At 39.6% G+C, this 144,179-nt stretch overlaps 4 protein-coding genes across 12 annotated transcripts; 2 read left to right on the forward strand and 2 right to left on the reverse strand.

The window, feature by feature from the left end:
• Window positions 1-3,228: 3,228 nt before the first annotated feature.
• Window positions 3,229-26,350, reverse strand: GABPA (GA binding protein transcription factor subunit alpha). Of its 3 annotated transcripts, XM_065641621.1 has the most exons (11): window positions 25,636-25,807; window positions 24,976-25,023; window positions 22,374-22,474; window positions 20,651-20,795; window positions 19,829-19,913; window positions 15,133-15,378; window positions 13,817-14,011; window positions 12,946-13,002; window positions 11,805-11,945; window positions 9,656-9,848; window positions 3,229-6,120 (listed from the first exon to the last, which is right to left on the reverse strand). In XM_065641621.1, exons 3-11 carry the CDS (start codon window positions 22,448-22,450, stop codon window positions 5,892-5,894), a joined length of 1,368 nt encoding a protein of 455 aa, XP_065497693.1. In that variant the 5' UTR covers window positions 22,451-22,474; window positions 24,976-25,023; window positions 25,636-25,807; the 3' UTR covers window positions 3,229-5,891. The 3 variants fall into 3 exon arrangements, with proteins under 3 accessions (XP_065497693.1, XP_065497675.1, XP_065497684.1); XM_065641603.1 differs by lacking the exons at window positions 24,976-25,023; window positions 25,636-25,807 and adding an exon at window positions 26,190-26,350; XM_065641612.1 differs by having other exon boundaries at window positions 24,976-25,807.
• A 186-nt stretch (window positions 26,351-26,536) lies between these two features.
• Window positions 26,537-31,719, forward strand: ATP5PF (ATP synthase peripheral stalk subunit F6). 5 transcript variants are annotated; one of them, XM_065649135.1, is made up of 4 exons: window positions 26,537-26,560; window positions 27,209-27,397; window positions 29,280-29,404; window positions 31,588-31,719. In XM_065649135.1, the coding sequence occupies exons 2-4, from the start codon at window positions 27,228-27,230 to the stop codon at window positions 31,614-31,616; spliced, it is 324 nt and encodes a 107-aa protein (XP_065505207.1). In that variant the 5' UTR covers window positions 26,537-26,560; window positions 27,209-27,227; the 3' UTR covers window positions 31,617-31,719. The 5 variants fall into 5 exon arrangements, with proteins under 5 accessions (XP_065505207.1, XP_065505199.1, XP_065505173.1 ...); XM_065649127.1 differs by lacking the exon at window positions 26,537-26,560 and adding an exon at window positions 26,584-26,629; XM_065649101.1 differs by lacking the exon at window positions 26,537-26,560 and adding an exon at window positions 26,633-26,724.
• Window positions 31,720-32,165: 446 nt separating this feature from the next.
• JAM2 (junctional adhesion molecule 2) lies at window positions 32,166-68,925 on the reverse strand. Of its 3 annotated transcripts, XM_065649082.1 has the most exons (11): window positions 68,817-68,894; window positions 67,365-67,437; window positions 46,343-46,408; window positions 42,247-42,360; window positions 40,878-41,030; window positions 38,889-39,094; window positions 37,550-37,652; window positions 35,749-35,856; window positions 34,990-35,005; window positions 34,049-34,079; window positions 32,166-32,905 (listed from the first exon to the last, which is right to left on the reverse strand). In XM_065649082.1, exons 4-11 carry the CDS (start codon window positions 42,320-42,322, stop codon window positions 32,873-32,875), a joined length of 726 nt encoding a protein of 241 aa, XP_065505154.1. In that variant the 5' UTR covers window positions 42,323-42,360; window positions 46,343-46,408; window positions 67,365-67,437; window positions 68,817-68,894; the 3' UTR covers window positions 32,166-32,872. The 3 variants fall into 3 exon arrangements, with proteins under 3 accessions (XP_065505154.1, XP_065505145.1, XP_065505161.1); XM_065649073.1 differs by lacking the exon at window positions 67,365-67,437 and having other exon boundaries at window positions 68,817-68,925; XM_065649089.1 differs by lacking the exon at window positions 46,343-46,408.
• Window positions 68,926-77,188: 8,263 nt separating this feature from the next.
• Window positions 77,189-86,850, forward strand: MRPL39 (mitochondrial ribosomal protein L39). Its single transcript, XM_065644714.1, has 10 exons — window positions 77,189-77,266; window positions 77,654-77,860; window positions 78,216-78,355; window positions 78,835-78,934; window positions 79,573-79,640; window positions 80,210-80,322; window positions 81,788-81,853; window positions 82,974-83,127; window positions 83,999-84,046; window positions 85,287-86,850. Exons 1-10 carry the CDS (start codon window positions 77,215-77,217, stop codon window positions 85,368-85,370), a joined length of 1,032 nt encoding a protein of 343 aa, XP_065500786.1. The 5' UTR covers window positions 77,189-77,214; the 3' UTR covers window positions 85,371-86,850.
• The last annotated feature ends 57,329 nt before the right edge of the window (window positions 86,851-144,179 follow it).

Consider the following 144,179-nt stretch of genomic DNA (forward strand, 5'->3'; position numbering starts at 1 on the left):
AGACCTGGTGAATTATTCCTCAGGACAAGTTCAAGCTCCTGTTGCAGCTTCTAGTTGCTTGTTGGGTACAGTTCAGGTCATCTCATTCATTTATGGTTGTTAGCCAAGCCGCTTCGCCATCAGTTCTGCCTCCCTCAGTGGCTTTTAGCAGATAAGAGCCAGGAGAGACTCCAGTTTCACAGTGAGTTTCATATCCCCACCGGCTCTCTCCAACCTCCTTCCACTGATCTCTGTTAGGGAATCAAAGCCCTGAGGTGGGTGTTACGGGTTTCTTCTTCTGTGCAGCTTCTGTGAAGCCCAGTGCATCGGCGTGCCTTAGGAGGCATGGAGCCTGCTTCATTTTGGGAATAATGCAGCTTTGAGTTTCTGGAATAGAACATTGCTTTCATGGGAAAAAAAAAAGAAAAAAAAAAAAGAAAAAAAAAAAAGAAAAAAAAAAATCTGTCCTAACTCTGAAGTTTAAAGAGCTGCCCCCTGTAGGTGTCCTTCCCCCTAGTTAATCTCATTAAATCTCATCTCTTGTATCCTCACTCTTGCAGACTCGTTTTTTCCATGCACGCTGTTTGCAGCTTTCACTCTTAGAAGGCTTTTTTAAACATACTGGTTTCTCATTGTGTTCTGCAGCTGAAGCTTTTGGCAAACCCAGTTCCTACGAGGCAGTTCCTGCAGAGCCCTTGAAAATGAGAATATTGAAAAACCAAAGCTTAGTAGAATAAAGGAGCAAACAGCTAACTAACATCTTTTCATCCCCAAAATACATTTCCCTAAGTGGGAAGATCTTCAAATAAACAACAAATCTTCTAATATCTAATAAACGGTTTGTTTAGTGCCATCCATGCCTGCTTCAATTATAATCGATACATATCGATTATATTATAGATAATTTCAATAATTTGCTTGTTGTCTACTAAGAGGGGGATATTCTAGTTTGACTACTGAATTCTGATATGTAGCCCATGTAGGACTAGAAACACAGCTCCTAAATGCTAATTTCTTCCATTTAACTTACAAGGTGGGTTGCAAAGCTAAGGGAAAAAAAAGTGGTTTAAGATATCAAATCTATTATGGACTTTTTTTTTTTTCTTTTTAATACTAAGGACTCCCAGCTCATTCAGATCATTAGTAGCAAAAACCTGAAGCAATTCAATAGACAAAACTAAACGTTTCCATGAGTTTTCACACTCACCAAAGCCATGTAAAACCAAATAAGCATTTTTTGTGCTGTTGCTGAACAGTGGTTTCAATGCCAGCAACCTGAAAACGACTATAAATAAAACTGAAATTTTATTACTACCTGCTGTCCAGCAGTTGTTTTTGTAAGTCAAGAACTGCTGGGCAATTAAAAATGAATGTACTGCAGGTAGTTTCAGCTGTTACTGGTGACAAGACAGCTACTTACATGAGGATTTCAGGTCTTTCTGATAGAGTTATCTCCTCTTTTAAACTGCCCTTATTTTTATTAAGTAACTGCGTAAGTAAGCTGCTTACAACTATGATCAACAGTTAATTACCTTTGTGGTAATTGGATTCTTTCCCATCATAGCCAGTTACAGTGACACCACTGACAAAAAGAACTTACTTGGATGTCGTGTGTCACAAACCACAAACACAACAACCGATTCCATATTTTTCCAGGTAACTGGGAATGTTTCATGGCTACAGAGCCACCTTCTGATCCCACTGCCATTAGCACCGTTTAATTTCGGTTTCCAGAAGATCAGTTCCACGAGTAAAGAACAATTTTAATTAAAGGCAGACACTCAATATTTGTTTCTCCCTCCTTAGCATTTTTTAAACCTTAGTTTCAAATTATTAATGGCTGAGATGTCAATACTCTAAAATTACAAGATGCTAAAATTTCAGTTTGGCGCCTGATTAGATGCTGTGGAATCTAATCCTGAAACAATGATGCAAAATGTAATTGAGGCATAATATGTCTAATGTACTGAGTCCTGCATTACAACTATCAAAACCAGTTAATCTTTCCTTTCCTTTAATTATTAAGTAATCTTCTGCTTAGCATCATCCATATTGAGTTACTTTTCCAAAAGAAAAATAGATTATACAGTATCAACTCAAATACATTGTAGAAGTCCTGATACAGCTTTATCAAAACCACAACCTTCAAGAATATGTACGATCTCAAAAACAAAAACCACTAGTATAGTCAGTAAAAATATTCCCTGTAGACCTGTGTGAATGGATTTTATATCATGCTGGTTTAAAACAAAACAGAACACCATGAACCTATGTCAACGGATCTTATATCATCCTTCCTTCACTACCAGACAATGGAGCCCCACGTCAGCTTATTTTGCTTAAGACTGACAATCACGAGCTGTTTGTAATTCTCAATATTGTTAAAAAAAAAAAAAAATTAGTCTGAGAATGGGAACCCCAAAACAAGGTCTCACTGGCATAAAGATCCTAATAACTATAAACACAAAAAAAGGTCCTCAACTAATGAGATACTAAATATTTAAGTGTACTTTAAAAAAAGGCCAACAAATTATTGAAATGTTCTAAAAAATTATTCTTAGTCCATTACACACTGTTGCTGCTGAGCTAAACATAAACATTTTGAAATCAAATGATCTGGTAGGTTTAAAGATGACAAAATATTTCAGTCTTGAGTTTGGCAGTCCAGATGGAGGAGTTCAGAGGTATAATGAGAATATTCCTACTGAGACATTATTTAAAAATAAGGTAGTAACAGTATAATCAGAATTTTATCTTCTTTTTAACAAGGACAGTACTAACAACTGCGGCAAGTGGGGCTATTTGCAAGAACAAAACAAGTCCAATGATTCCAGATCAACACGAACCTTTCCAATTTAAACACTCCTCAGATCATAAAACTACTTTAGAGGGCTCCATTTTGTCCTACTTTTAAGTTTCCTTCATTATTTTTATCAAAGCACCGTTTTGAGACTTACAGTTAGGATGTTAAAGAAAGCTGTTACAGTAATGAAGGACACCGAGTTCCACGTTAAAAGTAGAAACACACAGTATTGAGTCAAATATGCCTCTTCAGAAAATAAGGTAGTTTTGCCTTCTCCCTGTAACGAGCTTCTGATCTGAAGAGTAATGAGCATAAAGCGCATGTATTCAGCTTTAAACTGGTTGCACCTGAATGACATTGCAAATGGCTTTCAGAAAAATTAAGAAGTCAACAGGCATTAGCTGTATAACATTTTTATTTTACTATATTGACATTTTATGCACAAATATTTTATCAGAGTAAAAATAGAAAATAATCGTTTCATGTAAAATTACCAAAAAAATGCAAAACAAAAGAAATACATAATTAGCAGAGTATAAGTGTCTTTATTTAAAGAGTAAAAAGTATGCAAAAAACCTTCTGTTTTACAAAAAGTTGGGAATATTCTTTCTATGTTTTCCTTCTGGCAGCAACAGAACAACCTTTGACAATATATTCTACACCTTCTATTTTATTGAAGACATCAAGTTAGTCACAGACTTCTCCCCTCAACTACAGAGAATGTGACAAGTGATTTTTATACTGTTTGAAAGATTCCTCCTTTACAAAGTAGAACACGGTGGAAAAGCAGATGATCCCACAACAAAGAACCCAAAGGACTATCATAGCTACCGAAAAGCTGCAAAATAATAATCGGATGTATTTACAAAGAAAGCGTGGTATCAGAAGTTTCCCTTAGCGGGCTCAATCATGTAACAAGAACATTCAGGAGGCTAAAGCATTGACACAACATTTCCATTTTGCTGTTAGTTTATCCTCTCAGTCCGGTTTGATCTAGAGAGCTGGTATTTTAAGCTTCTCTTCTTTTTATACTGTATTTTTACTAAAAAGGCCTCTCATGAACTCTGCTAAATAAAACCAGTGACTTGTATTGGACTTCTGTTAGTAATGGAGCGGCGGCGTTAGACATGTAGTTGCTGCCACTGACCTGTCACCTTCGCCTTCGACCTGCCCCTATTTGTGTAAGTCACCTCAAACACTTGCCAACAGGTGGAATCGGGCTACTGTAGCAGCAGTAAATGGACTGATGGTTGACCTCTCGTGATAGATGCATTTATGTATTTTGCTCAGGGCCTAAGATTTTTTTTAAAATCATCATGCTCAGTACATGGAGTGCTTTAAGAGCTCAAGAACGAAAACGATATTCAGAGTTACTGAGAGAATCTGGCAAAAAAAAAAAAAATTATAATCATCGTGATGATAAAAAAAGTAGGCTAGAACAATACGCAAGATTTCTAGTTAAGCAAAAACCATCTTCAGATGAACATCCTATAAACAAAAAGCTTTGTCCTCAATGCATCTTTAAACCAAACATGAGTCTTCTGTTTTCTTTGCCCTCTGCCTGCAAGTACGACTGTTCCTTTCCAGGCCAAGAGCAACAGTCCAGTGCTCTCGCTACTCAATATGAACACGTTTTATGTTTAGAACCCCACGGTACAAGCACTTTTGATTTAAGGTTTAAGAGTGGCTTGATCCCTCAAAGAATTAAAGGTTTTCTCTTATACATTCGCATTTTAATTGTTAAGTGTTACCAGAGGTGGTTTTCACTTATAAAAAGTTGGAAAATATGCATGGTGACATAACATTTATTCTGTTTAATAACATGTAGGGGCAAAAACAAACCCAAGATCGCAGCATTGTCACCCATCAAAAGAGATAGTCTAACAGGCATCAGTACAGAAGCTCAAAGTTGCAGCCTACTTTTTACTGCACGTATAAGTTTGCTTTAAGTACTCTCTGTAGCTCAGAAGTCAGGATACATTCCAACTATTTCTATTCATCATCCAGACTTCAAATTGCACCCAACTCTGGAACATGCATTTGGCTTAAGAAGCTTCAAAAACATCACTTGCAGTTCAGAAAGAAATTCATTTTAAATAAAAAATACATCTTTGTATTTTAATATATGTCAGACTGTACAATAATTTTGGAAATCAAACTCCAGTTCTCTGTAAAACTATTTTCAACTTGCATTTTGTTTCTAAACAGGGACTCCGGACTGTGATTAACTTAGTCTTCAGTTACCTAAGGTTGACTACCATGCAGGTACAAGCACCTTGCAGAACAGAGCATTAAAACCCCCCACCAAAACAAGCTCCTCTTTGGGTGAGGGCTATTTTGTCTAGTTTTCAAATCACCTGATGGGAGGTGGTCGTGGAGGAAGTTTGTCTTAACTTTTTGCTAAACGGCTAGAGTCAACAATGTGTTTCAAAACAGGTAAGTATTTGCCCTCATATACGCAATATTATCTACATATTACAATGAAATACTCATAATTGGCTTTTCACCTAAGCCAGATCTAAACCTGGATCTCCTTCTTCAGCACTGATCTTCAGTTCAGCCTAGTCTTACTTTCCTTTGCTTATAAACACAGATGCTATTTTAAGAACCTGATGCTTCGTAACATTTAATGCGTCTTTTGGCTCTGCTTGATTAAATGAGAATAATGAACGTGTTTAACTTTGAAAGCATCAAATGCCATTTGGTAGTTCAGCAAGGAACAGAAAACTGGAAAGGACTGAGTTCAGATAACTGATCAGCCTGCTTGCTGTAGGTACTTCATCTTTGCTAAAAGCACTTCAAAAATTACTTTGTACAGCTGTGGGCAGAGAGTGCTGACCAGTTCCACCTTTCCCACCAATTTCAGATTGCATACCAGAGAGGCCCTGACTCAACATGGCAGAAGTTGTGGCAATCCCTTAACTTACACTGAAATATAGGTTGCTAAAAGATCCAAATTTATGCGAGTCCCAGTTCTTCGTAGAAAATCATGCACTGTTATTTTACTGCCAAGAAACAAAAGAAGTTTCCAATTCTGATAAAGGTAAGAGCAGCTGCTGCTCTGGTTATACAGGAAAGGCCTCAGGCTCCCACGTTCAGGTCACAGTGCTTAGCTCTCCTTCTCTGTTTGCAGGGAGGCCGTGGCCAGAGCCACAGCTGTGACCGGCTGCGCGATGCCATGGAGCTGCATCTTGGCCAGTTTCTTCTGCTCACACTCCGTGACCAACCGGTTCAACTCTGCTGCACTGTAGCCAATGAGAGTTTTCAAGTCGCAGACAAATTTGTACACAAACCTCTTGCCTTGCACTTTGCAGATCATGTCTCCATCATAGTAATACCTGTATAAAAAAACCACAAACAACAAAAACACCATGTAAATTTTCAGTATGTGTAATTTCTGTACACATCAACCATGTACTTAAGGTCACTCGAAGGCCAAAATACGAATCTTTCTCTCATTATGATTCTCATACAATCTCATACACCAAGGGTTGAAAGTTGTCCCTGTGCCTTAATACATTAAGAAGAAACTAAATACATTAGTTATTTTATAAGCTGTAGGAAGCACCATTGCAGAAATGAAGGTTTCTAAGCAGTTTAAGAACAGTTTGGTTGGAGGAGTAGGGAAGCTCTCTATAGTGCTTTGCCTTAATAAAAAAATGTTGTCTCTCCATTATTGCCATTTGCTTTTTTTACTCGTCTCTGCTTTTCTTAGGGAAAAAAATTCATGTTGGAAATAGTCTGAAAATTAGCACTGCAGTTTCTATGCTACAAAAGTAGCCATTCTCTCTCTGTTGTTTTCAAAGATGGAAGTAAAACTATGAAAGTGTGGTTTGCTTTTTTTCCTTTTTTTGTGTAGTTCATATGCTGGCAAAACTACACCATTTGCCTTTATCTACAGCTAAAAGCGACTTCTCTAACTATTGAATACTTTCTACATTGTGTCATGGAAGAGTTATCAGACTGAACAGAAATGCAGTAAAGGTAACATAAACTCTTTATCACCCACTGTACTCCAGAGACATTATAAATCTTTAGGTAAGACCAACAGAACAGAAGTTAGAATTTTACAGTTTTGTTGCTCATCTTGTCTCACTGGAGGCATTAAGAGAATGCATGTTATATTTCTCATGAAGAAAACCCAAGTGGCTGGGACATAACTTGGACTTGACGAGCTTAACAAGCCTGTGATAAATTTGAAAAATAAAAAAAAAAGAAAACACACAAGCAAAACCAAAAACAACAACCAAAAAAATCATTAATTTAACTTCTTCCAAATCATCACCCAGCCCAGATTTCTTGACTGTCTAAAACTCAGTCCTCTGTGTGACATGCTTATAAGCAAAGATGACTGTCATTCACCAGCACAATTAAGTCAATTAAAAGACTAACTTTTGTCTTCTAGCTCTAATGGAAGAAGTGTACAGGAAATTAATTCTTTTTCCTCACATCCTGCTTCTCTACTGAATAATTTAAAAGATGCTAATTTTAGAAAATTTACCAAGGTGTATGTACTCTCTGGCCTAATTTCTATACTGCCTGGTTTTCCTACAGCTGGGCAGAAGATCTAGGATATTTCCAAATAATATCAACATCATTTTCTGTATTAATCAACAATTGACACAGTAATTTCAGTACATCAGTAAACAAAACATATTACCATTTTCGTTTTAATAAAACTGTAGCTTGACAACAGAGTTTATCTTGGGAGTAGTAAGAGGCATTAAATATCCCTTCAGACATTCAAGTGTTAGAAAACATGTCAATATTGATGCAGCTGCTAAAATGCCAATGTTTTGAGGAATGTGATTTCTGTAATTCTGTGACTAAAATATAAATGAAAAACTTCTCTAATAGCAATTTATGCAAATTACTGTGCAGACATCTGTTTAACATCTCAGTGATAAGAACATTTTACTGAAGTTCTTCAGCTGCCTTTGAGATCTTCTGCAGAGTTTGACAAAACCCAAAAACCATTGGCATCATTTACATAACTTTTGTGTTCCAGAAAGTTTTCACGTATACCTTCAGTACACAAACATACAGATACACAAAAACAGATCAGAAATACAGGAATGCTATTGCAACAATACAGGCTGGGGAGCAGTTGTACTGGAAAGGCCCCGCTTTGGGCAGGAGGTTGGACCAGAAACCTCGTGAGAAACTCTGTGACCCTATGAAGAAAGTAACATGCTAATTTAACACATAAATAATGCAAGAACAGCCATAAAAGACCAGATTAAAGACCTATCTAGAACCGGATTTACACTGCAACAGATCGAAAGCAGATGCCCAAGGAAAAGCATGAAAGTAGGGTAAGCACACAGCAATTCTATTCCTTGCTTTCAATGATCTGGGGCTCAGGAACCTCTAGAATGTACATCTTTCCATACCTAACATCCTATAAAATATTTATTTTTCATTAATTTTTCCACTTTCCTCTCAAACTCATTAAATCATTCTGGCATCCACAATACTGTGTCCAAAGAAGTTAGAAGGCAAACCAAAAGGTGTATTTAAGCCGCATATCTGGTGCCTGCCAGTTTCTTCCGATGCCTCCTGTTCAGATAAATGAGATTCTGAGCAGTTCTCCTTTAGTGACTCTGTGCCACTCATGGTCTTCTAGACTTTGCTCTCCTCCCATGAAAGTATTATGCATATTGATGTTATTTAAATCCTCCCTCAAAAACCAGAATATGGTAACTTTACCAGAATATGGTAACTTTACCATATTTCTCATAGAGGTACTTTTAAATAGAACTTGATTTTACTTTTAACAATGCTAGATGAGTCTGCTTTCTTTTAGAAAAATACCGTAGCCAAAAGTGGAAATGCTGAAAAGTAAATCTTAAATCTCACTTCAACCATATGCAACTTCACTCATATAATTCTTAAAACTGCTTAAATAATTTGCAGGATTAGGCGATAAGTGCCTTTCTTGAAAACTAATCAAGAAAAATAGAGTTAACCATACCAGAATAAGAAATTAGAAGTTCAATCTTAATGATTTCAGAGAACTTGGAGGAATTGTCAAATGATTCCAGAGGCCAAAATAGTCAGGGAAAAGTTATCTAAAATTCAGGTGCTTGGATTCTTCTCTCTCCTCAAGCACTTATCTATAGTGATTCAATAATACAAGTCCCTTTTACCAATATCAAGTACAAAATCGTCATGGAACAAAGGCAGCCTGAAACACTTCCATTTCTTCAGATGATAAAAGTTCACTATGTTGGAATCACGACAACTGTTGAAACTTACCCGTCAACTCCATTTTTAAATTTAACACCCCTACCATAAGAACAACGGAATGGATCGATGAATATTTGAACTTGGAAAAAGTTTTGTTACATACAGAAAACTACTAACAATTCTGTAATTACAGGAAAGTATATCGCTTTATATAATACCATAAGAAGAGCAAGAGGAAAATGAACAAGTAAACAGTAAAATATAAAAATAAGTCAATAAAATTCAGAGTATCCACATATTTCTGTATCTTTCACCAATAATCATTATTGCTTGGCACATTAGGGAAAGCATAAATGCTGAAGATCCATCAAAAATAAATATATTTCCAAAAGTGAGTTACCCAAATTAACTATCATGTCAGCGTTCAATAATCTTGAAAAAATAAAAAGTATTTTTAAATGTTCAAGAAATTATTGTTCTGGCTTCCTTTCCCCGCCCCTAGAAAAAACCCAACGAATACTTCGCCCTTGAGACCAGCATGACCTGATGGGAAGGAGGAGCTTCAGAGAATCTGTTTATCCCTTTACTAAAAAAGTGGCAAGTCTTGCATTATGATAGTTAAAAATACAGTAGCCAAGTGGATGCAAATCACTTCATATCTGATCAGTTCCTAAAGTTTCTTACCTCAAAGCCCGACTAAGTTTCTCATAGTTCATTGTGGGTTTGTTTTTACGCTGCCCCCATTTTTGCGCAACCAGTTCAGGTTGATTCAATTTAAATTCTCCTTCATCACCAACCCAAGAAATACAGTCCCGAGCATCTTTGTCAGTGAGAAGTTCTAATAAAAACTGCCACAATTGGATCTGGCCATTGTTTCCTGTTGAAATAGGGATAATAAGATCCATCTCAATTAGTCCTTTTTACGTTACTCTCACAGATAAAAATTTTCAACCAACATATTAAAAGTAGAGCAAAACAGAATGTATGATGGAAGGAAAACTTGCACTTAATTTATTCTAATTATTCTCTTGGAAACATTTTTTTGCAAAGTCATCAGTACTAATCTATTTAAAAAAAGAAGCTGATGGATACAGGGGAAAAAAATATAATCAAGATTTCTCATAAATCTGTCCCTAGAACTTAAGAAAAAAGAATTATATAGCAGTACACATAATCATTTAGACACATATCTATCCCTAATATAGAACAGATTTAGCAAGAGTGGCTTATTCCTCTTCAGGCATATACACACACATATATATATATATCTGTAATAGAAGCTGTTTTTTCAAAAATAGTTTAGCCTCCAATTTTCAACATTAATATTAGAAATACAAAAACAAACAAATTTCAGCTTAAATAAGTATAACATCTTTCACAGCCAATCATTAGGATTTCTTTTTAACTCAAGTATCTGCAGCTAAATTCCTAGATTCTCAATGACATACAGATAGAAGACCTAATGTCTAAAGGGAGAAACACAGAGTATTCCCCACTGATGGCAGCCAATAAAATCTTGGCCTAAGAATTCTGAATGGTATCATAATAGCCTTTTATGGAGAGTCTAAAACAAATAAAAATTCAAGGAAAAAGGAAGGTTTTAACAGAAAAAAATCACGACACTGGAGAAAACCAAAGCAAAAAAATGACAAGAAGAAAAAATAAGATAAAGAAATTAAGATGAGTTATTGTCCTGGTTTTGTTAAAAAGTAAGTTTTTACTTCTTACTAACTGCAGTTTTCCTGAAAGTTAGACACATGTTTTGGTAGACACAGCAATGGAATGCGAGGTCATGGATAATGATGCATCTCGTGAGATGTGCAAGCAGGAGGTGAACTGAAAATTGACCAGCTAAAGTATTCCATCCCATTCACATGATACTTATATAAAAGTGAGGGATCACGAGGATCTCGTCCCTTTTTCCTTATGGCCGACATTGGGAGAGGACCTTGCGAGTTGTCCCTGTGAACTGAGGCCTAGTGACAGACTGAATCAAGTTCCGGTTGGCTGCAGAGTCCAGTCCAGGACTTCGGGTGCCGGCCCTACATCTGCTGGAGCAGTTGCCGGGACTTTCAAGATTGGTTTTGTATATTTTGTATTATTTTCTCTATTTTTATTGGTAGCATTAGTAAAACATTTTTAATTTTTCCAACTCTCTTCTCTCTGTCCTTTTCCTCCCAATCGCCTGTCCTTAGTGGAGAGGGGAGAGAGGGAGGCGCAAACAGGAGAGAGGCGTGGAGAGGAGGTTAACAATACATCTGCCATGGTTTTATTGTCACCCTGCAATCAAACCACGACAGTTATTAATAATCACAGACTATGTACACACAACAGTAATTTCAAAAATAAACTGCAGATTTAGTGTGCGGTTTTCCAGAAGGTATATTCATTTAGCAAAATAGGAATCTGAAAATTGCTGATTTCTATAGTCACCAAACTGGGCAAGGAACAAGTAGAGCATGTAGTAGCTGGGCTAGGATTCTACAACATACAGTTTATTTTCTCCCCTTTCTGCAAATGGAAAGAAGTTAAAAGCTTGAATAAATACTATGCAGTGGTTTGAGAGGACAGACTGTTAAGTGATAGGAAGAGAAATTATTTTATGCATCTCATTTACTGCAGGACTAAAAAGCTGTGGCACCACACAAATATGGTGCCTGTGTGAGCAAACCAACCTGCCAGGCCTGCATGTGCTTCTAATATATTTTGTAGCTATGGTCCACATGGACTTCTACAAGCCTCACATCTAGAGTGACAAAGGTGCGTCCTGCAAAGCTGTTATTCAAATTAATGAGCAAGTGTTTACTGCATTTGCATTTGAAAACAACAATACCTGTTCTGTTCCCAGGGGAACTTCTGTCTTCTCCAGAGATCCTTGGAGCTCGCTGTACTTTAGCTGCCTTTGCACTGCTGTTTATTACTTTAATGGTGGTGGGGGTAGCAGGCTGTACAGATGCCGGAATAATCTGCACAGCTGTAAGGCAGAGAACATTGTGGAACATCAATTATAAATTGCTGGCACAGAATGGGCATATATTATTTATTACCTGTATTACCATAACATCTAGGAGCTAGCTTTTTCCTTTTTTAAAAAGACATACTGTGTAAGTCATAATACTGAGAATATTTAAAGACTTTTTACTTCTTATAGAGGAAATTGTGGTTTTCAAGTCATAATAGAGATGCCACATTACAGATACAATATCAGCTTTCGTTTACTAACATGTTTATTACATGTTTCCACAAAAAAACCCCACCCTCTCATGTCTTTGTTTTCATCTTTATGCTGTTCCCATACTATTTATCCTAATGCACTTTTCTCTATAGTCACTGTACTCTCCATACTTGCTATTCAAACAGCAATTAAATACCCTTCTATTGCAATGGGGCAGGGGGATGCAAATGCCCCACTCTAGGTGGCTTTAACTAGACACAAACCCAGGATGTAATACACAGTCTATCTATTTAACATATAAGCTGCTTACAAGTCTTCTGAAAATTGGTTCATTTTAATAATTGATGACACTGCTTTAGCTAGAAGTTTCAAATAACTGCAAAGTTACTTTAATGTATTTTTTCTAGTACCGGTTTCTAAACAAGTCCTCTCTTCCACACTCCCTTTCAATTGTTGGAAACGTTGTCTTTTGAAATCATAACATTCTAATATATCCATTAATTAATGCAATATACAACTTAAAAAACACAGAACAACTCAAGACCTCATATATGTATCCTAGACAGCTTATTTCAAGAGAGTACCATCCAAAATGAAAGTTAGAAACTTTCATAGTTCAGGTCATACACCACCTTTCAGCCAATAGTAAAATATTGAGAAACCCAAAATTTTGCTTCGAAGTTTAAAACATCCTCTTTCTCGTCTCACCAAGTAAAACTACTCTCTCGAGTGATTTTCTAAATGTTGTACTATTATATTGTTGTGCTAAACATGTGAACAGTTAATTGTGTGTACTTACGCTGATCAATAGTAACAGTTGCTATTTCTCCAGAATGTTCTTGGCTAGCCAACACATCTGCAAATTAGAAAAAAAAAATAGTAAGTTTTTATTTAACCAACAAATTTCAAGTCACCTGATGATCAAAATCTTTCATATTTCATAGAGGAAAAAAGTGAAAATTTGGTATCAGTTTACAAGTGACATGCACAGCTCATGGTCTTATGAGTAGAGACATCTAACATGCATCATTCGGTTTTTAGAAATAAGGATGTACATGGTGAATTTCAAGGTACCTTATGCATTCTGCATCCCTTAAAACCTTTAGCTATATCATGTAAATGAATGTAGAAATAGTTCTTAGTCTGCCAAGTTACATCTAAGCATGGTAAATCTGAAACGCACATGGATATTGTTGTATTGTGCACATACAATGAAGCGCTTATCAGTTGTGTTGTGTACAATCTAAGGATTTCATTGCCTGTGCTTAAAACTCCTCACTTCTATATGACACAGAGATGTACATCGTAAATCACAATCAATATTTAATTATAAAACTATCAATTCCAGGAGATGCACAAACTAAAAATCTTTATTGAAACAAAGGAGGGATCATCAGTCACTACCCTCCTCCCTATTAGTTATGAAGTTTGATGAAAGACGGGCAAGCAGTATTTAGTATGCAGACATGTTTCATACCAGCAGACATTCTCACTAATATCTCCTGTTGTCTTATATTGATGCCCTCATTTTTACTCCCAGTATTAAACAGAGGAAAAACAACTGCTCACAATTGGTTTCATCTTTAAAGAAAGGAGAAAAAAAAAAAAAAAGGGGAGAAGCGGGGAGGGGGAAATATGTAAAATCAGTTACAAAAAAAAGCCTTGCATACACTTTCGAAGAAGCTCCAAATGGCTCCAGAGGATTTCTCCTCGCGGGACGCGCTGGAAGAAGTCTTCCTGGCTGAGGCTGCAGAGTTCCCGCCCGGGAATGCTGAGTGCATTGAGGTCAATGTCCGTCATGCTGAACTCCTTCATCACCCACACCACCCAGTGGAGCACCTGGTCTGTCGACCACTGCACTGGGTCTGGGAAAAGAGAGACAAAACTGCGAATTGTCCCATTATATAGGGCAAGGTTCCTCCTCACTGAGGGAGATCATGATGAAAAATACTAGTCTCCTCCTGGTAATCTGGTAATGTCTCAGGTTTTTTTTTTTCCCCCCCCCAAACATTCTGCATCAAAACCCTGATTATCAACAGACATAGCATGATGAAAACTATTTTGGAAGTGCTTACCAATGAGAACAACAAAAAGGCATGAAAAAGCCATTGCTTTAGTTATCAAAAATACATTCAAAATATGGGCAAGCTGCATGTCCTGCAAAGACTTGCGATTTTGCTAGAATTCTCAAACACTTCCAAATATCTCACTTGCCAAATATATTCCAGTTTTGCCAGTCAGCTTAGATACTACACCTTCATGCGCTGTTTGTGCCTTGACAGTACTTTTCTGCAAGTCAAAACAAGCAACTCAACTGGATAATCTCCTGAGCATGATGTAGGCCTAAACCCCACAGTTTCAATTCAATCCTAAGCAGGTACTCAGGGATACTTTTTCAAAGCTAACATTAAATTAGCAGCCTGCTAAGTAACAACATTAATTCAAAAGAGATGATGATCTACCAGAATACTTAGATTCAGTTCTGAATCATCTTTCTCCAGTATGTCAAAGTCAAGTATGGCTTTCCATGAAAAAAATCTGATTTAACATCATACTCGGCATCCTACAACTTATAAACAATTTGTTTCAGTACCTTTAGAGGCAACCTCCACAAAGTACTGCGTCTAGTTCAAATTCAGACACACATGAAAAAGAGCTTTACCACTAATACAAACATTTTAAGGAAGGAAAGAAGAAGAAAATTGCTTTCCAAAAACTGCAATGACAAGCAGGTTATGAAGCAAAAAGCACTGTTTTAACAAAACTGTTACAACCATTGATTCCACTTCTCTTTAGCCTTCTCTTATGCAGATATTTGCATTGTACTTACCCATACCATAAGAAGCCTCCTCTGAAGTACTGAAGCACTTTAATTATACAACCAAAATTAATTATTATTTATGAAAAAGCACTAAACCCCAAAACGAACAAAAGAACCCAGTCCCTACCTGAACACACGTACACACACACAGAGTCGTGTTATTACCATAGGGTATTCCAAGGCGCTCCTGCTCCTTTCGGTAGCCTTCCAACGCTGCAGCCCATCGTGTCACTTGTTCAGAGGTTTCATCTGAAATTGTTGTGATATGTTTTGTTCCATCCAAGGTTATCACTTGAGCTTCCTCAACAAGGTGAGCTTCAGCCTCTGCATGATGAGCATCTGGATCAATCACCACCTCCACAGTCTCCACAGGCTTCACAATTTCAAGGATGTTTAACTTGGGCTCTATCCCTAGGTATAGAAAGAAAAACTCAAAACTTAAAGACAGCAATGCAAATATGACAAAAATGTTGTTTTAAAGTTTTCTGGGTAACAGGTGTTATCGTGCTTCGGAAAGAATCATGACACAAAAGCATCATCAAATTGCTGCAAGTGTCCTAAATTAGAACTCCATATTCTATCATACGGTATATACTTTAGCAAGGTGAACACAAAGCTGTCCCTCTTTCCTCCCCCAATATTGCAGTTTCCTGTTCTATTTAGGTGATTCATTTCACCTATCTTGAACAGAATGTTCAGCATGTAGGCATAGAGAACAAGTATTTTGGTCTGTAAGAAAGATACCAAACGAAAGGAAAAAAGTAAGCCTCAAAAAACCCAGAACAAGCATCCACATCTCTCCTCCCACCAACAGGCATTTTTTTCAGCCTTTACAATATTTCCCTGGTATCTCCGGGGTCTACATGCAGGAGTTAACATTTTCATTCAGCACCCTACAAGAGGCAGTGTGTTCACCAGCAAGTTGAAAGAAAACTAGAAAATTCATGTTTTAAGCTTCATCAGCTATTCATGTTTTGGTTTTATGTCTGTCATATATGATATTAGACCATGGAGTTGGAAGATATGTCTATATCTATTCTGCAGCAATGAAGAACACATTCACTAATGCTTTGTATCACCACTTTCTCTGTCATCTTCCAATAAAGTATTTTGCCCAACTGGTGCCTCACCAAATTTCTGACACTGTATAGAAGCATTTTCTTGTCATTATAATATGCTGAACAGACAAAAATTATTTCCATTTTTGTGACATATAATTTCCATTAAAATAACAACTAACAACCTCACTCCTTTAAGATATTTTTATGAAACACATTTGCACATTAAAAAAAAAAAATAAAAAAAAAATCAGTAAAATTCCATCTTATTATGACTTGGAAAACCTTGACTAGGGTTAGGCAGTTGAAAGCAGGATTCATAGAACATCACATCACCAGAATAACTTCAGTATCTTGTGCAGTAAAGTATTACTTTGTGTTCCATCTCATCTATATTAATGCTCAGCATGAGATGGTAGGTTCTGTAGGTGATGGTGTTAAAAGCTAAAACCGCAATCCATTCACAGTTTATAAGAGAAAATAAATGGAGTACTTATCCGTAGTACAAGCAAGAACAAACCAAGTCTTTTTCAGACAAGTATTGCTCTTGACTTTAAAATGAATTCAGCTGAGAAAAATATTAGAAAGGAAACACTACAAAGACCATAAATAGAACATGCGGTAATACGAAATTAAGGAAGTGAAAATAGATGTAGACAACCAGTAAGTTGTTGATTAGGTGAAGAAAAAGCAAAAAAGTAGCTTACTTAGGAGAGTGTTTTATCTAGGCCATCGAAGATTAAAATGCACAGCACAGGCTTGCTTTAAAGTCAGATAGAAATGGGTAAGGGAAAACACTAAGGGTTAAGATTCTATTTTTGATCTTCAAAAAAAGAAAGTAGAGGGAAAAAAAACTTCTAGAGAGGAACAGTTCACTATTGCTCAACAAAATAATTCACTGTCTGTCAAATAACTACATGTCAAAACAACTGTGAATCTACTCCTTTATCCATAATGCAAACACGGAGATCAAAGTGATGAGTCTCTGTAGAGGAATCGGCTTATAAGTAAAAATGCTGTGCAGTAACAGTCTGCCAACTAACCTACTGCAATGTTAGATCAACACTAACTCACTGGGTTTGTCTGCATCTCTTCTCTGACTCTCCTTTTACCTACTGCATCAGAAAACAGATGTCCAGTCTTCCTTGGACAGCACAGAAGTTATAAAACATCATGTGACAATTCCACACACTCCAGAAGTAGTTCACTGCTTATCGTCTGAAGCTAGAGAATATACCAGGGTTAAGACTGACCTACAGAAAACCTGGTTTTTTGTTCCCCTTGAAATGTCTAGTGTTAACCACAGCCAGAGACAGGACATTAGTCAAACTGCACCTTTAATCTACATCAATATGTCTCATTACACTTACGAATCACTCCTTTACATACTAAAAATAATAAAAGCCTAGTTATTGCAAGAAAAAAAAAAGTTTAGAAACCATAGTCAAATGAGGAATCACACACTTAAAACAGGACTGGGACTTCAGCTATCTAAATCCAAAGAAACTTTTGTGCTTAACCACCACTTAGTCCCAAAATCTGTGTAAGTAAACTTAAGGATGGCAAAATGTTAATCTGATATGATCTACAGTCAGACAGGCAGGAGAAAGCCTTGATCGGATATAGCTTGTGTCTGGACTTAAAAAAATAAATTACTATGGAGGTCTTCCAAGTTAAAGCTTTTTTCAAATTCTTTGACATACGATGTAACACAGTAATTCAGATCTTCACAGACTTGCAAGAGGCTTTGTTCAGAGCAGTACAGAGCAGGGCTGCACTCACAATTATTGTTCTCTCAACGGCAAGAAAACCATATACATCTCTGTTCTTCAAACAGGAAGAAAGGAGTTAAGGCAAGGTAGAATGACAGAATAGTCTTTCTAGTAAAAAGAATAAGCAGGACTGATACTTTACCTGCTGTGACTTATATTGATATCTTTGTATGAACTGCTATAATAGAACTGCAATGAACTGTATTTCAGCTGGTGTTTATTACTTTGAATTTACAGATGGCTAATCAAAATTTGGTAGAACAGTGGAACTGACATAACAGTTCTTCTCTTAAGAGAGTCCAATCCATCACAAGGACTGGCATCACTGATTACTGCTAGCTGAATTCTACGTATCGTACAAGTCGGGGAAAAATAAAAATAAGTAAATCAAGAATCTTTCAATACCTCATCCATACAAGAAAAATATGTGGATAGCATAAGATGCTGATTTTTTTTCCCCTCAAATGGACACTGCAGTCAGAATAACAAGTCCACTTCCCTGTTAATGATTCAAATATCTTCCTCTTACTATTTATATCCATGCTGTTTGTTTTCTGATATTCTGTCCTGCCATATTTTACTTGCCTTCAACAGACAGATTTCTTACAAGATGCTTAAGCATCAAGTATTGCGGCCTGAAAGACAACACTGAGGATCATTCCGAAGTTATAGAAAAGTACTTAATACACAGGTGTTTCTTTTAAGGAGAGGAAGAGAGAACAACAACAAAAAAACCAGCTCCTTGTGCTATATGGTCATGCAGCTCAGATTTACATTAAGAAAAAAGGAAAAAAACCCAAACAAACACAGGAAGAAAATGGAAGATAATAGTGGAGATATTTATCACCTGCATCCTTTTGAAAATCGAAGTCTGAGCACTGCATACTACAAGTTAAGAATTAAGAGCAGTTATTCTAGTTCCCTGAAAGGTATTTCTACTCTCTTTTTAAAAACAGAAAGGTAGTTCAATCCCCATTACATATGGGGAACTGAGGATTCAACATAGCACTAGTCACCTGACACTCAGCATTAAATGCAAATTGTCAGTCTTACTTAATATTGTTAATAAAAACTAGAAGGGCTTTCTTCGGTCTAATCTACACTAAAGCCACAACAAAACGTGCTCCCCAAATTCTGCTAATCTGCTTTGCTAACATAGATAATCAAAGATGCCCTATACCAGTAGGAACTTGTTGTCACTGTTTATTTGAAAACATGGCGACAAAATCTGTAGCTGTTCTCAGAGCCCAATGAGAACGTTGTCTTCAGTGAGTGGTGGTAGTCCCTCCACTCAAGACATATAGGGGGTCAAAGAAGAAGAAGAGGACGAAAAGCAAAACAACGAAGCTACTAATTCCTGAGGATTTGACAGGGGAAATCCTGTCATATCTGATAATACAAACTATGCATCAACAAATCCCTATCCACCTGGTTAATGTTCCTCTTTCGCAACTGTTTCCTCTGACGTCTCATCCAAAGAGAACAAACAATAGATAGCAATCCCAGCCTTTCATACCAATTTTCAGTTGGCTGCATATACTCTCTTAATCTAATCATTACAAAGCACACAAGCTCCCTCACCTGACAAAGATGAAATTGTCATTTACCTAGACAAAAACATTTTGCCTGCTTAGATACTTGTTCACCCTTAATGAAAGCCTTATACTGTAACTGTCACCTGTCACTATTCGACCCAGGTTTGTTTGGTGTGGTGGTTTGTATTTGTTTTTTCTTTTGTTTGGTTGGTTTTGGTTGGTTTGGGTTTTGTGTGTGTGTTTTGGTTTTTTGACTTATAATTTTATAGGAAGAAATTATAAAAACATTTCAAATAGCATCAGTCCATGGTATTTATTTTAATTACTACTACTTATAACTACAGTATACAATGAAAGAGACATCCTAGAGCTGTGTGACCATTCAGTGATTTTCTCAATTTTACAGCTAGAAATCTAACCGTAGGCGATTAGGTTTGCTTATGAGCACTCCTACAATATTAATTTGTCTGTACAACAGACAAACGTAACTGCTTACCTTGCCTAGATATTACTTGCACACTGAGTTGCACTGTTCCGTCTGTTTTTACTCCTTGATCAAAAAGGCTTCGATCTGGGTCCAACTTGATAAAAGAAAAAGAAGGGGAAAAAAAAAAAAAAAAAAAAAAAAAAGATGTATTAGTCTCACAATTATAAGAAAAGCAGCAATACAATACCTGGAAGTACCTTCACTTTGTGAAAAGTATCTACAGTTGTTTTTCTCCGTTTTTAACACCTTCACAAAAATTCTTGTCTTTAAAGCAGTACTCTCCCTGTTGTTTCTGGAGAAGCCACAAATGTCTGATTAGAACTACAAATAAAGCATGCAGCTAAACACAATGCAAAACAGTTATACTGTCTAACATGTGGTGATGCCTGTAAAAATAGCGGGGGGGGGGGGCGGAATTTTTTGAGTAGTGTTTTGCTGCCCATGCACCTGCATAGTATAAAAATCTTCTCGCTTATTCAGATTCAAAACAAGATTAGACTCACAGAAGTTCAGGCAGCAACAAGTGATGTGGTCTACCTCAAGAGAAGATAGTATTGCTATTGCCCTCACTCTTTCACTTGCAAGGTGGTAATTTTTTGCTTTCTTACTCTCACTCCAGTAACCCCAAAAGTATTTTGATTTTATTCACACTGAGTTAGCCTGTACATGTTAAATGGTCTGATGATAACGAACCTGACATAAAATTAAACTGTTTGTTGTAATTAATATATCAAATGAAGCATGAACTCCACAAACAATGGAAGAAAGGGACAAAGTATGTAAAATGCCTCTCCATTAAGAGGTTAAATCTTTCATAGCCTTTCAATTTACCTGGATATCTTGCAGGCAAATTTCATGTGCATCCAAGGAGCACTGCAGTCTGGGTTCCAGCAGCTTCTTGAGATTTCCAATTGGTTCATTGATGTCAATAGCTTGACTTACAAACTCTGCTGTGGTGTAGGTTTGCTCAACGATGCTTGAATAGCAAATTAATACAGCAAATCATTACATACATGTAATACAGTAGATATATAAACTACGTAAAAGGTAATACTGACTCTGAAATCTTAATACCATACAGAAAAACTCTTAGCTTGAGTAAAGAGTGAATTATTAAATTGGGTCCCATTGATTTTGCAGTTGTGTAACTCTTCTTTTACCCTATCACTGTTAAAAAGGTAGGTTAAATACCAAGATTATTTTCAGATCACTGTTTTCAAGAGATTAAGTCATGATTAGTATATTATACACTATTAACTTGCATGTAGAGTAAATTAATTCTAGACTCTATTTAAAACATATTCAAGTTAAAAACAAACACAGAAACTTAACAGATGGGGAAAAAGGAACTAAAAAATGTCCACTCTCGTACAGAGTAATTGCCTGTGTATTTTCACCAGTCAGCACAAGGATAGGCTTAATGCATACAAGAGACAAGCAGAAGGAACTACAGCAGCATGGAGCCTTAAAGGAAACATTAGTCACATGTCATGGTTGTCCTCCTCTAAACGCATGACAGTATTGGCACAGGCATTCAGAAACATCAGTGTTATGGGACTCGTGTCTTAACAACCACCTTAGACAGTTGGTTTCTCTACATTTATGCAGAAGGAAATCAAAAAGTACACAGGCGCAGTCAATTTGTAAGCAGTAAAAATATACAAGGTGCTCAGAATAAGAAGAAACTAATAAGTGGTATTGAATCGGTTCTCTAAAACAGGTTCTTAAAAAGCAGGGCATCTAACAGCCTCAGCTATTTCCATTCAACACATAAACTGCCTCTCTGTACTTTCAAAAACAGTTGCAAAAAGTAGAAGGGAAGCATTAGGAATAAAAAAAAAATAGGCTGAGGTAATTAAGTCAAACAATATCAGACTTCAGTATCTACAGTTTCAATAGCCCTAACAACAATACAGTCAATTGATACAGAATATGATTTCTGCTCTGTTAAAAGCAAATGACCTTGTATAACAGTAAAACAATGAACTGGATAAACTGAAAAGTTCATCTCAATTACAGAAGGATACACTGAAGCTGAAAGGTTTCCAGCACCTACATGTAGACATGAAAGTAGGGGAAAAGAACTACTAAGAATGTAGTAAGAGATAAACAAAATAGTTTGGGATTTAAGCAATTAAGACTGAAGAACATGATAGCACCATACTGGTTTCCGATAGTGGCTACAGTTCCACTTGAAGAAAACCGCCATTTAATGAGATAAGGAACAGAAACACTGGAGAGAGCACAAAGCTAAGAACTTTGCATCCAGCAAGGAGGATGAAAAACTGTGGAAAAAAATCTTAGCAGTAGGATTACGGATACCATACTGAACCAGTTACTTCTGCCAGTTTAAAGTTACTTCTTTCGCCTTGCTAGGAAACACTTGTATTTATTTCATAACTATGGCCATCTCTGAAGCATTACACAATACTCAATAATAAATCTGAACATCCAGACTTTGTGTGTGCAGCCACAAATCCGAAATGAATTAAAGAAACCAAATAAATAAATGAATTGCAGCCTAAGGACCCCAAAAAGCAAAGACAGTACATACCTCTCTTCAGTGCATTCCTGTTTCTCAGTTCCATCAATTTCTATTTCTATCAGCTCCTCTGCCTCTCTCTTAGTCATGGCTACGATGTCTTAAGAACAGAGCTATGAACGGAAAATAATTTTTTTATAAGTGACAGACCAACAAAACCAGATGATGGGTTGTTTCCTATCAAACCTTTTTAAACCAAATACGAGGATAGCTTTTTAAAGAAAACAATTCACCTAAAAAATAAAGGCAAAAGCTAATACAGATTTCACAGAACAGATGACAATACCTGTTCTTCAAACAAATGTTCCAGGCGCAAAACCAGGACTATAAATGGACATTAGCACAGAGCCCAAAGCCTGATTTTCTTGGAGGCATTCAAATTTACTGAATGTTTTTGTAATGGGCCAACAGCTTTTATTGGCTGGTTGCAAAGAATTTCTGAAAATTCTTTTAAAGTTATTTTGCTGTCTAGATTCAGTTGCATATTATCTTCTTAACAAGGCTGAAAGATGTTGGTTATTAATTTACATCTTACATGAAATGCTGCAACAGGAAGCTAGACAGAAGATCCATCATTTCCTAATAGGTAAATAAATTCAACAATAAAGTGTTTATTGACTGTCCCATCTTTCCACCCACTCCTCTCATGGGCAATCACTTGATGATATGTGCATAACGAATGCATCTTGTTAAGTCCCAAACTGATGCAGTATGTTAGCAATTAAAAGGACAGCTATTCTGTGACGATATTCTCATTGACACTGCAGATTTTCATGCCCTGTAGAACACTGGAGTCCAATGGAATGTGAGGGGGGAAAAAAAAATTACAGCATTTGGTCTGTAAGGACATAGTTTGAATAATATGATCATGTTTCATTAACCATCCCATACATCATAAGCGTGAAATACATATGATAAAGAACTAGGCCAAATTATATTAACAGTTTACAATACATAACACCACCAACTCCTGTGAAAATGAGTAGGAAGTAAGAATACAGAGGGAAAAAAAAAAAATCACAGTAGAAAAAGCAAAACATTCTATTACTTCAAGATCCACAATAGAAGAGATTAGTAAGGTTTCCATCTTGGAATCATTCTTTCCCAGGGACTACTCTATCCCAAGTCCAACTGTTAGTAAGAGAATTTATTAAAGAGATGTTAATAAGAGAACTTCTTAAACTTTAAAACTTCCCAGAAGGATTAGTAACCAACTAAGTTGTATGGTTGTTACAGAAAAGGTTTAAAGAAATTCTCACTACTCATCTTATTATGTCCCTCAAAAACTATTAAGTAAAATCAGTTTTGAAGAAATCAAGTGCTGCATTTGATATCAATCTGTAAGAAGCTACAAGGGCTAAACAGGAAGTAAACAGCACCTCATTAACATCTCACCACTAGAAGCAAAACCAGAATCTGTTCTGCTCACAGATCTGTCTCCATAAAAATCCCCCAACTGCCAGGCCAGGGTCCACTGAACGGAGTCCTGGGAGTCCAATTTCCGTATCACTTAATCTTGTATATCACCTTAATGATAAATGGGAAACTGAAACACCACTTCTGAAGAATGCGGACAAACTTATTCAAGCACCCCAAAGAACTGACACCTGCGTGGTTACAGGTGATCTGGTTGACTGTTAAAAGGTTTTTAGACATTAAGTTTTCAGCAAAGTCCCTTACTGAAAACTCCCAAAGAACCTAACTGGTACCATAAAAAAGGAGGAAACTGTTTCCTGTATTAGCAATCAGATTAAAAACCTCAAACAATTCTAAAAAAAGTTATCTTTTTGTGTGCGTGAGAGAGGAAGGGAGTTTACCAGTAAGTTCACAAAAGAGGTTAAGCTAGGATTTATTTTCCTTGACGTATTCGTAAGTTATTTATTGGGAAAACTGTGCAGACCTGCAGAAAGAACTCACCATCTTGAACGATTTCTGGCAGAAAATGTTAAGCAATGGTAAATGCAAAGCGATGCACACTGAGTAAATACTATAACAGCACAGTAACTGTATAGAATTAGGTAAGACATTTTGAAGTCCTTGTGGACTGGACTCCAAATTGGCAGCTGGACTAGTAACTGCTCACTCATTCTTCCAAGGCAGTTTGTGGTTGCATCTTGCAGGCTCTACAACATTTCTGGTTACCCTGGTGAGGTGGGAGAGGGGAGCACAGATGGCAGGTACACAAAGGGGAAAAAAGATGGTTCCATTGAGCACAGATGTAAGAAAGGGAGATGACAGGTGGAAAGAGGAAGAACAACACTATGAAAACCTGTAAAGTCATTAACTGTTCAGAGAAACCTAACGGGGAAAATTATTCACTCTTTCCTATGCTAGAATAGACTCTTGACGATATAAACAATTCACATGAAGTGTAGCAAAATTTGTTCCTAGAGGATGATGCAGAGATTGAAAGCGTACATAGGTTGAGATGGGACTACTAAGAACCAAGAGAACTCAAACAGCCTGGTTTGCTAGGAGGGTCAATGTGGCAGGAATACCACAACAGCAGTGTTTGGAGGAACATATAAAACCGTGCTTGATTTGTGGAAGTTACAGCCTACTGATTTCTGTTTGTTTTTATTCTTCCTTCAGTCTAAAAAGCCCTAAGACTTACCTGTTGTCCAAGAAGGAACGTGGCCATAATGCCCGAGACAGATCGCCCCTAATGTAAGACACGGCACCTGTTAACAAAGCCTTTTTTTCCCTGCATGACAGCCCAGTGCTTGTCAGTATCTTTTGGCATTTGCAGGGGAGAGACCTCATTGTTCTGTTAAGATCTATCTTTTCTTTTCCCTGGAACACATGGAATTAAGCAAGTAACAAGCCTGTCATGATAGGGGCACAAACTCTACTACTAGAATTAGCATTTGTTATTGTACCAGGCAACTGCAAAGTGGGGGCAACTACTGGAGCCCATATACATTATCAAGTAATACTGAACCCCGGCACTGGAGATATTTGTGATCCCAAGACTCTCTGGTGGTTCAGTTGTTCGTGGAACATGTGGTACTACCCATCATTTGAACTGGTAAATACCAACACAGACAACCTATCCTTTACAGATCAGCTTTTGCAAGTTATCAGCCAGCTGGGAGCTAAGACAAAGACAGGGGAGCACTAAAGGGGCAGAATCATGCCAGATTTCAAGTGTTTTTCTTCCTTATCAACATTAAGAAGTTAGAAAATAAATCCAAACTGGGAGAAGCGGTTGTGCAGCAAGCACCTGGCCGAGCGCCAAGAAGCAAACTACGCCAGATGCCAAATACCCTCTTACGTTTTCACCCGAAATAAGTTTTTACGAGCGGCGTAAGTTTCTACGCCCCAGGGAGGACTCACGGGCCTCGGCCCGGGCCGCCCGACTCGCCCCCAGCCGGGACCGCAGCACCTGCGGCGGGAGAACTTCACCCGCTCCCCGCCCGCGGCGCTGCCGGAGGGGCCCTTCCCCGCGCCCCGCCGCCGCCGCCGCCGCGCTCCATCGCCCGCTCCCGGGCTGGCCGGCGGGCAGCGACCTGACCCGGCGGTGCCGAGGCCCCTCGGGACGGGCCGCCCCCGCCCGCTCCTCCGGGGCCGCCGCCACGGGCCCTCCCGCGGGCCGGCGGGCGCGCAGCCGGCACAGACCCGCGGCCGGCCGAGGCCGCTCCTCCCTGCAGGCCCCGGTTCTCCCCCCGCCACCCCGCCCGCTTCCCGTCCCCCCTCCTCCTCCTCTTCCCCGCGGCGCCTCGTCGTTGTTTGAACCCGAAACGGAAATGAGACTCGCGGCGCCGGGGAGAAACGGAAACAAAACACGGGCCGAGGCCGCCGGGCCAGGCCAGGCCGCGCCGCGCTCACCCGCCGCCGTCCGCCGCGCCGGCCCCGAGCGGAGCGGCCGCACGACACCTCCCGCCGGCCGCGGCCCTGGCAGCTCCCGCAGGTCCCGCCGCCGCCGCCCTGAGGAGGCCGTCGCGCGCTCGGGATTGGGCAGCGCGGGCCCGGGCGGGGAGGGCGCGCCGAGACCGCCACCCCCCGCGCAAGGGCGGGAACTACAGCTCCCGGCGGCCCCCGCGCGCCGCCCACCCGCGGGCGGGGCTGCCGGCACCTGTCACTCCGAACCGTTTCACCTCACCCGGAAGCGTACCGCCTACTTCCGGCGGCGGCCGTTGGTGGTGTGCTTTTTCCGTGCTCCCTCTCCCCTCCGGTCGGCAGCTGAGCGGGGCCGCGCGGTGCGGGCGGCGGCGGCGTCGTCGTCGTCGTCACCCCGGGGGCACCGTGCGGGGCTCAGCGCTGTGGCGGCACCGGGGCGCGCGGACGGGGCGGCTTCCCGGCGTGCATTGCGCGGGGGGGGGCGGGGCGGAGCCGGGGTGGCGGCGGCGGCGACTCTCCCAAGGTGACTGGAGCTGGGTCGGGGCGGCCCCGCGGCGGCGGTGGGTGCTGGGGAGGCGGCTGCTTCGCCTTCGGTTTGCGCTTGGGGCATCCGGGCCCTGGCGCTGACGGAGCCGGCCGGCCCCGCCGCCTGCGGGGTGTCCCCGGGGCGGGTGAGGAGGAGACAGGCGAGGAGGGGGTTGGCGGCCGGTGCTGCTGTTGGGTTAAAGTTGCCGTGTTAAAATTGTTGGTTTTTATTTAAACAAGACATTTAAACCCTGTTCGTCTCGGTGGCTGTGCGCAATAAGCGGAGGGGTAGCAGTGCTCGCTGTCATGGCGCTTCTTTGCCTCAACGGCTGCTCGGTTTGCACCCCAAGCTGCATGCTGGTTTAAATACACTCTCTGGTTTAAAGCTTATCTCTGAACGAAGTGTTTTTGCTTCTTTATGCGTTTATATTGCAGAAAGAGCTAACTAACTCTCTGTTTCTGTTTTGACTTTTTATTTTTAGCTAAAACTCTAGTGTCATCATGATCCTGCGTCAGATTCTGCGACTTTCTTCCACTTTTAGCTCTGCTGTTTCCATTCACTTGCGCAGAAACATAGGGCTTTCTGCTATTGTCTTTAATAAGGCAAAAGAGCTCGATCCAGTCCAGAAGCTCTTCGTGGACAAGATCAGAGAATACAACACAAAGAGCAAGTAAGTAAAGGAAATTATTTTAAGGCTGATGGCAAGAGGGGGTTGGAAATGTTGATTCTGACAAATGTTAAAGTATGTTTGCTCTGTAGCTTTATCTCTAAATACTTAAGGTATGCTTCTGTGTCCACAGGCAATGTTCTGTTATGTGCTGAGATCACTGGGGAGCAGATTGAGTTCTTTCAAAAGGCATTTGATTGTTTGAATTCTTACTCTGATAACCTTACCTCTGTCTGATAGTTACAGAAGGAAACTAGAAAGAACAGTCTCTTGAGTCAAATTTCTCTTTAACAATTTCTGAGAACCCATGTAAAGCTGGGTAGAAGTATTTCACATAAATATTTTAGCTTTAAAAATGAGTGAAGGATGGCACAATTCTTTGGGGGTTTGTTTTTTATAGAAACATAATACTTCAATGCAGCTTTCACTGGCAGACTTCTCTGGTATAAAATTATAGCTTAGGCAGGATGTATTCTCAGGTTTAAACCTAAATTTAGAGCAAATCTAGTACTTGTGCTTCGAAAGAACACCTGAAACCACTGACATATTGGCTGATAAGTGGTGATAGTTCTTCTCCTGTTGGTGGTATATACTGGTGCAAGAATGTATTGAGAAGGTGGCATTTGCAATGTTGCAAATGGAAAATTCAATTTTTTTCCCTCTGGTGCAGGAGAAAGTTGTTTTATTATTGCATTGACCATTCTGAAACGAATTTCTGGTTTCACCACGAAACAAGCTGAGTGGGTTTAATTCTGCTCTGAGAGTTCTTGCTTTCCAGCAACACTTATTGATGGTGTAATGAGTGAGAAGGCTTATTCTTGTGTACCTGACAGAAAATGTCCATTTTTTTCCCCTGTAAAAAGGAAAAAGAAAAAAAGTAAAGCTGATGCCATTCTTCTTAGGGAGCTGAGACACTCAATTAAGTTTTCCTACACTATGGAAATGTATCAGTGTGATAATTTTTACCCGTGTATATTCTCTGTAAATAAATTTATACATTTTTTAAAAAGGCCTTTTTTCTTTTTTTGGTCTGGAGAAAACAGGTGTTCTTCAGTCTTGTTTCCAGAAGCTGAATGGAAATGGCCTCCAAGAGCAACTAAGAATTAATGGAATTGTGAGGCTGGTTCATTAAATATCTTAATGTAATAAGTGCTTATTTCAGATGGAATCTTAAGATTCCTGTAATGTTTAAATGAACTATTTAACAGGAAAGACTAGAGTAATTCGGTGTAATTTGTTCTTGGGAAGGAAATAAGCCACTTCTTAGTTCTGCTGCAGGAAGATGTATGTGTGCACACCTACAAACTAACCTCTGTAGGGAAGCATGCTTTCAGTGGCTTTACCCATCATATGCAATATCTGTGTTGGCACTACTGAGCATTGGTAATCTAAATGGTTACTTTTAAAATTTATATTTGTATTCTAAGAAATTCCTTTCTGAATCTGTATGAATGCATGGTGCCCTGTCTCTTGGTTTTTTGCTCGTTTAGTATTCAAATATTGTTTTCTTTGCAAGAACACTTAAGCTTTATTAACTGAGATCACTAATTCAGAAATAGCAGAGGCACAAATATCAATTTTGCCAGGAAATCACACCTGGAACAAGTCAAACTAAAAACCTGAAAACCTGGATATTCAGTGTAGTTTTGTGTCTCAAAAGGCTATTTCTGAACTTTACCCTGATAACCTTGTTCCTGTGTTAGGTAAGTAGGCCCTAAGGTGTGCCATATCTCGACTTCCGGAAATATTTCAAATGGTTTGCTTTAGCGGGTTGTCAAAATATTTTTTAATTCTGGCCATGAAATGTAGATGGCCATGCAAATGTAGAACTTGGACAAGAAATTTCAGAACATAACTGTTAACCAGAACTTTCAATGTTTTTCAGGCAAGCTGGAGGGCCTGTTGATGCAGGCCCTGACTTTCAGAAAGACATGAATGAATCCCTTGCTAGACTTCAACGGCAGTATGGTGAGGGAGATCTAACCAAGTTTCCAGAATTTAAATTTGAGGGTGAGTTAACAATCTTACTGAACTCCTAATTGGAAGTAAGGACATGTTCAGTAACTGTTTTTCTTAATTAATTCCCATTTAGTTTTTATTTGGACCATTAATTTCATGTAAGGTGCCCTCAGTGAATCTCCTTACTTTTGTGCAGTTCGCATCTGATCCTCTATGACTGCTTTTTTTTCTTTTAATTATTTGCCTTTATCAGTAAAGATCATAGAATACCAGGTTGGAAGGGACCACAAGGATCATCTGGTCCAACCTTTCTTGGCAAAAGCATGGTCTAGTCAACATGGCTCAGCCCCCTGTCCAGATGTGGACTTGCACTGATGCTTGGCCAAACTTGCAGTGAGATCAGACCATCTTAATAACCCTTCACAAACTCTGAAGAAACAAACCAAACAGAAATAGCCCAGGGCCTACTGTTCTGTTTTTTTCTCATTCTCCCAAAGTGGTCAGCAGACTAAAATTTGAAAACCAGTTGTCTATGTCATCTAAACTGCAATTGGGAAACTTTCTAAGCTCATCTGAAAAGCTGGCAGTTTCAGAAAATGAGCAAGTAACTTTGTTACTGATTACTTTGTGACTAGATTAAACCTTTTTCTTCAGTTATTAGCATATGACTTCTGTTTAACTGGTCTAGGTTTGAGTGCAAAGGGACTGCACAAACTCTGTCTGCCTTGGGACATAAAGGCAACTTAATTGTTTTTACAGACAGGCTCACTTCAGTAGTTCTTTTTTAATTTTGCTTGCTTATGTAAGTACAGCTCAAAGTCTTAATTGCTCACAAGCAGTTTTAGCTGAAGTCAGGTTTTGGGGGGATAAGCTGTCTTTCCCAAAAGCTGTAAGCAGCTGGTAGCTGGGATTCAGCAATCTTTTGAATGTGCCAGAGAATTTGGTTCATGTGGCAAGGTTTTGGTAGTGGGAAGCTGCGGGGGTCGCCTTTATGAGGAGAGGCCAGGGGTTGTCCACATGTCAGACAGAACCAGTTCCAGACAGCTCCAAAATGGACCCACTGCAGGACAGAGCTGAGGCAGTGAGCAATGCTGGTGGTGCCCCTGTGACAATGTGTTTAAAAAAGGGTGAAAAATGCTATCTCTCTTCTCAACCCTTTGGTGCAGGAAGCAAGGGAAAGGGTGGAAGAGTGTGACACTTCATGGGCTTCTGGCAGCCAGCCAAGGTCAAGCCGCCATAGTCACAGACTTGTAATTCTGATCAGACAAACTGGAAATTCTAATTTAGACCAGGAGCATACCCCAAAACGTTTTGGGTTTTGGTAGCATTTCAGGTGGATTAAGGAAGAATTTAGTGTCAGATTCTTACCGGTGCAAACAAAATAGAGCATTTGTAAAGTAGGGTCTATGGTATTTCTTTTTTCTTTCCCCAGTTTTAGGGAAGTGGTTTCTTTTATATTCAGTTTTATTTCTATGTAGTCTGTGAAACAATACATATTCAAGTTTAGGATTTTTTTTGTAATGAAGCAACATTTGTGCAACCATGGGAACAGACCAAAGGGGATGAGACCATATTCTTTTACCACCATTGCCTCTCCTTAATCTGATTTCAACAAGTTGTCAAAATTAAGTGGCTAGATGGGTAGAAATTATTTTTCTGTCTTAGTGAGGATTATTGTAAGCTGAGCCTTACCTCTCAGACTCTTTGTTTCACAGAGAACAGGCATTAATAACCCACCTGTCAAAACCCTAACTCAGCCTTTGACTTTGGAGTTGAAATTGTGCACTCCGTTCTGTTATTCAGCTAGAAGACACTAACGGAGAAGAAAGAAGAGCTTGGTTACTTGTTCTTGTATCAGAGCTATGTCGGAAACACTAGTGTCAGGTCCAGTAATGTTCTGGTTGACTTAGTTTCTCTGCTGCCTTCTCCCCTACCCCAGATGTTGCTAAAAGCTGTTTTGGCAGAATGCATGTCTGTCTTAAATCTTATGCATAATTCCCCTAAGGTGGAAAAGACCTGTCTCCATGGTAGTTTTTTAGTGTTACCCACATCCAGTCATACCCTGATACAAAGCAAGTGGTGGTATAGAATGCAATGTACAAGAGCTTGCTTTAGCTTGCCAACTTAATGCTTAGTTTTCTTTGAATAACAGATGAATTGTGGTGGTTGAAGCTGGAATCAAAAGAGACTAATATGACTCTTTCTTTTCTTTTTTTCTCGCCTTCCTCTTTTAGAGCCAAACTTTGAGGAGACTCCAAAGTGATCTCTGCAGGTTGTACGCCCGACAGCAGTGTACATCAATGGAGTTGCTGAACATGGCACCAGTTGTAATTTAATAAATGCAGAGTTTCAGTTTGATTTCAGAAGCGTGAATAAGTTCTTAACTGTAGAGTGAGTACAGTTAGCTACAATTGTTACCTCTTTAAGTGACTGAGGCATCTGGGTAGTGTTTCTCAATGTTAACTGCAAAGCTCCTTTGCCAAGTTACATTTTAGTGCTGAGACGTTGTAGCACTGACAGTGAAACACCACAGTGAAACTACTTGTTTTCTGAGTTTGTCACATCCAAAAAGCTTCTGCAGAGAAAACACCAACAAAAAACAGCCCAAAACATGAGCCCTAAATCAATAGCAAAGCAGGTAGTGATAGACCTGCACAGCCAAAAGTGCAGGCACAAATATTCTAATTTTACACTGCATCAATGAACACAGAAGTGAAGAAGTGTTACTCTTATAAAAGCAACTGAAACCTGTTAATGAGGTTGTGAGATTTAAATGTCAAGTAACTGAGCTATTGACACAAACACTTCAGGTTCTGAGGAGCTATTTATTTGTGAAACGTCAACAGTTAGAGTCCAGATACTACAGCTTGAGTTGTACTAGAGTGATTTTTCTTCAGAATGAAACTACATATGCAGTGTACAGAGAGATCTACTTCCTTCTGGAAGAGAAGCTGTAGGCATTTCATATTACACAATAAAATGCTGCTTGAGCCTCAATTACAGGAAGCTTCATCCTGTCAGGATAGTGAGTTTAAGTCTGCATGACTGCTTACACACTCATAGATGGCTCTGGCAAATGAAACATGATGTCAAGGTACTAGTAAGTCAGAATTGCAGGAGACTTTGAGCCCTTGACAACAGTGGAGACCTAAGTAGTAGCAGTAGTGGTAGCAAGGTCATCCATGCAAGTTATTTGAACAGATTGTTCCAAGCTGTAAAAGTGAATCCTGGATTGCTGTATGTATACATGGACAAAAGGAGAACTAGAACTCTTCACACAATTTGACTTGTGTATTCAATTTAGTTCTATCTTTAAGTTTTGTGTGGTGTGTTTTGGGTGTGTTTTTTTTTTTTGTTAAAGCACTCACAGACAGGTTGACTAGATCTAAACATTGGCAGTTTCTATTTTCAGTGTGTAATGTGCGGAAACAATATTTACAGAGCAGAGGTCAAAAGATCCCTTTCATAGTTTTGTATAACAAGTAGTCATTTGATGTCCCTCACAGAGGCTGAAATCTTCTAAATAACAAAGGACTTGGTATGCTTGAAATCCTAAATGAAGCAAACAAGGTTATATAAGTAACAGTTCCAAGAGTTTAACCAGCTTAACATTGTGTACATTTCAGAAGAAATTAAGGCATCAAGATTGAAGACAAGCATGCCTGAAACATTGTTAATGTTTTCTCTTTTCTGGAAAGGGAAGCCTACAAAATGCACTGCTACACAGAATAGAAGTAATAACCTATTAAAAACCAGAAGTATCAAACAGCTCTAAGCAGCTGATTCCCAAGTCCATTAGTACTGATAAACAGCTCCCACAGCTCTTCCAAGTTTGCTCCTTCCTCCTCAGAGCAGCCAGGTGGCTGGCCTCAGTAAGTTTCTTACATAGATACTAGGTGAAGAAATAAGCTAATGCTGTTTAATACGGTCTGTTTTAATTAAAGAAATGGGTGGTGTTTAGCAAGCCTTAGAGGCTATTAATGTCCTAATACTACTAATGTAGTTTTAAGGTATAGATGGTGAAATTAAGTTGCTCCTAGTTGAAGCTCTAGCTGGAGCTTCATTCTTTTTACACCAATCTGAAAAGCTGGAACAACATACATGCAGTTAAAGCCCTCGAGTGCTTTCAGTGAGCTTCCATATTTAGTCAAGCCTTTTGACCCACATTAATTTAGAGGAATTAAGACCCAGACTTTCTCTTGCTGCTGCCTTGGGCTGTGTCTGAGTTACATTTCCTTGGTTAACCAATACGCACAAGAAGCAAGGCAGAGTGGAAAACTTCACAAACAAGAAATGGCATCATTAAGTGGATAGTATAGAGATGAGATTGCCAAAAAGTGTAAAGGTGTTGCCTTTCTGGTTTATCTGATGGAGGGAAAGTAATCATGAAAAAGGGAAAGAGAAAATGAAATAAGGTAATAGACAAGGGAGATGTAGGAAGAAGTAAATAAAAGGCAACCAGGTAAAAGTCTGGTTAGTGTGGTAAAGAAAAGGATGGTGAAGTATGGAGCAAGGTGCTGTAATTGTGTGGCACTTAAGACTAAGTAATAGGAATCTATACACAGAAACAGAGAGATGGTATCTCCAGGTATTGGTGGCTTATAAGGTTTGGGAGTGTGTGCAGAAACAGAGATCTAAGGAATTTTGAAGACATCTGAAACTTTTTAAGCACACTACTGAATGCAGAATACTTGCCTTTTCACTCGTAGATTGATAGTTGGTCTTTCTGTCAATAGGAAAGGAACACAGGTTAAATAGAGACTTTGCTGGTGTTTTAACCCTCCGAGAACCTTATTTATGAATGCATTTTTCCTGTTTTCCAGGAATTCTTAGAGATTTTTTCCCCCTCTTAAAAAAAAAAACCCTGTTGAATGCTTTTAGACAGCTGTCATTATCGTGTGAACCACTGCCAAATTACCTTCCCTGGCTTGTCTTTTCAGTGCGTCCACTTACACTTTTTGTCTGGTTCACGGCCAGTATAAACAGCACAGTATTTCAAAGTAATATTGGTATTTCTCTTCAGTATTTTTTCTTTTACCAGCTATAACCTAGAAGTGCTAAGATAAACTTCTTTTAAAAGAAGAAAGAATTGGAGGCCAGCTTCCAATGAAGCACACAAATTTAGCCTTGTGTGGGAGCACTAAAATAGCTTGAGGAATCCTGACTTGCTATTAAGAAATCTAAGTGCATGAAATAAATCCATATTAAAGGAGTAGACGAGACACCCTCAGAAAGTCTCTACCCATTGTATTTTTACAAAATATTTCCTAAAATAATCTGTAGACATAGATATGAGGACAGTTCAATTTGGTTCTGAGCATCTTTTGTCCAGTTTGAAGAGGAGACAAATGCAGGCCTGTAGCTGAGTTGGGGGTGTAAACCATAACTATGTAAAAAGACTCATCTCCGCACATTTATCACAGTAATAAGTCACAGTTAAGTCACTATCTGACCAGCACACTAGTTGTAATGAGGGGATCAGCTGGTGTGCAGGATAAGGGTTATTTCAGTGTTTGAAATAGCCAATGTACAAGAATAATGGGAGAAAGGCCTTAAATGATCGTCAGTTACTATATCATTAGAAATGTAAATGAAGTTCGCAGTGATTTGCATGCTACTTGCATCAAGATACTTACTGGGAAGAGCTTCCCTCTAAAAAAGAAAAACAAAAGGGGGAAAAAATTAGCACAAGAACAGTTTTCTTAGCCAATTTAAAGTTATTTGAAATACCAATTCATAGCTTATTCAGCTCTTCAGTCTCTGGGAGTTTCTGAACCAAGTGTCTCTTTTTGGTGTAGCGAGTTTAAGCAGAAAACGAGTAGATTGCTTTCGGAGATAAATGAACTTCCAGGTGACCATGAGCTCTAACAGCAGCTTCGTCAGCCTGTTACTTCCAGGCAGCCGGACCTTCTCAGACCCCGGCACTTGCCATCCCTCCCTGCCGTGCTGAACTCTGCAGGCCCTGGTGGAAACGCTACGGAGAGGATTGCTGGGTGCCGAAATTTTTTGCAGCAACCCTGCAAAGTCGTTTCTCCACGTGCACTTTCGCCACGACCCAGAAGAGGGAGCCAGTCGTTTAGTTTCCCCTTCACCAGAATTCTGCCACTCGGAACTTTGAGACCACAAGTGAACCTGCCCGGCTTGTTTCTATGCTGCTTATCTTTGCCGTCCCTTATCAAAAGCCGTTCGGTAGCCTTATGCAACTGCACAAACGTCATAAAGTATCTTTTGCACTAGAATTTACCGGAATAAAAATGTCTGCACGAAAAAAAGTTGCTGTTGCAATGCTCTTTAGCTTTAGTACCATGGAGTTAGAGCCCTCATGAAAAAGAGGACATGTTACAGTCAGCAGTACGGGCATTTTTTTGACACAAGGAAGAAGTGATTTTACTTACTTGCAAAGTAGCCCTTTTTTTGGGCATAAAATACTCCAAGGCCACACAATGCCATTACCAGAGCCACAAATACTACTGCAGCGATGATACCACTTACGTTAAGGTCATCTGTAATTATAAAACATAAGTCCAATATTGCAAGTTGTAAAAATTTCCATTGGCTGGATTTTTCCCCTAATTACTACAGACACCTTTTGTATCTATGGATGGTCTTTAGCCCAAGCTGCATAAATTAATTAGTAGATAAACCATCCAAAAGCATTACTGTATCACAGCCACATTAAGAGGAGTGCTTGATACACTTCAACTGCTTAGTTTGGGCCAAAAGTAAGGAAAGAAGAAGAGGGGTCAAAGGATATGTACTCCTCCTTATACCTATCCCCAATAAGGATTATCCAAGCCACATGTCTCTAAGCAAAAATAATCTTTAAATCTCTTGAAGTCATAAAACAAGTGTTTTCATATAGTTTGCTTAAAATAACTGAGGCAAGCTAATGGCAATGTCAAGTCCCAGTTCTGAAGAACTTTTCAGGTGAGTTCTCTAAAATTCATTTTTTAAAAATTTTTAAACAGCAAAGCTTTTGAAATTCAACACAATAAAGATCAACAAATATTTTAGCCCAGATGTTTGAAGTTAAACTCTACACTGGGCTACCAAAACATCTAGCCATTTTTACTTTGAAGGTGATGACCCGTGCCCATTTTCTGATATAATCCCTAGGAGCTTCATCCATCTCAGGAAAGACAAAAATATCAACAAGCAGAAATGTTTTCACAGGTTTTTATTATATGTCCAATTACTTATTTGGCTCCTGACTTTAAGCATACATTAGTATATGGTAGGGAATTTTATTTCCAAACCTATACATTTGTGTGCATTGGTTGACAGCAATTTAGGACTTAGATTAGAATCCCTCTGTTGTGGAAATACTCACCTATCTTAGTACCTTGTGGAACACTTGCTCATAATCAACGAGGAATGCATTAAAAGCTGTGATACAGTGATTTTCAGCTAAGTTCTAAGAAGGCACCAGACAATTGCTTTATGGAATTCTTGGCCGTGAATTTCTATGCAGTAGTTGTTAGGATCTTTTAGAAACGTTAGGCATTTATCTACCATCTGTTTTCCTATCACATCTGCATGAGCTAATTTTGTATTTTGCTAAACCACTCATACATTATGGGTTATTATAGACTCTGCCTCTCCAGCCTTTGCTAAATGCTTTATTAACTAACCAACATTACACTTCACCTGCGCTGTACAAGTAGAAAAGGAACAGGCAGCAGGATTTTTTCATTTTTAAGATACAGTGACTTCTTCAGTGTTCCTCTGGCAGGTATAAAGGAGTCATTCGATTCAATTTTTGATCTGCTACCTTAAGATCTCACACAAATGCATCTCAAAAGGCAGGCTTTTCACAAAGAAAATAACCCAGTGGATTGACACATTATCCTGTACACCTTCCACAAAAGCATTTCTGAAATGTTAAAGATCTTGCATAGATACTGCTGCTCTGTGAAGTTCAGTGTTTGGCAACCTAAAGGCTACCAATAATTTTAAGGTACTAAACTTGCTGCTTTTCTGTGAAATGCAGTGAGATATGTTTGTGCTGTAAGCAAGGAATGCTTGAAGTATCCAGAGCAAATACATATAAGGAACTCTTTATTATTCCTCCCCCAAAATATCATAAGCAAACAAAAATATATAATTCAATCTGGTCTTAGCTTCTCGGTTGCATCATGCAATAAAATCATTAATATTGCAAGACTGTTTTCTGCCCTTATTTGATTTGACACATACCAACTTGCATTCGCTTCACTGAGCATTTCTGAGATAATCCAATCCCATTGGAGGCTTCACAGAAATACTCTCCAGTGTCATTCTTTGTAACTGTGTTAAATAGCTGTTAAGACAGAGTCCAAAACCATTATCAGAATGGAAAAAAAATTCAGAATTTCCTGTGGGATAGAAATTTTGACATGTCAACAGGGTCAGTTTGTTTTGAACAAACAATAACAAAACCTGAAAGTGAGAAATTCTCATCCAGTTCAACCCCATAATTCAGCTCCCTAGTTATATTCCCTGGTTCTTAACTTCAGCTTCTGGTCTAAGAGTGTCTTTTAGATGGACATTTTAACTAGATGGAGTATACCTACACAGAGATTCTTTTTCAGTGGATCAGTACTTTCCAATAAAATTCATTTTCTTAGACATGCTCTAATTTCAGAATCCCTGAAATCATGATTGTTCATTTTACCAAAAAAAGCAACAACAAGTTAGTTAGAAATACTACATACATACTACATACTACAAGAAAAAAAAACTTAGTAGTTTTGAGTAGCCCACCTAATTTCCACAGTGTGCTGAAAGATCCACAGCACTTCTGAATGCTTAGTCACATTTCAGTTTCCAGGTTTGATCATGCACAAAAGCAGGGTGTTCCTAGAACAACTCTTCCAAAAAATCTCTGTTGACAGTGCATCATTAAGTAGTGTGTATCAATTTTTTTAGGAGGATCAGCTAATTTGGGGGGGAAAGAGGGGATGGGAAAGAAATGGCCACCAGTTCAGAGGTGATGGGGCGGGGGAGGGCAGAATCAAACAACAACTAAAACAAAGAAACAAACAAACCCACCACACTAAACTGTCTTAAAGCCCTGACTCATTCCCACTGGCTTCCTAAGAACTGGATGGGAACTTGTAAATGGCACCGGATTGCACAAATTCTGGACTGCCCTTAGTGCTGCACTCCCACTGAAGCGTGAGGTTGCTATTGCAGATTTTAAGGCACTACCAACTCTAACTCTGACATACTGAGAGACCATTTTCACCTGACACTAGATAGCTAACTGACAAGGTGAAATTTGTCCTGTATTTTCTAGATTCTGCTCATTGTCATTACTGCAGCCTTGCAACTCAACTCACCCATTTTGTCTGTATCACTCAACACCTACAGCTTGTCATTGGTCTGAGGCAAAAACCACCTTCTACATTTGTTAGCAGGTGTTTCAACGTGACACTGATCTCTGACAAAGACCTTGTGCATTTTTGGATTAAGACCCCTGTGCGTCATTGTACTAAACAGTAAATTTGGTCTTCTCGATATAGCTGGTTATGACAGAGCTGCTTATTACACTTACCAGGGTGCCAGACTTTTTATTCATGGTGTAAGAGATGTTTGCTGCTCTAGCACTGCCTGTTCCTGTCTTTTCCAGTAAGGCAACACCGTTCTTGTACCACTGGTACTCAGACGGAGGAGACCCCTCGGTCTCCCTACAGCTCATTTCCACTACTGTTCCTGTCATGGCAGAGCTGGGCACCTCACATACTGGAGTAGTCGGAGCAACTGGAAAATGAAATTACACTGGTTACGCAGTCTTATAATCTTATCAGCCCTGTGTATATGACAACTGTTTGACAGTCACTGGTGAGGAGATGAACGCTTGTGTACATGCTTAGCGACTGCCATGTTAACGAAGAGAGGTGCTGGAGAAGGGGATGAAGGCAGAGTCCTGCTACTGGAGAGCACAGTAAAATTTGTGAGTTGCTAAAAAAACGGAAGAAAGAGGCTCCATCCCGGCCTCCCCTGCCACATGCTGTGTCATCTTGTCTCCAATCTACACACTCTCATCCAACCCCAGAGAGGTTGTTTCATCCTGTTTCTTATGTGGAACCTCTTGCCCTCAGACAAGAGAGCAGATAACTCAGTCCAGAAGTCTCCTGCTCCCCCTCCCTAGTATTTAAAAAGAGAAGTGAGAAAGAGAAAAAGGGTTTTTTTTTTTGTATTAAAAGAAGTCAACTCTTATTTTGAAAAATGATTGTCAGAAAGAATTACCAAGACTGGCCATCACCACAGCCATTGTGCAAATCCCAGGTTGAGAATCAAAAACAATTGACTACTAAATTTCAGTTTAAATTAGAAATAAACATTCCCACACATACAGATGCTGGAGAACTGATCATTCCTTCTGCCATGAAGATGAAGATCTGTTTTCCAATTATTCTTATATGAACTTTTTTTTTTTGGTAACTTGAAGCTATGTGGAAGAAAACTACGGGTGAAGAGGCATGCGTGGTACATTAAAAGCACAGATGACACCTTAACAAATATTTGTAGTTTTTTCTTGGTTGCTTTTAAAATAAGAAGCAAAAATAAAGACAATCAATTCCCACTAATTTTCAAAAAGGTTTGTAAGCAAACATACACACTCTTCCTTCTCTCCTTTGGGCTCTAAGATTTCGACTTTACATTAACAAGTCATATGTAAAAGAGGAAATCTGTTGAAAGAGTGGAAGAAGGAAAAAGTGGTGTTACCTCATGGCTGGAGCTAATCAGAAGTTCATTAATTTATCATCCTTTATGGAGAACTTTGAGAATTAATTTATAACTTCAAAAGATCAATTATTTTTGTATACAAAAAATATAGAAACTACAAAAGCAAGTATTTTCTCTCTATACAGAGAAAACAACAAAACTACCAACCTCTACCACTCACGTATTAGGAAAAATAACAAGAACAACGTAAGAAAAATGTGCTCAGTATTCACTTTTCCCTCCTTTCCCCAATTGGGAAAGGAAACAAACAAAAAACCGCAAAGAACAACCACCCCCACAAACCAACACCATCTCTCCTGTAAATGGAGTCCACAGATTTTTAGCTCACTGGCTGGCATTGTGCAGACACTGCAGCAGTTTCTCCTTCCAAAAACAGGAGGAGTCTGTAGCATATTGGAGTGAACCTCTGCTTAGGAATATTTGAGAAGCGTTGACAGATGCTGACTTTCCAGTACCAAACACCATGATCAGCTTGTCCAGACTCTCAGCCACTGAGTGACTTTGGTTTTAGTAGACATGGAAGTTTCGCCATACCATAAATCGGCATACTTGCTAAGTTTTGAGAACTCAACTACACACTTATATTAATAAAAAAAGAAAACTAGTTATGTTCCTTCCTAATGCAAGCATGCATTTTGCAAAGTTCTTCCGTGAAGTAGATTGTAGAATGCATGCGTGCACATGTATTTACAAACTCAGCTGCCACACACTATTATGGACAATCCTACCTCCAGCACCCCTTGCCATTATTCAATTCCTTTACAGAAGCCCAAGTAATAAAGTTTGTTTGTACCCAACACTGTGAGAGTAATAGTAGCCTCTCCCAGGCGTTGCCCCTCTTCACTCTTCGCACTGATTTCACAGCGGTAGGTCCCAGAATCCTTTCTAGTCACATTTCTAATACGGATTCCTGTATTCAGCATCTCTGCTCGGCCTTGAAGATCACCTTTAAGGGAGAACAGACAGAGGGTTTTCTGCTCTTTGCTTATTGCAAATGTCTACATCTCATTGCCTTGCTCTGAAATCATGTACAATTATTGAACTATTGCTCATTCATTCAGTGTTAGTTTTCTGTCACCAAGGAGCAATATGTAATCCCCCTCCCAAGACAGTAAGCACCTTCTACAAATTGTGCATTTAGTCCAAAAACACTCGGTTCAAAAACCTACATCTGCCATACATTTTCTAGCTGGAAGATGGAGTACTTCTTTTCTGCAGACTTTTCAAGAAAACATGTATACCAGTACTCAGGTGAGGAGAGGAAAAAAAAAAAAAAAAAGAGAGAAGACATTTTCCATTAAAAGGATGGTCATCACTAATTTAAGCCCTTTACAGAAAAACTTCTGCACAAGACCACAGCAAAGTATTTGACATTTTAACTTGGCACGAAAAACTTGATGGATTTAGCAAAGATATTGCCATCAGTCTTTTTATTCATTTTTATTCATTCCACAGGTTGTTATGAAATTAAAGTTACTTGCGCATACAGAACCAGGAGTTCCAGTATCTCTCTAAATGAAATACATGCAGAAAAACACACAAACAAGTCCATCAACTAGACCAGCACATCTGGCAAGCTCTACAAAGTAACAAAATTGTTGTGCTTTTATTTTACTTCTCAGCTTTCATTTATTGTGTACAAGGTACCAGAAACCCTTATTTTCTTCAACACATAAAGCTGAGGTAAGTCCTTTTAAGAGCATATAAACAGAAATTCCACTTCTGAAAAGATTACAAATAATTTAAAATATACAGCTGGATTTATATTTTATGTATATAAAAATTGCTGCATTATTCATATCTAAGCCTCCAGCTCTACAGGAGGCTTCAGAAGCCTCTTTGTAAGACACGAATGCAGAGCTTGCAGTAATTTGGGGGACTTTATATTTGAACATAACTTTTGAAAAATTTCAAGGAATGTGCAGTGCCATTTTTCGTAGTCTTTGGTTTTATTATCTTTAACTTAATCAGAGAGGTAACTAATCATTGATGATTTTATTGATAATTTTTTTTTTTCCCCTGGGGATGCATTATTTTCCTCAAAAGGACAGCTGTTCAGTATGGAGAATCAAGAACACTCTCTCTCTTGGAGAATAATATTAGGAAAATTTCTGAGAGAGTCAATATCTATGCTAAATCAGTCTAAGTTTGTAGTACTTTACCTGTAAATTCACCATTATAGTAGACAAATGAGACTCCTTGTGACTGGATTTTCTTCCATTCTATTCTTAAGCTCATTCCTTTCGAAAATTTGTGCTTGCAACTAAGAATGGCCTCTAGAGGGGAGAAAAGAAAAAAAAGTGCAAAAGGGAAAATTAGAAACTTTAGCATTGTGTTTGGCACACATTCAGGCCCATGAAATTAATATTCCCCCTTTAAAAGAATTTGAGCAGTCAGCAAGAACCAGATCTACTTCTCAAAGTGATGCCATCAGACTTTCTCCAGATTTACACACACAATGGGGAAATTTTCCCATATTTCAGTGGCTTTTGGATCAAACTTCAGATGTTGGGGACTAGATATTCCCACATTGGATGAGCACAGATTCTGTATTACTACCCTCTGACCTACTACTCTGACCTTGTTAAAAATCAACATTTTATGAATTGACATTCTGAATTCAGAATCAATAGTTTAACTGTTTAAATTCGTAACTTAAGGCAGATGGAAAACATACCAGTAAGTGGTTAAATATTCTCCTAAGTAACTTACTTAATTACAGTTTCACATTGATTATTGTGAAGGTATGTGGAAGGTGAGAATCTGCTTCATGAATGTTACCCAAGCAAGGACGTCTTAAGTGCAAAGGCGATAACAGGTAAAGGGGGTACTGACAAACAAAACCACAGCAACACAAACATGACAGACAAGGACTAACAGAGATGATGACAAAGACCATCAGTCTCCAAACAAACTGATGGGCCTGTGGTGTCAGCAACTGGCATGAGTGAGGGTCTCTGTGTCAATAGATGGAGGGGGCACAGATCTTGGTGAATCTTGGAGCACGTGTGCCTGGAGTGCCAGCTATTCCAGCAGAATAGGGTGGTTGAGTGATTTTAATGCCAGCAACTGGGGTCACACTGGGGGTGTGACCCTGAATGTTTTATGTGAGACCAGGCAGTGTTGCATGTAGGTGCTGTTGAAGGCAAGACCTTGTCGGAGAACATCTGCGTAGCTGGCAGTGTCAGGGTCAGTGTGTGTACGTGTGGGTGTGCACACACATGCACACATCTCTGGGGTACACGCTGCCTTGCTACTGGTAGAACCTGGAAATGGGAAAGCAGCAGCCGTGTCCACAAGCCTGGGACAAAGATCCAGGTCTGCAGCAGCACTGGGCTGGGCTCCAGTGGCCAGGCAGGACGAACCCTCAGGCCTCGGAGCTGCTGCAGGCAGCAGCTGCTCATAACGTCTCTTAGTGGTTACCTTTTCTTTTTCTTGAGTTCTCAAAAAAAGAAGGTTCATCCAATCATTCACCTTTCTGTCTGTTCACTCAGGTGTCCCTGACTTATGCATAGCAGGCATCACCAACCAAGTTTCACAGAAGCTAAGCTTCCAAGAGTCACTGGGTTTTGCAAAAGTTGCCATAACTGGGCAAGATGCAAACCAAAATTAGTGCTCCTAGTAAAAAACAGGTCAATACTAGCAGGTCAGCTGTTCTTTTCCCCTCCCATCTTGAATATGCAGCTTGTATCATAGTAATTGTGGTCTATGTTCAAGCCTGTAGTTATTATGGGGAACTAAGAAGGAAGAGAAGACATGACAAACTGTATGGGTGATTTACTGGGACAAACTCAGTGCATTTCAGTAGTTCTGCTCTCTGTGGAACAGAATGCTGGAATTTTTTTTCCTCTTCCAGTAAATGACTCTTAAGTCAAGGTATTCACCAGAATTGTTGGGAAACAGTATCAGAGAAAATAATCCAACCACACATCTGATTGGCTCCTAATCTATCAACAAAGTAAAATTTAGTATCTCCCAGAAGCTTCTGTGAAAGAAACAAATACAGTATTGATCTTGTCACTTTAGACTGCTCATCTTCCAATATAGGCCAGAGTATCACAGATCGAAGGCCTTTATAGTTTTGGCAATGCCTGTCTAGCTTCAGGTGACAAATATCTATTGCTCAAACACACAGTCAATTTGCATTAACCAGAACCCTCGTTTCCAGCCTCAAACAAGGCTGAAGGGCAATTAAGAGCTACTGACAAAACAAATCTACCAACTCACTCTTTAGAGTTTAAATTCCCAGGTCAGTTCTGTAGAGGAACAAAAAGCTTCCAAAGGGCCAGACTGGTAGCCTTGGTGATCTCTCATAGAGGAAAAAGTGTCCAGACTTGAAAGAAAAATTGAGGTAGGAGGGCATTCTTTGCCAGAAACATGTTACACATGCACTGGCCACACTGAAAAACATGCTGTGCACTCAGGAAGCCCAAGGTTCCTGACTTCAGGTTGAGTGGATGGGTGGAGACTTCCTGAATCTTAAGATTTGCTAAAGTTTCCTTTCCATTTTGTTTTTGTATCCTTCTAACAAAGAAAAGCCATCGCTCAAACTCTGCTTGCTTGAGCTACTGATCTCGTGACAGCTGGCTGGTCTCATGAGTTAGTCTGTATTAGCTGACACAGAGACAGCTCAGCTGAAGTGTTCTCAGCTGAACAGGTCATCTCCATCTTGAATGAGCTGCCCCTTTCTTGCATGCCACGTTTTTTTCATTTCAGAAAAAGCTAGCACTGATGCCCTTCCACTAATCTTATTCAGACAAAGAAAACTGAATGGAAGAAAGGGAGCACACACAGAACAGAGACAACAGAATTAAACCCTCCTTAGTTATAGTTCCCTTCTCATATTTTTTTCATACTAACAGTGTCAGCAAGAGGTATTTCCCAGGTCTAATAGACTTCCATTAAGGTAAGCCCACAGGATGCTGTGCGTCACCACGAACTCTGCCAGGCCTGGAAGAACTTTCTGGGATCTTGGAGAGGTCTGGACAATGTTTAATTTGGACTTACATCTGGTCTGGAGGCTATCATTTGATTACGGAATCATAGAATATCTCAAGTTGGAAGGGACCCATAAAGATCATTGAGTCCAACTCCCTTGCTCCTCGCAGGACTACCTAAAACCAAACCTAAGAGCATTGTCCAGATGCTCCTTGAACTCTGACAGGGATGGTGCCATGACCACTTCCCTGGGCAGCCTGTTCCAGCAACCAACCACCCACCCTCCTCTACAGTAATAGGAGTTGGAGGAAAAAACAAAAATGCATTTCAGATCAGCTGCATTCAGTTGAATAGATACATCTATCAGCACCTGCCATTCCCTTAGTGCTGCTACAAAAAAAGAACTCAGCAAGGTATCTGAACCATGTTAAACTGATGTATCTTTATCATACACACAACAACATAACAAAATGGAAGCCATACCATATATAAAGACAGAAGCTAATCAAGTTTTAATATTATCTGAAGAGCTTCTCTTTCCTCTTACCAGTCTTGAGCTCTAAACACTAAGTTTTTCTTCCTCAAAAGTGGCAAGAATACTTGACAAGAGCCCAGTTGACAGCTTTAGAGACCACCAAATACTTGATTATTATCTCAAACAGATGAATAAAGCCTAAAGCTCAGCAAACAGTCCTTTCAATTCCCAAATTCCCATCTCTCTCCATTCCAACCAATTGCAAAGAAAAAACAAACAGAAAAACCCACACAACCCACAAACCTCACATACACACTACTAAGATCCGTTTCTCATCTACCCAGCAAACATCAGGTTTTCCTCCCTGCCTCTTAACTTCTCTAGCACATTATTGGAAGTCATTTGTCATTTTACATATGACACATACATATATAAATAGCCATTATAGTTACTGTCAATTGGATGACTTACAGTTGTTCTCTCTTATGTCCCTCACTTCTCTGTCTTGTAAGATAACTAATGCTTCTCTCTTCTATCAGTTCCCAGCATTTTAGGTGGAGGGAAACCAGGTAGAAGTTAGAGAGTGAGCTATCAGGACTAAAAACAAGTCAGAGAATCACAGAATAGGTAAGGCTGAAAAGGACCTTTGGGGAACATCTAGTCCAACCCCACATCAAGTAAGAGAAAATGAGGACAAAACCAAAATTACACAGAGTCGATGGAGAAAGTAGGACCAGGGCCCCTCAGGAAAGAAGACAATCTTAACAGTTGCACAGCTTCTGCATGCATAGCTTGCATGTGTTGCGTATGTATTTAAAACTATGACAGCAATGCCCATACTGTACCCTTAAACTCCTCTGCTTTTACATTTTTGTTATCCGTTTCAATGGAAATTCCAGACACTCTACGATCTGCAAGGGGACAGAAAAAACAAAAGACAATTTAGCAATAAAGACTTGTAATTTCTTATGTGCTTCAACAGCTACAAGTAATACTTTCAATATCTCCTTACACTGGACAGATTAGATATTGACTACTAGAGACAGCATGGGACTAAAAGCTAGATCAGGCTGGCCATGTGGGTGGCCTTGAACAATTCATCTTTTGCTCTCCATGCTCTGGCACCTGTAAAAAATAGTAATATTTCTCTTTTACAATAGCACAATAATATTTACATGTGAGAACTTCTATATAAACAGGAGCATTGTTTTATACTGGGGTAATGTCTCAGTCTGTTTCTAACTGGGGAGACTTGTGTTAATCCATAACTGTATTTTCCATTGTACTCCTGTTACAAGGCAGGTATGTTTACTGAGGAATACCATGTACAGCTTCTACAGGGTTTAAAAAAAAAAAAAGTGTAATTGGGAGTTACCTCACATTTTTGTTGAAACGAGAAGGAAAATATTAGTCAACATTTCTATGGTTTTATATCAAGAGAGAAAAAAAAAAAACACACCAGATGTTGTTGGATATCTCTTTATAGGGGATACTGAAATTCCAGAGAGAACAAGTGAAATAACCATTAGCCTTACATCAACTCCCATCCAGCTACCTCCTCCCCCATGGCACCTCACTATACATCCTCTCTTCTGAGCTGCTCTCCTCCCAGGAAAGGACTCCACTGTGTTCCCTCACAACCCAGAAGCATTCCTGCAGGGCCCCAGAGCCAGTCAGTTATTCTGATTACTCCACGGCAGGCTACAAGTCTGAGTGCTTAAGAACAGCTAAATATTGTTCTTTACGCAAGTTTACATTAGCTTTCCACCCTCCCCCTCCCTCAACCAAGCATCTCCAGTTCCATTGGGTTTAGGACCAGGATTGAAGACAGCATGGACAATCCTAATGCAGTCCATTTCCTCCATCTGCATCAGCCAAGTGAACAATTGCTACAGAGGGTACGAACAAGAACTGAGCCCCTCTCTCCATCAACAACAGAAATACAGCTTGTTTAAGAACCTAATGTTCTTTTAACTGATAGTAACTAGTCTTGCTTTATTTCTTCTAGTCTAGTCTTATTATTTCCCTCTCTCACACACACAAACCTCCTTTCATCCCCAAAGAATTTATTTCCCTTTCCCCTGCCTAACAGGGGAAGAGTTGCACACAGCCTAGTAGGCAGATATCCAGTCTTGATCCAAAGACAGAGACCAAGAACCTTTTGTTTCTTATTGTTTTCTTCTGACAGTTGATTACTTCTGTTGAAGCATGTGCCTTGTTTCTCACTGGAGCAAGTCCATTTGGGCTTTCAGCTATGGTTTCTCACAGCTCTGAGATAGGATGCTGTTTTCTCTGTATGAAGGTACTGTCACGGAATCATAGAATGTTTTGGGTTGGGAGGAACCTTCAATGGTCATCTAGTCCAACCCACCCTGCAATGAGCAGGGACATCTTCAACTAGATCAGGTTGCTCAGAGCCCCGTCCAGTCTGGCCTGGAATGTCTCCAGAGATGGGGCATCCACCACCTCTCTGGGCAACCTGTGCCAGTGTTTCACCACCCTCAAAATAAACAAATTTGTCCTTATAACTAGTCTAAGTCTCCTTTAGTTCAAAACCATTATCCCTTGTCCTATTGCAACAGGCCCTATTAAAAAGTTGTCCCCATCTTTCTTGTAAGTGTCCTTTAAGTACTGAAAGGCCACAATAAGGTCTCCTCAGAGAACTTCTCCAGGCTGAACACCAACTCTCTAATCCTTTCCTCATAGGAGAGGTGTTCCATCCCTCTGATCATCTTGATGGCCTCCTTTGGACCCTCTCCAATAGGTCCATGTCTTTCCTGTACTGAGGGCTCCAGAGCTGGACACAGGACTCCAGGTGGGGCCGCACCAGATCTGAGTAGAGGGGCAGAACCATCCCCTTTGACCTCTTGGCCACACTTCTTTTGATGCAGCCAAAGATACAATTGGCCTTCTGGGCTGCAAGTGGACATTGCAGGCTCATGTCCAATCTTTCATCCACCAGTACTCCCAAGTCCTTCTCTGCAGGGCTGCTATCAATCCCTTCATCTCACAGCTTGTGCTGATACCCAGGGTTGACTCAACCTGGGTGCAGGACTTTGCACTTGGCCCTGTTGAACCTTATGAGGTTCACATGGGCCCAATTCTTGAGCTTGTCCAGGTCCCTCTGGATGGCATCCCATCCCTCAAGCATGCCAACTGCACCACTCAGCTTTGTGTTAATTTGCTGAGGGTGCACTTGATCCCACTGTCTATTTAATTGACGAAGATATTAAACAGTACTGGTCCTATACACCATCATGGCTCTCTTCTCAATTAAAGATCATTCCTCATGCTTCAAGTCTGGCACTACAGAGGGAATTCTCCATCCAAATTGTTTCTATGACCCTTTCCCTCCAAAATTTTCTAGTTTTTCGCAGTATCCTTTAAAAAATACAATTATAGTTGGTATCTATAACCATTGTTTGATGACTCACAGCTACAACAATCAGAATAGGTATTTGAGTCTCCAGTCCTGTAGTAAAAGTTCTGTTACTCATTCACTGTATCCTGCTGTGGTGGGTTGACCTTGGCCAGCTACCATATGCCCACCCAGCCACTCTCTTACTTCCCCTCCTCAACACAATGGGGGAGACAAAATTAAAAAGCTCATTCATACATCAAGAGAAAGAGGGAGATCAAGCAGTAGTTACCACCACAGGCAAAACAGACTCAGGGAAAATAAATTTATTGCAAATTAAAAATGAAGTAAGTGCAGGGGTTGTAGGGATCGAGGCTTATTGCCAGCCTATAGCAGCTCCTCTCTGACATTTCTTGCTCCACACACTTTTCCCTTGCTCCAGCATGGGCTTCTTTCCGTGGACTGCAGTTACTGTTGGGAGCCTGCTCCAATGTGGATCCTCCATGCACTTCAGCTTCCTTAAAAGTACATCCACCTGCTCTGGTGTGAGATCTTCCACAGGCTGCAGTGTGGATATCTGCTCCAGAGTGGTCCTTCCCTGGGCTGCAGGGCAATACCTGCTCCACTGTGGTTTCTACAGGGGTTGCAGGGGATCCTGCCCCTCTCCCCTCAGGGCTCACAGGTCTGTTTCTCACATTTTCCCCTCACTGTCGGGCAGCATTTTTCCCTTCCTTATACAGACTCTCCCTGAGGCACCGTCATGGTGGCTGTGGGGCTCAGCCGTGCCCTGCGGTGGGTGGGTCGGAGCCACTGGAACCGGCTGTGTCTGGCACAGGGCAGCCCCATCCCCTCCTCACAGAGGCCCCTGCACCACCTGCACCCCATACCCCTGTATTACTCTTCAGAGTTGCTGATTTCCAGATATCCCACCATCCCCTTCCAAATGTATGTCCAGCATTTTTTTTCTTGCTTCACATCTAGCAACATAAAGTAAATTTTCATGTGTGCACATTATGAAAAGATCCACACTTGTGTGCAACTAACTGTCCTTTCCTTTATATTTTAATTACACTGCCACTTGTGTTACCCCAAGATAGCTACAGAAGTTTATAATACAAAAATAAGAGAAGACAACAATTCCAGCAATGCCATTTATGTATCCTTAGAATACTGAAATAGCAAAAAAATATTTGCATTACAAATAGCACTTGGAAATTTTTTCCACCTTATCAAGAAAGGAAACTTTCCTGTTGGACTTTATAAAAAGAAATAAAAACCAAAAATGACTCCCCACACACCCTGTTGAAACCAGATGAGGGTTTCTCTAGCACCTCCCAGAGTAACCCTTACTCCTGCATGTCCACAGAGAGCCCTTGGTTTTGTCCAAGCTTGGCCTAGAACAGGGGTGTCAAATTCATTTTCACCCAGGGCCACATCAGCCTCATGGTTGCCTTCAAAGGGACGAATGTAATTTTAGGACTGTATACATGTAACTACTCTTACATTTCTGGTCTAGAATAAAGCCTGAAGTCATTAAGTCATTTTCCTTTTAACCTATTAAGCCCTATTTAGATTTATGGAATAAAGTAGCTTTTGACTTTCACCTTCCCCCTCCACCATATCCTATATGCCAATAGATAACAAATCACATTTATCTATTGAAATAATAGAAGAATATTTTGTTTTGAGGCTCTGACAGCAGCTAACACTTAGGTAGGAACTATTTCTAGGGCTCCAGTGTGGGGGTAAAGCCATTTATAAATTATTGGCACATCGACATTCTCTGGACACAAAACAGCTCAAACACATGCAATTCTCTACTGTGTTATATTCACTGTTTCATGGACCTGGAAATTTTTCTCCTCTTTTATACAAGTGTCATCCAGATCACTGTCACAGTCTAAGTATTCATAAGCTAGAAGCCACAGTAAGAAAACATGTTTTATGACTTCTGGGGCAGGATCATGGTACTTACTTCTCACTATGGAAGTTATCACAAAATTGCCTACTTTGTATTGGGAGCTTGCAATTCTTGCAATTGCACAAAGTCTCCATATTTCCCCTTGCATCAGTGGATTTATAGATTACATGAAGATCCTATTATGCAATGCAATTAAGTACAAAATGCGTCAGAGAAAAGAAGGAAGTTCAACATACAGACAGACAGACCTCCTCCTTGCACACACAAACCACACATATGCATGTCCCTCTTCAAGAAGCAGTAGAGTCCGTTTGGACTTCGGGTGGTACAGAGACAGCTGACCAAATTAAAACCATTATATATTTCGATCAAAAAGACAGGAGAACTCTTTAAAGCTAGAACATCTCTTCCTAAAATATCCTTTTAGAAATGCCTCTGCCAACTACTCAGAATCCAAGGTTTAAGTTTTGGATTTTAATTCGCCATATAGAAAGCAATAGTGAAGAAAAGGACATATTACTGTACCAGTAAACCTTTTGTTCAAACGCTTTTATATGGACTTGAGAAAACCCTACTTCTATGTGTCAGCAACTTTGTTTAGAAGTAAACCCCCAAAAATGCACACTTTCCATTTGATATCACTCATACAGCTGTAAACTGATACTATGAGCTGGAGGAATCATTAAGGAAAAGCGTATTAGTCAAACCAAATCAAAGGAAACAGTGTGCCTGGAGGAAATTACATGAGAACAGAATCAAAACAAAGTTACAAGTTACAAGAGAAAAAACAGTCTTGTGGTATTTGCTTTGCCAAGTTCTAAATAGCAGGTGGTCTAGAGCAAAGCTTAACAAAGGATTTCAGAGGATACTGTAGATTTAGGAAGTCCGCTGTCCCAAGAATAAAGCAATATTGAGGCCAATTTTCTTACTGACAGAGAATAGGAAACCAGACATCTGTTTGGTGTTAGCATCCCTCAGACACGTGACCACCATCAGCAACATGCTTAGATGCTGATGCAGACTTCTCAGCTGTTTAACTACCTACCATGAGGTACTCAAACAATACCTAGAGTTTTGCCACAGTCACATCATTTAAACACTCATGTCCGGTTTGGCTGTCCTGTTGCTGTATTTTTTCCTAAGAGTAGTCCATAATGGGGACTAAGTAGTACATAATGGGGAAGGGGGAGGAGAAGCTATCCACCTTTGGACAGAAATAGTTGTAAATCACCTAAAAAAATAAAAACACAACAAAAAACACTAACTTGTATTCTTCTTTGTAGTCTAAGATGCAGTCACTACAACCTAAAGGCTACCAACCCTGCTCATGGTGGTGTTGGCAGGCTAGACTATGTTAACTCCAACAGTTAATAACAGGCAGGCAGGGCTCAGACCCGCCACTCTTCCCAACCATGTTGCTGTCAGCAGTCAGTGTTTAAGCAGCCTTCATCTTCCATCAGTTCTGCTTGGTGAACTCTAACCTCCAAAAAACACGCTGGAGAGAGATCCTGAGTATTCACAGCCTCTGCAAGAGTATCCTATGTTGGCCAGAGTCCTTAACTGATCTCTGAAACTGGCGATTTAGGCACCAAAACTTAGCCTGAAATAATTGGAGTAAACCCAGCTTCATTAAGTAAATATAAATATAGCATTAAGAGTTCAAATTTTGGACCAGGGCTAGAAGAAGTTATCCCAAATCATGGGGAAAAAACAAAACAAAACACAACACCACACCAGAAAGAAGCTCAGTCTTTCATTTATCTCAAGTCACAAAATTTCTTGAATTTTAAAGAACAATAATAGAGAAGGATTTATTTTGAGCAAAGTTTTAGATTCACATGAAACCAACCCTGCATATCTTCAGCCACAGAAAACAAATAAGGGAGTAGCCTGAAAGGGGAGTCCACAGGGTCGGAATAATAAACCCATCTAAACCCAGATGTGGAGAGCAAGTTTGTATTTTCATAGGTGTGGTGTCACTGCAGAAAGGATGGTAACCTAAGAGAGAAGGCACATTTTCTGGCTGACCAGCTAAAGGGGTCTAAAACAGAAAAGGAACTTAAAGAGCTTCTCAGCCGCCCCATTCACTTATGTGGTAGCTGTCAGCAGCACTTCTGTTGTATTTTGGAAAGTGCTAGACTTAAACACAGCAAGTTACAGTCCTTCAGTCTCTGGAGCTGCTACAATTCACTGAGACCTGGTGGCAACACTTAAAACTCTTGAGAATAGCTTAACATGCTGTGAAATGTGTCAAGATTTTCAACACTTACTGGCTAGTTAGAACATAGACCTTGTAAATGTTTTTAATCAAGGAAGAAAACCTGGGGGTCAAACACTATGTACACATGAGAAGAGTTTTTCTAGCAGCTTGAAGAAGCTGCTTTTAACAAAGAAGTTTTTAGTCTTTACAACAATAAGGAAAACTGTTCCTCAATACAAGCAGATGCAGTGCTGGTTTCCTGGCACTACAAAGAAGTTGTTCTAGTGTATCTGTGCTGGTAATGTTTCAAGCATCAGGACAAAATATGGTTAGTTATTTTCACTTCTTAGACAGTACTAGAAATGCAGTATCTTGGTATTGACTCTTGGGAATGACAGAGATGCAGCAAAAGCAGCAAGCTTTTGGATACTCTGAAGGTTCAAAGAATAGAGGGGTACAAGGAATAAAAGCTTACTGGCAGAGTAACACAGCTTAACTTTTCCTTATGGAAAAGGCGCTGCCTACAACATAGATTTAGTAGTAACTTTATGAAAAGCCTTGTAATGAACCACAATTTATGTACATAGATACCCACTAAATTTTCCTCACCTCCTTGTATACAAGTCCTCTGCTAATTCCTGACAACTTTTTTGTTCATGCAGAAACGGGCTAGGTTTTTGGATCAAGGGAAGAGCAAGGGTGATGGGGCAGGGGGAAGAAAACAGCTAAATCCAATATTTGGTTTGGCATCTCTTTTGGAAGAGCAGCTATTACAAAATTAAAATTCCATCTCTACAGCTGATTATCTGAAACACACAAAATTGACCCTACTCCTGCTCCTAGCAAAACCAAAAAAATTTCCCCAAAACCCAAAGGCATTTTCCTCCCTTTCAGCCAGGGCTCAGAGCCATGCACAATGGAGTAATCCTCCACTCCGTTTATTCTCCTGAGCAGAGCTATACATTTGAAGGCCACCATCCAGATGGTAGGTCTGTTAGATATATAAATACACACGTTGAGTGTCTTTCTGGGAAGTCAGCAGATACAGTCTTCACCTTCACCTTCTTTTATTAAAATTAAGGACAAAAGCGGCCAAATTAAAAAAAAAAAATCTACAGATACTTTAAAACTTGACCGCTTCATCTTACCTGAGTATCCTGCTTGCAGGACCTCTATTGCAACAAAGCAAGGTATCACCCGAAAGTGTACATTACAGTGGCTCCTCCAAACAGAAAAGCCCGACACATAATAGGTTGTTTCAGAAGAAAAAACAAAACCAAACCAAACACCATCCCCAGCCCTACTCCAATAAACTAAAACAAAACAAACAAACCCAACCCACCCACTTTGGCTAAAGTGACAGAGTTTAAATGGCCAAGCTTCTTAAGTTCAAATAGTTTTTCTTGGGTTTACTACTTATTACATATCCAGAGGTCTAGAGCTTAATAGAAAAAAGTGCTATTTTGTTCAAATATAGCATAAAAATAAAAACAATCCTTCACGCTCATCTGTTACAGAAAGTAGGTTTTAAGCAGCTTCAGTAACTCTGCCTTCACAGTGGACATCACACAAGAAACAGAATGCAGAACTGCATTTTCATCCAGCCAGAAGCTTTGCCAGAAAGTGACTAAGAGCAGGATTTCTACCTGCATTAAAAGCTGGTATTCGATGATCTGAGGAGCTCTCAGTCTCACAGGGGAAAGAAGTTGCTGTGTTAAATGCCTCAACTACAGAGCAGACTAGCAAAGAGGTTTTTCATTTATAATGCCAACCTAAGAAAGAGTTAATCCGTAGCTTTCTGTGTACTGTTTAGTGCAAACTGGAAGGCTAGCACACCAGCTGATGGTGCCTTTATTCTTAACTTTCAAGGTAAGCAAAGAAAAAAACCACAAAATCTTGGAAGTAATAAGAGGCTGGAGTTTTCAGAGCTAATTACCTAAAGTTAACAGTAGTACTCCTAAGAGTTTAAAATCATGTTAATGATTCATTTCAGAGCAGAGCCCCAAGGACAGCTGGCCCTGTAGAGGACAAAGTAGGGAATAAAAATCAAGTGGCACAGGACAAGAAAGTAAGATTATTTAGGTCAGCCTTTCAGAAGAAACAACACAAACCCGCAACAATTCCAGATAAACTGAACAACCTCCTAAGTGCTTTCAGCAGTTCCAACACTGAAAGATTACTGCAAGAGATGGTGTGGGGAAAAAAATAATTTTCATATAATTAATAATTAAAATGTAAAATTCAACTCCCTTCAGAGTTTTGTTTTGCCTCCTCTTTTTCAGTGCACACAGAAGAGGTGAACAGTTTGAATGCATAGCTTGCGAATGTTCAACATAGCATGGAGTTTATCCCAATAGAGAGACAATTCAGAAAGCATATGCTATTAGCCAAATAAATATTTATAGCTTGCACTTTCACAAGACTCAAAACTCCACTACTCTTCCTGTCTCCATGGCAATTCATAGGGTGCTTCTGAAAGTGGGGGATGGGGTTTTAAACTAGTCAGGCTCTCACAAAAAAGGCTATTTTCCAGCCCTCTCCCAGTCCTGCTCAACATTGGTTTCCACAGCAACTCAGCAGCAGCTCAAAGGTAGTTTGTAAATGCAGTGCAAGCCTACAGCTGCTTCAGCTGCTGCTTAGCTTAAGATGCACCAGGATGCTGAGGATTTCTGGCTAGTACATCATGTTTCAAGAGACCACAAGAACAGGCTATAGGAACAGAAGCCCCTCGCTACTGCTGTCTCACCCACCTATCACACACTGCAGAAAGGATCTGGAAAAAAAACGACCACACAAACAAATGACACAACCAAACAGATTTCCAGTTGCATTACTAGGTGTAACAACTCAGCAAAACACTTGCCTGTGCAAATACCTAGAGAAATTGTCATCAAATGATTGTTAAAATCAAAGCAAAGCTATGTACCCAGTACAAACTGGCGTGTTTCTCTGAAGTCAATAGTACTAGCCTCATTTACATCAGCTGTAAAAATCAGCCGTGAATCGCAAGATAGTTGGGAAACTAGAAGAAACAAACAACCCATCCCCAACCCCACACAAACATTCTGGCCCACAATTTGAGATAAAGATCCTTGAAATCTACAAGGCTTAAGTGACTTTTGCTGGAACTGCTGAGCAATTTGGAAAAGGTAAACGTTTTCACAAGTGGTATCATTTATACACCTACAAATACACACATTACTTATCTTAAAAGAGCCTGAAAACAGATTTATTTTACTTTTCAACTGTGCCAACCAGCATTAGTTACAATTCCAGTAAAGACCATAGGAAACTGGAGTCCCTGCTCATTCAGAACCAGTGAAGTCATTTAAGCTCCCTCACTGTAGGATCCCCTTTCCAGATGCCAGGAAGAACATCGAAACACTACAATTTTAAATCATTCTAAGTAAATACATTGTTATAGCAAAGGAATGTCTCTTCTTATTCATTTAAGCTGGAACCAAATTTCCTGTGCATCCTCAGTCTCTTCTTAAGTTTATAGCAGTTTTTCCGCAGTAGGTCTTCTCAAAACTTCTACAAAGCGCTTTCACTGCAGAGGATGAGTAACCTGTAAGTATGCATTAAGTTCTGGCTTCTAAAAGCATAGGAACAGCTAAGTAACCACAACTGTGCATTGCAAACAGATCCTAAGTAGAAGGTAAGATAGCTAAATGGACCAATCATGCCCAAATGTCCATTTTCAGCAAAGCATAATAATCAAAGCCAAGTCAGCATTGTCACCTTATGTCCCCCACTGAGGGGATGATACATCTGAAATACATTAATTAAAAAAAAAGTTCTCTCTGAAGCAAATATTGACCTATAATACACTTCTATACTAACATGCAACAGATGTAAGAAGAAGAACTTGTGGTGAATTTTTAAGAAAGGGCTTTACACAGGCTTTCTTCCATTCAATTTTTGCTGACTTTGGGACATGACTTCATTCTAGCTAGCATGTCCATTACCAAAAAAAAGTTAGAGTCTTTCCAAAAACAGTAGGATGCTCTTTAAATACAAATACTCAGCAAGAGCTTTGTGCAATGCTTTGTGAATTTGTGATTTCTGAGGAGATATTTCCAGTAACTGGGGATGGTGGCAGTGTTTTCACTTGCGCAAATTTCACTCAAACCATGAATTTTAGGACTGCATACTATTAATGAGAAACAGCACAGAATTCAATTTTTAAACTTTTTTCCTCCAGACTACAAACCTGATTCTTTGCTAATATGACCTAGGAATACAATGACCACTTCTGTCCTGGCCAAAATAATTTGGTGAACCCTTCCTAATAATCCAAATACAACTGCCAAATTAGCTCATCCCGTTTTCCTTCACACAAGATCTCTTACACTGCCAAGTTTGCTCAATTGTCTCTTCCTGCCAGAAGCAGCTAACAGTCATGTTTGATGACTATTATTTTCAATCAACATCATAGTTTACAGTAGGAATACATACATTTAGCCTAAATTCTACAGGCCTTTAACAGATAATTTAGTTCTTTAATATCAGATTTTATAGAACCATCTTCCAGCACATTTGAACAAGACTGAAGCCACTCCTTCAATTCAGTTAAGGCTGATAGAACAAACAGAAGATGTTTTGCACACTTAAAGGAGGAGAAGGGTGATTAGAAGAAATCCTCCGGAAGGTAGAGCTAGCAACAATAGGTCACAGTATAATAGGTGCCAAGTTTTCCTTAAAGGGGATGAAGAGGGCAAAAAAATCCCAAAGCAAACAACCACAACAGAAAAACAAACACACTACAGTCTTCATTGCATTAAAAGCTAAACGAGCAAAACAACTTATGGGTATTCATATTAGAAAACATTAGAAGAACAACACTGGAAGGTTACACAGGAAACAGGAATAAACATAAGAGAGTAGCTCTGTGCTTTATTTATTTTTAAATCAAGCATAAATGTTAACTTGGTGATCATCACAGCTTTTCCGCAGAAGAGCTGTGTTAGGAGCCACATCCTCAAGAATATTTGGGTAAGGTTTGCTAAAGGAACTCTGTTGCTTTGCATGAGAAGGGAAAGCTCAGTATGTGAGTTAACATTCAGAATTCACTGTTTTGCTGCTTTAGGTAATAGGATGTTTATCTTGTCTGCAGGTACTTAAACTACAGAAGTACCAGTTGATTCACTCTCACAGACATAAAAACAAACAAAAACGTCAGCAATTCTGTAATGCCGTGAAACTACAAAAAAAAATAATCCAGGAGACAGAATGATTTGTATGGAAGACAAGTAGTCTTGACAGTATTAAAGAGTCAATCTAGTCACAGTTCAGAGGCAGAAATAGTACCAGGAACATGTAGAGCTAGGAATTTTTTACTTTTTTTTTTTTTAAAGCCATTAGGTTTTTTTTTTTTTTTAATAAGAATAAACCATATCTGACCAAGGATTCAGCCTCCTGGGTCACTTTAAGTGCAACTTAGTGCTTACAAGTCTGGTGGTTAAAATGGCTACATCTGGAATACTCTACCAAAAAACGAAAACAAAACAAAAAAACCCCACCACAACCCCAAAACAAAAAAAACCCAAAACAAAACAAAACCCAAAACACGTGTTATATCTCTAGAATACTTGTTAGAGTCAATAGATAATAGATCAACACATTTCATGAAAACATGTCTCCCAGATAGGCATAACTGCTGCTTTGAACTACTGGTTTGCCATCTGCTTTGCTCACTTCTGCCCATACTCCTTTTACAACCAACTGCTCATGAGATACTGATGCTGTAGAAACTTGTGCAACACTATTATTGCTTAAACTGAAGTTTTCTTTAGAAATAAGGCTAAATAATACCACTTTAAAGGTGCTTATGCTTCTTCAACTCAGGTCGACTAATTTCAGTTTAAGGATCTCTTTTTCAGACAGGTGGCTGAAGAACAGGCCAAGGACTATGCTGGGAAACAGATTATACAGGCAGATGCAAATCAGCGTAAGCAGAGTGATCACATGGAACTCAAACACAAAGGTTTCAGAGTTCAGGTCTAAATTCACAGAAAAAAATGTATTTTAGTAAGAAAAGGATTTGAGAATATTTCCATATTTATTCCCACTGTTTTTGCAGGATTGAGCTTCTTGCACTGAGCCTGCACGGTACAGAGCTAGCATCAGCAGAGCTATGAGTGGCCAAGAAATCAAGAAAGGGAACCAGATGGCTTGTTGAATAATAGATTGCTACCAGCATTTCTCTTCTAGAAGAGGTACTCATCACCAACTAAGTAAAAGTTCAACAGTTCTGCTGGAAGCTTCAAAAGAAGGGCAAATTCCTCCTTACCCCTCCCCAATATTTCCTTAATTGCTTGTAACATCTAATTTCTGCTGGAATCCATATGTACAGCACTGCTTCAGTAACAAAGAGCAGCTCTGTTCCTTGCCCATCCTGTCCTACCTTCAAGCTGCTCTTTTGCTTTGGGGGTGGGGGGAAACATACATGGATATATACAGTCAATTGTTAAAGATCCCAATAAGATCCAAGTTCAACTTTGCTCCCTCAAAATATTAGATGACATTAAAACCAGTTGTGTTTAGAGTTTACCAAATGGTAGGCTGATCCTAAATATTGACTTATTCCCAGCTTTCCAAAGTGAGGTATAAAACAATTTTTGGAGTTCAGTAGATTTTGTTACAGATAGTCTCTTCTTTTAGGTTCTATTACTTTAATAGAAGACAAAGTACATCTTACAGTTTTATGACATTTTCATAAGCAAACATAGGTTTTCTGTGACTTTTTTGTTGGACTGAAGGCTAACTTTAAAAAGGTAAGAAAAAAACTGTAGCTCTGATATTCCATAGAAGACACTAAGTTTAAGTCAAGAAAAATGTTCTGCACCTGAAAGTCTGTACATACAAGAACTGGCCATCCCCCTCCTCTTTCTCTGTTTACATGGCCTTCGAAAATCATTGAATAAACTTTAAGTTCAAATGCTTACAAAGAGACGCCACTTCATTTTTCTCTCCCAAAAGTCAGCAACTGTGTGTGGATTGTCACAGCCTTGAGGACTCAGCTAGAGATACAACTGGAACATGAATGAAATAAGAAATAGAGTATGCAGTGACAGGGGAAAAGTAGAGCTGAAAAGTTTTTAGTTAGTCTCTCTACATACAGTGCTGATTCCCTGTCGATAAACAGCTTCCCCAGATGACTTTTATCCCCTAAAACATTATTTGTTGAAAGGCTCCAAAGAAGAGTGCTGTAAATACATTAACTTCTGGAAGTACCCCTGAGCCATCATTTCAACAACATCAAACACACAGAAAGAACAGAATCACATTTACTTTTTATGCCTAATACAGTTCAGAAGACTCCTGTATCACTTGATTCAAACAGCACTAGTTGATGTCCAAAATTTAAGTCTTATTCACAAAAGAAAAATAAATAAAGCAATGGACTTACAAATGGAATATATGAAGGCCTCTTAAACTGTATGGCAAGTAGCAAAACCACAAACTAATGCAGCCCAAAAGGTCACTTCTTGGTGACTCAGGAGACTTACACTATAGCCACGTCTGCTTACTTCTTTTTACCTCCTCTCCAAGGCATCAACTTTGATGTTACCAGTGAATCTGAAGTTTCTGAATTTGCTTGCGTTATTAGTCACTCCAGTACTACAACAGCATAATCTTAAAAATCTTACTAGCCCTTACTATCTGGCTGTCCCAGCCCTCCCTCTCTTTTACATTTGCAGATGCTGTATTGCTCTATTCCAATATTAAAATATTTATTTTCCTTTCAGGAGCCTCTCAAATGATTATGACATTCTTGTGTATCAGTGAATCACATTACACCAGGGAGGACCATTATGTTGGTAAACAGAAGGCAACGACAGCATTCACTGCAAGATACAAAGAATACTCAAATACTGACTAAAAATAAAACATTTACCTTCCACATAAAAGTATTTACTGATATTTAAATTGAAAGCTACCAAGTCTTCTGGAAGATTAAAGACTTTTTCTGCACAAAGTTTTCCAACATCTAAGCACTGCTATTAATGATATTTTAATTGGACTTTGTGCGGACATTAGAGGAGAAACTAAAAAAAAATAAAAGGAAAAAACGAGACACACCCCTTCCAAGGAGAACCCTGTGATACATGCTTGTTCTTTAAAGAAAAGCAGGGGAGATGGACAGAGACACAAAAAAAATCCCCAGTCAACAACACACAACAACTCGACTCAGCAACATTTATCAGGTGTTTTTGTTTCTGAACAGTGCTAAGTAGATACCAGTGATGTCTTCCTTTGATATTCTACTGCTTTGGTTTTAGAGGTAATCCTCCTCTACTTAATTATTCCTACAGTTAGGAGTTGCAAATGCCTGAAACAGGCTGGAGTTGCTTATGTGCAGCATAAGTCACTGATTAGTTATAATCTTCTATGTCTCAAGCAATGAAATATATGCATTTATCTGTTAGAAGTTACTAAAATTTGTACCCTTTTCCACATCTTGACATATAGCATCTTAATTGGCAAGACATCACATTAAAATGCATTTAACTCAGTAGGAGCAGCATTTAAAGAATTTTCAATCATGTCGTATTTATTACAGAAAACAGATCTCTGCTTAATTAACTTGCATAACTTAAGAGTTAACTTAATTGACACACATTCCTCTCATATAGCATGGGCCTGACCTTCCCCCAATCTACATTTTAAAAGTGTTCAGGCTCTCAGGCAAGCTCAACACTGTAACACCAGTCCGTAAGACCCAGCAGAGCCCTGCACCATGAGATCAGTGGCTCAGAATGTCCCAACCGACACCTCCAGCCAGAGCTGCTGGGGCTCCAGCCAGCAGCCCACCACAGGCCTTAGCACACCAAACCCCAAACTTCTCATCCCCAGCCACTGTGCCCTCTCAGATTTTTCTGTATCTAGGCAGGGAAGCAGCCTCCCCAAATACACAAGTATAGCCCTTTGTTATTAACTACATGGAACAGCTTGCTTGAATCCCTGTTTCAGAAGAGCTCACCACCACCAGCTTGAATGGTGTCAAAGCTACAACAAAGCCCTGTCACACCCCCCAAAATCCCAGCCAATCTGGCACAAGCATACATAAAACAAGAACCACAAATGACAAGCCAGGAGTTTAAGAGAGAATTTTTCACCTTTGTGGTTGACTAGCTTAAAGAGTGCAGGAAGGGTACAAAAATTAGTTTAGGTGGCTCAACAGTCAAAGGGTGAAGAACAAATATTTACTTTCTAAGACCATTTTATAAAAACAGAAAGGGTACTAGAGCACAAAAGCTAGCCATAGAATGCACCTAAACACACCTATGCCTTCCATAGATATCATTACAGATTATGTATTTTTACTCATTTTTTTAAGTACAGCCACTAGAAGACTTCATTTACAAACCAGGGCCTCCCAGAGACAGGTACTGTCTATACATTCAAGTGGTAAACTGCTGTCAAACTCACATAATATGTATTCAGACTCTGGTTTCTGCATATCGTTTCCTCATATGTTTACAAGTATGACAAGCACAAAGACTTCTCCAACTCTAAGACAGCTCTAGCCAACATACACTAGTCCTTAGCATACCACCCCCAAGAACTTCTCCCAGCTCATACTGAGCACTTTCTGTAGACTGAGAATCAATACATAATAATTTTTGTTTCTTTATTATATTAATTTGAGCAAAAGTCACTTCTCAAGAATGCGTGTTCCATCATTACCTCCAAGCACTATGCTAGCAGTTTGTGAACAGCAAATATAGCCCTTATTTTTAAAATTATCTGGTATCAAAACAACCTATGTCACTTTCCATCCAGACGATAATATGTTTTGTTTCCCTTTGAGTCTGATCCAGTGGCTTTGATGGGCTTGAGAGCATGTTCAACCCTTAAAAAGTTAATCCAAACAAAAGCTATGTAATTTTACCTACTGAAACTTCATACCTGTAGGATCTGTTCTTTCCACCTCAAGTCTGACCATTTCTTACTTTTTCAAGTAGCCACAACCACATTGTAGCTGTTTCAATGCAAGTTTCATCTTCCTATCTCTTACTGAAAACTGCTGAATTTTGAACTTGTAAAAAGCAAGCACTCAAAAAAGCATACTACCAATTTTCCTATCATGTTTTCCCGTGCAAGTAATCTTTGAGAGAAACTGGATGCTTGCTTTAATTTCTATTAAGCAGGAAAGGTTACAGACCTAGTAGTGGTTTAACAACTACCACCATTGTTTGGAAATGGTTATTTTCCCCGCCTTCCTCCTCCAAAAGCTCCTTGACGTCCCAGTGCGTGTTAGAAACCAGCAAGTGAACAGGACCAGATGTTCAGCTGCCAAGCTCACCTTCTGCCTGGTTTAAGACATTTTATATAAGCACTTGAGTGCTCAATGATATACTGTGAGCATAGAGGTGACACAACTCCTTGGAGCCTTCCAGAAAAAAAATGCAGCTTTGGAAATACAGGTGAGCACAAGCAATGGCAATCATCCAAATACTCCTCCAGCCTGATTTGCTGTCTCATTCTCTGAAATACATATTCATTTCTCTAAAACAAAACCAAAAAACAACAGTATTTAGATGAAGGAAACAAATCATTTGTCTTGATTACAAGACACCATAATATTTGCTTTAAGCTTCCTGTGGTGGAATTACAGCACAATAATGTACAATGCTCTGAGGAAGACACAACTGGCTTTTCTGCAGAAATGTTTTGTTAGAACTAATAGTTCTTTGAAAAGTACAGGGGATAAGAAAAGATATGCCAGAAAGTAAAACTGTAACAAAGCTAGGTTTACAAAATTGGGGGCAGGGAGAGGGAAGGAGAAAGGTGAGCTAACCAGAACAGAATTAATTACTGGTAAATGAATTGCCTTTCAGCTTCCACATAACACTTCCCTCAGTTTCCATTAAAATGCCCACCTCATCATAAATTAGCCACTAAACTAGAAAGTTATAACTTGTAAACCATCTGTTTTCCCACATACATGCAAGAGTGCCACAAAGTTATCACAGTGGAGAAGAAAAACTCCAACCAGCCAAACACGAAAAGACAGCAACAAGATAGTTCATTGTATACATCCACTGGGACACTATTTTAAGAATTTTTGTTGTTGTTTGAGATCATTGTATAACTTCAAGGGAACCTTAATTTAGCCATTCCATATGGCCCTGGCAAATAGTCTGCAATGACAAATACAAATGTCTAGCTTGTGCTTCAATTATTTTGATATATAATATATTTATACCGTGATGTGGACACTTCTGGCTATGTGAACATTACTTAGGAATCTTTCTTTACATAAGCATTTACACTGGAGTCACCTCTAACATTGCTAAGAGAAAGTACAACACTAAGCCTTACTTCGAGAAAAGTATTCCTAAAAGGGATTGCCAGCTGCAGGGAACTGATGATAAACAGCCTGTCTTCAGAAGCACTCCAACAGAAAGATGACATTTTGAGTGTTGATGGACTCTAAGTAGATCACACCATATGTAAACTTTTAAGTCCCAATTTCAGAATTAAATTACTAGTTCTTCCTGCCCCTCCAAAAGCACTGACAACCCAAACCTACACACCCCACCACAACAAGGGAGGCTTGCTTACTGTTGCTGCAGAAGATTCACATGCATGTCACCGTCCATCTTAAGTAAAGAATAGTGATATTTCTTAACTGATGTGAAATTATGAGAAACTGGATTTTTTTTTTAATATCAGTTTTACGAGAATATTCTCCCATACGTAAGAAGAGTACCTCTCTCTCATGACCACCAGCACTTGAGAAGAAACCAAAGCACTTAGGGCACCCTTTGAGGAAGGGCAAAAGCCTTCTCTAACATTTTTAGCTCACTTCTTTAAAAAGGGGTCTGCGCACACCCCCAATAACATTTGGGGTTAATCAGTGGATGCAGACAAGTTTGGTAGCTCTAGGTCACAAAAGATGGTCCCACATGTTTTGTGAAGTCAGTCAGCTAACGAGTAGAGGTGAAGTCAAAAGTTCAACTACTTGTGAGTTCTTACCTAACCATTTGTGATGTCATCAGCCAGTTTCTGCAGCAGAACCTGGCAGCTACCATGCTGCTGCCAAAGCAGTTTGCAGTAGGAAATCTACGCATAATACAGGAAACAATTGGAAAAAATATCTTCATGTAATTCAGCTAAATAGCCAATGAGAAGACCTCACCCAGGCTCAATTAGATCTGCTAATCACAGTGGTAGTTTAATTCTTATTATTAATGCCAGATGCCCTATGCTATTCCCAATTACCAGAAATACATGTCCTATAACGCAAACAAAGAATTATTGCAACATTAAAGCTGAGACAACAGGACCTTAGAGGCCAAGCGACAGCAAAAGCAAGTCCTCTGCTTGCATATGTCCACCTTAAATAGAAGAAAACGAGGAATTTCAGTTGTCTTGACATGACACTTCCAGATACATTTCCTGTCTCGTTTATGCAGTGGGAGAAGACAGTCACTCATTTTTAATCTGCACATCCAATAGAAGGCTGTGGGGCCAGTAACCTGAACTAAGGATACCATAGGGCAGCCAGGGACCAGCTCACTCTGCCTCTTCTCTGCTGGAGAGAGAGAGAGAGAGGAGAGAGACAAAGCCATTACCACAAAACAGCATTGCTTCTGGCTGAGGCCTCTTAGAAATCAAAACCCCCTTCCAAGTAGCATGCTCAGGTTTAAGGGAAATAGCATGACTTGCTCAAATGCAGCAAAGTGCATAATTTCCAAGAGACATGCCAATAACTCACAGCCAAAGTTTCTTCTGAGCCCTGAGGATCTAACCAAGAAGGTGAAGTTGTGAAGGTTGTAACATAAGGTAGAGAGAGGAGCGTGTCTCCCTTTTAAAGACAGGAAGGTGTTCAAACCAAGTCCTCAATTTTTATCCATTTTAAAAGCATTCAGGTATCTCGTGCAGTGTCACGACAGTCATAAACAAAAAAAGTGAGGCCAAACATTATAAACAAGCATTGCTTTTCTGTAGTTAATTTTCATTTGTCTGTTTATATTTAAGAAGTATACTGTCATCTCACAGCCTATGTTATGATGTCTAAGAGTCTGTGCAGGTTTGTAGACCACTAGTGGCCTATAGCAGAGGAATACTGCGCCTCAACCGAAACAGCAAGAGAAAGAATCTCCCTTTGATGTCTCTTCCCCCCAGTTCCTCTCCAAAAAATAGGTAGGGTGGTTTACAGTATTATGTTGTACAGATATTACTAGAGAATTATGCGGTATTAGAAATTTCCCATCTCACTTGATTATGGACTCTAATTTAGAAATCAGAGTAAGTCTCTACCAGCTTAATCCAGCAAATGAAGAGGGTTCAACAGAAGACTAGGGATTGACAATATTCTCAAAATTGAGTACGCCAGTTGTACATCACATATAATCAGGAAAGTATAAAGACTTCCACTGCCAATTCCTAGAGCCAACTCGGTCCTGCTTTACGATCTCTTCTTGTGGGTGTGGGGAAGATGCATAAGGCTTTTTTGGTTTAGAACCTCTGTCTCTAGTTGAAAGATTCCTGAGCATTAAGGAGTGGTTTTTTTAAAGCCAAAAATAAACAAACAAACCCTCACCTCAAACTACCTCAATGAGCTCCAAACAGGCAACTATTTATTGCCTCTGCATTGTCCTCAGACAGACATATTGTACTGGATTTGCTTCCAGCATCACCATCTTAAGTCTATTTTCTAATGTACACTAATGCAAGAAAAATCATACCTAGAAACTTCACAAAAATGTCAGTTCATCAGTACATAGCATCTCTTCCAGAGTAGCCACAATGATTAATAACCATCATTTCTATACATTTTCTAACTGCCTCATCAATAGAGCTCACAAGTCTTCCTCTGTGGCACCTTTTAAAACTTTCCAGATAACACCAGTTTCAGGAGCTCATGCTGACAGAGAATATGACTGAAGACCTCCAGTTCCCTTGCTTTCCCCAAAATTAAAGGCGAAAGGGAAGCTTTAGCTCAGAGAAACCGCTATTGCTGCAGGTAATTAATATTTCTCAGTAGGTTCTCACTGAAAAGCAATCCAAAACTTATCTACCTCAGCACTGCTATGGCTATGCTGACATCCTTTGACCAAGCTCTTAGTTTCTGCAGCTAAACTACCAAGCAAGTTCTCTAGACCTGCTCCACAATATAATGTTCACATGCTTCAGGTATCACCCACTTCTTTCTTTTCCTCATTAGTGTCTGCCCATTGTCCACTATCTCCACAGCACATTGGGCCCCAGTCCCACATAAGAGGCCACTCAGCCCATACATCTGATTTGGACAACAGTATTACTCAGTCTTATTGTTCATGTGAACACGCTCCAGCCACAGGAGCAGCAGCAGATGCCCGACTGCCTGGATTTCCTCTGGCTCACACAAACAATCAGCATTTGCACACCCACCTACAGTCACTTTCTTCGTGTGATGACTTCTTATCAGCACTTTGCTGGTAAACTTTCACTCCACCTGGTGTTTCTTGGGAAGTGGGACAGGAAGAAGGAAAAAAAAAAAAGAAATTGTAAGTCTGACAACAGTGTAGGCACCAGACTTTGATCCACTGTACTGCTTCCAAACCACCCTCTATCTTTTCCTCACTGGTCAAAGCCAGCACCGCCAACAGACACACATAACCAGAAAGCTGAGCAGCCTGAAGACATTGAAACCTGTCACCAAAAAAAAAAAAACACCACAGCAGCCTCACTGCTTAGGTATATCCATGTAACTAACAAAAAAATCATTTTTATTTACTATATGAAAGACAAAATCTGTGCTATCTGCCCATCTAACAGCCCTCCTCTGCAAAAAAGGAGTTTACACACACACACACATTTTTCTGTTAGGTGAGGAGGAATGAAAGGTAAAATACAAAACATATTCCCCATCAGCACAGTGGATGCCCCACATCCACAACAGAGTGAGAACCCATCCCACTGTGGTTCCTGGTGGTCACTTCATTGCAAGACTGTGCTACAACATTCTTTTCAGAACACAATTTCTATGTACAGCCCCTTTCCCTAAAATACCAGCAAGACACAAGAAGCATACAAGAGGAGCACAGTAAGACATGATCTGAAAGTGACAGCATTATCATACGACTGGCACTGTTAACACTGTATATTAATTCACTGTTTCTTCACAAGTATGTGGCCTCATGATCCATTTTTTTCTTATTTCGGTGTGCTCTCTGGGTGGGGCAACTTTTGCCAACTTATTTTAACATTTCTGCCCTTCCCCCTCCCCCTTTTGTTTTTTAATGAGTTAAACAATAAAACCACAAAAACATTAGAAACATAAGTCTGTTCTGGAGCCGCAACATGCAGCACTGACACCAGAAAACATGCTCCCATCACTTTCTCATTCATCTCGTAAAGGCCGTTAGAAAAGCAAACTACGCAGCCTGCATCCTAAAGTTTGCATCACTGCAGAAAACCACTAGCTTGCGCTGAAACAGGCCCGGCTTAAACAGGTTACATCTGTGTAAAAACAAGAGACACATGGAAATAATCAGCGCGCACTCCCCCGGCTGCAGCGAACGAAGCGCTCGCTTTTATTTCGCTGTTGGAGACGAGACTTGGCTCCTCTTGCTCCGGAGGGGAGAAGACATCCCGCCGTGGCCCCCTCGCCCTGCCCAGAGGCTCCCGGGCCGGGCAGCGCTGCCGCGGGGGCGGGCGCGGCTCTCGGCGGGCAGAGCCCGGGAGGCGGCCGGGTGACCCCCCGGCCCGAGCCGTCTCCCCTTCAACACACCCACCCGCACTTCGGGGGAACCGCCACCCCCGCGGCCGGGGCGCTGCCGGAGGGCGCGGTACGCGATATCCCCCACGCCTGCTCCGCGGGGAAGGGACGCGGCCACTTACAGCTCAGGACCCCCAAGTAACCGAGGAGCAGCAGGCGGAGGCTGCGACTCGCCATCTTCCCGGCAACGGCCGCTCCCCACCGGCGGCAGCGGCTAATAACGGCCGGGCGACGCCGGCGGGGCGTGGGGCGCGGCCGGTGCGGGGGGCGGCCCGGGTCGGCCTCGGCTCGGCCCGGGGCAGCGGGGCGGCGCCCGGCGGGCCGGGGGCGCTGCCGCGCAGCAGGTGCGGCAGCCGGGGCGCAGAGCCCGGCAGCCCCTTCGCCCCCTTCTTCCGCCACCCCAAAAACTTTTATGATGTGCGAGAAGGCGCCTCCCCGCCCCGCGCCGGCTCCAAGCGCAGGGACCCGCGGCTGCTGCGCTCTGGCCACCCCGGCGGGCGGCAGCTCCGCCCCAGCTCCGGGCGCAGCGCTCTCCGCTTCATCCTCCTCATCCTCGCCGTGGGGCCGGCGCGATGCCCCCGCGCACCCCGGGGCTGTGCTGTGCCATGTTCGGCACCTCTCAGCTCCGATTTATTTATTATTTGTTTATTACTTATTTATTTGTAAACTGTGAGATCTTCACAACCTCAAGGACATTTGTTGCAACAGAATGAACTTCTAATTAGGAAAAGCTTAAACTTCTCGGAGAAGACCATAGTCCCTGTTGGTACATTTCCCGACGTCAAATTTACCCGGGGTGGTAGTAGGAATGACAGGGTGAAATCACGAAACAAAAAATGTAGATGTTGTGGGTGAAAAGAGTGCGATGCGAGGATGGGGCGCTGTTTTAAGTGGCAGACTTGAAACACGGTCACAGTGACTCCTGCTGCCTGTGCAGCTGCACTGGACAAAATCCCGCCAGCCGCAGGGCACACCCGTTAACCAGCAGACGATGGACTACACGGTGACCTTCAAAGCTGTTTTTATTAATAGTTTATACCAGTCTGGGAGATTCTCGATTAAATATACAGGAGGCGTAATACCTTTAAATTTATGAATCAAGGAAAGTTACTCATCGTGACAGTTAACAGTGTATCTGAGCAGCTTCTAATGACATCTTAAAAATACCTTACCACTGATGTAATACAGTTCTATTACAAGAAAAATATCATAAGTATTTCTTTGATAATCAGAACAGCAACGTTGGCTATATTTTGTCAGACTGTAGCAAAGTGAGTAAAGTTTACTTATAAATAAAATCTCTAACAGCTATTTCAATAGAGGCTGAAGAAGTAGGATGCCATGATGATCTTCATGTCAAAATCTTCTTAGCTTATTTTTCATATGCAAAACCGTATATAGAACACAAGTAATACAGGGTGTTTCAAAATGATGGACCCGATTTCAAACTGGGTCCATCTTTCTGAAGCACCCTGTATTTCTGCAAAAAAAAAAAAAGCATATATATGTATGTCCAGTATATATTACCAGTATAATGATGACATACCTTTAATAACATAAAAACTGTTCCAGAGGCAACAGAAAAGTTACTTATTTCGTGTGGCCCAGCACATTTTAACTTCAAGCATATACAAAGTTTCATTGATTTCAGTAGCACTGCTTTACTGTTTAAAGCCACATGGTGATAGAAACCTTGTGTTGATATGAAATTTAAATGTATGGCAGGAGCGTGGTGGAAAAAGGTCTAGAGGTGTGGAATGTTAAGAAATAGCAATATGGAATTAAATTAAGGGTTAGCTCATAAGATGACTGCTAAAGCTGATGTAATGACAGTGAATCGATGAGCAGGATGAAGAGATGCATCACGAGGAGAAGGTAACCTGTTAGATGATGGGATGAAGTTTAGGCTACTGCAGTAGTCCTTCCACCACAGTGAACACTCAGGTCTAATTGCCCAAATACATAGACTTATATACAGGGTTTAATTTGGATTTCATTAATAAGACTCATGCCACAGTACATCTACTTGAATGTGTATAAGCAAGAGGTCAGAGTACAGTTGCTTTTTAAATTTCTTTTTTCCCTGTTCACTGTTTTGTTTCTCTTGCAAGTGAAGCAAATACGCAGTGTACAGGGTTGTCTCCCCAACATTCCTCTGACTCTTTCTAGTACAGTTTCACAGTACTTTCACAGTTTCTTTACATTCCCCTTTTTTATTTTAGCAACATCTAGATCGTGGTTTCTCTGCTTGCTTTATACAACTGCAGGAAACACCAGCAATTACATGTGAGTATTCTGAATGCATTTACAGAATTATTGGAAAAATGTTGTAATGCATATAGTTCAGTTAGTATATATACTTTTTCTGTATGTACTTTGCTGAACAATGGTATTCTTAAAAATACTGTTAAGTACTTTGTTAGAAGACCACAGGACTACTATCCATATTTTTAATTTTTTAAAGTTAAATGTAGTAAAAATATTTTCCTTAAACAGCACATAGAGCCCAACACGGAAAAATTCATTTGAGATGCTCAGTTTAACAGTTATTCTTGGAGAGCTTTCCATAGAGACTTCTTTTTAGAATAATAAAAATAGTCTATAATTAACATCTGCACCCAGAATGCCAGTCAAGAATAGCTATCTTATTTTGTAATAACTATTCTAGCCAAGTTCTTTGTATAGAAAAGCCTTTAAGAACTGTGTGGAAGTGCAATATGATTTCAAGACTCAGATGTTTCTTAATGACCTCCGTAACTCATAAACCAAAGGATTACCCTCATTTCATTAGATACGATTTTAGATAAATATACATTCTTGCATTGCAATGGAATTCTTTCTCCTTTTAATGAAATTTTCTATTGCAAATATGGAGTGCTGACGATAATCTGTTCTAACAATACAAGTTTACTTATTTTATTATGGTACCATCACTCTGTTAAAGAGCTCTGTGAAAAAACAGTTTCAAAAAATAATTTGCGAAAATTCTGTGAAACACTATAAGCCAAAACTCTGACTCTTCACTTTGGGAACATTTCCTTTTTCTTAGCTATAAGATGACAAAAATGAATACAGATAAACTAGCCTACATTAAGAAAATACTCCTGTTGGTGATTCCTCCACTCAAAATAGGTTTTATTTTGCAGGTGGAACAAAACCAAATCATCCTAGAATGACTTTTGTGCACTTCGCACGCTGATTTCTAGAATATCTTTGAGATATAATAATAAATCAGTACAACAAATTAGAACTTCTAAATTTGGTTACAAAGGTGTTGCAATGTAAATACGTGAACACATTACAGATATTTAAGAGAGGAAGTTTATTATAATTGCTCTTCTCAAAAACATGCATAGGATGGGGAAAAGTAGTGTGCTACAAGAAGACAACTGGCATTTAAAATAAAACTTAGAAGAGTAAGATGTTAATTACTATGTAATCACCCATCGGTCATGGTTTACACATACCAAACTAGAAGAGAGTCATGGGAGAGCTAATGAATATTCATCCTTGCACCGCCATAAAAAGCCAAACCAAAACAAACCCAAAGTTTAACGAAAGGCAATACTTCCCTAGTATATCCCATTCAGGCATAAACCTGACGTATCTCATATTTACTCACTGAATTTAAGTAGATCAAGTAGTGTAACCCTAATGTCATGTATGCAAGTACGTATTTTTTTATTCTGTTGATAGGCAGGTAGTATGGATGTGTGATGATCTGTGAGTAGCTCATCTCTTGTTTGCAGAGTGAAACGTCAGTGAAGGCATCAAAGATTACAGTTCTGAACTACTTTTTTCTTCCTGTGCTTTCCTAAGTTAATTGTTCTTCCAACTTTTCAGCGTCTCTTAGCTGATTTATAATAGCAGGTAGCCCAGCAAGGTTGCTGATAACTGTGCCTGATTATGACGAGAGGAGCAGGGGGGAAGATATAGAACCTGGAGCCACTGAGGGAGAAAGTAAAAGACACGGGAAAAAAAGCACTCCTGTGCATAAGCATTCCTATATCTTTATGTATATGGAGAGCTGGAGGGCTGATTGTTATTGGAATTTACATTGTTTACATTTTGATCAAGAAGAATCTTTGAATATTTTTCCATAGAAGAATAAACAGATTTTTTCATATTTCTAAAAAGAGAAACGCTACATTTGAGGTCGTCAGAGATGCCATTTGAGACTTGGTATCATAGTCTGTGCGTTGAATCTCTGTACACATCTTTTTTTCCAAGCACACTAAACATATATGTTTGTTCTAGTAACTGCTGAAGACAGGAGCACATAGCTGTAGAGTGACTGTTCTGGTGTGATTCTGGGTATGGCAATAGGACAGGTTGATGGAAATCTGTTTTGTAAAACTGCTAAACCAGATTCCGTTTAATAACTAGTTTAATCACAAAAATACATAATTTATGATCTGTGTCACAAATCTTTTTTCTGAAACTCATTAGTCAATGTACTGTGTATTTTTCATTGTGCCCATACTACCAGCCTGCAGTACATCGAATCTATCAGCTTGAAGGTCTTGCTCTTCAGTGCTAAGAATTATCAGCAGCTATGTGTAAATGGGTGGAGAGACTGATATCTACAATTTTAACTATCAGCACCCCTAGCTTTTTATAACGTTCTGCAGTATTGCCTTAACAGCTATCCACTCCCCTAGTTACAGTAGGCCTTGCCTCCTTTCTGTTTCTGTGGCATCTTGTTATTTTGTTTCACTGCTTCACCTTAATGGCTTTAACTCCTCTCTGTGAAAAAACCTGATCTAGCTGGCAGATTATCTGCTTGTTTTGTACTTTGAAACTTTAAACTGAGCAAGCATAGTTTGGAGAAAAGAAGCAAAAAAAAAATTCAGATATATTTTTATCCACCAAGTTGGTGTTAATGGCTGTTTAAAGCCAGAGTATGGCATAGATTATTTCCCTTGCTATAATGAAATGGACTAGAGTGCTGTGATAGAACACTCTATTAGACTGGTAAAATATTTCATATCTGATGTGTCAGCCAAACTCAAACCAGGAAAGTCACAAAATATGAGGAGAGAACAAGATAACAGTAATACAAATTACTTGTTCTCGGTAGCTTTTTTCTGTGAATTCCACTCTCCATTTTCTGGAATGTCTTGTATAATTTTATCTTTGACTTGCAAAGTACAGTGTTAATGCCATTTTTTTTTTTTCAAGTGAATTTGCAAGATGGCTGCCACTGAGTAGACAGCTCAGTAGCAACCAAAGGCACATTTAGAAAAAAGATCCACCAAACTGGATGGCATTGTAGGACACTTCTTGGTTCAGCTTAAGCAACAGAGGGCAAGGTGTTAGCCACCATGCTGATGGTGGTAGATTGAAAATTATTTTGCCACAGTGTTTTAAATACTCTGCTGCTCCATGATGGCATGAAGAATACAGCTCTTAGGATGTAGTTACACACCATGTTGTCTTCCATGGCAATTGCTGCCTCTGGCCATGGATCACTGCTACCATTCCACTTGTGCACAGAAATGAGTATATGAAGCTATACCTTAAGACAGGCCACTGAAATAATGTGAATAAAACATAATCCTTCAGCAATACTGATCCTGCAATCTGTATCACTCTGATGATCTTGTGTTCAGCGCCTTGCACAGTGCTGCTGCAGTTGTCTACCTAGAGCGTAAGCAGTGAGAAACAGCCAAGAATGGGAAAGGGAGGGGCAGGAATTTTTAAGCTGGTTTTGCTTTTGAAGCAATCTGTAAGTGAGCTCATAGCTGGCTTTGGGACCATGAGGGTGATAAACCATCATGGTTTGTCACTTATGCATTACTATTGGCTCACATACCATGGCATAACAGCAACTGCAGGGTTCCTGTTGCCTCATAGGGCAACCTCTCATTTTCTGCCCATTATAAAATAACATCCACAGTTTTCCTGAAAGTCAAAAGGCTTTATGGTACCTTGTAATTATTCTTGGACAGTTCTGTTACCCATTTCTTTGGACCACAAATGTGCTCAGTGTTGTGACATGCTAAAAGATGCTGGAATTCAGCCAAATCCTTCCCAGAATACTTCTCAGTTGGATGGCTTTTGTCTTTTGGCATTGAGGGATCAATAACTGGGGGATTGCAGCTGGCCCGTATGTCCCCACAGGCTGCTGACACGGCCGTGTTTGACAGCTGAGAGTAACCCCCAGCCGGCCCTTGGCTCAGGCCATGGGGTTTGAATGGACTCAGGGGGTTTTACCCTCTCACAGAAGCCTCAAGTAAATATATTGTAGTAAACAGAAATGATGTTACAGTTGCAAGTCAGCTGTGCCAGCATGAATCAAAAAGAAGCTTGAAGACCGGACTTTTTAATTAACTACAAACCTATGCTAATGTTGTCTCTCTTTTCTGCTTTTGTCCAGGGGATGTAGAGATGCCAGCTGAACCCTGGGTGAGATTTCCAGCAGTTTTGGTTGTCTTTTGATTTCCATTGGGGCGTAAAGCTTCACACTGTCAGTCTGTAATCCAAGGATTACCAACAGACAGAGGGATATGGCCATGCTCCTCCTGTAGCCTGCAGTGTGATACAAATCTCAGATGGCTTTTTATCTGCATTGTGCTTCCAGAGTGACACCAAGTAAGTGGAAGGAGTGACTAGGTATTCTACCACCATTTTCCTGAAGATTAAGCTGAATAAAAATTTGCAAATACATGTACAAAAGAAGATTTAGAGATTAGAAAGTAGCAATTTAAAACAGAGAAAGACATATAATAAAGTGTGCAGTAGCAAGTAGGATTTTACTCGTGCCGTTCCAGACTTCCTCAGAATCACAGAATATGGTTTGTTTCTGTTTGTCATTCTCTGAACATTTTGAATTTATCTCTTCATAGTGTAAAAATGTTATTTTCATACCCTACATTGTGAACTTTGTTTTGTTTGCCATTTTTTTTTTTTTACTATTTAAACCAAAACAATTACGTGATGTGATCATTGACCACGAATGATTCCTCAAGCCATAGAATAAAAAGTTAATAGAAGAAATGGTGTAGTTGAGCTATAACGATGTAAATAATTATAGCACCTTTGTGTTTTCTCAGGACCTTTCACCTCAAAGCTATAAACCATTTTACACACACAAGTATGTAGCCCTACAATACACCTGCTGTGCTAAAAAGTAACCTGGGTTTAACTTGTTTTAAAAAATGAGGAAGCAGGATGATTGACTTGATGAAAATCTTAATCTATCAAATAACATAACGAAGGGCGTGAACACCTACCGTACTTGCACACCTGGTTTCCTGGATGAGAGCCTGGGTGAGCAGGGAAGCTGGTGCCAGGTACCAAACTAAGAGGAGCTAGCTGTCCCGCTGCTCCGTAGACGTGCTTCCACCGTAGAAAATGCTCTGTCTGTTACCAGCACTTTCCAGTATTAACACTGTTGTTTTTTTTTTTTTTAATGCCAAGTTTAATTACATCCTTTAGCTCTTAATGACACTAATTCAGTGTAACTCGTCAACACTGGCAGACTTGATGGCTGTTTTTATATCTTTGCCAATTGGGGATTGGGCTGAAGACCACCATCAGTTAAATTGTAAAGCACTGAAACGAACTCTGAGTTATTTCACAAATTTTAACAAATGTTAACACAAGCCGTGGTTTTCCTACCTGCTCAGTAACTGGTTTGTGCTTGGCTTCAATCTTTTGTACAGGAAGTGTGGCAGGGAGGTCAGTGGTGGCCAAGGGGAGCTGGTGGTGAGGAGCTGCAGTTTGCAGGGGCTGCCTGCAGCCCTGCCCCTGCGAAAATGCGGGCAGCAAACACCCGTTTGAATATTTTGACTATTAATGCTGTAACCCCAGTGCTACACATTCACGATACTTTTTACGAGATGGCTGGATATACAGCTTAAGGGGCACACGAAAGCTGCTGGTTGTAGCATGGAGGGTGTTGTTGGTCTCTTCTCCCAAGTAGCAAGTGAGAAGATGAGAGGAAACGGCCTCAAGTTGTGCCAGGGGAGGTTTACATTGGATATCAGGAAACATTTCTTCATGGAAGGAGTTGTGAAGCACTGGAACAGGCTGCCCAGGGAAGCGGTGGAGTCGCCATCCCTGGAGGTGTTTAAAAGGCGTTTAGATGAGGTTCTTAGGGACATGGTTTAGTGCTAGAGTGAGGTTATGGTTGGACTCGATGATTCTGAGGGTCCCTTCCAAACAAAATGATTCTATGATGTTACCAGCCAGTGTGAAGACACCTGTTGAGGACACAGAAGAGCAAAAGGGCTGCGTGTTGTACCCACAGCCAAGCAGGGCTCGTAAGTACGTAACGGGGCCTCCAAAGAGAGTCACAAGCCGTGGCGGGAGCGGGCAGCCCCCCGCGGCACCCCGGGCCGTCCCAGCCACCCCGCACCGCCGCCGCCGCCGCCGCGCAGGCCCCGCATCAAGCCCCGGCCCCGCGGCGCCGTCTGGCGGCTGCGGGCGGAGAAGCCGGCGGAACCGCGCTGCCGCCGCCGCTGTTTCCGGCGGAGCCGGGGGAGGTGGCACCGGGGCGCGGGACTCGGCCGGAGGATGGCGGCGCGCTGGGCCGCCCGCGGCCTGCGGAGCGGGCGGGAGGGGCGGCGTGAGTGGCGGCGGGCCGGGCGCGGACGCAGGCCGGCTGCGGGCTCGTCCTGCGCCGGGGCTTGGAGGGGCCCGGCCCGGCCTGGCCTGGCCGTGCGGGGCGGCTCGGGGCGCAGGGCGGGCAGGTTGGCGGGGCCCGGTGGCCTGTGTGAGGGAAGGGCCTTTGCAGCCGGGGAACGGCGCTGAGCTTCCCTGGCTTAAAAAAGTTTTCTGTAGCGACTTCATGTTGGCACGGCAATGGGGGCTGCCGAAGCGCTCACCTCACGCGTATTGAGATTAGCATGGATTAGCAGAGTCGTGGCATGTCTTCCTGTCTTCAGGACCCAAAATCTTACAAAGAGGCTTTGAAAACTCCTTTTCGCTTATTTTAGATCGTTCCTTTTACCAGGGTTCATCTCCACGCAGACTGTCTCTCGACTGACATCAGAAGAAGTTGTTCAGATGCGTAACGAGCTCTTTACCAAAGAGAAAGAGAGGCAGTTGTCTCTGTATCCACGAATTGAGAAAATTGAAGTAAAATACACGGGGAAATCGCACCCTGGCACTGTGTTTGTGATGAACAAAGCTTTGTCTACTCCGTACAATTGTGCCATGCGTAAGTGAATGGCCTCTTAAACTAATGTTGTGCCACTAGTGATGAATATTGTGCCAACAATCGGAGTATTTGTCATCCAAATTTCAAATGTTATCATTACTGACATTTTGATGACCAAGGTAACGAATTTGCATTCAGAATATTGGTAGTTGGTATGTTTAAAATACATTTGTACTAAAATACATCCGCGGAAACTGAGTTCATTTTGGGGGGCTCTGTTAACAGCTCATCCTTCCAAGGCATTTACAAAAGTGAAACTTGCCATTTGTTGTTACAAAGGTAGGGGTCTAAACTGCTGACTGTGAGGAGTACGGTTAATAATTCTGTAGTATAATACTTTTTCCACTTTCTCTAGACTTAAGTGAGTGGCACTGCAAGAAATCTGTTCTAGCTCTTGTGGATGGTGAAGTCTGGGATATGTACAGACCCTTGACCAAATCATGTGAAATTCAGTTCCTTACTTTCAAAGATGAAGATCCAGAGGAAGTAAACAAGGTAAGTTTGCATCTTATCCCATTGTAGGTGACCCTGATTATGACCACTCGATTTTGTATGCCGCTTTCAGTTCCATGTCCCTTTGCGTTCTTGAACTTTGTTGTCATGAAAGCTCAAATATTTTTTTAATAGTTGGTTGGCACATCACAGCTAGCTGGACCAGTACGTGGGCTCGGTGATGTATGGGCATCTCTTTCAGCCTGTGTTGTTGTATTCTATGATTTCAGATTTAGGTATCTCCAGGGAAACATCTGGATTTCATTTTAAGTGCACTTTTGATTTTTTTGATTGATTTTTCTTTTTAATCATCTCCAAATAGAAGTTTAAGTACTAAAGAAAGTAATACTTGGATTGAGAGCTAGGTTTGTGCCTAATTCAGTTAAATGCTGGTATTCTTTTGGAATAAATAGCTGATGTTCATCTAGTGTGGGTTGTTAGCTTCTAGATAATAAATCTGTGTTTTGAAATTCTCTTTATAGGCCTATTGGCGTTCCTGTGCCATGATCATGGCATGTGTTTTAAAGCGAGCATTCAAGGATGAGTACTCAGTTAATCTGATCAAAGCGCCAGAAGTACCAGGTGATATAAGTGTTTTCTGTTGATTGCCTTGTCTTTTGCTGCTTCTTAAGTGGGTGTCTAATAGTGTTACAAAAGAAGGTCAGAGGCTTCTTTTCCAATGATTGAAGGCACTTACTGATATGTGTGTTACATGCTGCTGTTGTAGCCTTCAAGTTCTAGCAATCACACTGAAAACAATTTTGTTACCAAAGTACAGAAAATTGGTCTGTGTGGCAACTGGAGTTCGGACCACTTAGGATTTCGTAAGTTAAGTTAGTAACGTAAGGACATAACTTTTTTTTTGTGAAGTTACATGAGTAAGGTATTTAGAAGATGTGATGTGTTTCTGTGAAATTTGCAACGTGACCTTGTGAGCTCTTGAGTTACTAAAAATTATCATGTGTACATCAAGTTGGAAGACTATTGAAGTACAAACAGGGTTAGTAACAACTTTTGCTCATCTGTGACCTGATACAGGTTTAATCTGCCATTCGACTGCATAATCACAGCAGAAAATTTATATTTTATGGTGGCTTTCTTGAGATCATTTTGGTTTTCTTCTCATTAATTTTTATATATTTATAAGTGTGTGTTATGGCAATGAAATAGGTACTTTGTTACAAACATAAATATTTTTCCCTTTGGAATTGGAATTGCAGTGATCTCTGGAGCTTTCTGTTATGATGTAATTTTGGACAATAGACTGAATGACTGGAAGCCAACAAATGTAAGCACAATAATGTCTTCCTGGAAAGTGGTTTGCATCCCTGTCCAACGGTTCCTTTCTAATAGGGGGGAGTAATGAGGATTTTTTCTTTTCATGGGGTATATCTACACTAGTATTTCATTTTAGGTCTGGAGTATTTTTTGGAAACTAATCTCCTCATTTACCACATACTGGCTTTCATGGCAGAACTGTCTCAGAGCACACGAACTGGGTTCCTCTCAGATGAAATTAAACTTCGAACTGTATTCCAGATACCTACAGGTTTTAGGTGTATGGGGCTAGAGTAGCTCTAGTCTGAAATACTGTTCCCAAAATAGTTGGCATGGCTGTTGGGACCTTAGTACCATCTTTGGCACTATTCCAGGTTAGTGAACCTGTCTTTCTAACAGCAATGATCTGTAACAATCTGTTGTAGAGATAAGTAGTAAGAGTTACAGTCCTACAGCAATATTCTTATATTTCGGATTTATAGTAGATGATCTGTATTTTTTTGGCTAATATTTGATGTTTCCTATGCTTTGTCTGTTCAGAACAGTGGTGACAGTTTTATATGTCTCAATTATTTTTAGGACAACTTCCGTTCTCTTACAAGGGACGCCAGAAAGCTGATTCATAAAGACCTGCCATTTGAAACACTGCATGTTGAAGCAAAAATAGCATGTGAAATGTTTCAGCATAACAGGTCAGTGTCTGAATTCACCTTTCTTTTAGAAAGTAGATTAGAAATTCATTTGAATCTCAGGTTGTTTTTGTAAATCTAAAATACAATGTGACAGGTGAAGTAAGAAGGTACTTCTCCCACTACTCTGAGTGAACATGCCTCCATTCTCTTTGTCACTCTACCTTATTTCATTTTCAGTGTTCTCTCCAGAGGCCAACACCAGGCACCTTTAGTGGATGTAGTTTGGTGACAAATGGAAAGACCGTAGACTTCTTAGTTTAATAGTGACCTTCAAGATTTCACTACTTTTAAATGGAAGCTCTGGTGCTTAGACTTGGTGTGCTAGTTACTCAGCCTTTGCTGAAAGGCTTTCATATTCAAATAAATGTAGTTTTTTCATATCTTGGTATCTTCAAATAAAGATTTGAAGAAATGCAGTTTTTGAGCTCTGCAGGGGGAAAATGGGCAGAATACTCTGGCCTGTGCTATAAAAGAAAGCTTGTTTAAAACACTCCAGTGTTCTTGACTGGAAAAAACACTTAAGCAGTGTGTTGGGATAGAAATTCTCTGGTCCACAGCTTTTGGTGGTTGGAGAGAGGTGGGAAGAAATGATAATTTGTCATTTTTTGAACCAAAATAAACAATGCTTGAAGCTAAAGTTGCAAATATAACTAGTGTTTTTAGCTTACGAATGAAGATGATATTAATGTGACATACAGACTAGCATCTTGTGGGGGACTATGGTAGGTCTGTGAATTCCCTGACGGAGGTTATGGGAACAGAGATTGACCGTGAAGATATTAAGGTGTACCCGTGAGAAAAAAGGGAGTAAAAGAGTAACATTGACGATAGCAAAATTAGCCAATGATATGTTACTATTGCAGCCTGTAACCAATAGCAAAAAGACACATGAGCTGGTAAAGACTATATAAAAAAGCATTTGTGGCAATAAATGGAGACTGCTGTTTGTACAGAACTTTGTCTATGTCATTTGTCTGTCTCAACTGCGACAGCATCTCTTTGCTGTGTTGGCTGGCAAGCATTGACAGCAGGTGGAAACTGACTTTTGATAATAGCTTTAGACATTTTGTGTGTGTAGTAGAAAGAGCAGAGAACACTTTGTTGTCTTGCAGATGACCAGCTGTTGAGGAAGCACCTTGAATAAAATCAGTTTAGGTGATCCGATAGTGTCTTCTAGTCTTACACATGACCTGAAAAACTCTTATTTTTATTTCAAGTAGAATGTTCATTTTATCTTTCTGAATGAAACTGCTGAGAGAGCATGGCTCTCCTATAACATAGACATGCTTTATGGAGCATACCAGTACATGTTGTCATATAAAATTAAGAATTTAAACCCGTTTCAAAACTCAGATGAATACGAGCATAACTTTTAAGAATGTTCCTTAAATCGATTGCTTAAGTGTTACAAGAACTAGGTGTTAAAGGTTAGGATTTTTTTAATCTACTCTTTTGTCGTGTTCAGGTACAAAATGGATATGATAGAACAGAAAGCTTCTCAGAATGCGGAAGGAATTGTAACATTACATAGGTGAGCAAAATTCATTCTGTAGCGATTCATTGAAAGGTTTGATTATATTGCAAGTACTTTCTGCAAGTGAAAAGAGTAAGTTACTTGTGATGATTTTTAATTTAGAAATCACTTGTATTCATTGCTATCTGAAGTTGTTGTTTGGGTTTTCTTTCTTTGTTTATACAACCATTGTTTTTTGATACTTAACACTTGGTGGATCCCACTACATTTCTGTTTCTTGTTACGTTAAAGGTGGTAAGGGCCAGAGAAGTCTTACTACTTTAAATGCTTTTACATAAAATCTAAGTAAATCTCTAGAGCTTGACAGGTTAAAATACAAACCAAATACTTGTTTGAAAACAAGAGTTAGCATTATGCAGTGGATTTTTCTTCCAAAGTTGTCAAGATCTTCCTAACTGACAAGTTACTGCCTTGTAGTGCTGGAGATGAGAATGGAGCTGGCTCCTGGGCTACAGTGTAAGATACAAGGTTCTTAGGCTGGAGGCAGGAAGCTTGTATTGTATCATAGGCAAATAAAAGAATTTGTGACTAGCTTAGGCTAGTGTAGGATATTCAGCTTTCTAGATGTCTAAATTGTCTGGTTTTTCTCCTTCTTCCTACTCTCTAGTTTGCTCAATAAGAAGGAAAATGGCTTCACCTATTGATTTCTGGGACAGATTTGTTCTGAATGTTCTTTTGTTGTACATATTTTTGTCTTTCTCTTTTCATAATTGATTTGCAGTTTTCCAAGACTTGGAAATAACCTGTGCAGGTTGTAAACACTGTACTGTGGAAAATGTGTGATCTTGGAGACAAACCTTTTTTTCTGGTGAATGACAGAGTTATCCTAGTTTTAAAGCCAACGTGGCCTCAAAGATTTGTTAAAGCTAGGATCCTCTTTCTAGACTTCAGGTTTAAATTTCATAAATTCATTTCAGGAAGTTGTGTCACCTCTACTTTTGCTTCAGGAAACCTAGAAATGCTGAACTGGGGATTTGTTTAGATTTGGTTTGGGATTTGTGTGAATTTTCCTTAATCTGTTCTGTAGATAGAAATTTGCTAATCAAAAATCAAAACAAATAGGCTTGTACTTCTCTCCGAATATATTTGACATAGAGTTTTTTCTCTATCCCATCAGGTTTGGTGACTTTGTAGATGTTAGTGAAGGCCCTCATATTCCAAGGACAAGTTTCTGTTTCCAGTATGAGATAACGGCAGCCCATAATCTTCAGACTAACCAATCTGAATTGATAAGGAGGTTCCAGGGTGTGTCCCTGCCCATCCATTTGAAGGTAACGTATTTCTTACAGATTTTCCCTTAAGTCAGGGCATTTGGCTTACTTTCTGGTCTTTATTATATGCTGTGCTGGTAACTGTAATTTGGAGATGAGAATAGTAGCAGAAAGGGGAGGCTCATGATGATGGCTACATTGGATATTTGGAGTTTGTTTTCCTGGAACTATTGTGGATGTGAAATCTGAACTAGAAAAGTTTGCATCAGAGGGCCCTTGATGTTATTTTTCAGTACTGAAAGTGGTGTTACAGTTATGCATGGATATTTCATTTACCTTGCCTTAGTTAGTTGTGTGTGCTAATCTTCTGAAATTGAGGCTGCTGACAGTGTTTATTCAGATTCAGGAAAAAGCAGAACTTATGATAAAGGATACCGTTTCCAAGTCTGTCATGACACCAAAGTAAAACTTAACAACAGTAACAAAATAAGTCCTAGCACTAATCAGTCTTAAACAAAGGCTTTGCAGAACAATAGGTGGAGGTAGGAGTCTTTCTTCCTGTTTCTTTTGACTTTTATGATTTTGATCTGTGGTCTTGCACATGTGCTTTTGTCTCAATTGGGCAAGTTTTCAAGGGACAAGTGGGCACAGGGTTCCTCACCTCTGTGTACCCTTTCTCATAATGAGATTTTAATTCCCGTTTTTGTCCATTACCTCCTCAGTAATTTCACACAATTAATGGATGCAATCAGCAGACATTTATTCAAGTCCTCCAAAGGAATGCTGGCAAATTGGACACTGAAATCATAAGCTGTAGCATCTGAATTGGGGATTATTGTAGTTTTGTGCCATCATTTCTTTACATTTGTCAGAATCTATTCTATGATATTTTTATGCCTGCAGTAACGTTATTTAATGACGTTCAATACAGGCTCATCACGTCGTGTGGCACAAACTGCTGGAAAGATCAAAGAAGCTGGTGAGTCTCATTAGTAGTGAAGTACAGCTTACCAAATATAAAGATATGCTGTGACAGAGTAGGATTTGAATGATTAGAAGTGGGTAATATATTGAAGAACATATCTTGAGGAATGGAAGTGTTCACAGGTGAAGAAAAATTGGATGCACAGGAAATGTCACTGCTGTGTAGTAGAGGATGTGCTAGCATTTGTTTCCTAAGTCTGGTTATTAAAATGGATTGTACTGTTTAAAAAAATACACTATTCAATTGATATAATTTTTACTATTAAAAAAACCTGGAACAAATTATATCAGACTTTCTACCTATGGCTCTGAAGCTGTGTGCTTCTGAGAATCCCATGTGCTTTTTATAATAATCTCTATAAGTTGTTGTTAATTACCACCTTAAGCTATATTGGTATTTTTCAAATTCATCTCTAGAATTAATGTTGGTATCATATGTATACAAAATTTAAAATTATTTTTTCCTATGTTAATCTTGAACGTGAAATGAGAGAGCTAATAATTGTCATAATGTGTTTACATTTATTTAGATGTTAGGTAATAGTAAGTTTTCTTCTACAGGTTTGAGTGAACACATGTGAACATATTTCTTACAAGTAAATGCAGGGATAAATGCCAATACCACTGGGTGAACCTAGGTGGAAGTTACTGGAGAGGAAAGGACATGCCATTTCAGTAAAGGGCGTAAAGGCACTATTTTGAATATTGTTTGCCTGTTTAAAGCCTACATGGAAAATAAGAGTTCCTTGCAAACATTTCTTTTGTTAAACATCCCGTGTTTCTAAGTTGAAATGTGCTTATCCGAGAGAAGCCTTACCATGTCTGAATAAATGCAAAAAGCAAGTTTTTAAGATAAATGGAACTATAAAATATTATAAGCCACGAACAACCAGACTCACTATCAAGGAAATCTTAATAAGAATTCAACAGCAGATGTTTTGGAGCCTTCACATTAAGTGTTTCAATTATTTGTGTGGCAAGAGAAAGGGGAAACAAACTACTCTATGTCTACTAAAACTTGTTAGCCAAGGATGTGTTCAGAGCCTAACCCATGATATTTTTCTATGAAATTAGTTTGAAGATGCTTGTCATTCAGCTTGTTTAATTCTGGAGACAATAATGGTCTTCGTAGGCTGTCCTTTTTTGTTGCAGTGACAGTATGAGGGGAGGGTTTCCAGGATCAACAACAATTAAATAATTTTTAAAAATATAACAAAATTAATATGTTTATGCAGGTCTCTGAAGAAAAACTGGGAGCAGCAGCAGAATGTCTTGAGGCAAAAGATGGAACTGAAGAAGGAAAAACTGTATCAATTTAAATTAACCTCTAAATGTACATATTAAAATGTGTATTTTTACATGACTTGTTTGTTCTACATAGAAGAATGTCTTGGATAATTCATTTGAATTCTGTGGACCTAAATCATGCATAGATACAAAGCCAGTGTCAGACCTTTCAGTGCACTTGAATTTCACTTGAAAAAAAAAAAAAGGGAGAGGAAAAAACGGTAATATTTTATTTGCAGTAACTCACCTTGCAAGTTACCCTTGTCCTTATCTCGACAACAATTGTATGTGTCCAGATGTTGTCCTTTGTGATTAGTGCAGTTTGGCCTACAGACTGTAGTTGAACTGGCAGCTGGAATGGTCATCCCCTTTATCTTGATATATTCAAGACCCCTTGTTTGGTATTCCATGAAGAAAGTATTTCTTTCTAACTTCTGACCTGATGTGTCTGTTTCTTGCTAGAACTTCCAGATGAAATTCCACTGAGTTCTTTGCCTACTACAACAAAAAGTTGAGACAAATACTATCTTAAAAAAAACAAACAAACAAACAAAAACCATAAAAAAACCAACAAACCAAAAGAGAAAAAAGAAAAAAATAAAGCCCTTTCACAAGCCCATAAAGGGTTACAAATGATTATTCTTATTTTACTCATTTTGATTTCCTGTCAGAAATGCAATCGGATACTCTCGTCTTCCCAATTCAAAAGACTCCATTCAGTAGACACCTGCATGATTGTCATTGCTTTACTTAGACAGAAGTAACAGAATGTAAAAGCTGAAAAGTTATTTGAGTTTAATATTTTCTGCTGTCCAAATGCAGTTAAAGATAATTTTCCAGAATAGTACCAGGAATGTAGCGTATTACTTGCATCCTCAGTGTAGTAAGATTTATTATGCATTTTCATTCTTCGATATTTAAATATGGTAACTTCAATTAAATTTCAGAAAGGGTTTTTGTTAGATGATGTTGTCTGGCATTTTGTATTTTCATCCGTAGCTCATTAGAGCTGTTCCTGTTATACCGGAAGAGATTTTGTTACTAGTTGAAGTGCAAATATTTTCTCTCAATTTTATCCCAATTACTGTTTTTACTATTAACTGTGTCACTTGCTTTCTAATCAATTGACACTATAGTTTTGTAAGAGCAAGATAGCAGTTCTGTAAAATACATTTATACATTTAGGTAAGGAACTCTTACCTAGCTTAATTGAACTAAAAAGTAAGTAAATGCTGAATGTGCCAGAGCACAGAAGAGGAAATGCAAGTGGTAAAAGTAGCAGAAATCTGCTTAAGGTATGTGTTAAAATATGTTTGCTCCTGTGCATTTCTGTGCTTAGTGCATTCTGTAGCTGTTCAGATTTACTGGCATACAATGAAGTCTGAGATCCCTCAATGTGCTAACAGACCATGTTTCCTGCCAAATGCAACACCTCTTTAAAGGACAGCCCATGCCTTCTCAGACTACTTGAAAAACTGGTTATTGTTGTTGTGTGCTTTTTTTCTTTTTCTTGACTAATATTGGAGAGGACATTTTATAATGGTATCAGATGCTTATTTTTTTTAAATAAGATTTTTTTATTCAAGGTTTACTCTAAGAGTACACACACTATATATATTTTCTTAAGGCTGTAAATGATCTTTGAACTGAATTTCAAATATTTATGTTTCTCTTAAATGAAACCTTCTGGTGTATGCTTTTGCTTTGGACCTGTTGCTCTGATGCTACTGAAAAAGCAGGCATTGGTTCCTGTCTTGAGGAACACAGATATTTTTTTTTGAGGTGCCTGCCATCTCTGATTAACCCAAGACCACAGGGAAATGATACCAGTGGGATCTGATCTAGGTGGTCTGTTTTGAATCTTAAGCCAACTTAAGCCAATCACCAACCCATATAGTCTCCTGATGTCTGCTCTGTATTTTGGGAATCCAGTTCAAAATTCCTCCTGAATTCCCCCACCTGCAGAGAAAGGTGAAAATGTTGCTTCCCCTTAGGAAATTTTTTTGAGCATAACTGGAATTTCATATTTCAGAGCTTTTCTGTTTGTGTCCCCCAGGGATGTGGGGAACCCAGTTTTATGGTCTGCAATGTTAAGAAACGGTTCGAAAGGCATATATCTGGGCTGAAAAGTCTGGAGAGGGAATTTCGCTTTCCTGACCTTTGCTGAGTGTAAGACACGTGTGTGCAGGACTGGCGGGGGAATTCGCAACAGAGCCTGGGGAACCTGCAGAGCTCCTGCCGCTGGGTGGGAGCAGCAGCTCGGGGAGGAGAGGGGCTGCCTCGAGAGTCAACCTATGGGGACACAGGTGAATCCCCGTGGAAGAGACATCTGCAAATGCAGAACTACAGTACCGAAAATGCTGTTGAGGGCTGCAAGCTGAAGTTTACACAAGATTAAACTTCCCCCCCATCCTTCCCCAGAGGTCTATGCATAAGAAGGCGGAAGCTCAAACTTCTGCAGAATGTGACGCTAGCTCACTTCTCAGCTTACGTGGGCTCCCAAAAGCAGGTTTTCCTTTGGGAGAGATGGACCTGAAGGACATCTTTGAAAAGCACCAGGATTCTCACAGAAGACAGCAGTAAAAAGAGAATCAGGTAACTGGAGGTGGTGTCCACTTCTTACCACCAGTATGGTGGTGACAGCACTGTTCAATGGAGGAGATGTAGATTCAATTTCCTATTCTGCCACAGAGCAACTCAGAGCTACCCTTGCAGGGGAAACATCTTCAGGGGATGAATCATAAGGTACTCTGAGTACTCCCAACCCAATCGGTATGAAGTGATGCCATACTAGAAAAAAGTCCTAGATGTTTCTTGGAGGAGCATGAGAACAAATGGAAATGGTGCTCAATGCTCATGGCAGCCATGGAGCAACAGGGAGATCTGGTCCTCGAGCTAAGTAATTTAATTGTTGGCATAGAAAATGCTGAAATTGCCTACCAAGAGGGATGTTACTAGCAGCTAGGGTAGAGTAATGCTTCCCTTCTCTTCTTGGCTTAAGGATTTCTGAACTTTAGCCAAACTACAGGGTCATACCAGCCTGGCTAGCTATTTGGGACTGTGCTCTGACATACACCTGGACCTCTATACACCAGACTTAAAGCTATGGGGTAATATAAAATACCAAAATGACCTTGGGTATGGCAGAGCTCTGGCTGGGTGTGGATTCTAGGTGTGTAGGGTTGTGATCAATGGTCCATAGTCTGGTTGGAGGCCTGTAGTTAGTGGGGTTCCTCAGGGATGACTACTGGGTCCAGTCATGTTCAACCTGTTCATCAGTGACCTGGATGAAGAGACTGAGTGCACCCTCAGCAAGTTTGCTGATGATACCAAACTGGGAGGAAGGGCTGACAGACCAGAAGGCTGTACTGCCATTCAGTGAGACCTGGACAGGCTGGAGGACTGGGCAGGGAAGAACCTGATGAAGTTTAACAAGGGCAAGTGTAGGGTCCTGCACCTGAGGAGGAACAACCCTGGGCACAAGTACAGGTTAAGGGCAAGTGTAGGGTCCTGCACCTGGGGAGGAACAACCCCGGGCACCAGTACAGGTTAAGGGCAGACCTGCTGGAAAGCAGCACTGCAGAGAAGGACTTGGGAGTTCTGGTCAACAACAGGCTGACCATGATTCAATAATGTGCCCTTGTGGCCAAGAAGGCCAACAGTATCCTGGAGTGCATTAAGATGAGTGTGACCAACAGGTTGAGGAAGGTTATCCTATCCCTCTTTCTGCCCTGCTGAGGCCGCATCTGGAGCACTGCATCCAGTTCTGGGCTGCCCAGTTTAAGAAGGACAAGGAATTACTGAAGGGAGTCCAGCAGCAGGTATGAAGATGATTAGGGGCCTAGAGCACCTTCCTTATGAAGAGAGACTGAGACAGCTGGGTCTGTTCAGCCTGGAGAAGAGAAGGCTGAGAAGGCATCTCATCGATGTTTATAAATGTCTCAAGAGTGGATGTCAAGAGGATGGGACCAGACTCCTTTCACTGGTGCCCAATTATAGGATGGGGGGCAATGGACACAGACGGAAGCACAGGAGGTTCCATCTGAATCTGAGGAGAAACTTCTTTACTTTGAGGGTGCCAGAGCACTGGAACAGGCTGCCCAGAGAGGTTGTGGAGTCTCCTTCTCTGGAGACGTTCAAGACCCACCTGGATACATTCCTGTGCGATCTGCTCTGGGTGACCCTGCTTTAGCAGGTGGGTTGGACTAGATGATCTCCAGAGGGCCCTTCCAACCCCAACCATTCTGTGATTCTGTCATGCTGTATGTGCTGTCCTGCCTACCATGGGGCCTGGCCCAATCTCCATTGAAAGTAGCTGTAGGTCAGTTGAAAAAAGTGACAAAAAAGTAGATATTGTTATTTCTCTGTACTGAATGCTATAGATCCCAGAAACTACAGGAATTTGGGGAGGGTAGATGGACAAAAGAGACTGCAGAATTAAGCCAAGTCCTCTACTTTGTTATTTCTCCTCTTTATTAAATTGCTTTTCAGGTTTAAAGAGGCAGTTTTAACTCTATCTGTTCACTAAAAGAAATGTAGACCTAGCTAAAGGTAAGGAAAAATCTAGGACAGGAGTGTCAAACTCATTTTCACCAGGGGCCACATCTGCCTCGCGGTTGCCTTCAAAGGGCCAAATGTCATTTTAGGACTGTATAAATGTAGGAGTAGTTTGACACTCCTGATTTAGGAAGACACCATACTGCAATATACAGATGATGGAGAAGGGGGAGGGAGGAGTGATTTACGCCAACATAGATGAGCAGAAGACAACACCGGCCAGATTCTGATAAGCAATAAATAAGGAAGAATTATTTTTTATGATGGATATGGTGAGACACTGGACCAGGCTTCCCAGAGAAGTTGTGGATACCTCAACCCTGGAAGTGTTCAAGGGTAGACTGGATGGGGCTTTGAGCAACATGGTCTAGTGAAAGATGTCACTGCCCAAGGCATAGGGAGTGGACTAGATCATCTTCAAAGTTCCCTTCCAACCCAAACCATTCTGTGATTCTATGATGACAGGGGAAAAGGTAAGAACTGAAACCACCTTCCAGTTTGCACATCTTGGTAGTAGTTCCATAGCTTCTTGCATTCAAGTTGTTCCTTCTTCTACCTCTTGTTTGAAAGAGAGTTGAAACCTTTCCAAATTGCAGAAAATTTGCTCTGAGCTTGGGACTCTTGAACCTTCTCTTTTCTTTTTTGGTTTTAACCAAAAAAGAAACTCTGGACCAAGGTTAAAGCTACTTGGTGTCTTGGTCCTAAGAGGTGGCAGTAGAAAGGTTGAGCTGAGTCAGTTCCAGCCTTGCATACACATTATTTACCAAGTGAGGCATTTTTTCCGAAGAAGTATTCTGAAATCCATGTTATCATGGATTTTGGAGGTAGAAAAGGCAATTACGATCTAGTCTGACTTCCTTCATAACAGAAGGAATTGAATGTCAAGAGAGGGTTATTTTTTTTTCTTACCAAGGAAGTGAAACTCTTCCCTGGGAAATTGAACATGTGCAAGTGATGAAAACGCTCGATCATCGGTAGGCATCACTCCTTTTATGACAGCAGCCAGAATGAGCTTCCCTTTCTATTTTAACCTCTGGCAAGAAGTAATTTCTTACTGCTGTTTGGTAGCTTATCTAATGCTATACCACTCAGCTTATCGCAATATTTTGTTATATTTGAAGCCAGTGAACTTGCTAGGGCAGTTACATTTATTTTATTAGTTTTTTTAAAGGAATCCAGGCACAGGAACTCAATATCATAGAGGCATTCAATGGGAAGAGCTGGCAGTGGATATTTCTTGGAGAACACCAACCATCTGAAAATGGTAATGCTATCATGCTGTGGTCTTTCACAAGATTTAACCCCAGTCATGGACAGCATTAACATTTTTTCAGAGTAATATCTGCTAATATAATATCTACAAGTTAATATGCCTGCTTTTCTGGGGAATCAGCTCTGCAGAAAATGTACATATAAATGGTCTGATGACCATATTTATATCTGCTATTTATTTCCTAAGTTTGCAGGTCACTCAATGTATTTTAAACAGAGACAATGTAAGGGAACGTGCATTTGATATTTATAGCAAGACTACGAATCAGAATAGTGAGTGGCAGGACCTGTTTTCTTCCTTAATATCCCTTTTATTGTCATGTGTTTACGTAGCATAGAAATGGGAAGTCCAGTCTGGGGAGTGGCAAATTGGGGTCAAGTAAGGAAGCCACAACTGGCCATTGTTTCAGTACTGTGTCATTCACAAGCACTGAGGACGGTACTGTATTCCAGGTACACTGCTCTGATGTGGATTAAAGCCTTAGAAGTAGAAAAAAAAATCACTTACTCGTTGCAGGCTTGGGGTGCTGTGCACTGAATGAGACTTCTCTGAATACAATGAGGATCCGAGGAAAATACCATGTAACATTTTCCTTTTGTGAGCGCAATTGACATAATAAATGTAATCAATTAATGCTCCACTTTATACATCCCATGGGGGAATTTAAGTTGTGGAGACAAACTCAACAACATGTCCAGATTTCTGTGTTTCACTGAAATCTTAGCTTTAAAATTTTCTATGTCAGTCATGCAGTCAGGCACTCACTAAGCACTGCAAGCAGGTCAGGGCAGTGCTGGGCTTGCTGCTGATTCTCTGGTAGCTGCACCATGGAGATGACGAGCAGCGGTGCCCTGTGAGCCTGGGGCTCCCATGCCCTTGGGGGCTTGGGTACCACCTTGGCTCAGTGAGAGAACAGATACTGCCAAACCTTGCCTCAAATGGAGAGGGAAATCAAACTGCGCTTCACTGTTTCATCCTAGTCCTAAGAAATGAGAATTTCTATCAACTCTCCTCTCTTTGGCCACAATTTCCTCTCCACTCTCAAAGCTATTTTTCTTGCAAAATGAATGGGAATACGCTTTTCTTTAACAAACTGTGCTTCACTGCATGGAGAATCCCCTCTCGGAGCTCTGGCCCTGACTTTGGAAGTGATGAAGCTGGTTTTTGCTTTTTGGTGGTCATGGCCCCTAGCTGTGTGCATCCCTGGGGAGCCACTGAACTTACAGGCTGATTTGGAAAATATTTACGCCCTGCAGGGGCTCTGTCTGGGTGGAAAAATCATATTCAGTGAGACTGTTCATATGTGAGACTGTTTTACATGTGAGACCATTGATTCATAAGTGTCTGCAGTCTGGAGGTGTTCTGTAATCATACCTCATACTGGGGGTTCACAGTCAAAACACCGCAAACAGAAAAGGGTTATGTGTATTGATACAGCATAAATATCAACCTTACTTTTTAAATTAATGGTGGGTACTTTGAGGGGTTTTTTTCCCCCTTCTGCTCCCCCATCAAATTAATGTTTCATAACTGAACTATTCATTATACAGATTTAATTAGATAGAGATAGAGAGTTCTAAAGACTGGTTCTATCACTCAGTTTTTGTGACTGTGTGTATTCAGGATCTATTTTGACCTTCCACGATATAAATATAACAATACTTTCCTATTTCTCTTGAATTTTATGAGACTTCTTCTGAAAGTTTGGAACGCGCTGGTAATCCTAAAGTAAAATAAATATATTTTCAGTTTCTCCTAATGACCCATTGACCCATTTCTCCTAGTGAACTGACTATAAAATCTCAGAGAAACATTCTCTGTCATTTTTTCTCTTGCATGTAATAAAATTCTATAGAAATGAATAGAATGCACAGTTATACATACCAAAAGTTTAATTCATAATTTTTCTTTCCTAAATGAAATGAAATATTTGTGTAGGGAGTAAAGCCAGAAGAGCTGAAAAGTGACAAAACAAAAACCAGGTTTTTGGGCTCAAAATGTTACATGTTCTACATCCTGATAAGGACTTATTGATAAACAAAACTGTTTTTTTCCCTGCTTTTTCCAGTGAGTCCGAACCTAGCAAACATTCTAGCAAGGGTGCCTGTATGCAGAACAACTCATCTTTTTACACGTAGAGCAGAGGTTTTCCCAGCATAGCTCTGATTCACGATTTCTGTTCTCCTCCCACAGCAGCAGTTTGTTCCATGTGAATTCTGGTAAGAGGCATGATACAGTGTTAATGCTAATATGTAGGAGTCAGTCAGAGGTAAAAACCCCTATCACGATTAGCATTAACAACATACAGCCTACAGAAGAACTCCAGTGACTAGTGTATGAGACATAAAGAACTCAAACCACTATTTTTTCTCCTTGATATACCTAAAAAAAAAGAAAAAAGAAAAAAAAAGACAGAAATGTATATAAAAGCTTTTGTCAGAGAAAGGACAGGCATCTGAGGAAAAAAGATTCCAGTTACTTAAATACACAGAAGCCATCTGCTATATATTTAAAAACAGTCAAACCTACAATTGTTTTAGTTACTTTTATAAGAGAACTAGTGTTCATTCACTATTATTCTTCTCTGAGGGACTTTCATCATTCTGCTTATTGCACCTTTTTGTGCTGTTTTACTTGCTTTGAACAGAAGAAATACAGATTGTAGCACCATCTAGCCTGATTTTGTATCCCTTCAGATGTCAGCTAATGACGACTTCTAATATCAACCAAGTTCCTCAAAATGTTAAGAACCAAAGATTAAAAAAAACAATAACAACAAAAAACCCCACAAAAATGACTTGGGTTTATTTTGACTTAAGACAAAATGCCCATCAGGAGAGCTGACTGTTTAACAGGATGTAAGAAACGGAGCTCAGAAATAATCACAGTTTCATCAGCATGCAGTGTTTGTGACTAAGCAACAAATATTCCTTTGGATTCTGTAATAAATGAGCACTGAGAAGAGAGAAAACCTGTTGGAGAGATTTAGTTGCTGGTGTAGGATCCATATACAGGGCTCCCACACCCCCGTTCCAGTAGGCTAAAATGAGATTAATGATTATATTATAATTGTCTGTATTGAACAGTACATTGTTCACTAACCACTTCTTAATATTAACCAGCCACTGATGCTTTCACCATAAAATTAATGTGCTGATTTTTTTTGACCAAAGTTGAACATTTTTCCTTCTTTCAGCCTATTATGAGCTCCTTCCTGAAAACTAACAAGGAAAAGATAGTTTTAGAAATCAGTAATTCTATGAAATATTTAAAAAATCTGCAAAGAAATCACATAATTAAGTAGAAATGCACTTAATAGAAGAAAGGTTAAAGAATCCTCATTATATATCCAATTACCCCAAATATTTTTGCATTTTTCGGTTACTTACATCAGCAATAAGGATGGAATTGTTGAGATAGTCATTCCAAGCAGGATTTATAAAGGCCTAAGTAATGCCCGGTTAATGGTCTGCTAAGTAGGTCTTGACTGAAATATATGTTCTTTTCTCTATCCTTCTAATCCAAATATCAGCTCCTGAGCAGAGTTCAGAAATGATTGAATCTTGTTGCTTTCTGTTTGGTCTCCCAGTAACCACTTAAAAAAAAACCCCATTTACTGTTGTTTATGAAAAAAGTAACAAGAAAAACAGTATGGGAAACAAGACATTATATGTAAGACACAATTTTGGAGATCTTTTCTGTATGTAAATTTAAAGAAACTTATGTACTTTTATAACTTCCCTACTCTTACTAACACATGCTTTAAGAGGAAGTTAAAATGTCATAGTAAGACTGTGATCTAATTTAGAGGTTTTAGGGAAATTACCTTTCACTTTGTGCCACTCTAAATGAAACCAGCCAAGTACATGGTTGTGATCTGTAAGTGGCAAACAAAAATTCCAGGATGAATGTAAAATTTTGGTAGGCAGAAAAAAGTGGTTTAGAAATTTCCAAACCTCAAATTTAAAATGATGATTCAGAGCTCTGTCAAGTGTTCAGGCTAAACTCCTACTGAAGTCAGACACTGAGACCTGTGTTGTAACATTTGCATTTGTGGGCAACGAAGTGAAGAGTTTCTAAATCTATACATCAGTACTCCTAAATGTTGTGGGTGCATATGTGGCATGTGTGTGGAGGGTGAGGGGTGCAGGTCAGAGGAGGAGGATGAGAGATGTGAGTTAAGGTATTAATTTTCTTTTTTTCTTGGAAAAATACAAACAAATTACTTATGTCAATAAAAGCCTATTGTCTTATCTGAATTTATTGTCGATTGAATGTTTTGAGTAGGGATTTGGGTTTGATGACCTTCAGAGATCCCTTCCAACCTAAGATTCTGATTCAATTGTTGTACTTTTAATGTCTCTAGGTCCCTGACTACTTATTCACTTGCTGTCACCAAGTAAGCATAGATCTTTATGAAAGGCTCAATGTAAAATGTCTCTTCCTCTTGTGGAAACACTACCTTTGGCTTCATTAAATTTTGGATAAGGATCACAGCAAGTGGTAGGACAAGGGCTTTGCTACAAGAAGCTTCTGTCACCTCTGAGTCTGTTGCCCCAATAATATTTGTAGAACACATTCATAAATTTTCACTCTCTTACATGTATTCCAGGTTGCTGTTCTTTACACCATGCTTCCCAAAGCCTAATTCTTTCATATCTATTTAGGGTTTGCCAGAGACTCCTATGGCTTTTGCTGAAAAAGAGAATATTTTTATCTGTGGTTTGCAGAAGCTATTTGTGGTTGGTAGCACTTTCATCTTCAGTCTGCCTTCTCCTGTGTTCATTCTTGGAGAAGGTATGTTTTCCAAATCAATCACTTAAATGGATCTAATAATTATTTCTCTAAAGAAGCTGAATGGGTGCTGTACTTGCACATGCCTACCTCCAGCATTACTGTTGGGCTGTGAGGGAAGCAAGAGGCTTCAGATAACATTTGCTCTCTGCAGCTTTACTCCAGAGCCAGCCCTTTTAGGCAAAAGTGGGTGAGCAGGTAGCCATAGCCACAAGCCTTTGTCTTTGGTGCTTTTTTTTCTTGGATTTATGTAGTGGAATAGTTTTGCCTAGGCTGGAACCCTTGCATTTTAATTTTTGGGTTTAAAAGCTGCATAGCATCTCCATAGTTTGCTTCTGTGTGCTAAAGGCAAAAAAAAAGAAGCATGCTTTATCAGGAAGCGGTGAGAAGTGACATGTGTTTCCTCTTGCTGAACCTTCCTAACAGCCTTTTGTACAGCTGTCGGATTTCCATTACATGAACAAATACATATATTGCTGCCTGTCTGCTCACACAGCTCTAAAACGTGGCCCTGCCATCAATGGAAATGATGACCATCTACTCATGCTTGAATATAATAAAATAAAATGCTCTATTATTTCCCTTGCAACACTATAAAAGAAAAAGCTCATAAGATCTGGTGTGTTTTCCCTTTTCCTCTTTCCAGCACTCTTTTCCTTCAGTCACTAACATCAAAATAATACATTTATTCTTCTTATCTTATCTGCCGATCTTTGGTCATCAGGTCACATCCACTCATCTGCTTTTCTGTTCCTCTATCTGTTGTAGTGACCTCAGATAAGTGTGTATTTTAATTTCATTTTCATACTTCATATCTGCTTTCATTGCTATTGCCGCCACAAAAACTGTCCATATCAGAATTGATCTCTGAGGCTACATGCTCTACCCTTTGATTATTTTATCCCTGTTTGACAGTCAGACATACGTGAAAATGTGCCACCTTGCCTTTTCATGACTGCTCTTTCTTGGTTCTCCTCCCACCTCCGTGGCCGCAGACCTATATCTATATTTATAGCTGTCATTTAATCACTGACTTTGCCTATTCCTCTGAGGTGTCCCTCTGGTTTTCTTAGTAGCAACATTTGACTTAAGACACACAAACCACAACACGTAATTTTTCCTTCAGTGTCATCTCTGCTTTAGTTATTCTCCATTTGTATTCAACTCCTAACACCTCCTTTTCTGTCAGTACTGTACAGAAGTGATCTGCTCCACCAGCCATGTTTCTTGCTGTACTTCATCTACTTGGAAAAGGCTTCGCAGAGAGATGGTTGATGCCCCAAGCCTGTCAGTGTTTAAGAGGCATTTGGACAATGCCCTTAATAAAGCGCTTTAACTTTTGGTCAGCCCTGAAGTGGTCAGACAGAGGGACAAGATGGTCACTGTAGGTCTCTTCCAGCTGAAATAGCCTCTTGAATGCCACTTCTTCTCATACTTCTTAACAGACCACCCTCCTTCAGACAAATACTGTTTCTCCACAGCTCCTTTCTTCTGTTTCAAATGCCTCCTAAAGGTCAGCTTCTGCTATGACAGCTTCAAGAAATCTGGTAGTGCTTTCTGAAGAGCCTTGGAGGCAGTTGGTGTAAACTAAAAGGTTGGATGACTTAGTTTGAAGTATAAGCGATAAAACCAAAAGTAAATGTAGTAAATATTGACCACACTTTCTCTGCTCTTGTATACAAATATGCACATGTATTTAATTTTTTGTCTTGCAATTTCCTCAGTATGTGACAATATTTATCTTCATTTCTGTTGCCATATTAAGGCATCTGATTGAGACCTTACTGAGACCTATGGCATTACTGAAAAAAAATGTTTACTGGTAATTTTACAGACTACAGTAATTTTTCTTTGCAATCTGTCTTCCAAAATATGTGAGAATGGACATAATATTCATAGCTATTTTTATATTACATGTATTTTTTTAAAATTCCATGAGTTATTGAGGCACTTAAGAATTCTGCTCAACTATAGGTAGCTCATTGTTCTCTAACCTAGGATTTTCTTTGGTCAGTGAAATATCAATTGTTAATCAGTTCATCCATATCATAGTCTACATTCAGATTCCCTTCAGAAAGAGTACCACAAGTACAGTTCAAACTACTTAGTTTAAATGCAACAAGTGCTCATTTCCCCACCTATACATTTGTACAACATTGTACGGTACCTCAAGAGCCTGAGTGGACTTAACACGAGTCCATTGGTGGACTACAAGCATCCAGCTTGTTAGTCTAGATAGGTGGTTATTACCCAGTTTTGCCCCTCCAGTCCAAATGACCAAATTCTTATTTACCTATTGGTCAATTAGAGGGGATCCTTTGTCATGAATCTGCAGTAAAACTCAACCTTTTGTCTTTGGATTTGTAGCAAAGGGACATACCAGCTTTGATAGTACTTCCCAATATAATTTTTTTTTGAAAACCACATGCAGGTTAGAAGAGTAATTCAAGCTCTGCAAAATTTGGTAGCCAGTGTAGAAAAGATAAAAGGTATTCTCCAAACAGCAAAAAAAAAATTAGGACTTTGCCTTTTGGACTCCCTATTCTGAAGGTGCTTAGGCTTGTGCAATCACCTCTCTTCCAAAGCCACTTTTCAATGAGAGGTTGCGAAGGAGAAAAGGCACCAAGGCTATAAATCTGCAGTGCTCATGCATGTGTGTACAGTCATGTTGGAGGAATCAGATTGTGATAGACCCCAAGCCTGATGCTTTGAAGTCAAAGAATAGAGACCCACACTGACCGCAACAGGCTTTTAAACAGACCTAGTGAGCCCTAGTCTTTTATTTCCATTTACCTGCGTATAAACAAGACATAGCTCACAAGCACAATGTCAGATTACCTGTTGAAAATAAACTAATGGCCTGATTCTGGGAGAAAAAAAACTTCAAGGAGCTTTGGTGTCTTGAAAAAGATGTGCCAGCAAGAAGATTGTGTGAATAGCTTTGTAGGGGACATGAGTTGGGACTCATATCACCCAACTGCTGCCATAGAAAAATTAGTTCTTCACTTTATGCTGTTTGTCTGTGTATGCTCCCTCAACATTCACCAGAGAGAGAGAGAAGTGGGCACTGGCCAAAGGGTAACGTGCTTCACCTATTTCATATCTTTTTCAGACTGTTGCAGATTTGCCTTTGGGGATGCCTATTTCCTTTTATTTGACAAAACTAAAGCTCAATATAGTATATGAGAGTGGCTTTTGATTCTGTCTTCCTCTGCAGTCATGAACAAATTCTTTTTTATTTTTTTTTTAAATAAGATGAAAATGAAATGTACCAGTTTCAGAGATGTTTTTACCCTTGATTAGCAGAAACCTAATTTTGACTGAAAAAGAACTAGGGCTAATATAATTCGCACACTCTATAATTCTTTTAATCACCTACAAAAGGCCATTACGCATACATGGTACACCAGACATCCATTCTAAGGTACCCTATTTACATTCTTAGGAGGATTTAAAGTCCTCTATTCTTCTGTAATTTCTCAGAAAGTAAAGCTATTACTTTTAAAACACTTAGAAAAATATTGAATTCAAGTCTGTTTCTTAAGATACTGGAAAACCTCCAAAGATGTGTATGTAGAGAGAAGAGGCTTTTCTCTGCTGAAAACTTCCCTCCAAAATAAAATGTAACTCTATTTCACTTTGTGGATCAAGTAGCACTTTTTTTTTTTAATACTCTATTTCAGCTATTTTGCTTGTTCCTTTGTAAATCACCATATTAATATACTAATAAAATAAATTATTAATCTTAGATACTGTCTGCCAAATTTGACTTCAGAACAAATTCTTATGACCAAATGAAACCTTAGAGTTTTTACCAGACAGGTATCAATGCTGAGCATGGAGCTTCTGTTTTGTCAGTATGGATATACATTTCAAGAAAGTTATATAAAGTTTTTATATGGGCATTTTAAACATCTTTATTTTAAAAAGAATTTAAATAAACCATAACAAATGATGCAAGTCTAATGAGTATACTTTAAGGAAGGCATTTCTCTGTTTCTTCTTTAGAAAATGAGGACCAGAACTTGTCCCATGTCCAAAACTACTTGCATGGCCAAAATTAAATGTCAAACTAGTCTGTACAGTTACTTTTCCCCACCTCAGAATGTCTCTGGCAAGCTGTAGGCAAGAGAATAACTGCAGATTAGTCATAAAGCTCTTCCAAATAGATAACTGAAACACTGCAGGAATCCTATTCCGTATTGCATGGTCTTCTAAACTCTCCATCTCAAACCAAAAAAAGGAGGGGTGCAGGAGCTGAAAAGCATTGTGCATCTCCCATGTCCTCTTAGTTGTCTGCAGACACCTTTCTCGCGTGTGCTGTCCCAGCAGTTACGTGCGGTGTAGACACCTACAAAAATGAACGCACAGACAGCGAGGGGACTGGGTTTGTATTCAACCCAGACTGGCTCTCCACATGTGATTCTGGACAGCTGACAGCGTATTTCCATAAGGATGCCCGCCTGAGTAGTTCTGCATGTGTGCAAATATTTGAAGTTTAGCCTCTCACTCCCGAGGCTTCTAAACCCTGCCCTAGGGCCCCTTCCCTTGGCCTGCTCCCATCTCCTGTAACACATGAGCTTCTCATTTAAAAAAAAAGAGCACACACAAAAATAAACAAAAAAGCCAAAGAACCAAACTGAAAAACCTACCTGCTCTGAAGCAGTTTCTTTACACAGAGATGCAAGCAAAACCAATGCAGATAGAAGGCCACAGACTTCCTTTGTTCCATCTCACAGGTTAACCATGATCACTGAGAGAGAGAGAAATAAGGCAAACAAAAAATGAAAAAAAAGCAACAGAGGCAGGAGCAGTTGCCACAGAGGTCTGTTGGTCTGGCTGGTTGCCTGATATCTCTGCAGCACAAGTTAGGTGAAGAAAGCCGGCTCCGAACAACTTGAGACCCTTTATAAGTCATGAAGGTGACTCATAACTAACCGACTTGCCTTGCCTTTAGTAAATCCCCTGCTTTCCTTTTCTTAGAACAGACCTTAAAAAAAAAAAAAAAAAGAAAAAAGAAATGAGAAAACCCAAGGAAAACACAAAACTCCACTCAAATTGAGGATTTTTAAAAAATACACCATGTACTTTCCTTCCCTCAGACAGCTTGGCATCAGCCTTTGAACTGAGTAATAGTAATAAATGCAAATGATTGTTTAGTAGTGACAGTACACTTAAACAAGTTCAGGGTATGTCGTGCAAGGAAGAGTTCATGCCAGTATCTTCAGAGATCTAACTGGAGAGGGAGTTCACTGTGGTGAGCTGTTTCTTACTTTTCTCTTTATTACTTTTTCATTCAGAGGTGTCCTGCACGGACTTTTCATATTACAGTTAACCCTGGCAGATCCACGCAGAAAAAAGTAAAATAGTCAGAGATGGATAAAATTCTCCACCTTCTCAAGAAATATGCAGAGACACCTAACAGCTGTAGCAGGAACAGTTGCAAACTTCTAAAACCAGGGAGAAGTTCTAGCCAAATTAGGGTGCACAAGGAGGACTGTAAAACAGTGGATTGTGGAAGCCTGTTATTAAAACTATATGGCATTTTTAACATTCTTGAAAGACCACTGCAGATGACTGGACAGACAAGTTAGTCTAAATATACAGGCCATATATAAATGTATACAGTTCTTAGGTTTTGAACACATTCCCAGAAAAATCCAGTTTATGTGAATTTCCAGCAAGGAAATGTGTGACTGCTACCTCCTGATTTTCCTCAGACACTAAGGGTTATATGCTCTCAAACCACTACATTTTCACTATGCATAACATAATTTCTTTTGTCTTGCACTTTGTAAGTTCAGTGACTTTTTAAAAAAAATATTTTAATTTCAGAACTCATTAAGATGACTGAAAGACATTGATTTTGTATGTCAACCACTGAAATACAAGGAAATAAAAAAATCTGTCAAATTCCATCTTACACACACTGTTCTTGTTTTTGTTTTGGGTGTGTAATTAGGACATCTTCATTTTCCCCGTTAAGCCTGTGTAAGTTTTGGGTGCTTGTCTGCAGATCTGCACTTACATGACTACATCAGACACTTGCACCTCATTATCAATATGATGGATTTTGGCTCCCGTGATTATAGAGAAACATTTAAAGCTGTGGCTGGAGCAGTGGTGTTTCTCAGACACAACCCAAGCAAAGCAGCTCTGAGCAACACAAACAATTAATTTTATCTCCCAGGTCCCCACTCTGGGGACATCGCCACCACCCACGCTGCTGGAGGAGAAGAGGGCAGTGAGCCCAGCTGTGCCTCAGTACTCATGCATCTAGATGGGTGGGGAGGTTTTGGCAGTCACCTTTCTGTTTTCTTCCTATGCCTGTGGGTTGGAAGGAGACTGGATTTCTCTCGGGGCCTTACCCAGGAAAAACAAAAAACATGGAGCTACTTGGTCCTCTCCCCAAAATGTCTTCTTCTACTTGGTACTTGGTATAGGGCCGATACTTGAGGCCATCTTTAATGGGGAAGAAGAGGGAGGCTCATTTCTGTGAGAGTAGACTGTGGGATTGTCTCCAACCTGATGGTACTACAATACAAAAATCTTATTTTTTACCTCAAATTCTTTTTTTTAACATGCATTTTTACTTGATTTCAGTATAAACTGGTAAACCTATATTCCGAAGCAGACGAGACTTATGGAATCACACTTGGTATGTGCATGTCTGTGTGTGTATGTGTTGGTCTCCTCTCTAAAGACTTGAAATCATGGGTTAATTTGAACCCACAATGACAGAGGGATATCTCAAGGATGTGAAGCTCCTGTGATTTTTGTGAAAACAAGTGAGCAGATTAGGAAGGACCTTATTAAAATTCCCACTTGTGAAAAGGATGGTAATTGGAGTTCAACTTTTATTAAATATTACAGAGTCCACATGGGAACTGAATTAAAAATCCATAGACAACCAGATTTTGTTCATTTTGCCGCTCACAAAATGACCTGGTTTGTAAGAGATTATGCTAAATGCATGAAAACACCAGTTAATACATTGATCAATAGAAAATTTGAAGCAAATAAAATCTTAATGTTGCTAAGAACAATATACATAGGTAATTTAGCAGGAAAGCTGTCAATTAGGCTTCGATGCCCAATGAAGGGCAGCCTGATTAAGTTTATGTGTGTGCATTTGTGTTTGAAGGCAGGCAATCAGCTTCAAATGCCCAGACCAACAGGTGCTATGAGGTGATCTGCTGGCACTGCTGTCATCCAGGGTGCTGCTGAGGCCATCCCATGCTCTCTACCTGCTCCTCTGAGTTTCACTGCTAAACTCTTTTTTTGCACCTTACAGCAATTACCACTGTGGTTCTGCATTCAAGTATGACACAGAACTGTAGCATAATTTCCTGGGAGAAGCATAAACACCCTTTGTATTTTCAAATATGTGAATATGATTTCAGTGGCTACACCGAGAGAAGCAAAGCAAGAATGTCAAAAAGGACCTTTAAGGTCATTTAAAAAAAATCAGTCTCTAAACCTATGACATATATTTTTAAATTCCTAGAGTCTTTCTAGTTGTCTAGCACACATAGAAACATAAATTTCCTAACCGACATGGTGAAGATGGTTAGGTTTCCCGTCTTCTGTGATGCTCTGTGGGATAGGCCTGACCAACAGAGGGCAATACATTCATGCAAGCAATAGGCTCTGGTCTGAAACTTAAGGAAATCGAGGAGAGTTTGAGCTTAGTATGACACTGGTCAGACACATAACACTCAATACTAATTTCACTTGAGACAGTGGTTAAGACTCATAATGACATCTATCAGAGACAGAAGCAAATTGCAATTTGACCTCTAGTAGAAAATAAACAATGAAAAAGGTGTAAACACCAGATTTAATTAAAACTACTTAAAGACGGAAGTGCCATCTTCAAATAGAGCTTGTTGATGAGCAACTGCAGGGGTTTAAAATATGGGTCACTGGAAAAGCTAATAACAATCCAGAGGCAGAAAACTTCTCTTTTAATTAGCTGCAATATTCTCCAGACTTTTTGGACTCAACTTCTCCTTTTTGAAATAAATTGTTTCATTCTTCTAATGAGATTTTTGAGCTGAAAATTTCAAAATTGGTAAAATTAGACTTTGCAATAAAAGTTGACTGTAAATTTTAATTTTGAGTACACTTTAAATGCTCTAATGGAAATAATGACATTCATTGGACAAGAGATTTTTGAACAAAAGTTCTTTAAAAGATAACATTTCAACTAACCAAAAATTATTCCTTATGGTTTATCAGTCCTTGTCATATTCCCTAAAGAATTCTATAAAATGTACTTTGAGGTGGATGTTTGAAGCTTTTTCAAACCACTTCTCCCTATTCTCCTCTATCCCTTTGTAACAGCCTCTGGCACTTCCACTTGTGCAGTCCTGGGTCTTAATGACAACTGAGTCACTTTTACAGGAAAACAGGTTTTTCTTGTGGGCACTAAGATTCTTTAACTGCCCAGCACTTCTTCTGTGATACAGAAATCCTACTGGGAAGTCATAGAAGAGCCAGAACATGCTTGCTCAGATCTATCTTCCTTTTCTGATTCAAAGGCCACAAGGTCTAGATGCAACTTTAAACACTGAAGAACTTTCCCTTCCCTTTCTTTACAGTCTCTTTTGTCCATGCGATGGAGATGCTGCTTTCTAAAGCTTGCACACAAGATGTTCTGGGGGACCTACTTTCCAGTGGAACTGGTGTCCTAACCTGAGGAACTAGGGCTAGAGACAGCACCCCAGGAGGTGTGGAGGCTTGGGAAGAGCGGAGGAGCTGCTTGTGGTCCTCCTCCACTCATGTAAACACTGACAGTGAGAAATCATAGAATCATAGAATGTCCTGAGTTGGAAGGGACCCACAAGGATCATCGAGTCCAACTCCTGTCCCTGCATATGACAACCCCACAGGTCACACCGTGTGTCTGAGGGCCTTGTCCAGTCTCTTCTTGAACACTGTCAGGCTTGGGGCCGTGACACCTCCCTGGGGAGCCTGTTCCAGTGCTCCACCACCCTCTGGGGGAAGAATCTTTTCCTCATGTCCAGCCTAAACCTCCCCTGGCACATCTTCCTGCCATTCCCTCCAGTTCTGTCCCTGGTCACCAGAGAGAAGAGCTCAGCGCCTGCCCCTCCTGCTCCCCTTGTGAGGAAGCTGTAGCCGCCATGAGGTCTCCCCTCAGTCTCCTCTTCTCCAGGCTGAACAAACCAAGTGACTTTAGCTGCTCCTCATACGGCTTCCTCTCCAAACCCTTCACCAACTTTGTAGCCCTCTTCTGCACACTGTCCAGTAGCTTGATATCCTTTTTATCCTGTGTTGCCCAGAACCGCACCCAGTGCTGCAGGTGAGGCCGCACCAGTGCAGAGCAGAGCGGGACAATCCCCTCCCTGCCCGGCTGGCCATGCTGGGCTGGGTGCACCCAGGACACGGGTGGCTCTGTTGGCTGCCAGGGACACTGTTGGCTCATGTTCAACTTGCCATTGACCAAAACCCCAGGATCCTTCTCTGCAGGGCTGCTCTCCAGCATCTCATCCCCCAGTCTGTATGTACAGCCAGGGTTGCCGTGTCCCAGGTGCAAAATCCAGCACTTGCTCTTGTTGAACTTCATGTGGTTGGTGATTGCCCAGTTCTCCAATTTGTCCATATTCCTCTGCCTTCGAGAGTGTCGACAGCTCCTCCTCCAGTTTTGTGTCATTAGCAAACTTCCTAAGTAATCCCTCAAGTCCTGAATCTGAGTCATTTATAAAGACATTGAAGAGTGCTGGCCCTAAGATTGATCCCTGCGGAACCCCACTAGTGACTGGTCGCCAGCCCAACACAACCCCAGGACATGTCAGAGCAATAGACACAAATCCAGGAGGATGTGCCAGAGCAATAGACTGCACAGATGTTTGAGTGCAGCTTTGGCCTCATGCCAGTGAAAAATCTGGAGCTCAAGCTTTGAACATGATCTCCAGAGCCTCTGTGCTCAAGGCCTTAGAAGAAGGCAGCAGTGATGGAGAAAGCTGCTTAAAAGCTACATTCTAGGGAAAAGAGGTTACTTCTGCTTTTTTAAGGAAAGAAAAAGGCTTGGTCCTGGAAAGCAATGAAAACTAGAACTAGTAAAGAGGAGTCTGATACAAAAAGGGAATGGATGTTATTGTGAACTGCCTTTGAGATTATCTTTACATGGCAGAATGAGCTACATTTATAAAATACACATTTTAATGCATTCTGGATAGATCTAAGTGTGACTGAACAAAACTCAGCTATAATTAAAAGTATGTTTGATAATGCTAAATTACTGCGTGTGACTTCTAAGTGCTTTGAGTTGCATCCAGACATCAAAGAATAACTTTTCAATTTGTATCCTAATGGCATTTCTTCTAACTGTGTTGTCAACTTAGAGTTGCAGCTGTCATAGTTTCTGAATATTTTCTTTATTCTTGGGGAAGAACTGATATCTTTCATTCCCAGACTTTCAGTAATTTTAATTTCTAGCAGCCTGTGAGATAGTCCTTTATTTTTTATTATGTTTAGCATGCATGCATTGTCCACTTTGATTCTAGGAAGGAAGGCAATAAAACATGAATTGGAAATAATTTTGACATACTGGAAGTCTCTTCTCATTACTTTGCTGGTGGTAAAAACTGCTGTTTCAAATATGGAAAACCAGAGGCAATATGAATATTGCTGCAAACCACAGGCCCAAAGGATAAGGTGGTCTGATGACCATACTCTTCCATCCAGTGTGCTTTGGTAATTCTCAAATCTTGCTGACATTGTGGAGGGATGCAACATTTTTTGCTGATTATGTTTATGTGTGATTTCCGCGTATGAACAGCAGATAGTTGGATTTCTGCTACCCTTTTGCTCGGATGGATTCTGCCCACTCTCCTCATTTGTGGAAATCTCCTGTAGGTATCTTCTGTTTCTTCAGGCAGACTAGTTCCTCACACCACAAGTAGTGCCAGGCAGCACACCTGGTACTAAAAAAAATACGCATAGGCCTGGTACTCAGAGACACCACTTGATGGAGCAGCCCTGGACATGCACACGTGCCTTATGGTGCAGTCCCTGTGGTCCTCTCAGGGCCTTGCCAGGGGCAGGGGACAGGGGCAGCCCCCTGGGTCTCTGCCCTGGGCAGAAGCTGGTGAGGAACACAGGGGCATGGCTGGCCACTGGCAATGCTCCCTGCCAGCGTGGCATCCATCAATATCTTCAGCCTCTCTTTCTTAGGAGGTACCAGTTAAAGGACAATATATGGCAGGTAGAAGAGAAATCCCTGCTGGGTTTGGTAGGAGGAAAAAGGAGTGAGAGAAGGGGAGCATTTGCTAAATAATAAAATAATAAAAGATGCTTTTGTAGCAGAGTTTAGAAAAATTGAATTTGCATGTATCTCTTCATGGCTTCTTAAGAACTTTGTGGAGCTTTTCTGTTCAGCTATATAATATAGTCTGCAATTACATTAGCAAATTGTAGCCTTCGAAAATATGACTGAGAAAGTTAATCACCGCAGAAGTGTGTTTAGTCTATGTTTAATCTGGTACTACAGAAATACATATGTAAACTTATGCAGGAAATTTTATGTTTGTAATTTTTTCCCCCTCAGTCCTGGTAAGCACAGGCTGAAGGGACTAACATGACTCCTGCTTGGAGGAATGATCTTCACAAATCGCATAGGTTCCTCACTAAGCTAAAACATCCTGTAGGTGTCTTAGCTGGGAACCACAGATAAGCTTAGACCTAAAACTAAAATAATTTCTTTTTTTTTTTTTTCCCATCCTGACCCAACTGTTGCACTTGCACTTTCACAGAGAAGGGGAAAAGAAATCAGAGCTATGCAGAAAACTCTGACTGCTTTCAGTGTTGTGGAACCTCCTTCTGCATTCAGATTATATGCTATATACCTTCCTTACATGGCATTTGAGAATTTATGTATGTCTTATTATAAATACTCTGAATATTCAGGGCAGTACTTGTATGATTTTTATATAAACTACACAGAAAAATGTGTAAATGATACCCACATAAATGACCCCACACAGACCAGAAACCAAATCCTTCAGTTCTTATTTGCTCCTGAAAAATTAAGAATTACATTTTTGGAACTCAAAAGAACAATTTTATAGATTATTGGTCACTTAGACCAGGGGTGTCAAACTCATTTTCACTGAGGGCCACATTGGCCTTGTGGTTGCCTTCAAAGGGCCCATTGTCATTTTAGGACCATATGAATATAGGAGTAGTTACATTTATACAGTACATTTATACAGTAGCTACTGAAGACTGAAGAAAACTACCAGTCTGTGGAATTTATTGTTTTAGAAGTTTTATTGTCTTTCTGAGGGTGATAAGCATGTTTTTTCAGCACAAACCAGGTTGGTGCTGTGAAAGAAATTATATATTCTCTTGTTCCTGCTTTTGCCAAGATAAATAGTTTCAGATATGAAGTTGGACTAAGAGACAGTTGACTTCAACAGTAACCATTAACTATTTGAACTTATGGAAAAATTACAACGATATACTGAAGGTGCATGGGGGCGTATCCTCAGCAAGAGAAGCAGAACAGCAAGAAGTTGCAGTTCAGAATTTATGAGAATAGAAGACAGAGTACAAAGCAAAAGAAAGGCTGGGCAAGCCTCATGTTTCCTCACAAGAGAAGAGCTGGCAATATTTTATCGGAATTATGGGCTATCTAGAGCAATTTGTCAGTGCCACTTGAAGGTCAAACATCCTTTCCCTGAAATATGACCTACTTTGCTTTTGAAGATGCTTCTCGTGCTGTTCCTTTCTGAGCTGCACCTGTGTGCCTGTTCAATCCTTTTTTTTTTAGTTTCTTTGCATATAATAAGATGCAGTGAGATAAGGCGGCCTTGCAGCAGGAATTTCCTTCCAACCTGATATTATTCAGTGGTTCTGACAGCAGAGTTAAGTTCACTGTAGAATATAGCACAGATAAAGGATTTCTTGGAGAAGAATGCAAAATTCATAGGTAGTAGACAAAAAATTCTGATAGATGGGGTTAATGGTATACATTCTGTGATTCTGGGGTTTGGACCTTGAGTTTAAGATCATTGATCACCTCTTATTATAGTGCAAAGTAAATCTTATTGGTGTAAAATATTAGGACACTTTTAAGAGAGTGGTCGTTTTGATAAACCACCATCTGCAGGGCATTAAAATCATTAAGAATTCCACAGTGCAAGATATTTTTATTACAGTTCCAGACTTTCTCTTTGTCTGGATGTCTAGGGAAATTTAGATAAGGATTATGAATTTGTATAGGTTTATTCAAAGCTCCTAATGTCTTGCAGTCCACACATCTCTTAACAATCCAGAAAGAGGTTTCAGCAAGAACTAAACCAGAAATTTCTACCACGCATTGCAAATTAGGAGATGGATCTGAGCTTGTAGTACAGCTCTATTTCAGCAACATGCTGGGCTGTCAAATCAAGAAGGAAAACAGATGTTTATTTTCTAGACTGAAAAAGCATGCTAATGTTTAGCATAAAAAATAATTATTTTGCGGCTGTTAGAAACATGAATGTTGTAAAGAAGGACCACTCATGAAACCACCCACAAATATCTTTTGTGGATAAATTTAAAAATTACCTAATAAATAGAAAAAGTTTCTTAAAGAAAAAAAAACTACCCACAAACATTGCTGTTTCCCATCGAGACTATTTTTCTTTGTTCTAAGACCTTCAAGGTTACAGTGTGTGAATATATCATGTGTTGAAAGGGTTAATGGATTTTATCTGCTGCTTTTATACTCACAGGAAAACTACTGAGGTCGATTTCCTGTAACATAGAGAGCTGCATCACAACATGAAACACTCAGCTGACAGTTTTATGGCAAGAAATGGAAGGAACAGCTCTGTGAGAGTGTGCTTCAAAGAGAATAATGTGGGTGGGGAATTTTTACAAGTTACGCACAATTTCAGAAATTTCTGAAGAAGTCAGTCTTCAAGCAATGGTCTTTCTTTCTGTAAAGTACATGGGATTTTGTGCTTTTTTCAGTGGTGAATATTTCCTTCCCAGAATCCCCTTAATGACAACACTTTTTACTACAGAGACATGGGATTGAAAAAAAGACTGCCTGGTAATAACTACCTTTATGTCACAAACAGATGTTGAATGAAAAATAACATGTTTGGCTGTCTTCTATGCTCTTGTATGTTCCTAGGAAAACTGAATAACTTTAAAAATATAAATCTGCTAAACATATTGTAAGCATGTTACACAATTGCATTTTCTCTTTAAATGTCAGTAAGGTTTATTAATAAATGTCAATAAGGTTTATTAATAACAGCAGCAGCAGTAACAATAGGAACAACAACTAATAATTTAATGCACAACTCTTTTACAGAATAACACTAATTAAACATTCTCATTAATTAAAAGCACTCTCAATTCAAGAAATGTATAAATAAGTAAGTAAAACAAAAGCAACACATAAAGAAAAAGAGTGGAGAGGGCTGGTTTCAGTGGAATAACACACCTCTGAAGAAGGACTTTAGGCAGGACAGTGTCACACTTAAAACTAAGTTGTAGCTGGAAGCGGAAACTCATTGGATAGGGAAGATCTCGCTGTAACCAATATCACTATAACTATACTTCTATTTAGCTTTTTAGAAAAAAAGAAAAAGTGGAGTCTACCGTTTTTCAGGTTGACACCCTGAAAGCTAGTGGCTGCAGGGAAAGCTGCGTATGGGGGTGTTTCAGTGCCGCGAGGAGCCCTCAGGCTCCTACTCAGAACTTTCTGTAAGTGGCAATGGGAGAATTAGAATAATCAAGCCTCTAGGGTCTAAGAGCATGTGTTACCAGCATCAGGTTGTCTTGAGAAACCAACTAGTAATTACGTGCCTAAAAATCATGTTATTAAGTCACACCTAACACAGCCTTCAAAGGCTGTGGTCTTCAATGGGGCTAACAGTTTTATTTTGAGTCACAGCCTCAACTGATTTCTTCTTCATTAGAAGGAGGAATGAAGGAATATACCTGCCTTGTTCGAAAGACAGCAACAAAATCCTGCACCGAGAAAAAGTTACAGATGCATTTGTAGCAGCATGCTCTGTTTTTAAAGAAGGACATGGCACTGAGGACTGGGTACACCGTGGTTTTGCTCAGCTGAGGAGCACTTCCTCACATGGCTAGTCCTGTTGTTGGGTTAAATAAGATTACACTTGTGTCTGTTAACTGTAGGATCTGGACCATGTCTTCCTCCTACATTTCCGGAACTGGAGAAAAACAAAGAAAAAGTACCCCAGACCAAAGCCTGACTCAACAGCGAACATACGAACAGGGAAGTAGCATTATACCTAATAAATGGCTAACAGTGTGACAATGCAGCAGAGTATATCCGTATCCACATAGATCTTGGTTCTGTGAGTGATCTGTCATACTTTCAAGCCAACCCACCAGCCCAAGTATGGCTAACATGGGCACACACGATTGCCCCCCTGCGAAATGAAGCTGGAGGTGGGATTAGACAAGTGCGATGCAGTTTGAGGTCTGGGCTCGTTGAGGGCTGCTCCCAGCAGCTGGCAGAGTGCCGATGGGTATTTGGACTCCCAGGGAGTCTCTGGCACACAGGGGTGGTTGGAAAGCCCGTCAGGGCACATCCCTGCTATGAGGTGCAAAGCCAGAGAAAGTCTGCCTTCAGCAAAAACTCAATATATTCTGCATAGTGAGGAATGTGAAGACCATCTGCAACCAAGGCTCTCCTGGCCTCCAGAGCTGCTAGAGTTTTTGCTAAGGCATTCTAGAAGTCCTACTTTAATTTGGGGCAGCCTGGTCCTGAGGCAGTCCTAGTGGGAGGGAACTGGTACTCTGAGGCCCCAAGCCTCAGTGATCAGAGCTCACAGAGCAGAGATGAGCTGGCAGGAAACCAGGGGGAATGCTGCTTGCTATTTAGTGAAAGTCTTTTGAAACAGAAATGTTTCTGCAAGGCTTATGGTCATCATAAAACTGCGGTCTGTTGCATGATTCTTTAGCAATTCCATGTGATGTCTCTAAGTGCAAAGACCTGAAGTCAGAAGCAAAATACAGGCACATTGATTTAGAAGTGGTAAAACAGGTTTTCCTGTTCCTTCATATGTTCTGCATTTCAGGATCATGTTTTCAATGTGTTTGTGTACAACTGTGAGGGCTTGCAAGCTTCCCTGAGTGAAAACTGGAAGTAGGATGTTACTGCAGAATTCTTGGGTCTGAGTTTGCTAGGAAAAACACTGAATATCCCAACAGTTCAGTGATGCTCTCTGCCCAGCAAAATGTAGCCACTGCACAACTTCATTCTTTCAGCTTGTCCTCTCTTTCCCTGCATTCTCCTACTCTGCAGGAAGAATAGGTGGCTGAGCAGAGCAAGGAAGATTTGGTATCAGTCAAAAAATTTCCCTCTGTCACTTTAGCTCCATAGAGTAGTTGACAACTGAGCACAAAGTGAAATGTAGGAGGGACATATTCCCTTCTAATAATTTAAAACATCAAACAACTATATTGATGTGTATTTGATACTCACAAAGAAATAAATTGCTATGAATAATCGGTCATGTTTCTAATGTTCCAAAACTGAAAAAAAGTTTCAAAAATGTTTCTCAATCAAAGAAACCATTTTGGAACCACACTTTCATGTATTAGGGGATCTCAAATTAGGAAATTTATCTGAGAGGTTGACCGGTTCGTCTTTTTCCATTTCTTTTCAGCATGCACAACAACACCCATCTGACTAGAAAGTTTATTGCCAAAGCAATGTTGATGAGATGAAAAGGGGTGATCTAGTTGGAGGAGATGAGATGATCTAGTTGGAGGAGATGAGACAGACCAGTACCTGTAAAACCCCTCAACTTGAGGGAAGTTAGTTTGGGATGAGGAAGCTGGTTGCAAATAACAGTGCATTTCTTCTAGGAATTTAGCTATAATGATGTAGCTCAGTCTGCCGTTGGAGGTTTAAATGAGATCGTTGTAAGTGTGTATGTGCATACAGATATATCCTTCCCCTCTCAGCCCATGCTTATAGCAGTGGGCCACCAGACAACTGCGTGCCATATGGGCATTTCTAAGAACACTAAACGTATCTATGAATGATTTTCAGGAAAGATAAGACAACATCAGCTGGAGGATCGGTAGATTTGTAAATTAATTTATGATCCAAGAAGACATACATGGTTACAGTACACATACACACACTCCTATTTCCTGAGTTCCTAAAAGTCTAATGACAACTTGCTTTCTATAGGATGTATCGTATCTACACTCTAGCATAAAATAAAAACCTTCAGGTCTCAAATATTACTTGTTTCCCTGAAATTTCACACTTTGGAAGATGAGCATTTATAATGCAGACCCCACAACTACCAACAAGAAATGTATCTAATATTTTCATACCCACTGCATACTTACCATATCCTCTTTTCCAAGTGACATAGCTTCATACGCAAGACTTTTAATTTCTGAAGTGACTCATGAAATGCATGCAGGCTGTGTTTATGCTTTCTTCTCCTTCTTAACAAAAAATGCCAAACCACCGAACGTTAGGAAGCATTCCTACTTCATTTCTTAGAAGTTTTTGCTGTTCCCCTTTCTAATGAAGGCTGCCGTTACGGTTGTATGTCAAGAATGATTCATATAACACGAGATAAGTTTACATATGCCTTACTTTGTATACTTTCACTTATTCATAAACTTACACACTCACTCTTGTTTTAGATTTTATTTAATTTCCATATAAGGATGTGTGTTCATTTACTTACAGAAACACCATCTATCATATTTCATAGACTTCTGTGCATAACATTTGTTGTCTGGGCACTTGAATACTTTACCTTAGGAAAAAACAGACATTCAAAAAATAATTCTAAAAATCATCTTGTGAAGGTACATATATTTTTATCTCCTGTATGTCACACTACAGGTGGATGGCTTTATATTATGTTTATTGCTGACCCAATTTTGCTGGTTTAGGTGCTTGATAGTCATTTTTGTAGTAATTTATTTGCCCTGATGCTGCAAGTGGTGATCTACCACATTTCCAGATGTTTGCCAGCACAGACTACTGGATATTTGAAAATCCCCATAAGAGGTGCCAGGTGTAGAGAAAGGTATAACTATTCCATATGAAAACCAGAACAGCTTGCTTGAGACTTGCTGTATGTGTGGGTGAACAAATCTCTTAGTGGAATTGTTTGTTACTAGGGATGTTCCAGGGACAATCGTTTTAATGGACTTGGGTCTTACTACAGGAGGAGAACAATTCCGAAGTCCCTGTGGGCTTGAATGCAAGCAGGTTTAGACCTTTGACAGGGGATTCATTTCATGTAAGATGGACTTTCATGGTATTGAAAACTATGTCTGTGTTAGTGTCTGGATTCTCTCTAAGGTCTATACGGGGGAAGAAAAAGACTTTTTTGGACATAGTTCATCTGGCCCGTTTTAGATTTCTACTTTAGAGGGAGATGATTTGTACCTTAGAAGACCTATTTATCTCCATGACTATACAGAAAATCTATACTTTTATCTCAGATGCTAAGGTCTACTTATACTGGACGCTACATTTTTTCAGGTGAATCCTATTCACAGAGCCCAGGCCAAGTCAAAGGTTAACCAGAAAAGCACAATGAAGTGCACTAATCTTGGCATCTTCCTCAAGCAGGTGCTAATATAGCTATAGTGATCCAGATCCAGTATAGATTACCAACATTAGCAACATAAACACAATTGCAGAGATTTTGTGGAATTATTCTATAAGATTGGAGTGTGTATTTACTCTACAAAATTGCTGTTTAAATTTTTATTTGGTTTTATTTTCAACAGATGTTGTTGCAGATTAATACTTTCATTTATTGTGGCATGATCCAAATACAGCTATAAGATCCCGTGATTACAAAATAAAAATCTCAGGAGAAAACATTTGAAATTCATTCATCAAAGCTACTAAATGGAACTTGTCAATTTGTGGTTTTATTTACAACTGGTTAGAATACATCATCTGACTAAATGTACCTGTAATGATCTCTATTTGCCAAAGACTGTAAATAAGGAGAGAGGCTGGACATCTTCTGGCACTGTGAGGGCATTCTTGGCAGACAGTGATTATAGATAACTGATGTATTTCTTACTTATGGACTGCAATGTACAAATATTCGTCTTGATCTAAGCGTCAAAGCTTTCTGTGGATATTTATATACAGAAGTCTAAATTTTGATAACCATGTTTGAGTTCTTAAAGGCTTGTCCTATTCAGATGATCAGTTCTGTTTAAAGTTAGACTGGATTTACTGCCTACTTGTCTGGTCCCCTGATCTAGCAAAGACACAGAGTAAAATGGGCTGATAGGGAAGGAATCTCATCTGTGTGAACACATTTGTATTATTTTGAGTGCAGGGAATACTTTTTCTTACACTCTGAACAGTAAGCTAGAGTTATCCTGTATGCCAGGCTCAGAGCGCCGTGCCATCAAAGCAGTTGCCTCACTTGAATGTCACCAGCATTGCACACTCCCGAAAAATTCTGTTGCTCCCCTCTTTCAAACAGGAAATGCCACTTAATTTGTCAGATTTTTCAAAACAGTACTGTGTTTTAACCACAACATTTGCAATGTGAAACAGGATTACTATATTCTGACTGACTTCTGAGACATGCATATGCACAGGGGAAAAAAAGAGTATATATTTAAAAAAAAAAAGGTCTTACTTGGATTTCAGCAAAACTTAGAGGGCTGGGTGACCTATAAGGGATTAGTGCAGAGAAAGGATTTTGGATCTGAGGTCAATGAAAATGAAAAATGTCTCATTGCAGTCAGTTATTTCATGACTTTACCTGTCCTGGGGGATAGCATACTAGGTAATCTAATTTGCCAATTAAATACTAAATACGGGTGTAATATTTAATTTAAAAACACAACAATAAAACTTTCTGGATGGTCAACATGCTCCCACTGATTTTTTAAAAGCAGTACAAATGTTCTAGAGTTTCCAGTTGGAACAAATTTGCTCAGAAAATATATAAAGTTAAATAGAAGCAAATTGTAGAATATAATCTATAACATATAATTAGATGGAACACTGATGGAGTAGGAAGACAATTTTCTTGCAGGATATAACGTGCTATTAACAACAAATAATTGTTACCTCATTAGCTGAATGGATTCTTAAATGTAGTTGGTTATTCAAACACATATTAACTAATGTCTTGTGTTCATAATACTGAAGCCCATAGGGCATGTACCATAGAAATAGCAAGTATTTATTTTGTTTGAATATTATGTAAAATTAATAAAGATTCACTGGAGAGAATTAATGAATTTATTCATGCTGGTCCCACATATATATCCTAATGTTGTATCCGTGGAAAGACTACACTTGCTTCAGTGTGAATTTACTTCAGTGAAAGCAGGATCCAACGTATGAAGACAGCAAATCCAAACTATTCCTAAGAACAAATATTATACACATACCTTTGCAAGATATATTGTGAAAACACACTGTTAAATTCAACAGAAATTGTCATGTAATCTTATTTTTTCTTGAACGTAGCTATTACTTATATTTGATTAGCCAATGACTCAACAGTTTGATAAATTATTTGGAAACAGATTTCTCCATTTGAAGTAATTTTTTAAAAAAATTAAACTTGACACTCAGGTAGCATCTTTTATTCAAAACTGAAAATCAGGTCCCACAGTTACAAACTATTTTGAGTCACAAAGATATGGAGTCTTACAAAAATGTCCCTTCTCCATGTTTCTGTTTCAGAAATGAATCTGATTTTTTCAGTGGCCTGCAGTTATTTTAATCTGAAAATCCCATTAAACACACTGTTGTGGGGTTTGTTTGTTATATCTCTTGGGAACGTGACAAGGAAAATGTAAAACTTCTCTCACTTTTACACCTTTCATCCTGAAACTTCATGTACTCACATGAAATTACTCAGGGTTCTTACCAACCACAGGGGAAAGGTGAGCTCCCAAACTTGTCTTCTCACAGAGGATAAAGTGATGCCTTCCCTTCGTTTTTGCTGGGACTATAGGCCCATGATATGGCATTGTGTTGACTTACAGCCTTAAAAACAATCATGATCTAAATACATAACGTGGTGTTGTGGGAAGAGCGATATGTGTAATTGTTATATTTTACTTAAAGCGGACATTATGTTCCTAGCATAACATCCCATCTGCCCTTGCTGTTTTTAAAGCATACCTCTTACTACTCGCTGGGCAGTTTTGTATGCAGGCAAATTGCAAGAACTACCAGAGACCTAAACCTTCCTGGCAGAAGTGTGAATGGTTGTGCACATAGAAGTAGGAACTGATCTGTTTAATATGTCAGAGGAAAGTGTATCTATTCTATTTTTTTGAAGCACTGAGTGTAATGGAAGTAATGATACTTGCTTGTCTGTGTTCTCATTACTTTTTAAAAAAATTATTTAATTTTTAATTCCTCAAATACACTTCAAATACTTTTATTCCAGGAGCATGTCCATTTAAAATAGGAGGCACTTCAGCAACACTCGGGGTTTGTGAAGTACTCCTCAACACGACATTAAGTTGTCTGTGGCCTAAATCTCACTTTCATCCCTTGTACCCTGGCAGAATCCTACTCAGTGTCCTGCTTCTTTGACAAATAGTTTAATGAGCTTTGGAAGGTTTTCTCTAATCATAGAAAGGCTGATGACAGTGCTTGATTTTATGGGAAAGAGTAATTCCAGCAAAGCTAACAGGACTACTCAAAAGTTTAAGGTGGAGTGTATCTGCTTGCAGGATCAGAGCCTGAATTTGTGCAAGATTCATGGACATCACTGTGGTGCACAGGACAAAACAGTGAAATAACTTTTTAGATCCCTTGTAACACTTGAGAAATGCCATTACCTAAAAAACATTTGCATCTCATTTTTGCTTTGGTAATCTGTTTCCTTCTTGGGACCTACACTTGTAATGAGTCTCTTTTTTTTTTTTTTTTTTTTGTATTTTAAGTCTACTAAATCACAGGTGGAGTGTGAAGGTGGTGGCCTAAAGACAACCATTATTTTTTGTGGATACCTACATGCCATTAAGTTTCCTGATAATTCCAACTGTTTCTTGAGTCCCAAGGTGGAGATATTTTACTGTTCGATGCATGCGAGTACAGTTCAGTGGTCATACTGACTCATTGTACTTTTTCACTCTTTCATCTCTTGTCATTTGCTTGTGTTAATTTTTGCGAACATTTGTGCTTTTCCCACAAAGACAAAATAAAATCAAGTTTGCTACCAGACAACAGGCAACAATTTTAAAAGAATTAACTTGGTATATATTAATAAATAAATGTATCCCTTTGCTTTTACTGCAATCTTAGACTTATGATGAAGCAACATGGCTTACACAGAAGGGACTTTTAATTAAATACAGAAATAACTGCAAATGAGGTTTGTGACTTAAAGAGCAACATATATTTTAGTGATCTTACACCCGAGGTGTCTGGAACCTAACATCTCTGGTATTGGCAGGTTGGACCACTTCTGTGATTCATCCTGGCAATTCTGAGTTGATTTTGTACATTGAATGGGGATTCCCACTGAAAAAGGGTAATTCTAAAACAGTGCTTGTAAGTGAATTTCTGCATCTCAGCGTGTTTCTGATCTCAGCCCATTTGTGAAGATCGGGACTTTACCATCCTAAATGTGTGTTTGCTGATGTGTTCACTCTGCTTCTCATTCATGTTACCTCTACCCAAATCTGCAGGGTACTGCACTGCACAATGTGTGGGAATGATGTCTTTATATTAGTGCAGCAGAAAAGCAAAGACTGCGCTACAAGCAATTCCCTCTGACTTCGCTTCTCATTACAGTAACCTGTGCTGATTTCCCAGCTTCCTCTTCTCCTAACATTTTTTTTTCTTCTGAGCTTCCTTCTGTCCCTTACTTTTCATCAATTCTTTCATATTATGCTCACTGTCAATTTTAGTCCTACCTCATGGACTGGATTGTATCATTCTCAGCTCATACTCCCCTTTTGTTATCTCAGTCATCACCATTCAGTACCCTAGCCATTCATCCAGCACCACAGGTTCTACACATTTCTCTCACCTTTGTTGTAATCATTGCTTTGCTTCTGTCTCTAACTTGTTTCCTTCTCTTTCTTGAATGACAGTACTTATATTCTGTGGCATTCATCTCTGAACTGTCACACACAAGAAAAGGAAAAATTTTTCCCTTCGAGTGTTATTTCTGCAGTTCTCTTAATATGAACTCTTATTTCACAGGTCATGCCTTATTTCTGGTTATGGGATGAATCCATCTTGCTGGGTCAGTAAGACACTTGTTTCAAAATATATACATTTTATTTAATGGAGAGAAACATTTTGAAACCTTTCAGCCCTCCTCCAGGTCTTACTCTTATTCTGGATTATCCCAATGTCTGACTATCTGTCCAAATGCCAAAGCTGCATGTTCATTAATCTTGTATAATTTCTGGTTTTCTCTGAATTTTTCCAAAATCTCCATCAAGGAACATGGAGGACTTTTCCCTCATCCTTAGTGTTCCCATGCTAACTCTTACATCATTTTGATAGAAGAGATGTTAATTCCCTTCACCTTTTCCTTTTCCCCACCTGTTTCCATGTCTTCCTCTTAGTGGAAGTTGCTGTCCCATTAATCCTAAGGCTTGACTCCATCCTTAGTGCCCAGTTCCTTCATCCTTGTTCTTTTGCTGCTGAGAATTTTTGAAGGAAATTCAGCACTTCCTTCAGTACAGCCTGTTCCCTCCTCCATCAGCTTTTTTGTCTTCCAGGACAAAGAATAGTAGTCCTCTGCTGGATTTCATGGCCAGAAACACCACTTCTTACTTTAATACCTCTTTTCTCATTGCCCCTACCCCCTTTTTTTCTTCCTATTCCAAACTTATCTCTCTTCATCAGAAACAAAACAGATGAAATCCTTTACGGTTTCACCCCTCTTGGCTCCTTGACTTGTTTATGCAAGCCACTTTCAATCATTTATCAGCAGTCCTGGCTTACTGGGGAGGTCACAGTTGACTGGAGGTTAACAAATGTGATGCCCATCTACAAAAAGAGCCAGAAGGAGGATCCAGGGAACTACAGGCCTGTCAGTCTGACCTTGGTACTGTGGAAGGTTGTGGAGCAGATCATCCTGAGTGTCATCATGCGGCACGTACAGGACAACCAGGTGATCAGGCCAATCAGCATGGGTTTATGAAAGACAGGTCCTGCTTGACCAACCTGATGTCCTTCTATGACAAGGTGACCCACCTAGTATATGAGGGAAAGGGAAAGGCTGTAGGTGTTGTCTACCTGGACTGCAGTAAAGCCTTTGACACTGTCCAAGCTCATGGCTTGGGCAACCATACTATTTGGTCGGTAAAAAACTGGCTAGATGGCCAGACCCAAAGAGCTGTGGTGGAGTCAAATCCAGTTGGCAGTTGGTTATGAGTGGTGTTTCCAGGGCTCAGTATTGGGGCCAGTGGGGCCAGTTCTGTTTAATCTCTTTATCAATGATCTGGATGAGGGGATTGAGCACACCCTTAGTAAGTTTGCTAATGACACCAAGTTGGGTGGGAGTGTTGATCTGCTTGAGGGTAGGAAGGCTCTACAGAGGGATCCTGACTGGCTGGATCATTGGGCTGAGGCCAATTATATGAGGTTTAACAAGGCCGAGTGCCAGGTTCTGCACTTGGGTCACAACAACCCCAGGCAGCGCTACAGGCTCGGGGAAGGGTAGCTGGAAAGCTGCCTGGCAGAAAAAGACCTGGGGGAGTTGGTCGACAGCTGGCTAAACATAAGCCAGCAGTGTGCTCAGGTGGCCAAAAAGGTCGACAACATCTTGGTTTGTATCAGAAATAGTGTGGCCAGCAGGACTAGGGAAGTGATCGTGTCACTGTACTTAATGTTGGTGAGTCTACATCTTGAATCCTGTGTTCAGTTTTGTGCCCTCACTACAAGAAAGACATTGAGGTGCTGGAGAGAGTTCAGAGAAGGGCAATGAGGCTGGTGAAAGGTCTGGAGCACAAGTCTTGTGAGGAGTGGCTGAGAGAACTGGGGATGTTTAGCCGGGAGAAAAAGAGGCTGAGGGGAGACCTTATCACTGTCTACAACTACCTGAAAGGAGGTTGTAGCGAGGTGGGTGTCAGTCTCTTATCCCAAGTAGCAAGTGGTAAGATGAAGAGGAAATGGCCTCAGGCTGCACCAGGGGAGGTTTAGACTGGACACTGGAAAAAATTCTTAATTGAAGGGGTTGTCCGGCATTGGAACAGGCTGCCCAGGGAAGTAGTTGAGTCACCATCCCCGGAGGTGTTTAAAAGATGCATAGTTGAGGTCCTTAGGGACATGGTTTAGAGGTAGACTTGACAGTGCCAGGTTAACGGTTGGACTTGATGATCTTAAGGGCCTTCTCCAACCAAAATGAATCTATGATTCTATATATATGTATTTTTTTAGATCATCTTGGCTCAGTGGGATTCCTCACTAAATACTTAGAGAAGAAGCTTTGTATGGCCTTAAATTCATTCACAGTTATCTTCATAAATTTTAGAAAACAGATGATACTCAAAAAGTCTACAGGAGAGTGAGCACATCACAAAGGGAATCTAGAGAGTGATAGACTCTTATCTTTTATTACCATAAAATACTGAAACAAATAATGAAACAAACAATTTATAAACAGCTAGATGCCTAGATTCATTAAGAACAAATAGTGTCAACTATTTCCATTCATGAAGAGGAACATGGCTTTGTGCTAGGAAATGTTCTTGATTTTACATCTTTTGACACTTTCTCACATGACATTGTCATAAGCAAACTGTAGAAAAATGGTCTAGATGAAACTGCTATTGAGTGCAAAGCTGTTTGGAAAACTGTTCTTACAGAGTATTAATTAGTGATTTGTCACAGAGGCACCCCAAAGTGACTCCAAGCAAATGTAAGCTTAAACCAACTTTATTTCAGAACCGAAACAGAAACCAAGCAACAGATCAAAACAGAAGAACAGAAAGCAGTGCAAGAGGGGGTGGGGTAGGGGTCGGGATAGGAGGCGTGGGCAGTAATCCAAAATCAATTAGCTCTCTGAAAACATCTAATAAACTGCAGTTCAATATATCTGTTGGGGATTTTATTACCATATGACCAGACAAGAATTATGATCCACACTGTATACGCACTTACTCAAAAGAGAAGCCTCTCTTGCTCAAGGGTACCGAGAAGAAATAATTGCTTGCCTGTGAGGAGCAAGGGCTCACTCAAGGGTATATCCAGAAGAAATAGTCACACACCCAGAAGAAGGTGAGGGCTCTCAGTTCTGGGAATTCTTAGACGATGTCTCTGATCTAAGGGGAGGGCTCTGTTCACAGACCCACTGCTCTGAGAAACCACTCAGACAGGGTCTTCGTCAGGGGGCCCATTTTATAGTCTGGTTGAATCTGGCTGTGGTCATTATGAGCATGGTCCAGAAGCTTCTCTGAGCCTGGGGTGCCACATTGGCTGAGGACTCTGTCTATTGATGGAAGGTCCCACCTCTCCTACTTCCCCAGCTGAGGGGGAGGTGTATATGATGGGAGTCACCATGCCCTGAGGTGGGGGGACGTGAGGGTCAGCATCAGCCAAGGTGCATAGGTGAGGACCACCACAGTGGGGCAGAAAAGGTGCTAAAGAGCCATCATCTGTTGTATTGAAAACTCTGGACCTCTTTGGAGTGTGTGCAACTGCCACATGATTCATCACCAGAAGAGCAGATATATTCAGTGAGGTTTTAGTAGGCTCCTATTCACTATTTTCATTAGTGTTCATGATGAAGGAATAGGGAGTATGACTCAAATTTGCAGATGACACCAACTACACTAGAAGACAGCATTACAATTCAAATTGCTCCTGGTAAACTTAAGAAAAAAATCTGGAAAAGAAGGGTGCAATGCAACAAAGACAATTATCAGGTTGTACCTTGAAAGCAACTTTCTAGTGTATTTAGCATGTATTTAGCAACCAGAGTATTTCTTTCAGGCCTCATGCTTCATGAACAATACAGAACAACTGGAGAAAAATCCAAAATGAACAGCAAGAGTGGTCCATCTCTTAAAATGTGCCTTATGAGGAAAGCTTGAAAGATCTGGAGTTATTCAGTCAATGAAAGAAAAGACAGAGGTATCATTTGGTCAGTCTTGAAAACCAGGAGAAACTAACAGAAAGAGAAAAGAAATAATCTGTTCTCTGTGTTCTTGATAGACAGGACAAGAAATAACAGACTCTGAACTCAAAAAGATTGAGGTAGACTATTAGAAATAAACAACCAAACCAAAACACAAAACCCCAAATATTTTCCAGCAGGGCATGTACCTTAGGCATATACCTTATATAAAGCCATTATTTGAGATTTTTAAGAATAGCTGTTAGGAATTATATAGCTGCACTTCTACAGCCTTTGAGGCAGGCGAACGTACTTGTGTCTTTAAGTCCATTCCTCTCCTGATTTTTGTGGTTCTGTGATACAGCTTTTGTTAGAGAAATCAGAAGTTGCTGTCTATAGAAGTGTTAGTCTTGAATTCAAGAACTGTCTTTTGTGCTTCCTGTGAGTGCCTGTTCAGTTAGGAATGACTGTGTTTCTGTCTTGCTCTGGTTAGGGACAGTCACGCCAATATTTAGTGTGTACATATGTACCTTTAAAACCAAGAACCCATAGTCTGGCACAGCTGTATTCATTCTGACTCACCATTCCCATTATCAGGACCCTGAGCGCACTAATAAGCCATGAAGACCCTGATCAGCCTCACTTGAGACCTTCACCCACGCCCATGGGTCCAGGAGCTCTACATAAGCTCAGCCCCAGGCCTTCATTTGTTGTCTGAGCCATGATGGAGGAGTGTTGATCCTCAGCTCAGCCACAGCCTTGTGCCTGTCTAACAGAACCTTCTGGGCCAGGCTTCAACATCTAGGCTCACTCCCTGGCCCAGCTCAGACTTGTCCAGCAATCCCGATCCTGGCCATGACCTGTGGGTCGACTTCCCATCTTGATTCCAGATCTGACTTATCACCACAGCGTTGCCTTATGGTCTGGTTTCTTGGTTGGACCTGGCCACCACCTCCAGATTTGTCCTCCTAGGGCACTGCAAGGCTGGCCCTTGGCTGAACCCAGACCTCTGCAAGATGTGAGTACAGAACTTGCTGGGAGGAGATGCCTCTGTCTGGGCCCCAAGGGTTCTCATGGGCCTGAATGTCCCTGCCCAGGACCCCATCTCAGCCCCCTGGGGCCATCAGGTGTAGCAGGGCTGGTTCCACCTCCCCACTGCCCTGCCCAGCCACGGACCCCACTGAGCCGGGCCTATCTGCAGGCTCCTGTCACATCCCCAGGGAGGTGCCTGATGCTTGCGGCTAGGGCTGTCCTGGTGCCACCTCACTGCCCTGCTTCTGGCTGGGATAGTGGGATGGACCCTGGGGAGCCCATGGTCCAGGCTGAGCATTCCCATGCCTGCTCCCTGACAGCTGTGCAGAAACTTGAAGGATGGACAAGGCCTCCTGGAGCCCACCACTTGCTGTAAAAGGTGGCTTTTTTCATAGCACAAGTAAGTATTGTGGATTACTGTCAGGACAGCAATAAATTCTGTTTAGATAGGCAACACGTATAATTTTGATTTGTCTCTTCTAAGTATGAACCTCTTAAATGCTATTTTTATATGTCTCATTTTGATAATACAATTTTGACCTTTCACTTATGCTATGCCTATCGTCAGGGTCCTGAAGTATTTCACAGAATGAAAGGGGCAAAAAGGGCCAGATAGAATAATCTGCATAAAAAACATTAAGAGGGAGGATGTATTTTAGATTCTAAGTTTCCCAATCTTGTCAGGCATTTAAAAATGCTTTTTTCTACAAATTACATCAGCTTGGAAATAACCTATAACTTCTCTGGATATAAGAGACTAACACACACTCCTGGTAGAAATATTAATCAGACTTTTCACTTCTGTTATGCATACCCTTGGTAGTACAGACAAAGTGAAAAACTTTGAACTACAAGATGAAATAACAAGTTACTTATGTAAGGAAGAGACTTAAATTCTAATTTAATATCATATGCATTAAACTCCTAAGGGAAAATAGAAAAACTGCAGACCACAAATTCAGTATTGTATTGTGATTTTAGTGTAATAATTTCCAAGGTCCTTCTTTAACTTGGAAATATATGTTCAATATTTTTTACTCTTTAAATCTTGTTTGTGTTGAAAGTAAACTAATGAACAGTGTCATCTAGTAAACATGTAATGTTTATACAGTATTTCTTTTTAAAAAAAGGCTTGAAGAAAGTGAGAACAGAAATTCTAAAAATACCCCCTATTTATACCCAAATGTTCCCTTCCTCTGTCACTCTTGGAAAATATTACTCGAGTTGTTTTCCTCCTCTTTATAATTTTATTTTTTTGCACTTTCAACCTCTTGATTGGAAAAGAAACTGAATACTCACATGAATTGAAGAAGAAAAACAGATTTTTACTACTTCTCCGTCAAAGAATGAGGAAACAATGAACAAGTTTGGGAAAAAATATGTCTTCAAGGGATTTCCAAATCAAGCTATATTAATCTTTATCAAGAAAGAAACTGGGAACATTTTGATTTTTAGGTACATTTTAGTACCAAACTACTTATTAATGTTTATTGAGTTTTTGATCATCCTGGAGTAACTAAGAGTGTAGAATTAAAAAGCATCTGGCACTTGCCAGAGCCCTGCCTCCAGAGAAATTTGGCATCTGGTATTAAACTGTTCATTTGCAATCTATTTATAGTAATAGGTTGCAGACTTTTTTTTTTTTTAAGACAGAATCATAAAATGCCCTAGAATAGTGCAGTACAGCAGTAGAAGTGATGTTCAAGAAGATCACACTGATCACTGAGGAACAGCAACAGACAAATTGGAAAGTTCTGGTCAATAAGGAAATACATTCATTTTTACTAAGTGTGGCTGCCTAATAGAGATAGCTGGTTGCTCTGAGTAAGACTTATTTTACCTAATTTGTTAATGTAGAGTTTTTCTATAAATAGTAGAGAAATATAGGTCTCACCAGTTGTCGATTCAGCCTTACTTTCTTACTGACCTGTTTTGAGATGGAATTAGTTAGCCTCTGGGTATGGCTGTAGACATCTAAATGATGGGTTTCGTATAGGAATACAGGCTTTCTTGGCTGTAGACTTTCTTGATAGGTCTAATGGACAGACACATTCTGAATTCCTTTCTGCAGGAGACAAAGTTATGTTTCTGGTCTGAACTGCTCTGCAACTATTTCAGTTTTGCTGTCTACAAATGCTCAGTGGGGCTTTGGACAGCTATTGCTGAATGATTTTGCATTTGCATTACTTTCCTCTTTTTTAAAGAGAATAAAAGAATCTTGTTTCTACTGGTGATTTCCACTTGGCAGCTTGAATTAGATGGCAGGCTATGATGAGTATTGGTCTTGTAACAGTGGTCAGTGATGTAATGCAAATGATAACCATGCTTCTTCAATACTAATTTGCTGGAGGAGGTACAGTGAGGTCTCTTGCATCTGCAAAATGAACTCTCAAAGCTTCCACTGGCATTTCCAAGCACCTTGCATTTCATATGACATGGTGTGGGCAATAGCATCCAGATCTAGTAGCCGCACATTCAACAAATTGTTAGTTTTGGGCTAAAATAGAAGGCTGTCACCGTTGGATGCTTTTGTGATATTGGTGAAGCAGGCAGCTGAGCGTAGTCTCCTTTCCACATTTCTCGGATGTCAGAAAAATTAATATTTGACAGTGAAAGATTAGAGCTTCTAACAACCCTTTTTATACCTGTCTCACTGAGTTCAAAGCTCTTATAGCAATCTCTGCAAAGTTTATACTAAGTTATTTCCCTTTCATTTAGTATATTCCATCTTCAGTGTCTTCCTTCCTTCGGTTTTCTGAAAAGCTCAGCAACCTTCACTGGACCTGCACCCCAGCTATACAGCTTTCCAAATATTTCTTCCCTCTTTCCCTGGTATTCTGCAAATTACGAGTAGCTGCTCCATTTCTCCCTAGCCATTCCAAGGTGAACACATCGTCTGCCCAATTAACTCTGTTATTCTATGGATTCTGTGGCCTGCATCCTTAATATTCAGTATTCCCATATCCTGTAAAACATCTGTCCTGAAACCACTAGTGCTTTTTATCTATATACCTTACTGGCAATTGTGCAATTGCAATTAGATAAATTGCTTTAAAAACTTTTTGAGCATAAATGTCCGCTACAGAACTGCATGTCTGTTCAGAGCTCTGCTCCATAAACTACAGAATAATTTGGGATGGGCTCTGCTTAAAGTTTTTGGGAGATAAGGAAGACTTGTACCGAAGTATCATACCACAGGCTGGCAAGAGGATCACCCATAGAATATAATTGTTCAAAAAACAGGAGCTCCTTCTTCTTGCCTGTGAAGGATCACTTTCCATTTTATGATGATCCTTAAGGATCGCTCTTAGGATGCTCCTTTCCACATATTGTGATTTATCTTTCTCCTTCCTTTTAAGACTTCAATAGTTCCTCTTATTTCCAAGCTTAGCCTTCCTGTTTACCATCTGGCTATTGCCACCTTGCTCAGGTGATTCTCTCTTGAAAGTCACCTGTATATCCTTTCCTCAGAAATTTTAAATCAATTCAATTTTGATGAATGTTCTCACTAAGAAATCTCTTAAGTCAAAAAATACTGCTTTTTCACAATTTAAAAATGGACTTCCCTTTCAGCAAAAGTGCCTTTCGTGTTGACAGTTTTGTTCAATATAGTAAGCCATTGCCTATTATCAAGAAAGCCTCACAATTTTCATCATAAAACCTCAGTTTATTTACTTATAATTTTGCCAGTCTACAATCAGTAGAACCAAAATGTTGCAAGTCAGTCACCTTCTATCCAGAAGGTTTTTTTAATTATTTTTGGTAATAAATGTTCATGAAGATGCATCATTTGTATTCAAGCACAAGATTTAGTAGCTTAATCTGTGATAGCTAGGTCTGAAAGTTTACATTTGGATTATAGGGCTACATTAACTTTGGAGTGAGATGAATATTTCTGGTTAGTCTTCAACTGTTTTCTTAAATGTTCAGTTATCACTGTAGAAAGGATTTCCCCTATAGGAATTAGTAATTTGAAAAAAAAGAAAAAGGTGTCTGAACCACAGAAGCAACCTTTTTATTAAAATTTCATTTTAAATGTTAAAGAGTCTGTACAACAAGTGAGTAAAGGCTTAATCATAAGTGAAGTATCACTGAAAGACAGCTTGGTGAGCTGGATTGAAGCCAATCTGGCACAGACAAGCCCACCACTAGTAGTTCTGGTATATGAAAAACTATTTTTGAACTTGACAGTCATAAGCTGATGGAAATTCAGTTTCTAAAAAATCAACTTCTAATGTTATTAATGCACAAATGTTCCCTTTACCACAAAGCTTCAGGCTTTCTTGTTACTCAACATAGGCACAGACATGTAAATACAAATTTGTACTTTTGGTTATCTAGTGCAATTATCTTTGGATTTCATAGTGATTATTTTTGTCTGTTTAAATACACAGTAAAAACAGCTAAGTCTTCTATGAAAATAAAACTATACACTTTGTTTATTGGCTGATTGATGTCTATAGTCTAACCCAGTGATAAGAGCTTTGAAAAGTAACACTATTGTGAGACAAAAAATACTAAGTCAGATGAAGTGATTTATTTGGAACTCTTATGGTTACCAGGTGTTACTGATAACTGCAATTGTGAGATTATCTCATTCTAGAGCTGAAGAAAAAAAAAACAGATTCAAATTTGGTGGCAACATAACAGTATAAATAAGTTGATTATTGCAAAGCTGTAGAAATTATTCTCTATATGTGATTCCCTCAGCGACCAAATTGAATGGGATCACTTGAAGTCTAAATACTAAAACATCTGTCTCATGTAAAAAGGAACATCCCTGCTGCAAGATCAAGTACCTCAAGGTTAAAAATATCAAAATTAACGTTTTCTGTGCATGTGCATCCTTTACTATTGAGCAAGACTTTATGCATGCATTCTTTGAGGTATTCTGTTTATTTGTTATTGTTCCAAATTTATGCTTACTCTATACGAAGCTATTTAACACGTTATTAATATCATGGTGTGATTCAATACGATATTTACTCTAATTGGCCTTCCTTGAAGACGGCATACTAACTCACATGATCTTGATTATTCAACAATGATAAATTTATCTACTTAATAATGCAACTCTAGAGGTGTAAGAAAAATTAAGTTGTTTTTAACACAGGGGAAACTAAGGCACAGAATTATTTTAGGTGTAAAATATCTATCAGCCTCGGATGCTTACTTCAAGATGCATGACGCTTGATTTTTATCAGAATGCTTATTATTAGCAAATTTCAAGTTGAAGGCATAGCTTTTGCTGACTTCAGTTTCCTCTGCGAGTGATCAGCTTTGACCCTAGAACAGTCTCAAGTCAAGCATTTAATGAGAAACTCATAATTAGTAGACAGCTGAGAAAATAATTTAAAAGCATTTCTGCTTAGCTGATGAGAGTCTCTGCGGCAGAGGCAGGGATAAAATGTAATTAAACGGGACAGATTTCACTTGTCTTACTCAGAAGTCCATCTTGTTTCCTATTTCAGTTTACGCCTCCCTGTACCAGTGAAAAATGAAACCAAGGTGTTATGGAGAACTGCTTCTTTCACTGCAGATCAATGAGTTGTTCCTAGAGACGATCCGTTCTGTATATTGAGGCAGAAATCTGTATAGCATGTGGTGATATAATTAAGACTATTACAAAGCATTCAAGCAGGGGTGTGAAATTAAGGTGCCAGATACCACTTTAATCTCCACATTTCTTAATGTTACAGCAGTCACTTAAAAAATATCCAGTTATGTATAATTTTCAAGGTCTTAAAACATGAGGCAAAGAGCTAAGAATGGGGAATTAGCAACACATAACCATCAGCAGGTTTGCTGCTCTTAAATCAGTAACTCATACTTCCGGCATTTAAGCTAAAAGAAACTGATAAAACTGACAGTCACTTGTTGTGTGGACTGGCACTGAAGTGATACGAAAACTTTTTTTTTGGCCAGTGGGTTTCACAGGTATTCTCTAATATCAGAGAAACTCAACCTTGGAAATTTGAACCTAGTCTGTTTTAATATATGTTATTAATTTTGCATTTTTTCAGCTTAGCAGTCTTAGCAATTGTTAAATGTTTCTCTGTTTTCTTTTGTCTTGCTCCTAGGTGCTAGTTGTTTGAGTCACAGAGGGTTTTTGTCTTGTGTATACGGTACTTGGTGCGATGTGATTCTGGTGATGGTGCATCCTGGTGCATGGTTGCAATGCTGGTATGTGCTATCACAATACAGATAAACACATATATCCGTCATTCTGAAAATTAGATCTAGTCATTTACCAATGAAGTATGTTGAAGCCTGAGATCTAGCACTGTGTAATGTGTTATACATTCAGTTTTCAATTATCATAGTTCATCCAGTTCCAGCTCATCCACAGGTTGTATTTAGTCATGGTTTAACATTTTTTTTTTCTCTAGGATATCTAATTCAAATAAAGGACAAGGGTAATGGTTTTCTTATAACTGAAGAAGTTGATTTATTTTTACCAACCTCTCATTTGAAATTGTTCAGATTTTCTGCAATAATTTGTGAACAGGCCAAGAGGAGACAGAAGATTTCAGTTAGAAAAAACAGAAAAACAAGAGTGACTGGAAACATACTGTATAGTGAGAAAATCATTATTACTCTGTTTCTCAGAGCACCTGAAAAGTCTCACCTTCAGCTGACCTTGTTATTACATATCAAATATTTTAGGTGAGTTATTCTTTAGATACCTGAACATATCTGATATTAACCATCTGAATATTTTTGAACAATGACTATCTTTAAAACTGCACCCTTCTGAAAATAATCAGTGATTCTTCTTCAGCATATGGGAAGAATAATTTATAGTATTGATATCGAGTTTCAGGATATAATTCCTATTTGAACCGATATTCTAGAGGGAGAAAGGCTGCACAAAAAAATTTTACACTCTGATTCCCCGACTTTAGGTTCATTAGACACCAAACAGTATCTACTATGTGCCCATGGTGTCCTTGTAGCCAAACTGGTGAAGTATGGATTGGATAGGTAGACTATAGGGTGGATGGATCCACAGAGGGCCTTGTCAGGCTGGGGAAATGGACTGATAGGGCCTAGTGAAGTTCAACAAAGGCAAATGTGGAGACCTGGGCCAGAGACTGGGTTCTGACTAGTGAGAAGGGAGTCCAGGTGAACACAAGTTGAAAATGAGTAAGCAGTGTGCACCTGCAGGAAAACGGCCAACCGTATCCCAGCCTGTACTAGCAAAAGTGTTGTCAGCAGGTTGAGGGAAATGATTATGACGATTCTACTCTGTTCAGCATTTGTGCAGGAGTCCTGTGTCCTGTTTCGGGCTTCCCCAGTACAAGAAAGACAGGAACAACTCACTAGAGGGCAACTGTTGAGCGGGCCGGAGGACGTGGTGAATGAGCTGAGGGGGAGAGGGCTGGGTTTGTTCTGCGTTGAGAAGGGAAGACTGGGGAGATGGGGGATTGTCACTGCTGCCTTCAGCTACGTCATGAGCAAGTATAAGGAGGGCGGAACCAGACTTATCTTGCAGTTGAACAGTGAAGGGATGAGAGATAGCACAAAGAGTAATACAGGAAATTCCAATTAGATATTAGGATTTTTTTTCTGCAGTGAGGGTGTTCAAATACTGGAGCAGGTGGCCTAGAGAGATTGTGAAATAATCCTTGGAGGTGCTCATCATTCAGCCAAGCAACCTGCTCTGAATTCACCCTTCTTTGAGCAGGGTGTTATACCAGATACCTCCAAAGTTCTTTTACAAACTATATAAATCTATAATTCTGAAAAAAAAAAAAATCTCTTTTCCTGGGAAAGACAAACTTTTAAATTAAGAATCATCAATAGTTTTTTGCTTGCATCCAGTGATGACCTTCTTTGGGTAGTGAGAGTTACAATATGGTGAACATGCTCATCTATCCATGATAAACATTTCCTTGATCAAAGTGAAGAGCATCCAAACACTGAAACTTTCCTAGTGCAAAGCAGTCTACTGATACCATGTGTCACAGTCACTTTTTTTTCTGGGATAGCACACCTTCGAGTCACAGTTACAGTGCTTTTTAAAAAGTGAGTAAAGTCTTCCAGGGAGCTGCTTTGTGACACTGATGGTGGGACGGGATTCTTTGGTCCATATTTTCCAATCATACAAGTCAGTACCATCTCAGTGCTGGGACTGCTTTGACTGATGGTAAAGCACTCCTGTGCAGAGTCAAGGAGTTAGATGGGTTAACCAGTTACCAGCTTAACCATTATCCCAGCTGTGTATGAGAAAACACCACAACTGCTATTTGTACCAGTTGTCACTCAACGATTTTCAGTGAACCAGCAGCAACTTTCCCTTAGTGAAGAGCTGAAATTTCTTTACCATGGTAAAAATTCTTGGATGGTATTAATAGTTACATTTTCCTGAAGACGCTGATTCAATCTCTTATTACCAAATATAATTTGCAATACCTAGTCTTCCTCATGCATCAGAAAGAGAGAAAGCTACAGATAAGTCGTGCTGAAAGTGCTCTGTGTTAGTCCCTCCACAAAAAAATTAAATACTCTATGTCACAGGATGTGGCCAGGATGGAATGGTAAAAGCTGTATTCTTCCTCTGCAGCAGGCATTGAATGTGCCTTCCTTGCAGAGTACAATCTTTTAAAATCCCATATCATAGCCTCTTTTCAAGAGGTCGTCTCGGGGCTCCAGGAACCTGATGACCCATTGTGCTTACTCTAATTTCTTTCTGTTTTGGGGAGCAGGTATTAGACTACGGAACTGGTGACAGATGAACTCTGTAAGCCTCAGTCTTATGTGGTCAGACTTGAAGTTCTCAGCACAGAGAAATGTTGCCAGTTTCTGCTCTTGGGCTCCAAAGGTGAAATGAAGAAAGCCAGCAGTTTCTGTTCATATTGACTGACCAGCTAGTGGCTTTTGATTAGATCTGATTAAGGCTTTCTAATGCGAACCCTATTTGGCCACAATGAGTGGAACAAAACACAGTCTGAAAAACTGAAATTTTCAATCCTTAAGTTTCAATTCTGCTGCAATGTTTTGCTTTCCAATTGGGAAAACAAGCTCAATATTTCATTTCAGACTGAATCTATCTGAACGGAAACATGACGGTTTGTTGAATTGAGCTGAATGCTTTAAATTCAGGTCAGACTGTCTGAGCTGATGCAGTAGCTCCTGGAAGCTGAAGTTGTGGGGGAAGTAATCACGTCTTGATTCTCTTAGGAAGAAGTGAAATCGAAATATGTAAGGCTGATCATGTATCTTATCTACTGACGTCTTTAAGTCCAGTTTAGAATCAGAGATATTTAAATGCCTACATTTTGAAAGGTGTCTGTTTGTGTGCATGTAAATATATATATAAATGTATGCATTCTAGTAGAAAAAAAATAAATATACTTTTATATGTAGATACATTAATATATTTATTATACTTGTATTTATATATATGTAATAAAATGTATTTTTCCTTTGGGAAAGTATGGTTGAAGCCCAGAGGAGAATGCAAGATGTCTACAAACTAAAAATATCTCTCTGTTTCCAGATTTTTTTCCTGGTACATAGAGTTTTTATTTCAACACATGGTTAGGCCTTGTCTGCACAGTTCATGTGTATGACTATTATTGGCAGACCTGTGCCACAGGTAGGCATTAGGAGAATTAATACTGAAACTTAGTTTAAGTATATAAATGAATGAATGAGCGTTCATATGACACTGTGCAGAAAGAGCCACAAGATGGCAGAAGCACCACATGCCAGTTTCTTTTCACAGCATTTCCATTTTATTTTTCCTACTTTTCTTGTGTTGCATTGCAATTTACATAGTTTTGATGGTTTTAAAAGCCAATTCAGTTCAACAGTAAGTCACTTTAAAGGTTTTAGGTCTCTTATTATGTATGCCAGAATCCAGAGTAAATGCAAGAGAAACATTAAAAGCTAAAGTGTTGTACTAGTGGAAGAATGAACTGCTTTTAACTCCCAATTCCATTATCATTTCCTTATTTAGAAAATAAATTATTTCTCCATCATATTTTCAACGGTTTAGGAAGTTATTTTTTTCTTACTTGATGAAGTTCATGATGTTAGAAAGTACTAATGGACTGGCAAAACTCTCCCAATCTATTCCCCACATTATTAATAGAATTCTGAAAAAAAACTTTAAATGCAGACGGCTCCTTAACCAAGTTAATAAGAGAGTACTATAATTTTTGTGCTACAGAAGGAATGTATGCCAGGTGCGGTGTTATCCGGCTCTCACCTAGAGGTGATGCAGATACAGAATGTTGCCTGCAACTTGACACATGTAAATAATTTCCGAATGTTTCAGCAAAGCAAAATGAGTTTTAAAAAACCCCACAATCCTAAAAATATGAAACAGCTATTTACGAAGCACCTCTAGCACATCTGTGCTTTGAAGAAGGGTTGAAACTTAGAAGAGGATCTCTTGGGGTCAACAATTTTTACCATCAGAAGGAAATTAGGTCAAATTTGACCATATGATTAGTCTAGAGGATTATCAAAGTACAAGCGCTTAGCAGAATTCTGCTAAGAGTTTGGCAGTTTCATGATTTGGTGAGTCTTCTTGCCTAAGCCTGCTCTAACTACTTCACAGATTTTTCCTGTGTATGTGGATACATACAACATCCCACGGAGTAATTTGTGCACAAGCCTTCCTGGGCTCCATGGACTAAGCAAACCTTTCCCTGCAGTTGTGGACACTCCCTGTCTTTCTACTCTGTTCACTATGTGAGGTCAGGGTCCCTTGGGAGGGATAGCATGTGTGCAATTTGTCATCAGAGACTGCACAAAAAATTACTTAGGTGGCGAAGAGAAGAATGAAAACTGAAGTGGTGGGAAACCATGCTCATGTGAAAGACAAGGAAATATGATAGGGATTTTTGTGTTAGAAGGATTAGCAAGAAGATGAATTTTAGAGGGGCATGCAGGAAAGAGTGTGTTACGCTGCTTAATAAAGCAGAGGAAAAAATGCCCAAGAGACATTTGCAAGGGCGGACTCATAGAGCCAAGGTAGGAAATGTCATTGCAAGTAGCACCTAGAAATCTGTGAGGCCTCACTACTTATGCCTAACAGAGCCAATCTGCCTTGGATGCTAAGGATACCAGTCTCAATTGCAGTTTTCAAGACAGATTTTTAGGACATTTTTCTTCTCAGTAGGTAAAAGTAATTTTATATGCACAAAGATGGTACCTTACTGCAGATCATGAATGTGAGAAGCACATTGGCAACATAACCCCAGCAGTCGCTACTGAAGCCAATGGACTGAAAGAAATATCCTTGCCCTCTCCTTCCCCCTCAGTGCTGACACGAGGCAGTAGGACCACAGAAGACACACGGACTGTGGGAGCCTGTTGTATCTCCCCTGCACTACTGTGCTGTGCAGCAAGTTGGAGACATTGATGTTCCTAATGTAGCCCTTACTAGGTACTCTCTGGAGCAAAAGCTTTGCTCAGGCATTGAGCAGCAAGATAGAGACAGGGTGATTCCCCATCCATGGCTTGTGTAGGCAGGGTCTGCATCTAAGGCCTGTCCCTTTTCATTTTAAGATCCTGTTTTCAGTTTCTTTGAAGATTTCACAGCTTAAAATGTTCTTGTTGAAAAAGTCCATGCTGGGTGTCAATTTTTATTTCTGTAAGACATCCAGCTGCATAGTTAGCTCATTTCCCAGAATGTAATTAGGGAGAAAGTACATTTGCCCTTTAAAAAGATCTTAAATATTTCAGTGAGACACAGCAGCACTTCCATACTTGGAAGTAAAACTCTTGTGGGACTTGTTTTTAAATTAGAGCATTGCCTTTTTTTTGGAAAAATACGCCTGCAATTGATTAAATTATGTATAACTGAAAAATTCTCGAAGTCCACATGCTGGTGCACATACATATAGGAAGACCTGGTAAGCAAGGCTGACTACAGCTACTTCCACTTAGTGATTATATAGGCTGGTGATTGCTGCTGCTGGCTAGGAAGGAGGTAGCTCCTTTCTAGAAGTGTTCCCTAAGTAATGACACTGAAGGATCTGTAAATCTTGCATCTAAAATATCTCCTTCCTTGTTTGTTCCCCCTCTCCCCTCTATCCCTCTGCTTCCTATTTCTCTTTTGGGAGAGTTAGCAAAATTGAATTTGTTTATATTTCTGAGCAGCTCCGAACAGGCTCAGACTGGTGGTTCCATATAGCAAATCAGGCGATTGCTTTAACATGAAGCTTCTCAGGAAGCTACGTCAAGCAGGGATTTGAGACATTTTAAAGTGCTAGGATAATCAGCACACACCTCCAGATAGCACCACTTGCCATGGCAAACACTGACAGATGCCAGTTTGACAGACTGACATTTTGAAATTTGTAAACTTTTAGATGCCTCACACTGTAGCCTTTTTTTTTTTTAATTTTCTTGTGTCTAAGACATATGTGCATGTACAGAGAATATTTGTGTGTTTGTCTACTATTATCTATTTATCTAGATACCTAGTTATCTCTCGGCATGAATAAAATCTATTTGAATACAAATCCACAGCTTTGTATTTCTTTGTAAAGTGGAAAATGCAAGTGGTAATTTTACCAGCAGAGAAAATCTATTTGAAGGTTTTCTCTTGATGGTAGTTGCTTCCTGATTTTTTATCTTCTTTAATACAGTGTGGGATGCTAAAGTATACACCTACCCAGTAGAATCATCATCCATTTTAGCTGTTCAAACAACATTATGCTATCAAAGGACTTTTGATTTCAGAACCTTTTCACTGTATGGTACTGGACCTTTTTTTACTGCAGCAATATATTTCATGTTTCATTTCAGTCTATTTTATACCAACTGTCTATTATAATTACATATTATTTACTGTAACTATTGCATATAATCACCTACAACTTGTATTGTTGCATTTGTTTAACACATTCTAGAGGCAGTATAGAGATAACTGCAAAACGCAAAAATTGCCCTTCTCCTTTCTGTTCCCATCTCAATCCCCGATCCTCTCCCAGTATTTCAAAAGCAAAAACAATTTGGAAATTGGGGAATTGACCTTTTCACCTTTATGAAATAAAGGCTCCTGTTTGTGAAACCTGTTGTACAATTTGGGTCTTTATTGAACTCCCAGAGCTATTTATACAATACAGCACAGTGTGGCTGCTGCAGGCATCAGCAATTGTGTTTTTCTGTGTAGGTGGCCTAGCAGGAATCCAATTAGAAACAAGAATATCTGTGAACATTTGTTATTTTACTGAGCATGTGAAGGAAGAAAGAGATAGCATATACTTTACTGCCTGCAGTGCATTTATAATCCCAAAATGCACACAAAACCTATATAGCATTAACTGTAGAATGGAATTATTTCCATCATTGAACAGGCTAATATACCAGGCATTATTCTGCAGGTCTGCCCCTATGCATGCTTTATTACATCATGCTTTGATAAGACTTCAGAATTGCAATGTATCTTTGTGTGTGTGTGTGTGTGTGAAGAATTTTAAATAATTTGAGTTCATTTTTTTCGAAAGATTACAATATTTTCCTGACATTTGACAGAAACTGGAAAAGTAAATGCTGAACTACTGAAGAAGAGCTCCTCTCAGCACATCCCTAATCCTTATTGAGACCTGAGTCTAGACTCCTGGAAGTCTGTGCTAAAGACAAAATTTCTTTCTATCACCTTAGCTTATGAAACCAGATGAAAATGTTTGTGAAAATGCAAAGATATCCAGTAAGACAAAACTCTGCCTTTTTATGGAACCTGAAAAAGGCAATACCAAACATGGTGGTCTTACTGTGGAGGAAATTTCTAGAAAAAAGTAGACCCACCTGTGATCTGCCACACCTAAGGACAACCACGGCACCCCCTTTCTCCTGAAAATTCTTCTTTCCATGTGAAGTCTGAAAGGACTGCACTCTGAGAGTCTGGCCTGTACATGTCCTCTGGACTGAGGGTCCCAGTGTTCCACCCTGGAAAAAGAGGCTGGCAGATGCAGATTTACAACTGCTTAGCTATGAAACAGCCAAAATGCTGTCAAACTTAGCACTGAATAAGCATTGTTTATGTTGAAAAGACAACCTATTTTAATTAATGGTAGTAAAAGTAGTTAATTTTTAAAATAAACTTTAAAATATATTTTATTTTTCCAAAGAAAAAAAATGGTTAGTTAGCTGCACTAAAGAGTACTGATGAGTAATAGAATATACAATTTTATTTGTGCCTGACCTTTAAAAGAAAAACCAGTCTTTGTTTATTAGGTAAACAAAATGAGATTTGTGCAAAGGATCTTTGCATTTGCAACTGAATATTAGACACCAACTCATTTATTTTACCTTTGCCCCTAACTTGGAAAATATTCTTCATGAAACAAATGCAAGTTGTTCATGAGAAGAATAAGATTGCAAGAATCTGCTTTATGTCTCAGTATTTCACTAAGCAAACCTATGACTTTTCAGTAAAAATGCTTTTTCTAGGTATTCATGAAAATACCTTTTTCATTATTTCCATAATTTTCCAGTCAGTATTGGTAGCTATAAATGTCAGGGTAACTGATAAGAAACCATTTCACCCTTCAACTTTCAATGAAAAAAATAGAATTGAGGTTTCAATGATGAGTTGGACTGAATCATGATAACGATGGAAAGTAGTTATCTAATAAGAGTTGTTGATATCAATCATTACATGTATTGACATACACTTTTCAGGTGGAGTATATTACTGAGGGACAAAATCTTGCAATTAATATTAAACCCTGTGTTTTCCTTATTAGGAAAATATAAGACATATGGTATGAGATCCACGAAGCATATTCAAAAGGAAAATGAAATATTTAGCTTTGTTCACTCAGATTCAGTACGGACATATATGGTACTGCACAAAGGCGTGGTGTGCTATTTTTTTTTTTTCTTCTTCAGTAGGGAAATGGTTTGGTTACGTTACTTAGGAATACATCTAGATGAAAGTATTAATTTCTGGACCAGTTAAGATTTTCTTATAACCTACAACCATCTCACAAAACCCAGTTCGTAAAATTAAAATGAAAATTCATAATCTTAAAAGCTTCCGTAACCTAAAACTCTTTGGTAGTGCCCTTAATGATGTTGTGATTAATTTGAAATATAATGTTCTGATGTAAATTTTTTTATATTTTTAGCATTAGTTTGGAGTAGTCATTCAGACAGCACATACATGGGCACTCTTGAGGAAGCCATTAGGCCATTTCCCAGAAGGGACATGATATGGGCAGTCAGAAATGTGACTACGAGGGTGTTCTCTCTGTATTTATAGCAGGACAGAGCTGATGCAGCCCTTGAGTTCAACAATAAATTGAGAGATGGAGACCTGAAGTGCAGTAGGAACTGCTAATAAACACCTAATTTACTTACTCTTGTACATAATACTAGAAAGGCCTAATAGTTTGGAATGTTCTAGGGCAAGAAGTGCTTGAACAGCATAATTTTTGTGTTTTCTGGTGGTTTTGTAAACTATTGTAAGACCATAAACCTGCTGTTAGTTTGGGGCTGAATATTGCTGAACTCAAACTAGTGGAATGATTTTGACTGGTATAAGGAAGAAGATTCTATATTTAAGAAGACAGCTGCACAATTACCAGATTTTTTTTTCCAAAACTGCTGTTTTACCCCTCCACTGAACAAACTCCACTGTTCAAGGTGTGTGTAACCTGGGTTTTTCTGCTACTGCCACCATGAATCATGCAAAAACCCCCCTCATATTAAAACCTTGGACTCCAATTACCCAAGGCCTGAAACAAAAGTAAAGGTAGGAGAGAAACCAGCATTTTCAGGCTGGAAGATGAAAATGCTGGGGCTTCTTCAAAAGGTGGCCCATAGTTATAGATTAGGAACTCAATTTTTTTATTAGTAAATAAATCCCAAACCTCTCTCTCTCTGTTTCCTGCATACTTTTATAAAGAAGCTGCAAAATTGCCTGCACATCTGTTGATTCTTTTTTTTTTTTTTTAAGCAACTTCAAATAGCTGAATGATGACCCTTCATAACATTGCAGGGTTTGGTTACCGTTTGTTGTTTACCTTTGTCACCAGTGTTGTGGTTTCATGATATATCCAACTTGAACTGGATTTCCATATAAATTGATGTTCATCTAGTTCTGAATGTGACCTGGCTTTGCTTATTTTTTATTAACCTACTACTAACTTGCTGCTCTATAAGGACAGCAGTGTTCTTTTCTTAAAATTCACTTCTCTGCAGATATTTGTCTCTATCAAACTTAAATATTGTAATTAAAGCAGAAAACAGCTATGACTTGTGTCCCTCAGAAAATGCAAAAAGTGTCCCAGAATCGTGTTGCCTAATGGTTGTTTCCACATACATCTCTATTTACCATAATGTATATTAGTCTACAGCATGCTGTAGAGCTAAACTTAATTCTGCATAGAATTGTTCATGTCCCCATTCAGAGTGACACAAGAGAAAAACACATGTGCTTGTAGACTGATTTTCCTCCAGCAAAAATGCCATTTACTAGTAAGAAAGTCCTCTAACTATTCTAACAGGCATTCTTCAAACTGAGTTAGGCTGGCGAACAATGACAGTTCTGTGCTATATGGCACAGTGTTTTATTACATTATAAATTCTCGATGCAGTGACATCAATATTCATCTTCGCTAGTACAATACAGAAGTCATTGCAATTACGAACAAAGCCTTCCACAAGTGACTGTTGTACTGGATTGTGTATATAAAAAAATCAATATTAACAATTTAAATGAAAAGGCTAGTTGCTAATGCAATATAATAAAATCTTTCAAAATGTTCTACTGACTTTTTTAATGTGGTTTTTTTTTTTTTTTTAATTTATTTTATTTCTGCTCACAGGGGAACAAGGCAATGGCATTATAAAGAAAATCTTACCTCAACAGCCTCATATGCCACTCATATGATGGTAGATGCTCATTTTCAGGCTCCTGTGGATTTTGAATGAATCAGTTGCTTAGAAATATCACTTACGTGCTTCTTGCTTGAATCCTCTGTGTTCTTCCTAAGGAACCTTTATTTTTACATTTTTGCTGTACCCAGCACCTTAAAAGTACCTAGTCTCCTGTAATGAGAAATAAAACCTGAAGGTTAGCAAAACATAACTTCCTCTAAAATATAAAGTCAAATGTACTCCTTATTACAATTAATTGTAGGCAGCAACTGTAAAAAGGAAAGAACACACATTATAATCTGTCTAGGTCTTCCAAGGTGACAGACAAATTCTGACATTTTATCTTTGTCTTGGACAGACTCCTTTGAATGAGTTTATATGGGCTTGTAAAATAAGAGAGGAAAGGAAAGTTGTAAATTATATGAGTCTTTAGGAAGGCATAAGAGTGACAAAGAAAACAGTGACAAACAAAAAAAGTCGTTGTCACTGTGAATTTGAGGCAATAGGTAGGCTGATTCACTCTCTGAAAAGTTGTGAAGTCCATTTGTTGCTGATTTTTATGTTGGACTCTTGTAAGGTCAGGGTACATTGTCTGGAATATCTCTTCTATGTTACTATGGAGTTGGGTTCTAGAGTACCTATTACTAATTTAAGGTAAAAACTATGAAACACATAGGATTGCTATTCCCACATCGAGTTTTTTTAAATCTGTTTAAAGCACAAACCTTATATTCTGAAGAAATTTATAAGGCATTGAGCTATATAGACAAGAAATGCAAGCAACTTTAGCACTTCTCTATAAATTTACCAGTCCTTGGGGAAAATTTAACATCTTCTCTGAAAAAACACATCTTTTGTCATTGTCTACCTGCCATTACAGAGTTACTGAAATAAGTATATCCTCTTTTTAGACATGTTTCTTCAGAGCTGCAGGTCTGGGAGTCTGATTGCTGATTGCTAGAGACCGAACGTAATTTACTTTCATCTCTAAGTATTCCAAAGTTTTTGTACTGTTTTCCTTTCCCTTATTCTAGCAAAGCTAAGGCCTCCTCTAGGAAAGCTGAGGCCTCCTTAGAGTTAAACCTGGCGAGAGGGGTCAAGGACAACAGAAAGAGCTTCTTCAAATACATGGCAGATAAAACTAACACCAGAGGCAATGTAGGCCCACTGATGAATGGGGTGGGTGCCCTGGTGACAGAAGATACAGAGAAGGCAGAGTTACTGAATGCCTTCTTTGTCTCTGTCTACTCTGCCGGAGGCTGTCCTGAGGAGCCCCGTACCCCTGAGGCCCCAGAGGAAGGCAGGGCAATGGAGGAGTTTGTCTTAGTTGATGAGGACTGGGTTAGGGACCAGTTAAGCAATCTGGACATCCATAAATCCATGGGTCCAGATGGGATGCACCCGCGGGTGCTGAGGGAGCTGGCTGAAGTCATTGCTGGACCACTCTCCATCATCTTTGCCAAGTCTTGGGAAACAGGAAAGGTGCCTGAGGACTGGAGGAAAGCAAATGTCAGTCCAGTCTTCAAAAAGGGCAAGAAGGAGGACCCAGGCAACTATAGACTGGTCAGCTTCACCTCCATCCCTGGGAAAGTGATGGAACACCTTATCCTTGGTGCCATCTTAATTCATATCAAGGATAAGAGGGTCATCAGGGGCAGTCAACATGGCTTCACCAAGGGGAAGTCATGCTTGACCAACCTCATAGCCTTTTATGAAGACATAACAAGGTGGATTGATGATGGCAGAGCAGTGGATGTGGTCTACCTTGACTTCAGCAAAGCATTTGACACCATCTCCCACAGCATCCTCACGGCCATACTGAGGAAGTCTGGACTGGACGATCGGGTAGTGAGGTGGACCGCAAACTGGCTGAAGGAAAGAAGCCAGAGAGTCGTGGTCAATGGAGCGGAGTCTGGTTGGAGGCCTGTATCTAGTGGAGTGCCTCAAGGGTCAGTTCTGGGACCAGTATTATTCAATATATTCATCAACGACTTGGATGAGGGAATTGAGTGTACTATCAGCAAGTTTGCTGATGACACCAAACTGGGAGGAGTGGCTGACACACCAGAAGGCTGTGCTGCCATCCAGCGAGATCTGGACAGGCTAGAGAGTTGGACGGGGAAAAATTTAATGAAATATAACAAGGGAAAATGTAGAGTCTTACATCTGGGCAGGAACAACCCCAGGTTCCAGTACAGGTTGGGGAATGACCTATTAGAGAGCAGTGTAGGGGAAAGGGACCTGGGGATCCTGGTGGACAGCAGGATGACCATAAGCCAGCACTGTGCCCTTGTGGCCAAGAAGGCCAATGGCATCCTGGGGTGTATTAGAAGGGGGGTGGTTAGTAGGTTGAGAGAGGTTCTCCTTCCCCTCTACTCTGCCCTGGTGAGACCTCATCTGGAGTATTGTGTCCAGTTCTGGGCCCCTCAGTTCAAGAAGGACAGGGAACTGCTGGAGAGAGTCCAGCGCAGGGCCATGAAGATGATGGAGTGGAGCATCTCCTTTATGAGGAAAGGCTGAGGGAGCTGGGTCTCTTTAGCTTGGAAAAGAGGAGACTGAGGGGTGACCTCATCAATGTTTATAAATATATAAAGGGTGGGTGTCACGAGGATGGAGCCAGGCTCTTCTCGGTGACAACCAACAGTAAGACAAGGGGTAATGGGTTCAAGCTGGAACACAAGAGGTTCCACTTAAATTTGAGAAGAAACTTCTTCTCAGTGAGAGTGACGGAACACTGGAACAGGCTGCCCAGGGAGGTTGTGGAGTCTTCTTCCCTGGAGACATTCAAAACCTGCCTGGACGCCTTCCTGTGTAACCTCACCTAAGTGTTCCTGCTCCAGCAGGGGGATTGGACTAGATGATCTTTCGAGGTCCCTTCCAATCCCTAACATTCTGTGATTCTGTGATTCTGTGATTCTTGTGGAACTCTTCACTAGCTCAGCCAAGGTGCAATAGCCCACAGCAGTAGGATTAGCTAAGAGGCCATATTCTACTAAATTTGCTAGACCTGTGCAGTCCTCAAAGAGCTTCTAGTAACCCACTGATAAATGTCTGCTATTGTGCCTGTTGCACAGAAGATTCGTGTCTTCTCACTTGTGTTTCCGGACCTGTTTATGAGCTTTAATCACTTTAGCTTGGGTCTTCTGAGTGTGTTAGCTAAGGTATGGGCCATTGTGTAGGCTTCTTCTCTGTAATTCTGCTGATACTGTCTTCTGGGCCTTCTGACATCTCATTTAGGTGGCTGTTGAATGAACATATCTCCTAAGAGCTCT

The sequence above is a fragment of the Caloenas nicobarica genome, chromosome 1 (assembly GCF_036013445.1).
Source record: "Caloenas nicobarica isolate bCalNic1 chromosome 1, bCalNic1.hap1, whole genome shotgun sequence".
Classification (NCBI taxonomy): domain Eukaryota; kingdom Metazoa; phylum Chordata; class Aves; order Columbiformes; family Columbidae; genus Caloenas; species Caloenas nicobarica.

What these genes read in the sequence shown, in the direction of transcription:
- GABPA (XM_065641603.1), bottom strand. Translation starts at nt 22,450, where the DNA reads ATGACTAAGAGAGAGGCAGAGGAGCTGATAGAAATAGAAATTGATGGA. An exon ending in TTTGCCTGCAAGATATCCAG is followed by an intron (nt 19,914 to 20,650) that starts GTAAATTGAAAG and finishes TCTTTTATCAAG; the next exon opens with TTGGACCCAGATCGAAGCCT. An exon ending in TTTGGAGCTTCTTCGAAAGT is followed by an intron (nt 13,003 to 13,816) that starts GTATGCAAGGCT and finishes TCTAATTTGCAG; the next exon opens with ATGTGTTGGCTAGCCAAGAA.
- ATP5PF (XM_065649135.1), top strand. Translation starts at nt 27,228, where the DNA reads ATGATCCTGCGTCAGATTCTGCGACTTTCTTCCACTTTTAGCTCTGCT. An exon ending in GAATACAACACAAAGAGCAA is followed by an intron (nt 27,398 to 29,279) that starts GTAAGTAAAGGA and finishes AATGTTTTTCAG; the next exon opens with GCAAGCTGGAGGGCCTGTTG. An exon ending in TCCAGAATTTAAATTTGAGG is followed by an intron (nt 29,405 to 31,587) that starts GTGAGTTAACAA and finishes TTCCTCTTTTAG; the next exon opens with AGCCAAACTTTGAGGAGACT.
- JAM2 (XM_065649073.1), bottom strand. Translation starts at nt 68,871, where the DNA reads ATGGCGAGTCGCAGCCTCCGCCTGCTGCTCCTCGGTTACTTGGGGGTC. An exon ending in CTATAATGGTGAATTTACAG is followed by an intron (nt 41,031 to 42,246) that starts GTAAAGTACTAC and finishes TCTCCCTTAAAG; the next exon opens with GTGATCTTCAAGGCCGAGCA. An exon ending in ATCAATCTACGAGTGAAAAG is followed by an intron (nt 32,906 to 34,048) that starts GCAAGTATTCTG and finishes TGCTTCATTTAG; the next exon opens with GATTTCAAGCATACCAAGTC.
- MRPL39 (XM_065644714.1), top strand. Translation starts at nt 77,215, where the DNA reads ATGGCGGCGCGCTGGGCCGCCCGCGGCCTGCGGAGCGGGCGGGAGGGG. An exon ending in TCCGTACAATTGTGCCATGC is followed by an intron (nt 77,861 to 78,215) that starts GTAAGTGAATGG and finishes CACTTTCTCTAG; the next exon opens with ACTTAAGTGAGTGGCACTGC. An exon ending in CCCTGCCCATCCATTTGAAG is followed by an intron (nt 83,128 to 83,998) that starts GTAACGTATTTC and finishes CGTTCAATACAG; the next exon opens with GCTCATCACGTCGTGTGGCA.